This window comes from Triturus cristatus, chromosome 5_2 (genome assembly GCF_964204655.1).
Source record: "Triturus cristatus chromosome 5_2, aTriCri1.1, whole genome shotgun sequence".
Lineage (NCBI taxonomy): Eukaryota > Metazoa > Chordata > Amphibia > Caudata > Salamandridae > Triturus > Triturus cristatus.
The window spans coordinates 1,034,967,375-1,035,111,553 of record NC_140588.1 but is presented as its reverse complement, the minus strand read 5'-3'; the positions used below and the strand labels follow the sequence as shown (position 1 = coordinate 1,035,111,553).

Genomic DNA, 144,179 nt, shown 5'->3' with positions numbered 1-144,179 from the left:
GTATTAAATCAAGATTTGGCCCAGGAAAAGGAAAGGGTAATATAGAAGAGGCAAAGAAAAAGTTTCCTTGTCACAATTGCGGAAGATCAGGGCACTGGAAATCCGAGTGTAAATATCCACCAGGTACTAACAATGAAAATCCATCATTGAATCCACAGGTGCAGTGTGAGGTGAGTGGCCCACCGCCGCAACAGCAGAAGGCTGTTAATCCACAGAATCAGGTGCCAAAACCGCCATTACCGCAAAGCAGAAATACCCAGAGATATAGCAAGAAAGCGGGATTCTACAATGAAGAACAGGTAAACAAACCGCACCGCGCGAGCGCTGTATCACAATATTGGCTGCAAAATTATGAAAGTGAGCCAGAGGAGTTTTATTGACGGTGCCGAAAAGAGGAAGCAGGGTGCGTACTTGGTGCATCTCTAGAAATAGATCAGACAGGACCATTTGTGGATGGAAAAGTTAATGATGAGAACATTACTTTTCTAGTAGACACCGGAGCTACACGATCCACTGTCAGATCATCAGATGTGAAGAATCTTCCTCTTTCACATGAAACAATCCAAGTAGTTGGTGTATCAAACACCCAGATTAGAACGTACCTTACTGAACCGGTAAAGTTCAGAATAGGGAAATTTTCAGACATGCACCGATTTGTGGTGTGTGACACCAGTCCTGTGAATTTATTAGGTAGGGATTTGTTGTGCAAAATGAATTGCACCATATTCTGTACACCAGATGGTATAGCTTTTGAAACACCAGATGAAGATGTTCTGTATAAAATGACCATAGCTAACCGAGAGTGTGAGGTTGCTGGAACCTATGCAGTATTCAATCCAGATGAATTGCCCCCAGAATTGAAACAGACAGTGAAGGCAGCAGTCTGGGATTTCACTGGAGAAGATGTAGGCCTGATGAGAAATTTAGACCCAGTAAGAATAGCTGTAAAAGAAGGAGCAGTTTACCCGAATATTCCACAATACAGACTGACACCTGAAATAATAGCAGGAGTAACCCCTTTGATTGAAAAAATGATCCAGCAAGGAGTGTTAAGGGAAATAATGAGCAGTCCATGTAATTCGCCTATAATGGGACTGAAAAAGCCGAGTGGGAAATTCAGGATTGTGCAAGATTTGAGAAAGATTAACAAGATTGTTGTCTCATGTTGTCCAATTGTTCCAAATCCATCAGTGATTTTATACCAGATTCCCCATGATGCAGAATGGTACACAGTAATAGATTTGTGTCATGCTTTCTTTTCCATTCCGTTGCATCATGACAGCCAGCCACTTTTTGCATTTCGGTTTGGAAACCGTATTTTGGCATGGTGCCGAATCCCACAGGGGTACACAGAGAGCCCCTCCATTTTCAATCAATTACTAAAGAAATCTCTGGAAAGTCTTATTATGCCTGAGAGTTCAGTTTTAGTCCAGTATATTGACGACCTACTGGTGGCGTCAAAGACACGTGAGGCCTGTGAAACAGATACCATAGCTTTGTTAAATCATTTGGCAGATGGAGGACTGAAGGTATCTCCAACAAAATTGCAATACTGTAAAAAGGAAGTGACATACTTGGGTCATAATATCGAAAAAAGGCCTGAGAAAAGTAACCACAGACAGGATCAGAATCATCAGAGGAATGAGAGCTCCTATGACCCAAAGAGAGGTGAGAATGTTCCTAGGAATGGTTGGTTACTGTCGTCAGTGGATAAGCAATTTTCCCTGATTGCCAAACCATTGGTGAAATTGACAAAAAGTGAGGTAAAAGACCCCCTTGAACTGAACAAAGAAGAATTGGCAGCATTTAAACAGTTGAAGGACAGTCTTTGTGAAGCCCCTGCACTGGGTATGCCAGACTATGAAAAGGAGTTTGAGCTATACTGTAGTGAATGAAATGGATGTGCACTTTCAGTGTTAATACAGAAACATGGAAGCCAAAGGAGACCAGTGGCATATTTCTCGTCAATGTTAGATCCAGTGGCGATAGGTTTGCCAGGATGTCTGAAAGCAGTAGCGGCTACATGCCGAAGCCTAGAGCAGAGTGAGGGAATCGTGATGGGATATCCAGTAAGAGTGTTTGTACCTCACAGTGTGGCGATCCTATTAACAAGGAGTCGAACACAGTTCATGTCACATAGTCGGCTGACTAAGTATGAAAAAGTCATTCTAGGTGCAAACAATGTGAGTCTGGAAAGATGTGTGAATGTGAATCCAGCTACACTTTTGCCTGATGCAGGGAGCGTGGAAATAAGAGAAGAGGTTGATCATGATTGTCTGGATGTGCTTGACTACTGCACGAAACCTCGACCTGATATAAGAGATCTGCCACTGCCAGAAAGTGATCATGTGTTTTTTGTGGATGGATCCTGTTTAAGAACGGATGAAGGAGTGTTGAGCGCAGCCTATGCAGTGTGCACAGTTTCAGCAGTTATAGAAGCATCACCCTTGAAAGGAGTTAAATCCGCTCAAGTAGCAGAAATAGTGGCATTAACCAAGGCATGCAAAATTGGGAGAAATGCAAGAGTGACTGTGATGACTGATAGCCAGTATGGCTTCGGAGTTGTCCACGACTTCGGCCAATTATGGCTGCAAAGAGGTGTCCTGACCTCAAGTGGAACTCCCATAAGGAATGCAGAAGTAGTTGGAAAATTGCTCGAGGCAATACAAATGCCCAAAGAATTGGCTGTGGTAAAATGTGCTGCTCATGGACAGGGTAGTGATTACATCACTACCGGCAATCGCTTTGCAAATGACATGGCTCAGTATTGTGCCCGAAACAAATACTCAATTAATCGGTCAAAAGAAAAGGAAATGTCTTCTTGCTCCATAATGTTTACTAACGTTGTGGGAACATGGGATGAAGTGAGGCAGTTGCAGGATGAGGCAGTTGATGAGGAAATGAGGCAGTGGTTAAAAGCAGGTTGTGCACCCAGGGAAAAAGATCATGTGTGGGTTTATCGGGATGGAAGACCAGTAATGCCTGATAGCATGATGTCAACCATGGCACGGAAGTATCATGGCCAATGACATCTGGGAAGAGATGCCATGATAAGGGCTTTTAAGCAGACCTGTTACAACCCAAAATTTAGGTTGATCGCAGAAAGTCTCTGTCAGAGATGCCTGACATGTCAACAGTACAATCCTGGAAGGAAAACTGTGGTGAGTCTAGGCACCATAGGCCGGGAGGGAGGACCTTTCACCAGAATGCAAGTAGATTTCATTGAAATGCCCCCTTTTAACAAACTGAGGTATGTTTTGATGGTAGTTTGTCTGTTCTCTAGGTGGGTAGAAGCATATCCAACCAGAAGAAATGATGGAATCACAGTGGCTAAGCTATTGTTGAGGGAATTCATCCCAAGGTACGGGTTCCCAGTAACCATAGAATCAGACAGAGGAGGACATTTCTACAATGAGATCATGAGATTGATCTGTGAAGCATTGGGTGTACAACAAAAACTGCATTGTGCCTACCGACCAGAGGCTTCTGGTGTGGTTGAGCAAATGAATGGTACTATCAAAAACAGAATAGGAAAAATGTGTTTGGCCACAGGTATGAAATGGCCAGATGTCTTGCCTCTGGTTTTGATGACCATTAGGTCTACTCCAGACAGAACTACAGGTTTGAGTCCACACGAGATCATCATGGGACGCGCCATGAGACATGTGTTTGTACCAGTCCACAAGCTGATGACTATAACTGATGACATGATTTTGGATTACTGTAAAGGCCTGGCTGACGCAGTTCATTCTGTGTTTCACCAGGTTGAAGCGGATGCCACCACACTTGAAAAGAAACCAGCCCATGATTTAAGCCCAGGGGACTGGGTGAGGATAAAAGTCCACAGAAGAAGAAATTGCCTGGTTCCAAGGTGGGGAAGGCCAAGATAGGTCATCTTGACCGCAACAACTGCTGTGAAGTGTGCTGGACTGAAAAACTGGATACATGCAAGTCACACTTTGAGAGTTCCAAATCCAGCAGACGGCATTGGAAAAAAATACTTTGATGAATCAGAATCAAGTGATGAGTCAAGTAATGAGAATATCAATTCAAAAGAAAATCCTGAAAGGGGGGAGAATGAGCCAAGATTAGTTCAGACTCCCAGAGAACAAATTCTGAGGAAAAGATTGCAGATTTCCGATGGTTCAGATTCTGGAGATGAGCAAAACGCTAATGGTGAACACAGAAAGAAGAAAAGAAAAGAATGTCCAGTCAGAAGTAACTTTTACACCTGATGAGAGAGTAGAAGAAATCCCACCTGAGAAAATACTGGAAGAAGAAGGGACAGTCACAGAAAGAGAGGGACAGATTGCGGAAAAAGCCCGAGGAGGTGTAGGGAACTGCAACACCCAGCTAGGTGAAGGGAGAAATAGTCAGCAGGAGGATTGCGTGCCGGAGACCCGAGGAGGAACAGAAGTAGGGCCTACCCAAGAGGTGGAAAGGGAGACTTCTGAAAAGGAAAAAACAAATGAGACAGAATCTGAGGACAGTGAAACCGAAATACCAGAGGGTCGAGTTCTGAGAAAGAGAACTTGGATTGAGGAAAGAAACGGCAAACCAAGAAGAAACGCTAAAGGTGATCTTTGGCCAAACAAAATTAAGAAGCTGAGATATCGATTGATACGAGCTAAACCCTCAGAGGCTGAACAAGTCAATGAAGTAACCAGTCAGCATCCAGAGAAAGAGGGAAAAACAGAAGTATCTGAAGCAAACAAACGAACAAGAAAACCTAACCAGAAGTATAAATCACCTGAATGGACGTACGTGCACTGCCTGAACAAAGGGAAGAGGCAGATAGTCAAGGAAATCCAGAGGAGACTCTGCTGAAATTTATAAAAGAAGAAGAAACAGGGGAGATCCTGAGAGTTATCTTATCCGACATCGGAGAGGAAGCGGAAGATCAGGAAATCCTGCATGTGGATGACGAAAAAGAAGTGAAAAACGACGAAAGGCCGAGCTGAGTAAATTAAATCGATTCTTGTAGGAATACACAGGATTGAATAAGAAAATTGAAATAGTTGGATCACCTGATAAGATCTTAAATCTTGTAGGAAAGCTACAAGAGGCGGAGTAGAAGAGGCTAAGTCAAAAGACACGGTTAATTTTATCAAGATGGCTAACATAGATGATAACAAGAGTAGATGTACCTTCATGAAAAGATGGTGCAAGACATGTTGCTGTTGTACAGGACTATTAATGCTTCTTTGGAGCGTACTCGCTCTTTTGATCTCTTTCAAAGTAACTTTAGATACACTAGCAGGACATACTGAGAATATAACTAAAATAGTGAAAAACTCGCAAAAGGTAATACCGGTTAGAACAAGCACAGAGCATGTGCCTCAAGATAGGTTAATAAATGATTTTTCTAGCAATGTGTTTTCAAAATTATTGTATGAATATGTAAAAACAATGGAAGTAAGGGATTGATACGTTTGTATGCAATTACCTGCATCTGTTTCAGAAGGGGTGACTTATCATCACCTCCCAGCAACTTATGGAATAACATATAGCGTTTTAACTAGTATATTTTATCACGTAGGGAAATTAGAGTATAATTTATCTAATATAGATAATATTCTTGGACGATTACCCATGAATAAAGAATTAAATCCAGCTAAAGATGCTAATGTATTAGGAGAAATATTTATAGAAACTAAAGGACTAACACTAGAATATATTTTTAAGAACAATTTAACGTGCAGTTTGAAAACAGAAGAGAAAACATTTTTGGATATGGTTGAAGAGAGGAGATTGAAAATACACAAGAATGCAGAGGGACATAAAGAAGGGGAAAACATTTGGGAAATAGATGGGTGGAGACACCGGGTGGAGTTAAACCAACGATAGCTATAGACTCATCCCAGAAAGGCAAATTATGCATCATGAGGGAAAGATCCCAATATGATATGATTATATCTATATAGGGACAAGTGAATGTCATAATACATATTTCATTGCTTCCGGATGGGGATTTAGAGGTGGAGAAGATCCAGTCTTCCCTGGATTGTACTATATTTGTGGGAATAAGGCTTACTACAGGTTGCCCGACCATTGGTATGGCACATGTTATGTTGGCCTGGTCTTTCCAAAGATCTTTCACATGGATAGTGTGGAAAATAGTGGACCAAATAACCTACTAATGCGTAGCAGAAGAGAAACCTGGTTAGAAATTGTAGGTGATATTTTTGGAGCCTTGATACCAGCAGTGGGAATATCTTGGAATGCAAATAATATTCGGAAATTGTCAACCATAGTGGATCGCTTGTCAACAAGCACCGCTGGAGGTTTTCTTTTGGTAAACACTGAGTTGGTTGCCATGCGTGCTATGATTATGCAAAATCGACTTGCCCTTGATATTTTATTGGCAAAAGAGGGTGGAGTCTGTGGAATGCTGAAAGTTCAACATTGTTGCACTTACATTCCTGATGAAAGCAAAGATCTAAAAGTATATATTAAGAATATTACAGAATTGCATGATGAAATAAAACCACTGGAGGTTGAAAGTATCTGGACTAGAATTAGTAATAAGATGGCTGCTATTAAAGCTTTCTTAGGTAAATTAGGTAGTACTATAATTGGGAAAATATTATTTCCATTAAACTGTGTAATTTTCGTATTATTGATACTTAGATTAGGATGTATGTGTTGTAGACACAGAAGAAATAAAAAGAAGGCTAAACGAGAAATTTACAAAAAGAGAGAAAAGAAACCAGAAAAAGATCTCAATGAAATAGAAATGGAAGAATGGAAGGAGAGTATGTATGACAAAACTAAGAGAGACGATGAAAGGGAAACAGAATTTTAATTGAGCAAGAAGACATTTCAAATTTCTATAAAAGGGGAAATAAATTGATTTTTGTGGGTTTTGTTTGGTGATAGAATCACCAAAGGGGGGATTGATGGAGCGGGTAAAATGTTTTCTTTTTATATACCCAATCCATTTATATAAGTTTATATTAAAATGATTAATAATTAATTCTAATAATTAATTGATTGATGTGATGGTACTAACTAACATGATTAACAAAGTAAATACACGTGGGAATGCATTTGCATGGCTAAAATTAATAAGTGAACTAAGTTGTATGCATATTAAAACGATAAGTGTTGCTTGAGTAGTGTTAATGTGATTTGCGCTTAAATAAACATACATTAATGGCTTTAGATGTTGCATATGGCTAGATAAATGCACGCACATATGGGTATTAGCAGGGAAATAACACTGTTTCAATTATTTCCATGTATTAATTACGATTTTGTGTTTTCTTTACTTAAGTTGACTATTCTGGCCTACCAAAAGATGGCCGCCAACTGAAGCCTAACTAAAGTACATTAATTCATCATTTGAACAATGGAGGAAGGCGCCTGCACTGACTTCATTCGTGTCCTTTGTGTGACCTGATATGGCATGTCCATGAAGACTACTCTGGGCGAGATGCCAATGTCCCTGAACAAGAAACAATTGTTGCCATTTGGGAACCAAAAGCCACCTATTCACAATAGACTGATACTTTCCTGACCTGGGAACATCCTTTCCCATGCCGCTAGTTTATTCATCATCTGTATGGGAATATTGAAAAATGTTTCTTAATGTATTTGGATGTGGCTGAATTCAGCCAATCAGGGGCCTGGAAATAAAGAAAATGTTACTATCATATGTAAATTTTAGTATAAATATTAGTAGACTAGAGATGTATTAGATCCACTTCCTGAACTGATAATCTGAGGTCCCGACGCTGACAGAGAGGACGGTGACGCCATATGATTGAGCAACACTCTGACTGAATTTGCTGAGGACCGGTTCTGACTTAGAAAACGACAAATAGCCAGAATAGGTAAATATGACAAAAGATAATATGACACTGTTAGGATTTTAACCTGAAAATTTAATTAGATAAAGAAAAAACATTATTTGAAGAACTGTGTCGGGTGATTATTTCTGGTAATGTTTTATTGATTTAAATGAGAGTTAAAGTGATTTCCATCAAAACCTATCTTAACTAAATGATCTAGTCGACCTCCGGATGGAGGAACTAGTAGGGTAAATCGATAGATGTGGTTTCCTCTATCCAGAGTGTAGAATCTGTAGTTCGAGAGATTGAATATCCCCTATAGGCACGGATAGTGTGATGAGAATGAAAGTTGGTGTTATGGGCCCCACCAGCGTGTGATGTGTGTCTGTGCGTGTGACTGAGAAATCATTCCGTCCATGGAAGCAGGGAAAGATTTTATGCTCAGAACTGCACCACTAACATTCAGAATGTATGGCACATGTGTGACGTATCTTAATACCTTCTTGATGGAATCAAAGTAAAAAACTGAAAGCATTTCCTACTGAGGAGACTGCAGTAAATGAGGAAATTAGGAAACTTCACAACAAATAAATCTCCCAAGATGGCCACCAGACACAAAAGAGCCTAAATGCAGCACAAATATCACCCAGATGTAGCCCACATGTAGCCCAATGACAGAAGTGTGCAAAACACTTATTTTTTGTGTATTTGCAGTTTTATATAGTTTAGACTTGTCAGGTATTGGAATGCTTTACATGAGCATTGGTTACATCACACAAGATCAAATTCATTTTGGTTGTAGACATGGGGAGATTAAGTGATTTGACCACAACCACAGAATGTTGAGCTGAAGCAGAAACTCCAAACTGGTTCCCCAGTTGCAAAGTCTGCAGCTCTGGAAGTAACACCACATCCTCTCGCCAAGGTGCAACATTTAATCAAGTGGTCAACTGGATAAAAAAACATAAAGATTACAAATAATTTAAAAGTTCTTTGTCGCTATTTGAAAACTCAGAAAATATGTCCTCATTTTAGTTTTTTAGAGCACTATCCATAATTTTTGATGCAAATAAGACCCTCTTATATATGTAATTTCTAAAGGAAATACTCTAGGTATTACAGTTTTGATTACATCAAGATTACGTCAGGCATTCCACAGTTTTGTAATAAATATAGAATGTTAGCAATCTAGTTGTTCATTGGGATACTGTTGAGAGGTAGAGGCCAGGTGCACGGACTCTGAAAATTGAAGGCAGGTAGGAGAGTGTAGAGGCAACAATTTGACCACACTGGGCAGGCAGGAAGGGCAGTGGCAGCACAACAGACTATGGAGGGAAGTGGAAAGGGGGGCAGGGGCAACAAACCAACAATACAGGACTGGCAAGAGAGGCTGTGGCAATATAATAGACCATTGTGGGCAGAAGGAAGAGACAGTGGTAGTACAACCATACATGCCAACAGACCCGTTTCAGCCAAGAAACGTCCAATGTATTAAAGCTCAAATGGGCTTTATTTGATCTGTCTCCTGTCTACAATCTCCTCTTTTTCAATGTAACTCAAAGGTGAAAATCAATACCCCAGGTTTTTTTCAAAATCTCCCTCTTACCAAGTTCAAAATGTCCGCAAGTATGGTACATTGAATCATGGTAGGCAGGAGGAATTGGGGTAGGGACATGGACTCGGATAAGAGAGGACAGGAGGGACATGGAGAGTTGCACCAAACTGACCCTACAGGGCAGGCATCAGGGTTTGCAGCAACACAATACACCACACAGCGCATGCGGGATGGGAGTGCAGCACAACAATCCATAGAAAGCAATAGGGAGGGGACAGGACCATGCACATGGACGACAGAGAACAGATGGGAAAGAGGCAATGGTAGCTAGCTGACCATAATGGACAGACAGGAGAGAAAGCTGCAGCATAACAGACCATAAAGGGCAGGAGGGACGGATCAGGGGTATTACAATGGAACAGACAAGCCAGGAGGGAGGGAATAGGGGGTCTGCACATGGAAACAGAGGGCTGGGGGCAAGGTGGCAGGGCAGGAGCAGCAAGATGACCATGGAGGTCAGGCAGGATGGGCACTAGAAACAAGACACACCATGAAGAGAAACAATGAGACTATGGTGGCATACACACAGACCATGGAGGGAAGGTGGGAGGGGGTCAGGGGCAGCTAGCTGACCACACAGGGAAGGTGGGAGGGGCCATGGCAGCTCAGAAGACCATGCATGGCAAGCGGGAGGGTTAGTGGCAGCACAATGGCTATGATGGGCAAGAAGGAGGGTGTAGGGGCATGCACAAAGGACCATGGAGGATAGAAGGGAGGGTCAGGACCTGGGCACAGACAAGAGAGTTCAGGGGAAGGGGCCTCACAACAGACCGCGCGGGGCAGGCAGGAGGAGCAGTTGCAGCACAACAGATCAGGGAGGGCAGAAGGGTGTGGCAGTAAAATGGACCATGGAGGACAGGAGGAAGGGGATAGGGGCATAGCATGGGGACAGGCAGGGTGGAGGTGGCAGGGACAGATTACAGTCATCTGACAATGCTAGGCAGGTGGGAGGGGAGTGGCAGCTCAACAGAACACTCAGAGTAGATAGGAGTGGCAGGTCCATGGAACATAGTGGGCAAAAAGGATGGAGCAGGGGCATGCACAAAGACATCGGAGGGCAGGGGGAAGGAGAATAGGGGCAGCAAGCTAAGCACAGAGGCTAAGCAGGAGGTCAATGATGGGCCATAGAATTGGGCAATGGAGGGCAGGAGGAGTGGACTGGTACATCATGCTAAATGGAGGGCAGTGGCAGCACATCAGACCATGCATGGCAGGAGGGAGGAGGCTAGTCCATGGATTCAGACAACAGAGGATAGGGAGGAGGTGGATGGGGCAGCAAGCTAACTGTTCAAAGAAGGTCGGTATTAGGAACTTTATTGTTTTTAAAATGTGTGTCTGTGCGAACTACTTAAAATATGAACAAGTATGCAGCATAATCTCACTTTTATTCAGGAAGAAGAGGACGTTTGTGACTGTGACTCCGGGCTCACTTGGCAGAAACACCCCCTGACCCTCCACCCCCATCGCAAAATGTAATGCCCGTGAAAAGGGTAGGTGGACGCAGTGTTATATAGAACATAGTCCTGAGAGCATGATTGAAAATGAAAACTAGATGTAGTAAATGGTATAAACTATGCACCAAAAAGTGTGATATAAGATGAACCGGGGCGTGAAATATAATATGCAATACATTGTACGCAATGACAGATTCATTGGAGAGCGCGAGATAGCACAGGCACTAGCGCGTGCTATGCGATATGCGCCTTGGAGTGTAATATGCACAGGGCAGTGTTGTGTAACATAACTAGTCTCTAAAGTTGTAATATAAAATATGTGCTGGGGAGTGTAACGTTGCATATGCACTGTGACAAAGATATGGATCCCAGATTGTAATATGTATGGCATAGCGCTGTGCGTTATAACATACACATCGAGGAAGGCACGTTAGATGGGGCAATATAACGCGTGCGAAGGCAAGTGTGGCATGACATATTCACGGGGTGGCGTTACAGTGCACATGGGCTAGAGAGTGTCATAGCATACGCACTAGCTGGTGGAATACAACACAGAGGTGTGAGGCAATCGGTGGGCACTGGTGGGTGTAACACAGCATTGGGCTCAGCCAGGAGCACGCTGTGAGTCTCAAGTGAGGTTCGTCTCCTTTCCAGAGAGTAAAATAAAAAGTATTACACATCCGGCGGTGGATGTGTTTTTTATTAACCGTGAGGAGGGTTTCTTGCATAGTTTGATCGAATTTTTGTCGAATCCCCTTTGAATGGCTTGGTGTGCGTGTATATTAAATGTGCCCGTCAATAGCTACCCATGTTTGTATAAATAAACGACAAGGGTGTCTACTTGGAGAGTACCCACCGGCGGGGGTGCCGGGATTAGGCACGGTAGGGCATCAGACACGTCAGAGCTTCACTAGCGGTGTAAATACATTCCATGTGGATTCATTCTATGCATAGTCGCCTTTTAATGAATATCACGCAAATCGACATGGTGATAGGTACATACGGTTTGTCCAGCATGTCCTAGGTGTTTCTATAAATATATATATTTTTAAAATAATAAAAAACAAAGGCCGGCCCCGGGGGATGGGGTCCCCGGAGCCATAAGTGGCCTGAGGAGGGGGGCAACGCAGCCCCCTCCTAAAGAATTTAAATTAAGGCCATGACCCGCGGGGTTTAGGCCTTGGGAGGGCCAAATTTATTTTTTTCAACAAAAAAATTAGGGTGCAGGCCCTGGGGGATGGGGTCCCCAGGGCCAGTAAATTAGAAAAAGAAGGGGGGCCACACAGCCCTCCTTCTTAAAAAAATAAAATAAATAAAAGACCGGCATCGCGCTGGAGGCCATGCCCCCTCCTTGCAGCACTCTGCAAACGCGCCCCCTGGCCAGTTGTAAGTTGGGGAATTAATTCCCCTTCAATACTGAGGGTCCCTGTGGGACAACTAGCCAAACAGGTATCTCCAGTGTGCGCCAGGGAGCTGCGATGCAGACAGGTGTTCTGAGGCCACGCCCCTTTTTACACCTCTATGCAACGCAGCTCTGTGGCGCTTACTGGAGGTACCTAGTGGGCTAGTTTGACCCTAGGGACCCTTAGGATTCAAGGGGACTTAATCTCTCAACTTAGAACGGACACAGTGGTGAAGGGAGGGGACGGGCCTGAGGTGACGTGTGCAAACACGCCCTGTGGCGCGTTTTAAGTTGGGGAGATAATTCCCTTTCAATCCTGAGGGACCCTGGGGGCTAACTAGCCCACCAGGTGCTTCCAGTAAGCGCCACTGAGCTGCGTTGCAGAGAGGTGGTCCAGGCCGTGCCACTTTTTACACCTCTCTGCAATGGCGCTTACTGGACGTACCTAGTGGGCTATTTTGCCCCTAGGGATCCTCAGGATTCAAGGGGACTTAATCTCCCAACTTAAAAAACAGCCACAGGGCATGTTTACACAGTGGGGAAGGAAGGGGACGGGGCCTGAGGTGACGTGTGCAAACACGCCCTATGGCGCGTTTTAAGTTGGGGAAATAATTCCCCTTCAATCCTGAGGGCCCCTGGGGGCTAACTAGCCCACCAGGTGCTTCCAGTAAGCGCCACTGAGCTGCGTTGCAGAGAGGTGGTCCAGGCCGTGCCACTTTTTACACCTCTCTGCAACGCAGCTCTGTGGCGCATACTGGAGGTACCTAGTGGGCTAGTTGGACCCTAAGGACCCTCAGGATTCAAATTAACTTAATCTCCCAACTAAAAACGCCCACAGGGCGTGTTTACACAGTGGTGAAGGGAGGAGACGGGGCCTGAGTTAACGTGTGCAAACAAGCCCTGTGGCGCGTTTTAAGTTGGGGAAATAATTCCCCTTCAATCCTGAGGGCCCCTGGGGGCTAACTAGCCCACCAGGTGCTTCCAGTAAGCGCCACTGAGCTGCGTTGCAGAGAGGTGGTCCAGGCCGTGCCACTTTTTACACCTCTCTTCAACGCAGCTCTGTGGCGCATACTGGAGGTACCTAGTGGTCTAGTTGGACCCTAGGGACCCTCAGGATTCAAGGGGACTTAATCTCCCAACTTAAAACGGAAACAGGGAGTGTTTACACAGTGGGGAAGTGAGGGGACGGGGCCTGAGGTGACGTGTGCAAACACGCCCTGTGGCGCGTTTTAAGAGGTAGTTTTAATCCCCTGCCCTATTATATACTAGGGGCTTACAGAGGAGGTCATGCTGATCACAGGGGGACCCCAACACATAGTGTTCCCTAGTGTATGTAGGTGTTTTCACTGTATTCTGAGTGTCTTTTAACATAGCACTGGCTCTAGGACTGGTTAGTCAGACTCAGTTACCACCAGTATCCGTCTGAAAAAGTTGAGGGTACAGGATGATTTTGCAACAAGGCTTCTTTCTGCTCTTCTGTTTGTTCTTTCTGCACGTTATCCTTCTTCCTGCACTTTTCTTCGTCTTTGAGGACTTCTGTTGCTTCTTTCTGCATTTCTTTTTTTTCTTTCTGTGCGTTTTTTCTTCTTTCTTCACATGTCCTATCTCTGTAGGCATAGTTTGAAATTAGCATTTAAAAAACCTTTGAAATTCACTGACAAAACCATAGGTTTCAGGCACGTTATAGTTAGGAATTAGCATTTAAAAAACCTTAGAAATTCACTGAAAAAACCATAGGTTTCAGGGGCGTTATAGTTAGCTGAACTTTTCACTCGTACAAAACCATTGAAATTCCCCCTTTATAGTTAGTTCAGCTAACTATAACTCGCGCGCCCGCAATGCACTGCTGATGATGTCACATATTACATCACTCATGACATGGTCAGTGACATCACTCATGACATCACTTATGACATCTCAAATGACATCACTAATGACATCACTGATGACATCATCCTTGTGATAGAGTGGCAGACCTCCTCTTTCCCTAATATAACCTTTGATACACACATTCAAAAATAGAAACTACAATGTTCAAAACAATGGACATACCAATACCAGTTACAACAACCTATTCAGTAATTCTAAGATCCACATACACATCCACTCATTCACCAACAGTCCTCTACAGTCACTCATACATGTACTCACTCATCATATGTACTCACACACCTATACATCCTGTTACACAACGCCACTCATCCATAGAGTTACTCACACACATAGTCACTCATGCTAATAAAGAATCAAACATCCATTTACTTGCATATACAGTTATACACACTCCACCACACTTACTTCTACAGAAACTTACACATACTTAGTCTTTTAAACAATCACTTATAGTAACACATACTTATTCATACAGGAACTCTTTCAATCTCTCACTCTCATATATACTCACTTATATACGCCAATAGTCACATATACTAGTTTAAAACATATGTAGTTACTCATAAAGACACTATTGAGACAGTCTATCACTCACTAACACACCCATGCACACACTCATCCACCCATACAGTCTTGCACACATGCTGTCTTCAACACATACAAACAGTGAGTCACTCATTCATGCACCTATGCACTACGTAATACCCCCCACCGAACCATACAGACACTCAGACACTCATACTGATACTCAAAAAAACAACTAATAACCTATATAGACACTCATGTCGCTACTCACCAACCCATGCAGCCACTTATACACAAAGTGAGAGACTGATACAGATATTTACACATTTAAACATTACTCACTAAGCCATGTATTCACTAAGATACACTTAATCAGTCAGTTATACAATCAATTTTTCAAAAACAAATCATCCATTTAGACACTTATATACCCATTTATTCTTCCATCGACCTTGAGATATACATATATAAAACATATGTAATTTTCAGAAAAACACACATTCACTGGATGATGTCATGAGTGATGTCATTTGAGATGTCATCAGTGATGTCATGAGTGATGTCACTGACCATGTCATGAGTGATGTAATATGTGACATCATCTGCAGTGCATTGCGGGCGCGCGAGTTATAGTTAGCTGAACCAACTATCATGGGGGAATTTCAATGGTTTAGTACGAGTGAAAAGTCCAGCTAACTATAACGGCCCTGAAACCTATGTTTTTTTCAGTGAATTTCTATATATATATTTATATCTATCTATATATTCACTGAAAAAACCAAAGGTTTCAGGGGTGTTATAGTTAGGAATTGGCATAGAGACTAGAGATTGGCGGAAGGTTTCTCTAACTACCTTCACTAATAACTGGGGAATGTCTCCTTCCCATCTTACGGGAGACGTTAATCAGGATGCTCTAGCTTTTAAGATGCAAGTAATTCAAACTCTAGATAGTATTGCTCCGGGGGTGTTGAGGAATACTGTTCAAAATCGTCCTTCCGCCCCATGGTTTACGGATGATCTTAAAGCTAGAAAGAGTGCCTGTAAGAAGCTGGAAAGAGTCTGGCGACGGAACTATTCCTTGGAAGCCAAACTCATCTATAAAAACGCCCTTAGGATTTTTCATCGCATTAAGCGGTCAGCCATGAGAAACCATTTCGCTAATCAGATTCGAGCGGCTAACAATTCAAAAAAAGAAATCTTCAAGATTGTAGAAGGTTTCACTAATCCTCTGGCCTCCCTAAGTCCCATACCTGTGTCTCAAATTTTGTGTGAGAATCTGGCAACCTTTTTTTATGAGAAAATTGCAGAAATATATTCTTCGTTTCCTCCTTGCAAAGAACCAGATCCGTCCATGAGCAATGGGTATGGAAATCAGTCCTGGACTAATTTGCTGTCTTTGAATACACTCAATCCCTGGTTGACCTTGAACTTGTAAAATCGGGTTCCCCGGCAGACCCTTTGCCTGCTAGGTTCTACAAGACTCTTGCTCAGGGGCTAAATCCAGTCCTGAATATTATCTGGAACCAGTCGCTGAAAACTGGAAACTATCCAGCTGTGTGGAGGAAAGCCTTGGTTAGACCCGTCTTAAAAAAAAAAAGGAGTTGATCCCTTGGTATTAAAAAACTATCGCCCTATCTCTTTACTCTCAGCTCCAGCTAAAGTTTTGGAGAAGGAAGTTCAGAGGCAACTTTCGAGGTTCCTGGATTCCAACAACCTGTTGCATGACTCCCAGTCTGGTTTTAGAGGTACATTTAGCACTGAGACTGCGCTCCTGGAGGCTACGGAGATTCTGAGAGAAACTGTGGACAAAGGACACTGTGCAATGCTTGTGTTATTAGATCTTTCTGCGGCATTTGATACCGTGTCCCATAAAATCCTACTGCACAGATTAGAGAATGTTGGTCTATCAGGAGCAGTTTTGTCGTGGTTCCAGACTTTTTTGGAGGGACGCTCGCAACAGGTGGTGTTGGGTCCGCATTCCTCACAAATAAAATTGCTGTCATGCGGAGTTCCTCAGGGCTCTGCATTGAGCCCGACACTTTTTAATGTTTACCTGGCTCCCCTGGCCTCTATAATTGAGAAACACGGCCTACGTGTTGTCAACTATGCTGACGACACCCAGCTCCTTTTCTCGTTTGATGAAAAGGATGGAGGAAGGATGGTGAGTGTTAAGAGCTGTATGTTGGATATAGTATCTTGGATGTCGGACAACTGTCTAAAGTTGAACACAGAAAAGATGGAGGTTTTATTTTTTAATAACAAATCTCCATTGTCCTCAGAATGTTGGTGGCCTACCACCTTAAATCCTGCACCGGCTCCAGTCAGGGTGGCTCGGAACCTAGGCGTTAAGATGGATACAGAGCTTTCTGGAAAGGATCACATTGCGCAGCTCTCCGCAGTTTGTTTTTGGAAGCTTAGAATGCTGCACCGTTTTCTTCACTTCCTGCCTGTAGACTGTCGTCAAACGGTGGTGCATGCCACCATCACTTCACGCCTGGATTACGCAAACAGTCTATTCATTGGACTTCCAGACGATCTGACAGCCAGGCTTCAGCTAATCCAAAACGCAGCAGCTAGATTAATCAGAAATATCCCTGTCCGTCATAGAATCTCCCCTCATCTGGCCAGTTTACACTGGCTACCTATAAAGAAAAGAGTGCTTTTTAAGGCTATGGTACTAATCCATCGTGCCTTGCATAATATCGGCCCTCTATATCTTAGAGCTAGAATTCAAAGGTACTCGCAAAATAGACTTTTAAGATCTAATAATCTGAATCTTCTTAAGGTACCTAAATTTAGAAAGGTCAGAATGGGCGGTCGGTCATTTTCTGTCCGGGCACCCACTGTTTGGAATTCTATGCCGAAGGATCTTAGAGCGCTTGAGAAAGAAAATGTCTTCAGAAAGGCCTTGAAAACCTGGCTTTTTCTTTTGCATTGATTCATCTCCTCACTGGTCACAGCTCTTTTCCGTTCAGGTCCACATGATTAGTAACAGCACCGGGACACCTCAGTTGGAGGTAGCTGTGCGCTATATAAGCTCCCATAACATAACATAACATAACATATAGGGAAAGGCCTGTTGAAGAATGAGTGGGTATACAAGTGTGTGAATGGATGATTTTCTAGGTGCGTAACTGACTCTATAAGTGAGTCATTAAATGTATCTTACTGCAGACTAGTGACTAAACTGTGTGAATGTCTGTATGTGTCTGTGTGTTGTTGTATAAGTGGCTGCAAGGTTTTGTGAATAGCTATATGAGTGTCTATATGGGTTATTGATTGGTTGTCTGAGTATCTGTATGGGTGCCTGAGTGTTTTTGTGGGTAGGATGTGTGTGACTCTGTGCATAGATGTGTGAGTGGGTGATTCTATGGGTTCATGGTTTTTAAGAGTGCAACTGTATGGTTGGGTGAGTGTATGTATGGGTGTGTTAGTGATTGAATGTATATCTCAGTTGTACATTTATCAGTTACTACATATGTGAAACGCACTGTGTATGTGTGTAAGAGTATATAACTATCTATATGTGAGAGTGTGTGATTGCGGGAGTGGCTGTATGGATGAGTGTGTGCTTGTATTAGTAATTGTATAAGAGCGTCAGAATTTGTTAGTATTTTTATGAGTAAGTGAACTTGAGTGTGTTTAACTGTATAGGTGAGTAAATTGGACTGTGTTTAATTATTTGCACGACTGACTAGGTGTGTCGGTACCTCAATGGATGATTGGCGGTGTGTGGGTGTCTATATAGGTGTATAAATGCATATGATAGTCTTGTACGGAGTGACTGTAAGTATGAGTGACTGTACAGGTGAGTGAGTGAAGGTGTATGTAGACCTAAGAATCAATGAGTAGGTATGTAGTTATTGGTATTGGAGTATCTATGGTTTTCAAAATGGCCGTCTGAAATTTTGAGTCGGTGTATCAAAGGTTATATGAGGGTGTGAGAAGATGCACTAATTTATCACATGGATGACATCATCAGTGATGTCATCAGTGATTTCATTTGAGATGTCATCAGTGATGTCATCAGTGATGTCACTGACCATGTCATGAGTGATGTAATATGTGACGTCATCAGCAGTGCATTGCGGGGGCGCGAGTTATAGTTAGCTGAACTAACTATAACAGGGGAATTTCTAGGGTTTTGTATGAGGGAAATGTCCAGCTAACTATAACGCCCCTGAAACCTATGTTTTTTTCAGTGAATTTCTAAGGTTTTTTAAATGCCAATTCCTAACTATAACGCCCCTGAAACCTTTGTTTTTTTCAGTGAATATATATATATATATATATATATATATATATATATATATATATATATATATATATATATATATATATAATTTAAAAAATCTTAGAAATTCACTGAAAACACCACAGGTTTCGGGGACCTTATAGTTAGTTGGCCATTTCACTAGTACAAAACCAAAGAAATTCCTCCGTTATTGTTAGCTGAGCTGACTATATCTCACGCCCCCACAATACACTGCTGAAGACGTCACATATTACATCATTCATGACATGGTCAGTGACATCACTGATGACATCACTGATGACATCTCAAATGATATCACTGATGACATCACTGATGACATCATCCACATGATAATCTTATGCACCTCCTTATACCTTAATATAACCTTTGATACACCCACTCTAAAATACAGACTACCATTTTCGAAACCATAGACACACCAATACCAGTTACTACATACGCACTCACTGATTCCTAGGTCTACACACACATCCACTCATTCATCCATACTGTCACTCATACATGCAGTCACTCATCAATGTGTGACGATGGTTTCGTAAATGGTAGTCTGTATTTTACAGTGGGTGTATGAAAGGTTATATTAGGGTGTGAGGAGGTGCATCAGATTTTCATGTGGATGTTGTCATCAGTGATGTCATCAGTGATGTCACTAACCATGTCATGAATGATGTAATATGTGACGTCATCAGCAGTGGAGGCGCGAGTTATAGTTAGCTGAACTAACTATAACGATGGAATTTCTCTGGTTTTGAACGAGAGAAATGTACAACTAACAATAACGTCCCTCAAACCTATGGTTTTTTCAGTGAATTTCGAAGGTTTTTTAAATGCTAATTTCTAGCTATAACATGCCTGAAACCTATGGGTTTTTCAGTGAATTTCAATGGTTTTTTAAATGCTAATTTCTAATTATAACGTCCCTGAAACCTATGGTTTTTTCAGTGAATTTCAAAGGTTTTTTAAATGCTAATTTCTAACTATAACATAGCAGTCTCATTTTTAGAGTGGTGAAGAAAGGTGAGCGTGGCCTCCAAACACCTTTTAGCAATCCCACTGTGTGGGATTTACTGGAGGTAACAGGAGGGGTAGTTAGCCCCCAAACTCAACCTTAGGGGCCAAGTACCCCTTTTATTACCTCCAGTATGTCCCACACAGCAAAATTGCTAACTTGTTATATCAGGCCCAGCCCCCTCCCCGCACCACTGTGCAAACGCGCCCCTGGTGTGTTGTAAGTTAAGGGATTAAGTTCCCTTGAATCCTGAGAGTCCCTGGGGGCCAACTAGCCCACCAGGAACCTCCAGTAAGCGCCACAGAGCTGCATTCCAGAGAGGTGTTCTGAGGCCATGCCCCTTTTTATACCAAGCTGTAAACACAGCTTCTGCCGCACTACTGCTCAGAGGATGAAGTCCACTTGTGTCTTGAGGTCCTCAGGACACAAGAGGATGACATTGCCCCACCAGCAGTACGCCAGAAGCCGCGTTTGCAGAGTGTTGTAAAAAGGGGCGTGGCTTCGGACCACCTCTCTGCAACGCAGCTCTGTGGCACCTACTGGAGGTACCTGGTGGGCTTGTTGGCCCTCAGGAACACTAAGGATTGAAGGCGACTTGTGGGACCCCCTGAGCAGGCCTAGGAGGTCAAGGTGTTTCTACCCTGCCTCCTTTTCTTCTTTTTCAACCTCTTTTTCACTGTTTTCTTTTGACTCGGTAGAACCAAGTCACAAGATGGCTGCCAACACTTCCTGGTTTGAAGTGTTAGCAGCCAATCAGAGTGAGGCTCGTGCCCGGGAGGGTTCGCGAACCCTCCTCGGTGCTCAGATATATAAATGTTTTCTTTCTTTCATTTCACAGCAACTACTGACTGGATTTACACCATTTAACAATAAGGACTCTTTCTGAACCAAGGGCTACCTTTTTTCGAAATTTGGTGTAATTCTTCGGACTGTAGCTTTGTCTAAAGTTTCCTATGGAAATTATCATGGGGAAAACGGATTTTGGGACCCCCATTTTTTCTCGCCTCCCCGCTTGACGAATCACCCCGAAACTTTCAAGACAGGAGCTGACCGAAGCGGGCCACTAGTTTTGAAAATTTTGCGAAGATTCGTCAAACAACGCCAAAGTTATTGGGAAAACAAAAAACACTTTTTGAATAAAAGCGAGGTCATAACTATAACTACATACTGGCGACCACCAGTAGGTAATATATATATATATATATTATCATTACTGAGTTTCTTTTCATGCCCTCAGTGCTGGCCAAGTCACTGTGAAACATTACAACAGTATAACAGCTCTTCAATAAGATAACAGACTGCCTTTCAACTACAGAATGTTATAGGACAAAAGCACGCATTTCTTTTTACAGTTAACTAAACACATGTACATGTAATATACATAGGTGCTACCTATAATACTGTGATTGTGGTTTATATACTCTTACTCACGTGTTGGATGATCTGTTCCAGGTCTCCCTCCCCGCAGAACCCTCCCTAAATCCCTTCCCCTCATCTAGCCACTCTGCTCCTCTGTGTTTATAGATCAGAGTCTGCACTGCCAGAAGGTGGGCCTCTTGAGGGTACTGCTCCTGTGGAACATATCTGGTCTTGACAGTCTCAGTGAATCGAAGTCTCTTATGGCACAATTTATCTCTCTGTGGTATCCCGCCTCCGCTTTTAAAAGCAATAAAGCTGTTATACACAGATACCTGGGTGAGCGTAAGAATAGGAGACGGATCTAGACTGTCAAGGAAAATAGAGACACACCAGGGCCTAGAGCAAGGTTGTGTCCTTGCTCCGTACCTATTCAATTTATTTTTAGCAGATCTTATGCCTGTTTTGGATAAAGTAAATTCTCATCCTCCGAAACTGGGCTCTGTGCCCATATCTAATCTTCTATATGCTGATGATGCTTTCAGACACAAATAGGTCTGCAGAGACTTATAGATCATCTTTCTGTATATTCCGCAACAAAAGGGCTGACGATTAATCTAAAGGAAATTAAGAGCATGTAAGTGAGCAGAAAAATTAAAAAGAAGCACAAATTTTTTTGGGAAAAAAAACAATTGGAGCAAATAACAACCTATGGATACTTGGAAGTACTTTTTGATGATCAGGCTACTTTTAAGAAGCATAAGATGGTTTTGAAGAGGAAAGCTATTTCCCTGACACAGGTGTTCAAGATCTTATAAAGATGGTCCCAGCTATACACCACTACTGAGAGTAATTTCAGCCATCCATCACATACAGTAGTGAAGTAGTTTGTGGAAGGGACGCTGTTCTCTAAATTTGATCTCCTCCAAAGTATTTAGGTCTCTGTTCCAACTTGCCTTAAAAACATCACAAGCCCAGATAAGACTGGAGTTTGGACTTATAAATCAAATAATAGCTAGGAGGGGACGTGAAAACCTGGAACAGAATAAGAAAAGCCTCGGAAAATCTCCTTTGCCAATCTTTATGGGGTGAGATGCAAAGGAACGAAAAACTCCAGCACATATTTACTTAAATGCTGCAATAAAAGATCTGGGGATTCAATCAATGTGGGCAAATCCCCTGCCCCCAACCACTTTAAAAAAAGCTGATCAGTAAGACAGTAAAAGCAGTATTTGTTTTAAATGATAAAGAGAAATTTGCTAACAGAGCCTATGCCTGATCAGTGATCAATGAATATAAAACTCTCAAAATTCAACCATATCTAGAAACTGGTTGGTCAAGAAAATTGAAAATCGATTTTATGTACTACCGTTTTGGCAGAACCCCAGTTAAAGAAAATCAATGGAATGAAATATCTACAAAAACACTTTGTCGACTATATAATAAAGGGAAGGAGAACATTTTTTAGGTCGAGCCTATAGCGGCAGCGCGCATGCACTGCTCGCTTTGTGAGGCATGCAGTATTCAGTATGGAGTGGAAGCTTCGTGGAAGCTCAGCCCACTCTCTGCCCATCTTTTTCATTGGCTTAGTTCCTAAATGCTGCCTTCCGATTGGTTTTAGGCTTGTTAGTTCCTCCTTATGACTAGCCTGCCGTCATTTGTATCCTTCCATTGTTACTGGCCCCTTTACTTTGAGAGTTGCACATTATGTTTTATTTATACTGTGAGCACTATTTTCTTCCCAGTGCCTCCCCATCCCGCAGTCAATGCCTTCTCGCCCGCCCGTCCACACTCCCGTTTAAAATGCAATAGGTCTCACGTAAATGCGAGTCCTATTGCATTGCAAAATTGCGGCGGTTGAAGGACCAATTGGCGTTCTTTTTATTGTGCATTTATTCAGAATACAAATGTGTAGCTCAATATTCTGAGTATGTTTTTTTCACTTTTTAGGATCCACGGCACACATTTTATGTTTCGGCCCAGTGTGAAATAGAGGGAAGAAAACCCGCTGCACATTTTAACTGTAAATCGTATATGTTTGACGGGCTGATTTCACTGTGAAGTGTCATGGCTGATCTACTAGGAGCTCAACCATTGGGATATTTCGGGAGGGCTGCCATTGAGCTTGTCTATTTTGTCATGTGCACAGAATGTATGCCCCTTCCTCGTTGGCGTCGTCTCCCAGGCGCCTCCTCCCCATCTACCAGCTTGTCACCCTCCCCCACTGGTAGCATCCTTGTAGGGATCCTGGCTGTGGTTGGTGGAAGGTGGAGTAGGGTGGGCCCTGATATCACAGTACTGCTCCCGAAAGCTGATGATTTAGTGTTGAGAGCTTTTAATGATAAAGCTCTACGTACATCGCGTGCCATTGGTTCGTGGAAACGAGCACTTTAGTTTTTTTTTTCACATGGCACTGAGACCATGCGAGTTAAAATATAACTAACTACTCAGCCGAGAAACTCGTCACCTGCGCTTTATGTGAAACTAGTTTAGATCCTGCATACTACTTAATTGTAGTCCGTGGCCCATCCGATTAGTAGCTGATCGTATTTAAAAAGCACACACAAAATAAGTAATTTAGTGTTCAGTAGAAGGTGACCATGAACTCTTGACCGAATGCTTTTACTTACATTTTGAGCGTGCCACAGTGTGCATTCGGTTATTTGCCACTAAAGATTAAAACTGGCAGTGTTCGACAACCTTTTTTGAATGCTACGCCTGTCATCTATAACTGTCGAGTATAACTTTAACAATTATAATCTTGTCAGTATTATTAAAACTCAAATTATGCATTTTTGAACCATTAATATGCCTGTACTGACATGGTAGATATCTTAATAAACTGGATTAATTCTCCATCTCAGGCCTTCATGTTAATGAACTGACCCAGTAGTTCTGTGCCATAAATACTGTACCGGTAATTCTGGGTTTGTAAACTCTGGACCGTGTGAATATGCACCGGGTAAAGCTGTGGCGGCAATACATATTGACCACGCCCCCACCTCCTCCTTCACTTGATCCCTCGTCCTCCCTGCTTTGTGAATGAATTTCCCCAACATGTTAAGTGAATTCTCAAGCAAATACTGCTTGGAATGTGTTATATATTTTAAATTTTTTGCATTGGTTAACACTTTCATTTTATTTGACTTATCACTGTTTGTGAACGATGCTGTTTTCTCATCTTGCTTAATAAAGTGTGCTGAATTACCTTTTTATTTTAGTGAAATCACGCACCATAGGAGAACTCATAAAACCAACGGCTTCTTTTGAACAAAAGTATGGGTGACGTAGGGGTGTGGCTAGCCAACACCCAAGACGGCCGCAGAGGAGTGAGGCTCTGAGCCCTAAATGAATCATTTCACCCAAAATCCATTCAATCCATCCTTATTGCCCGCTGTAAGCTGCTGCCGGGGTACTCACTGTGTAGCGGAATCATCCGATCCGCCATTGACGACTTTCTGCCTGCCCTATCTGGAGAAATCCAGACCGTCATCTTGGACCGGGACCTTCCTTGCGCGACATCTGGTCCTGCTGCGGAGGCCTGCAGGCACAGGGAAGTATTACGCCATCGGCACCGCTACTTTCTTGTGCGCCGAGTCCGGCCCTTACCCCCGCAGGTGTTGCCGATCACTCGCCACTGCTTTTACAGAGGTGGGTTCCAGTGAGGGACAGAGACCGAGGCGGAGGACATTGCGGTGGCAGAAGAGGTAGATCAGCCCGGGGTCACACCCTTCTCTCGGTGCCGCTGCCGACAATCAATGGTACGTGCCTTGCTTTCTAGAGGGCCCCCTGCTGTTCAGAGCCGCGTTCAAGGAGTACCGGCGAGGCGGTGCACCGGGTGAGCTCCGGTGCACGCACCTATAACAGACAGCTTCCGTGGTCTCTGGCCTGCTTCTGGATCTGTGGAGGGAGTCGGGGGCACAGGACTGCTTCGCCCCCTCCCGCGGCTGTCACGAGGGATTTCAGCCAGCCATGGTCTCTCCACTTGGCGCCCCTCCCCCACTCTGACTGCAAAATCCCTGAATGACAAATTGGCTGGGGCACAGGCTAAGGGATAATGGAGGTCCACTTACCGCTGGGCGTTTTACTCCTGATACATTTCGGGGCTGGAAGTATATCGCGATATGACCGGATTTGGCACTACAAATACCCCAGACAAGCGGCGGGGCTGCGCCAGTGAGCTGCAACTGCGCCCCTGAGTCTATGTGACCTTAGACAAGGTGCTGCTCATCTGTAGGCATTGAAAGCTCTGCAGGCCACCGTTAGTATACGGGACTATTAGAGGCGTTTTTCCTCATCCTCCCTCCCCTTCTTTTTGCTGTTTGGATCTGTGGGGGTCCCACTTGGGAACCAACCGCCGCCATTTTCTGCTACAAGCTGTTTCCTATTGAAAGATTACTGGTGCAACTGAAGTGACCTAATTTGTCTGTGGTCCTACTTATCCAGTACTTGATGCTCCCCTGGTCCGACGGTTCCCAGCCCAGGGTGTGGAATGCGGCACAATGGTCACAGCGAGAGGCCCCAAGCCCTCTGCTATGCAAACACTGTCGAAATTTGCCCATTCCAAGCCCAAGGAGACAGAGGGGAGGCAGGATGGTGTGGAGGCAAGGCAGCAACCTGAAGACGGGGGCCCAACACTGCTAGACCTCATGGAGGCAGTCCAGGGAGTTTGTACAGCGTTGGAACTCAAGATCGACACTGTCTCTATTGATGTCAACTTTATCCGCGCTGATCTGAGGAACATGGGGGAGCGGGTCAAGGCGAATGAAGGTTCTATTGCCACACTCACGCACTCCACGACGCGGTTGAAAACGACGGTCAAGCAACTGCAGGCCCAGACGTCCAACTTCGAGGCTCGCCTGGAGGATTATGAAGGGCGCGCGAGGAGGAACAACGTGCGCATCCTGGGGGTTCCCAAGCGGGCGGAGTGGCAGGACGCTGACCTGTTCATTGAAGATGATCCAAAATCATCTACAACCCCAATCCCTCTCCAAATATTTCTCCGTCGAACACGCTCACAGGGTACTTGGGGGCCTTCCGAGGCCGGACGCTCTGCCGCGTCCCATCCTGGCAGGGATCTTCAATTTTCAGGATATAGAATTAGAGGTAGCCAATCTTGAGCGTGGACTAATTGCATCCGCCTCCCCCGACACCTCCCACAAACTTGCTGTGAAACAAAAGGAATATAGTGATATAGCCAGGGATGCGGCCCAAGTGCATTACCGAACCACTCAATATCGTGTATATGAAATTGGAGATAAGGCCAGTAAACGGTTGTCTTGGCTGGATAGGCGAGAGTTGACCAACAGATTGGTGGCTGAAATTGTGGCTCCTTATGGGGTGAGACGGAACGACCAGGATAGGATTGTCGATAGTTTTGCTAACCATTTTGAGCGACTCTTTGTCCCTACGTCCACCTCCACGCAGGAGGATGCAGCTGAACTGCTTTCCACCCTCCCCTTACCAAGGTTAGACCCCCAAGATGTCACAGACCTTGACACCGCCTTGACTCCTGAGGAGGTGTCTAACGCGATTGGTGCTTTGCAATCCGGGAAGGCCAGGGGCCCTAGTGGCCTTCCAATCGAGCTCTATAAAACAGTCTCTTTGGTGCTTGCTCCGTTTCTCATCTGGATGTACTATGAGAGTGTAGAGCATGGAATTTTACCCGAAACACAGAGATTAGCTAATATTGCGGTCATACACAAAAACGGGAAATCCCCGGACCAATGTGGTTCGTTTCGTCCGATTTCACTCCTCGATCCAGAGGTTAAAATCCTGGCCTCCGCCTTTCGCCCCATCTTCATAAATTAATACACCAGGACCAATTCAGCTTTATGCTGACTAAAAATACGGCGCTCAATCTCCGTCGCCTTTTCCGAGTGTTGGGAAGAGCCTCCACCATACAGGAAGATGCATTAATTGTGTCCTTAGACGCCAAAATGGCATTCGACATGATGGAGTGGCCTTTTCTGTTTGCTTCTATGGAACGGTACGGCTTTGGTCCACGTTTTATGTCCTGGGTGCGTCTATTATATGCTAAACCCCTGGCTCGCGTTTCGGTAAATGGTGGCAGATCGACAATTTTTTAGTTGGGGAAGGGTACGAGACAGGGCTGTCACCGTTGTTATTCGCTCTGGCCCTAGAACCATTGGCGTTGTGGATCAGAGGTGATCCCTCTATCCGTGGACTGAATTGGGCTCCGGATTGGTCAGATAGGATCTCCCTCTATGCCGATGACATTCTCTTAATTTTGGCCAAGCCTCGGTCTTCACTTCCCGAGGTGCTGCATATTCTCACTCTCTTCCGCAAATACTCGTGCTACACAATTAATTGGGACAAGTCATTGATTTATGTCCTCAGTGGGGAGCCCCCGGGCTGCAACGCTGGAATAGTCACAGACGGCTTTCGCTACTTGGGTATTTATGTCACGAGAGATGCCGATGTCTTCCACTAAAATAAACCTCCTCCCTCCCCTGCAGTGCCTCCGGGCTGACATGCAGCATTGGAAGACACAACCCTTTACTCTACTGGGTAGAGCTGCCCTTTTCAAAATGATGACACTTCCCTGTTTCCTATATGCCCTACAGAATACACCCTACACCGTCCCGCCTCAATATTTCCAAACAATTGATTCCGAAGTCCGCTCACTACTATAGAACGGTGGTACGCCCCGAATTGCCCTGACCAAACTAACATGAAGCTGGTACGATGGGGGTATTGCTCTCCCTGCAATTAAAAAATATTATTTATTGGGCCTCGCTTCAATATGGCGGCGGGCAATTATTTGCGGGTTTTATATGGGGGGCTTGGGAATCAACCCATCTTTACCCCGACCTCTACTACAGTTTCGATCTGACACATGGCAACTTCCGCACTGGGCTGGGAAGGATAAAATCACACGAGCTACTCCGCTGCTGGAATCAAGCCACTTTGGCATGCTGTTGGGTCAAACTGGATTTGACAAATGGGACCTGATTGATCTTTCTGCAGTAGGGGCCATGTGGGCGAATGGTGCTGTGGTTCCATTCCGTGAGTTGCAAGAAAAATACCAGCTGCATGAGGGGGAAACGTTCCTCTATCTTCAGGCGTGTATTGCGTTAAGTAAAGCCATTTCCAAGGGTTTCGATCTGCCCATTTAGAGGATAGGCTTCTTGACGACTACCTTTCAGACCTACCGCAAAATACTCAATAACTTATCTGAACCTCTCGAAAAACTCCGAACGAAATGGTCTGACGATGTGGGGGATTTACCTGACGAAGATTGGTGGGAGGCCCTGGCATCTCCCAGGGAGGTGGCAATCCGTTCTCTCTTTAAGCTTACACAACTTAAAATACTCCACAGAGCCTATTGCACCAGCACAGCACTTGTGAAGATGGGTCTAAAGATCTCCCCGCTCTGTCCCCAAGATTGTGGCTCCTTGGGTACCTTCTTGCACCAATGGTGGGACTGTCTAGTTCTTCAACTGTATTGGAGTGAGATTTTGTCCACTATGTCCCGAGTATGTCAGAAATCTATAGAACCCTCCCCTCGACTTTGTATTTTAAATATTTAGGATGCCACTGACCTCAATCACACTGAACAAATATGGGTTTCTTTGGGCTGTACCATAGCAAAACGCAACATAGCCAGAACGTGGAAGGGGGGAGTTGTGCTTTGACATAAGGACTGGGCGGAGGACATGGACTGGTGCATGCAGGCCGAAAGGGTGGTATACAAGAGCTGGGGATGCCCAGGCATATGGACTAAAATATGGGGCCTTTGGAGCGAAAGCAGAGTGTTTGTGTACCCCCTTTGATGATGATTCCCCATTCAATGTTGATAAAGAGACTCTTTAATGATTTAATGTCACTGTGTGCCTGTACCCTTATCTGTATTGTTTCTTTTCAGTTTATTGATCACATGTACAGTGTGTCTAGTTTATGTGATATGCTCATTTTGACAACTGTTCTTCCTTTTTGTGTTGTTGTTCTTATTGTCTTTTTGTTTATTGTTTCTTTCATAAAAAGATTAAAAAAAAAAAAAAAGTATGGCCGTGAACATTGGACCGTTGCCTTTGCTCCAGATGGATCCTATTTTGCATGGTCACAAGGACATCGCACTGTAAAATTGGTTCCCTGGTCACAGTGTATAATAACTTGTAAGATATTTTTCATTCAGACAGTAACTGTACAATTTGTTTTAATAAGTGACCTATCCCTTTTGATTATGGTTGTTAAATCTGTTAACTTATGTTATGTTATGTTAGCCGGAATTTGTAGCGCGCGCAGTCACCAAAAGGTTTCATGGCGCTAATTGTGTAAATGTTGCGACGGAATGAGCTAAGCGTAGCTTTGCGAGTACAGCCAGGTCTTGAGGGCCTTTCTGAAACCCATCAAGGTGTCCTGCATCCTGATTTTCAATGGGAAGGAGTTCCAGAGGTTAGGAGCTAGGTAGGAGAACCTGCAACCACCTTGGCGTTTAAGTTTGAAAACTGGGATGGTGAGGAGTTTAAGGTGTGCAGATCGGAGGTTGCGGCGTGGGGCATGTTTGATGATCAGATGATTAATGAATTTAGGGCTCCTGCAGTACAAGGCCTTGAAGATCAGACATCCAGTCTTGAAAGCAGCACGTTTGCCGATGGGAAGCCAGTGCAGTTTGTCTAACAGTGGACTGGCCGAAAGCCATTTGGGATGTTTGAATATCAGTCTCGCTGCCTGGTTTTGAGCTATTTGTAGTTGCTTGAGTAGATATGCCGGCAGGCCAAGGTAGATAGAGTTGGCGAAATCCAGGCGCGAGAGTACCAAGGAGATCACTACCTGAATGAGTGCCGATTGGGTCAATAAGTGGCTTATTTTCCTGATTTTTCTCAGTTGGAAGACGCAGGAAGAGACCATTGACCCCACCTGACCTCTGAGGGAGAGGTCAGAATTAAGGGTGATGCCCAGGCTTTTCACTGAGGTAGAGGGGGTGGGAGATGGTCCGAGGTCCGTAGGCCAGAAGTGGGGGCCCCAATTGACTAAGAAGAGACATTGATTGTATGATTTGATGTCTCGACTCTAATATGGAATTGCCACTTGTCTAGTTTGGCAATGGACGTTTGGACTAGTTTCAAGGAAAACTTAAACACTTTTGTTATTTGCTTGCACCCATCAAGTTTTCAGCTTGATATACATTGACTGTAACACTTTCTACATGACAACCACTGGAGAATTCTAGAACAAGTATGGGTTCTAGGTGGGTAGTCTGATTTTTTGTGCTTAGTCTGTTGGTCTGCCTTTATTTATTTATTTATTTAACTGTTTGTTCGTTTCGACGTGGCTGTTTCTCCTATTTGGTTCTACAGTAGATCTTACTCATAAATTTGAATTTGTTGAAAATATTTTTAACTATCAGTTCATGCATTTTGGGGAATGTTTACAATTATCAAACCTGTTTTGCAGTGTCATGGATGGCATCAAGAATTCTACCAGTTCTCTGAACCCCAGATTTTCAAGACAAAATAGCAATGAAGGCCAGAAGTCTCAACCATATGAACACACAAAAGACTGTGGAGACATAGTGTGGAGTCTTGCCTTTGGCTCTTCTGTGCTGAGAAAGAGAGCCGATGCGTGAACATAGAATGGCATCGATTATTTTTGGTCAGGATCAGCTTTTGCTTGCAGCTGGTTTAAACAATGGGTGCATAAAAATATGGGATGTGTACACAGGTAAGCAGAGTACTTTTATCTTTATTTTTTATGAACTTATATTCAAACTTGCTGTCTGACATTCTTTGGAGACTTTCTTTGGTGCCACGTGACTGTGACATTTAGTCTTTGTCTAATAACTGGTAGTATGTTAATCTGAAAGCTAGTTTTACGAATGCATTAGCATCAAATTTCATAGTGCTAGCAACGTAAGTTGGATGTGAATTAAATGATTGTTATAACTTCTATTGTGTTCCTTTCTTGTTTACAGAGATTCACTTTTATATTTAGCATTTTTAATACCTGTAACAGTATATTGTAGGTGTGTTTTTTTAATTTATTTTTTATATTTTGAACAGTAGTATTTTTTTTAAATCTTGTATTTTCAGTGATATGACCACAGAAGGCCCTGATTTTATATTAAAAAGAGAGCTTTGGACTATACCATTTCCCGCTGAAAGGCAATATGTCTCTCCATGTGTTCCCATACCTGGCGTGTCACGCAGTTTGGTGCTTACTTTCCCTCGATGTAAAAGAACAGTAGATGTTTCAGCACCCAGGCTAATGCGCTGCATAGCTAAATACGTTTAAGGTCCCAAAAGTGAGATTGATTGCATTGCAAATGCTTGTTTATTGAGCAGTGAATCCGCTCTTTTAGGCAGGCTGTTATTGCATGTTTAAGAGCTATAGATCCAGTGATCAATTGCCACTATACGAAATTTTATAATCAGTGCGGGAAAAAAACTATTTGATACAGCTGAGCTTTGCCCGGCACATGAGATTGTATAAAATAATCGAAGTTTATTCTGAACATGTTGTAATCTCATGTCTTTGCTGTATATAACATTGCTAATTTCATTGCACTTTTAAAACAGTACATATGCACCATAGGGATGTAAAGTACCGCCAGGGATCAGAAATAACTAGAAAGATGATCTCCTTTCTGATATGCAACGCCATTCACATTTTATGAATAGTATATCTTCTTATAAAAGTTTCCATCTTTTTATCATTTAAAAAAAAAAAATAATACTTGTCGAAATACGTTTGATGTTTAATCCTTCTTAAATTAATCATTCCTCTCATGGTGTATGCTATGATTTTAAATAACCATGCATAAATATCTTTATTTAACAATGACATGTAATTCTAAGAAAGTCTCAATATGATGAGTGATCAGTAGTACAAAAAGTGACTTTAATGATGTGATATCAATGATCCAGTGTGGCATGTTATCACGCTATCGCATAATATTTGAAGTATAATCGTTTTGATGTTCTATGAACCTTTTTTACTGGCTTTTATAATTACTCTTTAATTCTTTCTCTTATGAATAAATGTGTATACGGTTTTATCGTTTTTTCTCTGATTGTAATGATTTTTATTACTCAAACAATAAAGACTACCTACACTTTACATCACGCACACGTTATATAGAGAGAATTAATCCTACATGTGTAAATCAGTCTGTAGGAAATGTTACATAACACAGTTAGGATTACAAGATGTAGGAATCTTGTCATCAATACTAATAAGCAGTATATTTTAATATTGTTCTGGAGAAACACCACATCAGGATTTGAAAAGTAACAAAATGTTTGGGGTTAGCTTTACTAATATGAATATAATTCTACCCTAATGAACCCTTTTTAGCAACATTTGAATACAGAAAGACTGGGGAAAAAACATAATATTCTAACCTATACTGTGCAGTTTGAATGCAGCTTTCGGATGACATTTCATAGGTCACTATGCTATATTAGAATTGTAACATATGAACTGCAAGTAATAAAATATCTCTGTGACAAAAACAATAACCCACTAAGCTATCCCCATAAAATACTGTTCTGCCATCGGCAGGGTAAATACTCTTTGCAGCAGGCATATTAACCCTCTGAGCTACTTTATGATGAATCAAAAGTGCCACTAGACAATACTCCAACTTTTTTCCAGCAGGACCATTATTCACTAAAGTTATCCTGCATTTTATATTGTAGCCTGAAAAATGATAGAGACATAAGGAACTCTGCTGCAGGTGCTTTTAAACCCTTACATTGTTTAAAAAATAGAGCACACCTCGAGCTCAGCACCAGGTGTGGCTGCACCAGTCGCACTGTTCTAAAACCGGTTCTGCTGTCACTCATCACACCTCCAGAGCCTCAGTAAATAGGCCTGACTGGAGTTAATGAACTTGCTTTCCAGAGGATAATGGCTTGGTTTATGAGCCTAGGATGACAGGTGTCTTGCAACAAATGGCCACTTACGATAATTACCCATGTGGGAGGGTGGGGGCAGGAACAGTTGGCATTACAAAGGACAGACTTTGAAAATTTAGCTGTCAAGACTTGCCCCCATTCCTTCACAGTATTCTCCTAAACCTTCAGGCAATAATCCCAGCAGGATAAAGAACCAGTTTTGACCCTAACAAATAGGACGTTACCTCATCTGAGTGCATAGTCTAAGGGGGGACAGACAGCCTCCCGGTGGTAGAAGGCTTTAGCCATTATAGGTTGAGGCTTCTGGAAATTTTAGAATAAAGTGTGAAGGAAGTGCTGCAAAAGGAAGCGGGAGCTGGGCGAGAAAGAAAACAGGATTTTGGAGGGAAAATTCTCTAATCATAGTCTAAGACTCATATTTGACTATCACCTCCTAAACACATTCCTGGCCCTAATAGGACAAATGAAGAAAGAAGATACAGCAGAAGAAACAGACCTGAAGGAATTCTGGCTTCTGCTGGCACCCAAGGACTGCTTTCCTACTTGTCTTCTCTACAGACCCAAAAAACAAAAAGACTCGACGTTGAGAAAGCCTCGCTGATCATAGAGGACTGGGCCCAGCAGGAGCATTGCCTGGAGAGAGACCTAAAGCATAGAAACCTGCCCTGAGGACCTGGTGGCTGCAGGAGTCCCCAGAAGTTACTTTCTCAGCAGCTACAGAAAGTTGGGGGCTTAGTCATTTTATCCACCTGAGGAGCACTCGGAACCAGGCCCTCCCATTGGAGAGTTCATCCAGGTACGTGCCACTCAGACTTTCTCGCCGTGTTGAAAATGGGGTTAGCTGGACTGTGCAGTGAAGGTTTCTAGCCACATGTCTGCTGCAGCCTCTGGCCTTGCCCTCCTAAAACATTACTAAGTTTGGAGGTAAAACTGTGGACCGGGATGAGGCGGCAAATCTATCCCCAGAAACAAGCGTCCCTGGTGGCTATGAAATCCAGCTTTGCCCTGCTTTTAGCATTTGGCATCAAAACCAACTGCTTGGTTTGGCTGCCTGACTGCAGCTGTCAGGATATCATGTAATGCAGGAGGAAACAAAATCTGTTCCAGTGATGCAAGAGGGAAGGAGATTCCAGGAATTTACTGGGGTGACCAAAGAAAAGCTCAGAATTTTCACTCGGGCACAAGTATCATGAGTAAAAATGGGTCAATCTGAATTGCTGATGTCTGCTTTACATTAAATCTTAGTTAAGTGTATTCTTGGCATTAAATCCTCTTTTCCTTTTTCTTACTACTGTTTCTTGTTTTAGTGTACATGCTGTGCTTTGAACACTTTATGTCTAGGAAGGGAATAAAACAGTGCAACCTTGACACCTCATTTGTATGAGTGGGGGATTGTGATGCTCATGTTAGTGAGTGTTAGAAAGAGCTGAAATCTGACCTTGTGACCTACATTTATTTTCATTCCCTTCATTTATCTGTTGTTTTTATAGCACTCATTGTACCTTCTAGCTGTGTCAGGGCGCTAACGTGGCATGAATGTATGCCTCTTATAGCGTGCTTTGTCTTTGCAGCGTACGTGGCACTGTAGATTATTGCAGTTTTTGGGACATTCCAACACTGGGTCAACCTCTTACCACTGATTATACAAGGGATCTTTTCTTTATTGACTGAGAGGTATAAGGGAGTTAGCATTAGTCAAACAGTCTCCTTAACAGTGTAACTCATTTGGCTACACAGTGAGGACTAGGAATCGGGAAATAAAGTTAAGACTTTTAATTACAGTCAGGTTAATCTAAATGAATCTCAATACCATGCTTCAAAGGTACCTAATAATAACAGAATAACAGGGTGGTCAAACCTCCTAAAGAAGTGCAGGTGCATCAGCAGGAGACAAACAAGAAGTTTAGTTATAGCAATACAGAAAATCAGTAATAGACTCTAATGCTCAGAGAAGTGTCTCTAATCCTCTCTCCTAAAAATGAGTAATGTCTAAAATCATCTAATTTAGAGTCTAAACCCTCAATGGTGATTACACCTAAAATGGCCTCAAAAAGCCTGGAACAGGCCGAAAAAGTGAATTAATATGCAGAAAGGGGTCAGCATTGCAGAAGCCAAGTTAAGAGTCTTCTAGAGATAGGAAAATAAGTGTTAGCCTAAGTCACACTCAGCGAAGAGCCCAAGTGAAAAGCACAGAGGTCTTTACCTCTCAAAGTCCAAAGGAAAAGTGGCCCAATCAACCTCAACCTGTGAGAACACCAGTTAATACCACATGAATCTCCTGAGTAACACCCTTTGCTCATGCCTTCAGGGACTGCATTGTCCTTTCCATTTTCACTTGTGAGCTGCAACATTTACAAAATCACTCAGACCAGTCCTGTGAATGATATCGACCTTGGGCACCTGCAAATCCTCGATACATTACTGAATAGTGACTGTCAGTTAACGCTCTGGCTCTCCATGTTCTGGGTCAAGGTCCTCTTCTCTGGCCCTCTATCACTAGCACAGTGTTACATGTATTCTTAAACTAACATACCATATGAGCGCAACTACAATAAAAAGACATACAAGCAGAAATGGATAGGCAGTATAATATGCAGAAAAAAATACAGGCCTCTTTATGTCAAGCTTAAACGTATTATTCAATGGTGCACATTCAATATGTATCATATGTGCACATAAAACTACAAATACATGGAAATTTCAATACATAAATTTAGAATTTGATTCATGTTGCAGTTTGAGTAAAAAAATGTAACTTTTAAATATATGAGTATAAATGTAAATGCAAACTACATTCTAAAAACAAATGTGGAAACATTAGTGTACACGTTTACATAAATCGTTCTCATTTCTAAAGTAAATACATGTTATCAGTGTGAGGATGATTTTATACAATCTCTAAAGACTACATTTCATTTTAATAAGGTTAAGGCCCGCAGTGCATATGAATTTCTAGTTCTACAGTAAATGCACTTCGCACTGAGTGAATCACTTTACATTACTAATGTTAAGACACACAAAGTATGTAGTGCTAAATATTCCTGACTAGAGTTAATGACCCTGCTTTTCAGAGGATGAAGGCTTGGTTTATGAGCCTAGGAGGACAGTTGTTTTGTCAACAATTGCCACTTAGGATGATTAGCCATGTGGGAGGGTGGGGGCAGGAACTGTTGGCATAACAAAGGGCAGTTATAGCAAATGCAGCTGTCAGGACTTGCTCCCATTCATTCCCAGGATTCTCCTAAACCTTCAGGCAACAATCCCAGCAGGAGAAAGAACCAGTTTTGACCCTAACACATGGGACGTAACCTCATCTAACTAAGGGAGTATTGTAAGGATAGCCAGACACCCTCCTGATGGAAGAAGGGCTTAGTCATTTTGGGTTGAGGATTCAGGAAATTTTAGAGTAAAGTGTAAAGGAAGTGCTGCAAAAGGAAGTGGGGCTGGGTGAAAAAGTAGACATTATTGCGAAGGGAAAATTCTCTAATCACAGTAAGACTGACATTTCACTATCACCTCCTAAGAACATTCCTGGACCTAATAAGACAACCGAAGAAAGAAGACCCTGCAGACAGACCAGACCTGAATGAATTCTTTCTCCTGCTGGTAGCCAAGGACTGGAACTGCTCTCCTGTTTGTCTGCTCCACAGAACCAAAAAACTAAAAGACCAGACTTCAAGAAAACCCAGCTAATCACAGGGGACTGGGCCCAGCAGGAGCATTGCCTAGAGAGAGACCTAGAGCCTAGAAACCTGCCCTTAGGACCTGGTGGCTAGAGGAGTCACAAGAAGGTACTTTCTCAGCAGCTATAAAAATTTAGGGGCTTAGTCATTTTATCCACCTGAGGAGCACTCGGAACCAGGTCCTGCCCTTGGAGAGTTCATCCAGGTATGTCCCACTCAGACCTTTTAGCTGCGTTGAAAATTGGATCAACTGAACTTTGCAGTGAAGGTATCTAGCCACTTGGAGCTCTGTCTGCTGCAGCTTCCGGCCTTGCACTCCTGGTAGATTTCATGAACCAAAACATTACTAAGTTCGAAGTTAAAACTGTGGCCTGGGATGAGGTGGCAAATCTATCCCCACAAGCAAGAGTCCTTGGTGACTATGAAATCCAGCTTCGCCCTGCTTTGAGCATTTGGCATCAAAACCATCTTCTCTGGTTGGCTGCCAGGCTGCAGCTGTCAGGATATCATGTAATACAGAAGGAAACAAAATCTGATCCAGTGATCCAAGAGGGAGGGAGATTCCTGGGATTTGCTAGGGTGATGAAATACAAGCTCAGAATTTTCACTCGGGCACAAATATCATTAGTATAAATGGGTCAGCGTGAGTCCAGGCACAGTTGCTGATGGGAACTGTGTCTGCCCAAAGTAAATCCTCTTTTCCTTACTACTGTGTGTTTTTTTAGTGTACATACTGTGCAGTGAACACTTTATATTTAGCAGTGTGATTAAAATAGTGCCATTTTGACACCTCATATGAGTGCATGTTAGGAAGGGCTGAAATCTGACCCTGTGACCTACATGTATTTTTATTTTCTTCATTTATCTGTTGCTTTTTACAGCACTCGTACCTTTCAGCTTTTTTAGAGCGCTAACATGTGATTAATGTATGCCTCTTACAGCGTGCTTCATGTTTGCAGTTTAAGTAGAGCTGTAGGTTTTGGCAGTTTTTGTGACATGCCATGTATAGACAAGGGTTACAACAAACAAATGATGGACGGAATGCTGACAATGCAGACATTCTCCCCCAGTCAAGAGATCTGGGTTAAATCCATCGTTCTTTTGCCCACTACACCACCCCAGTTTAGACATGGCCATATGCAAATCAGTCTTGACCCTGTGCCTCATGGGAACAGTCCAGCCCGAACTGCCAAGCCATGTCTTCCCTGGACCGGAATCAAGCATCCTGGGACCGGTTACTGGCTATCAGCCATCATCAGCCAGGATAGCTTGACTCCAGTGGCGTAGTGAGCACGGGTCCCACGTCTGGGAATACCCATCCCACTTAGGGCGAAAAGCGTTACAACAAACAAATGATGGACGGAATGCTGACAATGCAGACATTCTCCCCCAGTCAAGAGATCTGGGTTAAATCCATCGTTCTTTTGCCCACTACACCACCCCAGTTTAGACATGGCCATATGCAAATCAGTCTTGACCCTGTGCCTCATGGGAACAGTCCAGCCCGAACTGCCAAGCCATTTGTCACCCCGAGTGGGAAGGGTATGCTCAGACGTGAGTCCCTTGCTCTCCATGCCACTGGAATCAAGCTATCCTGGCTGACGAGGGCTGAAAGCCCGAAACCGGTCCTAGGATGCTTGTTTCCAGTCCAGGGAGGACCTGGCTTGGCAGTTCGGGCTGGACTGTTCCCATGGGGCACAGGGTCAAGACTGATTTGCATATGGCTTGGTTCAAACTGGAATGGCATGGTGAGCAAAAAAACGATGGATTTAGGCCCAGATCTCTGTACTGGGGTGAATGTATGACATTGTTCTGCATTCTGTCCATCAATTGTTATTTTTGCATGTATAGACAAGGGGCATATTTATAAGGGCTTATCGCTACAGGAACGTCACTTTTTGTGACTTTCCTGTGGTGATAAACCCTTTGTCTTATTCACAAGGTGTCGTTAAGCCACTTACATGGCTTAACGCCACCTTGTAAATAAGGCCCCCTTTCATGCTACACTTAGCATGAAAGGGGCGGACAATGGGTGTTGCGGTGGGCGTTTTGCCGCAACACCCATTGATTTTTACACTGTGCCATATTTACAAGGGTGGCGTAAATAAGGGGCAGCGCCAAAATTAAGACCAAAAATAACATGGTCTAACATGGCAAAACAAGGGGAAATGAATAAATCACCATGAATGAGTGTACCTTCCTGAACATAAACAATCATTAAAAATTGACGATTTGCTACTTCTATGTGTGCAGCACAATGCAGCACACATAGGAGTCACAAATCGTCATTAGTGATTGCTTATGTGCAGGAAGGGACACTTTCCTGCACATAAACAATCATTCCCTCAACGCAGGCACCCTTGCACTATGGTGCAAGGGTGCCTGCGTTGGCACTAGGAAACTGAATTTAGCGCCAGCACTATGGAAAACGCAGGGGTGTGCCATGTCATTGTAAATACAGCACATCTCTGCATTTTCAGAATGGCGGAGTGCGGCATTCGAAATTTTAGCTTAATGCCACACTCTGCCATTGTTTTGTAAATATGCCCCAAGATCGTTAAGTTTAATGCTGGGTGACACACTCCTGCAAAAATACACTTACACCAGCTGACTGGGCATCAGTTGTTTTATGAAATGTTTGTATAAAAATGCATTGCTCCTGGTTAAGTTTACATCATCCTGCAAAATAAATCAGAAGTTCATAAATGCGTGCGCACAATAAATGAATAAGAAACTGCAAAAGCCATTTGCGACGTGAGACAGACCAGTGACCTTGTAAAAAACATGTCAAAAACAGCAGATAAAAGTATGTGAAAAAGAGAAAAGCTTCTTGTACCACGAACAAAGCAAATGCAAGCAAATCTAGCGCATTGTAAGTGATAAACAAGAGTTGTTTTTGCAAATTAAGTGGAAAAGAACAAAGGAACTTCGGAAAAGTAAGTGTGCTGTGATGTGTTCAAAGTGAGTGAGAAAAAGCAGAGATATTTGTACAAATATGGCATAGGAGAAATGATGCAGTGGAGGCACGTTCAGGCTCCTCACCCACGCACACAAAGCTCTCCACGACCGGGGTCCCATATACCTCAACAACCGCCTGACCTTCTACACGCCCACCCGCCAGCTACGATCAACCAGCCTCGCCCTCTCCGCCGTACCACGCATTCGCAGAGCCACCGCCGGAGGAAGATCCTTCTCCTACCTAGCAGCCAAGACGTGGAACTCCCTCCCCATACACCTTCGGCTGACCCAGGACCATCTTTCCTTCAGGAAGCAACTCAAGACCTGGCTCTTCGAGCAGTAGCAGACCCCTCCCCCCCAGCGCCCTGAGACCCTCCGGGTGAGTAGCGTGCAATACAAATGCTATGATTGATTGATTGATTGATTGATAGGGGTGTTACACAAAGTAAATAAGATAGTGTACTTTTCTGCCTGCAAAGTAGACAAGAAACACCACAGTCACAAGCACAAAAGTCGAAACTGTGTTTGTGCACTGTGGCAAAGTGAATAGCAAAGAGCAGAGTCTCTTGCACACATTATTTGGGAAGGTTCAGAAGTGGTTGAACGGAAAACATGTTAAATATCAGAGGTACTTACTACTTGTGCAAAGTGGGAGAAAAGCACAATGATTGTGTGCAGTAAACGAGAAAGCCATAGGAACGTTGTTAAAAGAAAGTAAGAGAGCGCACTTTTTCTGTCAACTAAATGGAGGTGCTTGTACACACTAAGTGAAGGATAGGGTGGGTATCAATGCGAGGTAAATATCTTATCCAGTAGTCTAAGACTACAGATTTGAGATAAGCCCCAGTTATATTAACCCTCCAACTATTTATAGGGTGTCATTGGAGGGAGGTATTATTGTTATTTGCAATCATTGGGCCTGATTCACAGAGGTAACTTGCACTTTTGAGTAAGTTAACACTTTTGAGTAAATTAACTACTTTTGGTATGTACAAATTGCATTTTTGTATTAGCCTGCACTTTTGGGGTAACTCACACTTTTGTAGGAAGTCTGGTACTACAACATCTTCCACAGAAAATAAGGAACCTTCCAAAAAAGTGTTAGTCATTACAAAAGTGCAGTTTGAGAATACCAAAAAGTAGTAATCTTACTCAAAAGTGTAAATAACTACAAAAGTGCAGTTTGAGAAAACAGAAAAGTAGTAAACTAACTCTAAAGTATGAATAACTGCAAAAGTGCAGTTTGAGAAAACGAAGAAGTAGTACACTTACTCAAAAATGTAAATAACTACAAAAGTGCAGTTTGTGAATAGCTCATTGTAATAAACTTTGCAATACTACAAAATGTAGTACAAAGTGCAGTTTGTGAATCAGGCCCTCTGGATTTATCCTGTGGCCGTTTTTTGCACATTGGAGTGTGGGCGGAGGGAGTTTTCTAAGTTATTAATCCCTCAGAATGTCGCTGGAGGCATTTATAGTCTGAAAGGCTTTTTTTATTGTAGATTTATGTTCCAAGTAAGTACTAGAAATAGGGCACTAGTTAAGTGCAAAGTGACTACCTGCCACAACTCCCAAATTCTCAGATAATTAGCTGCAAGTTGTGTTATAATATGTTAAGGGATTTTTAAAGCTTCTATTTACTCCATTCAGCATGTCTACACACTAGATTCCAACTCAATAAGTCTCACAAACCTGCCCTATACTATCTTATGACTTAAGTTTGTCTGAAAAACAGGTAATAAAAAGCAATTCTTAATGACTAAGCATAGGGGTTAGGGTTAACAGCAATATAGCTGACAACATGTGACAATAGCATGGCCCTTCCATTGGGGTGTGGAAGTGGGATCCTCGTCAGCACAGCTCTCAGTCAGGTCATTGCTGCTCCTCTCCACATCTTTGCTAGTACACAACTGCGATATGAGTTGGCCTCCTTGGCATTAATAGAACAGATTCCTACCTTCTTTTCAGTCACGTCTCATCCCACATCCATCAGTTGACACGTGAAGATGTTGCTGCTGGTGTTCTCCAGCTTGGCTCTTATGTTGGTCTTTCTTTCCTCGTTTAGTTTGTATCTGCATCTCCTCTCGAGTTGCTAGATGGTGTTTTAAGTATGTTAGAAACATTTTCTCACCTATTACTTGAGGTCTACCAACTTTTTCTTTGCAGTCTTTAATAGAGTAAATTCTGTCAAACTTTGTTGCAAATGTGTAGAACTGCAACCATGACTGGTGAGATTTGCACTGCTCTTTGGTTGACTAGATGGTGGAGCGGAGAGTGTCTCTAATGATGAGCTGTCCATTAAGTACAGACTAGTATGAAACTGAGCAGCTAAGCCACATGGATCAAGAATAGAGAATTTATAGTCGTGTGGTAGGTTCTCCTATTTTAACCTCTTCTAATCCAGGGCCTAAATATTGCTACCTTTATCGAATATATCTGTATACAGATTCTTCTTGCGAGCACTGACTTCTGAAATTATGGTCAGACCCCTGTCATAAACCTGAACATTTTTACCTATTTTGAGAATAGAGACTTTTGCTTTGTTGCTAGACCTCAGGAGTCCTCAATGCAGTTATAGACTGGTACTCACCTGAATGCATGTGGCCTCAGTTTATCAGAGGGCATGGGCACAAATATATTTGGGCTTATTTATACCTGAATGCAGGGGGAAGAATGCAGCTAAAACCGTTTGACATCTTGTTGCACCACATTGTCCTCTGTAAGTTGAGCTGTTCGTTTTAACATTAGCTATTAGATGGTGTGGTTCAACAGAGGACAAAACTGCAAAAAAACATGCACAAAAAATGGCACATGCACCACATTGTTTATTAAAAACACCGCTGCCCTGATTACAAACTGTGCAAGAGTGGAATTCCCAGGTGTAAGTGGGTTGGTAAATCACCCAGTGAAAAAATTGATGATTTGGTGCAGTCGTTGAAGCAGGATATGAATTAGTTGAGTTCCAAGCCATAGAACCAATGGCAATGATGAACGCAATGATGAACGCGGTGTTTTGTGATCACCAGCGTTCAAGATGTAATGCTGAAAGCGGTTTGCACTGGTCTATTGTGATTACTTAAATAATCAGAGGATGGATCAATAGGATTAATAAAGGAAGAGAAGTGCCCTGGCATCATGTTTATTTTCTTATTTTCTTTGTTTGATAACTCACTGAGCAAGTCACCAAAAATGTCACTATGCAGCAATGAATGACCATGGTCAGACTTATAAGCAAATTCACAGACCTGCAGATGGCATAGGAGCAGTAAGTGGGGGAAAACTGTAGGCTAAATATCAAACACAATTCTTCTGTGTCTCTGGAACGTCCTTAACCTTCTGGTGATAAAGATGTTGGGTTCACTTGTCGTGTGTAGCACTCTTTTTCTATAAGTTTTTATATTTTTATATGTGACATAGACCTTCATGCATGTTAACAAATGTTGGAAGGTGGATTATTGGTAGGGGTAGGTGTGCACCTATGTCAGGGTTGGAAAGAAAGGAGTTCACAAACTCCATTGCGCCACTGTAGTCCAGAAGAAACCAATTGATCAAAATAAATTGCGGGTAATCATTGCGCGAAACAAGGCAACCTGTCTAGTACTCCCAAAAGGGAGGAATGCTCGGACAGTTGCCGGTCTAGTTTCTCGCACCTGGGTCCAGGCAGGGTGTCTAAACCAGCTGTGAAGTGCTGCGGTTGAATTCCGAACCGCGCACTTCACCAACGCATTTCCCGAGTGAGGAGGTTTTGAAGTAGCGTTTAGTTAGTTAGAGATAAGGGTAGTTTTTCTTGCTAGGATTAAGCATAGGGTAGTGCGCTTCGTAGCGGCGGTTAGTTAGATAGGAATTAGCATTATAGTTAATAGTTTTCAGGAAAGAACAAAAGTAGGCAATTTGAAGATTTTTCACTTACCATTCATCTGCTGGTCCTAGGTCTTCTTGTGGATTGACGACGGCGAACAGCAAGTATGTCCTCCTGTGAAAGAAAATAATACGTTTGTCACTTAAGATAACAAGTAAGAGAGAGAGTGAGAGACAGTAATATTTAATTAACGTTGAGTAATTATTAAGGCCAGAATATACTAAGACTTGCATGTGGTTTAGGACACCTGATGTAAAGAACATTAAAAGAAGAAAAGAAGAGGAGCAAAAGCCTTAAACTAGTAGGGTAAGGAAGGTTAAGGAGAAAGATATCAAGGAGAGTCAGGGAGGGAATTCTTGAGGTGTAATAATTGTGTGCCTTCTGTTACAGTATCTCCACATTAAGCAAAGGTAAAAGAGAGAGAAAGCAAGAAAGAAAACGTGCATTCAGAAGAAGGAAAAGAGCGAGTGAGGAGATCTAAAGAAAGTCAAAGCAGTCTATTCTCTGTCCACTTCCCCTTTCCCCCGACAGGGTTCACATGACCGCCAGTGAATTTGGTTTTTGTGGGAAGGCCTGAGGTGGGAATTAGGAAAATCTCTACATTCTGCTCCCGGGAGTATTGGCTAACAAGTGAGTACTAAGAGTCCTTGACAACTTACCACTAGCAATAATGTCTCAATACATTAGCCTTGACTTGACCCTTGGTAGCTGGCTGCTAGTAGACAGGCTTAACTTAGGTGACAGGTGTTTGAAGCATTTAAAAACACCAATATATTAAATAAGTAAGGCACACACACAATAAAAATCCACAAATAATTTATAAAAATATGAAATATTTGTATGATTAAAATGACACTAAAATTACAAAAAATCCATTATAGGGATCTGGAAATATGAATTTTTAAAGAATAAACCCTTTCTAGTCCTTAAAAACATATAGTGTCAACTTGGAACATCTAGTTGCGCTTGACCGGGACAAGTCAAAGATAGAGGCCAACCGCGATGAAGCCCTGGTCGCATACACTAAGCAGGATTAGGACTTCGCACTTAGAACCTTTTCTGGAGGATTTTCTCTCGTCCCTGAGCGAGGCTCCTCTTCAGGCTAGGATTCGAGTTGATGATGGCGGCTTGGCTCAGCATAAGGCCTTAGTAAAATCCTGTAAGTCTTGAGCTCCAGAGCTTTCAGTGGGACGAACCTGAAATCCAGGCTGGGCCACGGTTTGACCACCAGCCGGTCTCTCGCCGACAGGTCAGTCACCTAATAGAGCTTTTTCCAAAAGTTGCTCTAAACTTCTTCCTGAAGCTCCCCTGAGGGTTCAAAGTTTGCAGAACACCTATCTCAGGTTCTAGACGTCCTGAGATGGTCCTTGGAAGGTTGGGACTACAATACTCACCATGCAGCTGGCCAAATCCTTAAAAGTCCACTGGACGCACTCCAGGCAGGGGACTTCGCCGTGGAGATGGTGCAAGTGAGCTCTGTTTCATGGAGCCCACTACTCAGTTCTTTGTGAAGCAAGGCTAAGTACTCAGGGTTGTAGTTACAAATGTGCCACAGGGTTCCAGCAGGACACCCTTCTTTTTTTTTGTAGTTTCAAGCAGCAGATTTAAGTTGCTATGCAGCTCTCACATATCTCCCAATGTTCTCGGATTCAGGCGGGGGGGCATCTCTCACTAATGGGGTACAGGGTGCCACCCAAAAGCATGACAGCTTCCTCCAAAGAGTGTCATTTTCTTTCACCACAAAGCACTGTACTTTAAAATTCAAGATGGAAAATTTCTCTCTTTCGGAGAAAGAGCTTGCTAAGCCAACCTAGATGTGTGGCTCATTTCTTTTAAGACTCTCTTTCCAGACCACCTGCAAATTCCATTTCTGGGGCTGCCATCTGGCTAGGGAAGACAAGAAGACTGGCTGGCATTCCTTACAGTCCTGCTCTCTTTGAAGCCCAGTTTGTTTACCAAGCCCCCTTCCTGGCCTGTTCTCTGCAGCTGCAGGCTACTTATCACCTCATCAAACAGCTTGGCTAAGCCTGTTAAGGGCTGGCCAGTCAGGAGAGGCAGCTAGAAGGCTGGATTTTGGCTCACAGAAAAGTAAGTTCTATGACTTCCTTTCTGTATTAGTTATGATAAATTCAACAGTGGCACGGTGTTGGATTCATCACTACCAATCTTTTAAGTCCTTGAAATATTTTTTTTAGCTCACTCCTGCCAGTAGTTACACTTTATTGCAGTATTCCCATGTTAGCCTATAGAGCTAAAATAGTACAATGGGGGAAAACAAAAGGGCTTTTTACAAGCCCCTTGCGCCACAGGTGCTTCACTTTTAATATGGAGAAAAATGACACTCTGGGGGTGCGAGGGGCTTGTAAATAAGTCCTGAAACTGTTTGCTTTTCCCCTACCAGGGTATAAAAACAACTTTCAAAATTTCCCTGCTAAAAGTAGTTTAATACTTTGGAAGCACCTTTAAATCCAAAGTCGCATTTGCATATAATTTCATTTTAAAAGCAGCTTGGAAAGCAGGCCTGACTTGTAAAATGACAGCAGGCAACACAGCAGTGCACACTTAAATGCCTCAAAGCTGCTGGGCCTCTAAACCTACATGCCCTACTGTATACTAGGGACTTACAGGTAGGTTGTTAGTGCTAATTGCAATTACACTTAATTACCATATAACTTTTTAATCAGAGCACTGACCCTGGGCCTGGTTAGCAGAGCCAAGGGCGCAGTCAGAGTCGGTTAACACCAGCATCAGTCAAAAAATGGGGGTGATCAGTGCAAAAGAGATGACTTTCTCACAGCATATTGTTTGTTTACTAGCTGGATTGGAGTGTATGACAAAAATGCTTGCAATAGTCCTAGGATTTAAGGTAGTTTCTTAGGTTCACACCTACTAAAAGACTTGCATGTACTACACTAGGCTTCAACCAGCAGCTCAGAAGCTACTGGGGGATATTATCAACGCTTCACGTTAAACATTGCAAATCACGCTTAGTGCGATTTTGAATCTCGCCGCCTATCGCTGGTTTACATCGCCGTGTTAGCGGCGTATTTACAACGTCTTTCTCACAGGCAATGTACAAAGCTGCGATAGACAGCAATATTCATCATTAGTGTGAGAAATCAAGCGATGATTTCACACGCTAATGAAAAGCTTGATAAGAGGGGAGTGTGGATGTAACCAAACAATCCACCTCCCATTCAAAACATACCTAAGTCAAGTTTTGACCAGGCGTTAAGGATTTTGTGAAAACCGCGGTTAGCGCAGCTTTCATCAGCGCTTCGTGGTTCCGGGGCCGCGCTGTAAATAACGTGATGTCCTGTTCGCGACCTTTTGTCATGGTATTAAAGGAAGGTACGTCTACTTTGCATCTCATTAGCGATGTATATCGCTAAGATGCGTGGCGTTACAAAAACGGCAGCTAATATGCGCTAATGCATGTTAGCGCCGCCTTGCTAATAGGGCGATGAAATTATCGCCGCTTCAGCGGCAAAAAGTGCCGCTAAAGTGGCGATAATGTCCTTGTAAATATGCCCTATTGTGTGCAGCCATGCCTACTAAATTGGAAGCTTTTACTTGGTTAAATAATGTATGTGTGACAAAATTGAAAACAGTGTACTTGATACAAAAATATGTGCATTTTTAGAACTCATTAGCTGATGTTTACAGAAAAATGAATGCATTTATAAAAAATAAATTTAAAGCTGATATTTCACTAATAAACATGTAGTGTTAGGAAGTTATTATTAATATTATTACCTTTGTGCCAGGGACATTGCCACTATTACTAACGTAGAGGCACTGCACATGGATTAAGCCTCTTTTACTTTGCTGCTGGCAACCGTGCCTGGTGGCTTCAGGTAATCATTGCTGGTAATCTTGCCTATGGTGGCCACTTATATCATCTAACCTGAGCTGGCCACTATCACAGCAATAATCAAATTTGTAGCTCTGGGTGAATTTCATTGAACATAAGTAGCTCTTCTTACAGAAAAGTTGAAGACCCCTGTTCCACACTCTCATATTTTCTGCTTGTCGTATTCACCAGAGAACGTATTTTCCATTCTCAGAACATTTCATGGTAGCTAGATACCTGCTTCCGGATTAACCTTTGTGCATGTTTTGTGCTGGCAGGATTAAAAGATCCAGTACAGTTGCATCTGTATGTTTCCTAAGAAACTAATGGAAGCATTGATTTCTGCCCGGCTCTGAGTGCAAGGGAGGTTGTTCTTGCTTCATAGACCTTGATGCATGAAAAAGGTCTATTTAAAACCCTAGCGATTGGGGCAGGCAAGCTTGACTTGTTGATGTGGAGCAGGGGTCTCCAAACTTTTCCCTAATAATAATCATGGAAAATCCTTCCGAGTTACTAATATTATTAGAGATGTATTTGTTATTAAATTAGACTAGATTACGTTAGTAGCCACCAGATGCAAAGATGCAGTGATCAGTTCAGTAGATCAGTCACTTGTTGCTAGTAGTAATGTAAAGATGTTTTGTCAAAGTGGAATGCCTCTACATGGGAAATACATAACAGCCTAGATGCAAGCCCTGGCGTTGTATTAATAATGTTAGTAATTAATCTCTCCAACACAGTTTGATTCTTCTCAGTCAAATATCAGCTTAGAAGATAATTTGGAAATTCAACCATTGTTCTCGAACACCAGCTTATGAGTACTGAAAATACGCAGATTTTCGTCTCAAATACATGCTTTTAAAGTTTGGTATACATATATTAATTCAGCCAAGCACAAGTTTCTAATTTAGGGGCATATTATCAAGACAGGCGATAAAATTATTGCCGCTTTAGCGGCAGAAAACTGCCGCTAAAACGGCGATAATGGGCTTGATAATATGCTCTATGGAATTCCAATTGAAGTCCATGTTAGATGTCCTTCACATCTAACCTGAGCTTCAATTGGAATTCCATAGAGCATATTATCAAGCCCATTATGGCCGTTTTAGCTGCAATTTTCTGCCGCTAAAGCGGCGATAATTTTATCGCCTGTCTTGATAATATGCCCCCAAATTCTCCTAGGCTGCACATAGGAGAGCTACTTACAGGTAGCTAGAGAGCTACTAGTAGTTCACAAGCTACTCCTTGGAGAACCTTGACGTAGAGCGATGCTGATAATTAAGGCTCCGATTTCAAACCCCCTGGCATATAGGTATCGGGGAAGCGTTTAAAAAGTCAGCAAATAATACAATGAACTTCCGAATGAGATATCAAGTGGCAAGCTAGCAAAATATAATATATGTAAAGATTTTACAAACACGGTTAAGTGTATGTGATGGACAACGTATGGGGTGTAGCTAGCTTTCATCCGTATCTCATATTTGATTGCTGAAATGCCTATTACTGTGGTGGTGACTATTAATCTTGTGCCATATATGAGTCTAACACATAGTAAAATCTAGTATGTTGTACTCACACCGGGGTTTAGCGTGGGCCTCTACAGTATCACCTGTAAATGTAAGAGATCCTCAAACAGACTGACTCCACCAAATGAGCAGCACTCATTGGGAAGAATGAGAGATACTGCCCAGTTTGCTTTTATTTAAAAAATGTCACAGGTTACAAGTTACTTTTTGGCCTTATACAATACACCCAGTGTGACCCCAAAATTACTGGCCTAACATGGCACACTCTCAGGCTCAGTCCTGCCCAGCCGGGCTGCAAATCTTAGGGGTATCGCCACCAGAACGTCACTTTTAGCAACTTTCTGCTGATGCCATGCCCTTCTCCATATTAATAAAGCGCGTGTGAAAAGGGTGTTAAATGGGTGGTGCAGCTGTGCGCTCCGACATGTCCTTGTAAATATGCCCCTTAGTTACTGGCCTTGAGTCATTCCTATTTCAGTTCTCCTGTGGCCAGTTCCTGTGTCTTTCTTGCAGGTCATTGCACATCATATCCCTTCTGAGCTGTGCAGCAGCTCGTCTTCCAGCCAGCACTTCTGAACACAGATAGGCAGCTTCCCAACCTCACAGGGAACAACACAAGCTAGCCTTAGTACTTTAGGAAAATTTAGGGGAACGAGTAGAAAACCCGTACCCATCATATTTGGACTTCCCAATCAACCATAGGAGGGAGTTTACTGGCTGAGATCGAGCTGAAGTTGCTACACCACAAATAGAGGGGGTTAATAAATGGTCAAGGGGGATGTGTTTTGCAAAGTCACAAGCCAGAAAGCAAAAGTGGCTGAATGACTGATTTAGGGGCATATCAACAACAACCGGCGATAATTATCTCTAAGCGCACTTAGCTCTAGGATAATTATCGCCGGCTAGCGTGAATTTTTATCGCTGAGATAGCGTGCTATTAGCAACGCTTATTTCAATAGCGATAAAAATCCTCACGCTAACAGGCTAACGTTAGATTATCGCTGGAAACTCAGCGATAATCTCACGTTACCTTGTTGATAGGGACAGGCATACTTAGCCATGATATCCTCCTTCCATAGGATATCATGGCTAAGTCTGAAAAATACCAGACGTAAAAAAGCAGCGTTAACCGCGGTTAGCGCTGCTTTTTTTGTCTCTAACAGGGTTAGCGATATTCTTGATAATAGGAGAAATGTCGCTTAGCGACATTTCTCCTATTATTTTACTCTGGAACGCCCCCTTTGCATCTGATTAGAGATGCAAGTGTGCGACGTGAGACAGACCAGTGACCTTGTAAAAACATGTCAAAAACAGCAGATAAAAGTATGTGAAAAAGAAAAAAGCTTCTTGTGCCACGAACAAAGCAAATGCAAGCAAATCTAGCGCATTGTAAGTGATAAACAAGAGGTTTTTTTGCAAATTAAGTGGAAAAGAACAAAGGAACTTCGGAAAAGTAAGTGTGCTGTGATGTGTTCAAAGTGAGTGAGAAAAAGCAGAGATGTTTGTACAAATATGGCATAGGAGAAATTATGCAGTGGGGGCATAGGGGTGTTACACAAAGTAAATAAGATAGTGTACTTTTCTGCCTGCAAAGTAGACAAGAAACACCACAGTCACAAGCACAAAAGTCGAAACTGTGTTTGTGCACTGTGGCAAAGTGAATAGCAAAGAGCAGAGTCTCTTGCACACATTATTTGGGCAGGTTCAGAAGTGGTTGAATGGAAAACATGTTAAATATCAGAGGTACTTACTACTTGTGCAAAGTGGGAGAAAAGCACAATGATTGTGTGCAGTAAACGAGAAAGCCATAGGAACGTTGTTAAAAGAAAGTAAGAGAACGCACTTTTTCTGACAACTAAGTGAGAAATGGAGGTGCTTGTACACATTAAGGGAAAGATAGGGTCGGTATCAATGCGAGGTAAATATCTTCTCAAGTAGTCTAAGACTACATATTTGAAATAAGCCCCAGTTATATTAACCCTCCAACTATATATAGGGTGTCATTGGAGGGAGGTATTATTGTTATTTGCAATCATTGGGCCTGATTCACAAAGGTAACTTGCACTTTTGAGTAAGTTAACACTTTTGAGTAAATTAACTACTTTTGGTATGTACACAATTGCATTTTTGTATTAGCCTGCACTTTTGGGGTAACTTGCACTTTTGTAGGAAGTCTGGTACTACAACATCTTCCACAGAAAATAAGGAACCTTCCAAAAAAGTGTTAGTCATTACAAAAGTGCAGTTTGAGAATACCAAAAAGTAGTAATCTTACTCAAAAGTGTAAATAACTACAGAAGTGCAGTTTGAGAAAACCGAAAAGTAGTAAACATACTCAAAAGTGTGAATAACTGCAAAAGTGCAGTTTGAGAAAACGAAGAAGTAGTACACTTACTCAAAAATGTAAATAACTACAAAAGTGCAGTTTGTGAATAGCTCATTGTAATAAACTTTGCAATACCAAAAAATGTAGTACAAAGTGCAGTTTGTGAATCAGGCCCTCTGGATTTATCCTGTGGCCGTTTTTTGCACATTAGAGTGTGGGCGGAGGGAGTTTTATAAGTTATTAATCCCTCAGAATGTCGCTGGAGGCATTTCTAGTCTGAAAGGCTTTTTTTCATTGTAGATTTAAGTTCCAAGTAAGTACTAGAAATAGGGCACTAGTTAAGTACTAAGTGACTAGCAGCCAAAACTCCCAAATTCTCAGATAATTAGCTGCAAGTAGTAGAAAAAGCACTATAATTGTGTGCAGTAAACGAGAAAGCTATAGGAACGTTGTTAAAAGAAAGTAAGAGAACGCACTTTTTGTGTCAAGTAAGTGAGAAATGGAGGTGCTTGTACACAATAAGGGAAGGATAGGGTGGGTATCAATGCGAGGTAAATACTTTATCCAGTAGTCTAAGACTACAGATTTGAGATAAGCCCCAGTTATATTAACCCTCCAACTATTTATAGGGTGACATTGGAGGGAGGTATTATTGTTATTTGCAATTATTGGGCCTGATTCACAAAGGTAACTTGCACTTTTGAGTAAGTTAACACTTTTGAGTAAATTAACTACTTTTGGTATGTACAAATTGCATTTTTGTATTAGCCTGCACTTTTGGGGTAACTTGCACTTTTGTAGGAAGTCTGGTACTACAACATCTTCCACAGAAAATAAGGAACCTTCCAAAAAAGTGTTAGTCATTACAAAAGTGCAGTTTGAGAATACCAAAAAGTAGTAATCTTCCTCAAAAGTGTAAATAACTACAAAAGTGCAGTTTGAGAAAACAGAAAAGTAGTAAACTAACTCTAAAGTATGAATAACTGCAAAAGTGCAGTTTGTAAAACGAAGAAGATGTACACTTACTCAAAAATGTAAATAACTTCAAAAGTGAAGTTTGTGAATAGCTCATTGTTATAAACTTTGCAATACTACAAAATGTAGTACAAAGTGTAGTTTGTGAATCAGGCCCTCTGGATTTATCCTGTGGCCGTTTTTTACACATTAGAGTGTGGGCGGAGGGAGTTTTATAAGTTATTAATCCCTCAGAATGTCGCTGGAGGCATTTATAGTCTGAAAGGCTTTTTTCATTGTAGATTTATGTTCCAAGTAAGCACTAGAAATAGGGCACTAGTTAAGTGCAAAGTGACTACCAGCCACAACTCCCAAATTCTCAGATAATTAGCTGCAAGTTGTGTTATAATATGTTAAGGGATTTTTAAAGCTTCTATTTACTCCATTCAGCATGTCTACACACTCGATTCCAACTCAAAAAGTCTCACAAACCTGGCCTATACTATCTTATGACTTAAGTTTGTCTAAAAAACAGGTAATAAAAAACAATTCTTAATGACTAAGCATAGGGGTTAGGGTTAACAGCAATATAGCTGACAACATGTGACAACAGCATGGCCCTTCCATTGGGGTGTGGAAGTGGGATCCTCGTCAGCACAGCTCTCAGTCAGGTCATTGCTGCTCCACTCCACATCTTTGCTAGTACACAACTGCGATATGAGTTGGCCTCCTTGGCATTAAAAGAACAGATTCCTACCTTCTTTTCAGTCACGTCTCATCCCACATCCATCAGTTGACACGTGAAGATGTTGCTGCTGGTGTTCTCCAGCTTGGCTCTTATGTTGGTCTTTCTTTCCTCGTTTAGTTTGTATCTGCATCTCCTCTCGAGTTGCTAGATGGTGTTTTAAGTATGTTAGAAACATTTTCTCACCTATTACTTGAGGTCTACCAACTTTTTCTTTGCAGTCTTTAATAGAGTAAATTCTGTCAAACTTTGTTGCAAATGTGTAGAACTGCAACCATGACTGGTGAGATTTGCACTGCTCTTTGGTTGACTAGATGGTGGAGCGGAGAGTGTCTCTAATGATGAGCTGTCCATTAAGTACAGACTAGTATGAAACTGAGCAGCTAAGCCACATGGATCAAGAATAGAGAATTTATAGTCGTGTGGTAGGTTCTCCTATTTTAACCTCTTCTAATCCAGGGCCTAAATATTGCTACCTTTATCGAATATATCTGTATACAGATTCTTCTTGCGAGCACTGAATTCTGAAATTATGGTCAGTTCCCTGTCATAAACCTGAACATTTTTACCTATTTTGAGAATAGAGACTTTTGCTTTGTTGCTAGACCTCAGGAGTCCTCAATGCAGTTATAGACTGGTACTCACCTGAATGCATGTGGCCTCAGTTTATCAGAGGGCATGGGCACAAATATATTTGGGCTTATTTATACCTGAATGCAGGGGGAAGAATGCATCTAAAACCGTTTGACATCTTGTTGCACCACATTGTCCTCTGTAAGTTGAGCTGTTCGTTTTAACATTAGCTATTAGATGGTGTGGTTCAACAGAGGACAAAACTGCAAAAACACATGCACAAAAAATGGCACATGCACCACATTGTTTATTAAAAACACCGCTGCCCTGATTACAAACTGTGCAAGAGTGGAATTCCCAGGTGTAAGTGGGTTGGTAAATCACCCAGTGAAAAAATTGATGATTTGGTGCAGTCGTTGAAGCAGGATATGAATTAGTTGAGTTCCAAGCCATAGAACCAATGGCAATGATGAACGCAATGATGAACGCGGTGTTTTGTGATCACCAGCGTTCAAGATGTAATGCTGAAAGCGGTTTGCACTGGTCTATTGTGATTACTTAAATAATCAGAGGATGGATCAATAGGATTAATAAAGGAAGAGAAGTGCCCTGGCATCATGTTTATTTTCTTATTTTCTTTGTTTGATAACTCACTGAGCAAGTCACCAAAAATGTCACTATGCAGCAATGAATGACCATGGTCAGACTTATAAGCAAATTCACAGACCTGCAGATGGCATAGGAGCAGTAAGTGGGGGAAAACTGTAGGCTAAATATCAAACACAATTCTTCTGTGTCTCTGGAACGTCCTTAACCTTCTGGTGATAAAGATGTTGGGTTCACTTGTCGTGTGTAGCACTCTTTTTCTATAAGTTTTTATATTTTTATATGTGACATAGACCTTCATGCATGTTAACAAATGTTGGAAGGTGGATTATTGGTAGGGGTAGGTGTGCACCTATGTCAGGGTTGGAAAGAAAGGAGTTCACAAACTCCATTGCGCCACTGTAGTCCAGAAGAAACCAATTGATCAAAATAAATTGCGGGTAATCATTGCGCGAAACAAGGCAACCTGTCTAGTACTTCCAAAAGGGAGGAATGCTCGGACAGTTGCCGGTCTAGTTTCTCGCACCTGGGTCCAGGCAGGGGGTCTAGACCAGCTGTGAAGTGCTGCGGTTGAATTCCGAACCGCGCACTTCACCAACGCATTTCCCGGGTGAGGAGGTTTTGAAGTAGCGTTTAGTTAGTTAGAGATAAGGGTAGTTTTTCTTGCTAGGATTAAGCATAGGGTAGTGTGCTTCGTAGCTGCGGTTAGTTAGATAGGAATTAGCATTATAGTTAATAGTTTTCAGGAAAGAACAAAAGTAGGCAATTTGAAGATTTTTCACTTACCATTCATCTGCTGGTCCTAGGTCTTCTTGTGGATTGACGACGGCGAACAGCAAGTATGTCCTCCTGTGAAAGAAAATAATACGTTTGTCACTTAAGATAACAAGTAAGAGAGAGAGTGAGAGACAGTAATATTTAATTAACGTTGAGTAATTATTAAGGCCAGAATATACTAAGACTTGCATGTGGTTTAGGACACCTGATGTAAATAACATTAAAAGAAGAAAAGAAGAGGAGCAAAAGCCTTAAACTAGTAGGGTAAGGAAGGTTAAGGAGAAACTTATCAAGGAGAGTCAGGGAGGGAATTCTTGAGGCGTAATAATTGTGTGCCTTCTTTTACAGTATCTCCACATTAAGCAAAGGTAAAAGAGAGAGAAAGCAAGAAAGAAAACGTGCATTCAGAAGAAGGAAAAGAGCGAGTGAGGAGATCTAAAGAAAGTCAAAGCAGTCTATTCTCTGTCCACTTCCCCTTTCCCCCGACAGGGTTCACATGACCGCCAGTGAATTTGGTTTTCGTGGGAAGGCCTGAGGTGGGAATTAGGAAAATCTCTACATTCTGCTCCCAGGAGTATTGGCTAACAAGTGAGTACTAAGAGTCCTTGACAACTTACCACTAGCAATAAGGCCACCAACGCAATATAAGCTCACGTCAATGTCTCAATACATTAGCCTTGGCTTGACCCTTGGTAGCTGGCTGCTAGTAGACAGGATTAACTTAGGTGACAGGTGTGTGAAGCATTTAAAAACACCAATATATTAAATAAGTAAGGCACACACACAATAAAAATCCACAAATAATTTATAAAAATATGAAATATTTGTATGATTAAAATGACACTAAAATTACAAAAAATCCATTATAGGGATCTGGAAATATGAATTTTTAAAGAATAAACCCTTTCTAGTCCTTAAAAACATATAGTGTCAACTTGGAACATCTAGTTGCGCTTGACCGGGACAAGTCAAAGATAGAGGCCAACCGCGATGAAGCCCTGGTCGCATACACTAAGCAGGATTAGGACTTCGCACTTAGAACCTTTTCTGGAGGATTTTCTCTCGTCCCTGAGCGAGGCTCCTCTTCAGGCTAGGATTCGAGTTGATGATGGCGGCTTGGCTCAGCATAAGGCCATAGTAAAATCCTGTAAGTCTTGAGCTCCAGAGCTTTCAGTGGGACGAACCTGAAATCCAGGCTGGGCCACGGTTTGACCACCGGCCGGTCTCTCGCCGACAGGTCAGTCACCTAATAGAGCTTTTTCCAAAAGTTGCTCTAAACTTCTTCCTGAAGCTCCCCTGAGGGTTCAAAGTTTGCAGAACACATATCCCAGGTTCTAGAAGTCCTGAGATGGTCCTTGGAAGGTTGGGACTACAATACTCACCATGCAGCTGGCCAAATCCTTAAAAGTCCACTGGACGCACTCCAGGCAGGGGACTTCGCCGTGGAGATGGTGCAAGTGAGCTCTGTTTCATGGAGTCCACTACTCAGTTCTTTGTGAAGCAAGGCTAAGTACTCAGGGTTGTAGTTACAAATGTGCCACAGGGTTCCAGCAGGACACCCTTCTTTTTTTTTGTAGTTTCAAGCAGCAGATTTAAGTTGCTATGCAGCTCTCACATATCTCCCAATGTTCTCGGATTCAGGCGGGGGGGCATCTCTCACTAATGGGGTACAGGGTGCCACCCAAAAGCATGACAGCTTCCTCCAAAGAGTGTCATTTTCTTTCACCACAAAGCACTGTACTTTAAAATTCAAGATGGAAAATTTCTCTCTTTAGGAGAAAGAGCTTGCTAAGCCAACCTAGTTGTGTGGCTCATTTCTTTTAAGACTCTCTTTCCAGACCACCTGCAAATTCCATTTCTGGGGCTGCCATCTGGCTAGGGAAGACAAGAAGACTGGCTGGCATTCCTTACAGTCCTGCTCTCTTTGAAGCCCAATTTGTTTACCAAGCCCCCTTCCTGGCCTGTTCTCTGCAGCTGCAGGCTACTTATCACCTCATCAAACAGCTTGGCTAAGCCTGTTAAGGGCTGGCCAGTCAGGAGAGGCAGCTAGAAGGCTGGATTTTGGCTCACAGAAAAGTAAGTTCTATGACTTCCTTTCTGTATTAGTTATGATAAATTCAACAGTGGCACAGTGTTGGATTCATCACTACCAATCTTTTAAGTCCTTGAAATATTTTTTTTAGCTCACTCCTGCCAGTAGTTACACTTTATTGCAGTATTCCCATGTTAGCCTATAGAGCTAAAATAGTACAATGGGGGAAAACAAAAGGGCTTTTTACAAGCCCCTTGCGCCACAGGTGCTTCACTTTTAATATGGAGAAAAATGACACTCTGGGGGTGCGAGGGGCTTGTAAATAAGTCCTGAAACTGTTTGCTTTTCCCCTACCAGGGTATAAAAACAACTTTCAAAATTTCCCTGCTAAAAGTAGTTTAATACTTTGGAAGCACCTTTAAATCCAAAGTCGCATTTGCATATAATTTCATTTTAAAAGCAGCTTGGAAAGCAGGCCTGACTTTTAAAATGACAGCAGGCAACACAGCAGTGCACACTTAAATGCCTCAAAGCTGCTGGGCCTCTAAACCTACATGCCCTACTGTATACTAGGGACTTACAGGTAGGTTGTTAGTGCTAATTGCAATTACACTTAATTACCATATAACTTTTTAATCAGAGCACTGACCCTGGGCCTGGTTAGCAGAGCCAAGGGCGCAGTCCGAGTCGGTTAACATCAGCATCAGTCAAAAAATGGGGGTGATCAGTGCAAAAGAGATGACTTTCTCACAGCATATTGTTTGTTTACTAGCTGGATTGGAGTGTATGACAAAAATGCTTGCAATAGTCCTAGGATTTAAGGTAGTTTCTTACGTTCACACCTACTAAAAGACTTGCATGTACTACACTAGGCTTCAACCAGCAGCTCAGGAGCTACTGGGGGATATTATCAACGCTTCACGTTAAACATTGCAAATCATGCTTAGTGCGATTTTGAATCTCGCCGCCTATCGCTGGTTTACATCGCCGTGTTAGCGGCGTATTTACAACGTCTTTCTCACAGGCAATGTACAAAGCTGCGATAGACAGCAATATTCATCATTAGCGTGAGAAATCAAGCGATGATTTCACACGCTAATGAAAAGCTTGATAAGAGGGGAGTGTGGACGTAACCAAACAATCCACCTCCCATTCAAAACACACCTAAGTCAAGTTTTGACCAGGCGTTAAGGATTCTGTGAAAACCGCGGTTAGCGCAGCTTTCATCAGCGCTTCGTGGTTCCGGGGCCGCGCTGTAAATAACGTGATGTCCTGTTCGCGACCTTTTGTCATGGTATTAAAGGAAGGTACGTCTACTTTGCATCTCATTAGCGATGTATATCGCTAAGATGCGTGGCGTTACAAAAACGGCAGCTAATATGCGCTAATGCATGTTAGCGCCGCCTTGTTAATAGGGCGATTAAATTATCGCCGCTTCAGCGGCAAAAAGTGCCGCTAAAGCAGCGATAATGTCCTTGTAAATATGCCCTACTGTGTGCAGCCATGCCTACTAAATTGGAAGCTTTTACTTGGTTAAATAATGTATGTGTGACAAAATTGAAAACAGTGTACTTGATACAAAAATATGTGCATTTTTAGAACTCATTAGCTGATGTTTACAGAAAAATGAATGCATTTATAAAAAATAAATTTAAAGCTGATATTTCACTAATAAACATGTAGTGTTAGGAAGTTATTATTAATATTATTACCTTTGTGCCAGGGACATTGCCACTATTACTAACGTAGAGGCACTGCACATGGATTAAGCCTCTTTTACTTTGCTGCTGGCAACCGTGCCTGGTGGCTTCAGGTAATCATTGCTGGTAATCTTGCCTATGGTGGCCACTTATATCATCTAACCTGAGCTGGCCACTATCACAGCAATAATCAAATTTGTAGCTCTGGGTGAATTTCATTGAACATAAGTAGCTCTTCTTACAGAAAAGTTGAAGACCCCTGTTCCACACTCTCATATTTTCTGCTTGTCGTATTCACCAGAGAACGTATTTTCCATTCTCAGAACATTTCATGGTAGCTAGATACCTGCTTCCGGATTAACCTTTGTGCATGTTTTGTGCTGGCAGGATTAAAAGATCCAGTACAGTTGCATCTGTATGTTTCCTAAGAAACTAATGGAAGCATTGATTTCTGCCCGGCTCTGAGTGCAAGGGAGGTTGTTCTTGCTTCATAGACCTTGATGCATGAAAAAGGTCTATTTAAAACCCTAGCGATTGGGGCAGGCAAGCTTGACTTGTTGATGTGGAGCAGGGGTCTCCAAACTTTTCCCTAATAATAATCATGGAAAATCCTTCCGAGTTACTAATATTATTAGAGATGTATTTGTTATTAAATTAGACTAGATTACGTTAGTAGCCACCAGATGCAAAGATGCAGTGATCAGTTCAGTAGATCAGTCACTTGTTGCTAGTAGTAATGTAAAGATGTTTTGTCAAAGTGGAATGCCTCTACATGGGAAATACATAACAGCCTAGATGCAAGCCCTGGCGTTGTATTAATAATGTTAGTAATTAATCTCTCCAACACAGTTTGATTCTTCTCAGTCAAATATCAGCTTAGAAGATAATGTGGAAATTCAACCATTGTTCTCGAACACCAGCTTATGAGTACTGAAAATACGCAGATTTTCGTCTCAAATACATGCTTTTAAAGTTTGGTATACATATATTAATTCAGCCAAGCACAAGTTTCTAATTTAGGGGCATATTATCAAGACAGGCGATAAAATTATTGCCGCTTTAGCGGCAGAAAACTGCCGCTAAAACGGCGATAATGGGCTTGATAATATGCTCTATGGAATTCCAATTGAAGTCCATGTTAGATGTCCTTCACATCTAACCTGAGCTTCAATTGGAATTCCATAGAGCATATTATCAAGCCCATTATGGCCGTTTTAGCTGCAATTTTCTGCCGCTAAAGCGGCGATAATTTTATCGCCTGTCTTGATAATATGCCCCCAAATTCTCCTAGGCTGCACATAGGAGAGCTACTTACAGGTAGCTAGAGAGCTACTAGTAGTTCACGAGCTACTCCTTGGAGAACCTTGACGTAGAGCGATGCTGATAATTAAGGCTCCGATTTCAAACCCCCTGGCATATAGGTATCGGGGAAGCGTTTAAAAAAGTCAGCAAATAATACAATGAACTTCCGAATGAGATATCAAGTGGCAAGCTAGCAAAATATAATATATGTAAAGATTTTACCAACACGGTTAAGCGTATGTGATGGACAACGTATGGGGTGTAGCTAGCTTTCATCCGTATCTCATATTTGATTGCTGAAATGCCTATTACTGTGGTGGTGACTATTAATCTTGTGCCATATATGAGTCTAACACATAGTAAAATCTAGTATGTTGTACTCATACCGGGGTTTAGCGTGGGCCTCTGCAGTATCACCTGTAAATGTAAGAGATCCTCAAACAGACTGACTCCACCAAATGAGCAGAACTCATTGGGAAGAATGAGAGATACTGCCCAGTTTGCTTTTATTTAAAAAATGTCACAGGTTACAAGTTACTTTTTGGCCTTATACAATACACCCAGTGTGACCCCAAAATTACTGGCCTAACATGGCACACTCTCAGGCTCAGACCTGCCCAGCCGGGCTGCAAATCTTAGGGGTATCGCCACCAGAACGTCACTTTTAGCAACTTTCTGCTGATGCCATGCCCTTCTCCATATTAATAAAGCGCGTGTGAAAAGGGTGTTAAATGGGTGGTGCAGCTGTGCGCTCCGACATGTCCTTGTAAATATGCCCCTTAGTTACTGGCCTTGAGTCATTCCTATTTCAGTTCTCCTGTGGCCAGTTCCTGTGTCTTTCTTGCTGGTCATTGCACATCATATCCCTTCTGAGCTGTGCAGCAGCTCATCTTCCAGCCAGCACTTCTGAACACTGATAGGCAGCTTCCCAACCTCACAGGGAACAACACAAGCTAGCCTTAGTACTTTAGGAAAATTTAGGAGAACGAGTAGAAAACCCGTACCCATCATATTTAAACTTCCCAATCAACCATAGGAGGGAGTTTACTGGCTGAGATCGAGCTGAAGTTGCTACACCACAAATAGAGGGGGTTAAGAAATGGTCAAGGGGGATGTGTTTTGCAAAGTCACAAGCCAGAAAGCAAAAGTGGCTGAATGACTGATTTAGGGGCATATCAACAACAACCGGCGATAATTATCTCTAAGCGCACTTAGCGCTAGGATAATTATCGCCGGCTAGCGTGAATTTTTATCGCTGAGATAGCATGCTATTAGCAACGCTTATCTCAATAGCGATAAAAATCCTCACGCTAACAGGCTAACGTTAGATTATCGCTGGAAACCCAGCGATAATCTCACGTTACCTTGTTGATAGGGACAGGCATACTTAGCCATGATATCCTCCTTCCATAGGATATCATGGCTAAGTCTGAAAAATACCAGACGTAAAAAAGCAGCGTTAACCGCGGTTAGCGCTGCTTTTTTTGTCAATAACAGGGTTAGCGATATTCTTGATAATAGGAGAAATGTCGCTTAGCGACATTTCTCCTATTATTTTACTCTGGAACGCCCCCTTTGCATCTGATTAGAGATGCAAGGGGAAGCGTAGAGTAAAAGGGTACTAACATGCAAATTTGCATGTTAGCACCCTGTTGTTGATAGGGTGCTAGTTTTATCTCTGCTTTTTTGGCTTTTAAAGCCAAAAAAGCAGAGATAAAGCCCTTGTTGATATGCCCCTTAATGGCTAAGCACACTTAGGGGCATATCAACAAGGGCTTTATCTCTGCTTTTTTGGCTTTAAAAGACAAAAAAGCAGAGATAAAACTAGCACCCTATCAACAACAGGGTGCTAACATGCAAATTGGCATGTTAGCACCCTTTTACTCTACGCTTCCCCTTGCATCTCTAATGAGATGCAAAGGAGGCGTTCCAGAGTAAAATAATAGGAGAAATGTCGCTAAGCGACATTTCTCCTATTATCAAGAATATCGCTAACCCTGTTAGAGACAAAAAAAGCAGCGCTAACCCTGGTTAACGCTGCTTTTTTACGGCTGGTATTTTTCTGACTTAGCCATGATATCCTATGGAAGGAGGATATCATGGCTAAGTTTGTCTGTCCCTATCAACAATCTAACGTGAGATTATCGCTGGGTTTCCGGCGATAATCTCACGTTAGCCACTTAGCGTGAGGATTTTTATCGCTATTGAGATAAGCGTTGCTAATAGCACGCTATCTCAGCGATAAAAATCCACGCTAGCCGGCGATAATTATCCTCACGCTAAGAGCGCTTAGCGATAATTATCGCCGGTTGTTGTTGATATGCCCCTTATATCGTGATTATATAGCGCAGTCATACCAAAGCTCTTGAGTTTTTGGGGCATCATTTTTGAGGAATTGGCATAGGGCAGCATCACAAGTTTTCTTGCAGCGCTGCCCTACACAGCTGCGGCTGCTCCATTAGGGCGGAGGAGCGCTTCACCCCCCTGCCACCACATGAAAAATACAATGGTAATAAAATGTATTTTAAACTCGTTTTTATCGTTTTATATGAATCCCGCCTCAGCTCCCTCCGCCGGTCCGACCCGTCATTTTGGCAGGGTACGGGCCACTACTGACCTTATGCCAATGTGATAAGTCAGGAATGCACTTGGGCTGCTTTGTCTTACTCTGTATCTATGAGGCCATGCAAAGCCACGCAGAGTGGTTTTGCATCACCTCACAGATATGACTGAGAGGCTTGCGCCGCCAGAATGTAAAAAAAAGTGACGTTCCGGCAGCGCACGCCTCTCATAAATATGTCCCTGGGTTTTCAGTTCATAGACCAAGGCAGCCCAAGGAGCAAATCAGTTTTGGCCAGCTCCTGGGCTGAAAATGCACAGCAGTTTAGAAATCTAGCAACTACTACACAGTCTTTGATGTGTTGATCCTAAAAGCTGTTCTTTTGAAAGGGAAAATGAAATGTCATTGTGTGGTGTATACGATGTACTCCCCATTCATACTATGTGTATGACCATCCCAAAGCACATGCACAGGGTAGTAAAGAACCCAAATTATGGGAGCAGAATGAAGTTTACAAGAGATTGACTGTAGAAGTTATCCTGGGGTAGAGTTAAAAAAGGCTATGCCCCTACATTACACATCCATTTTCACCAAACATTGGCCCTCACATGGCTTAGTAGGGTGTGCTGAACTTGAGTTGCTACATTGCTTTGTGTGAATTTTTCGTAAATCTGGGCCATAAGATCTGCCCTGTGAATAAACAGTTGTCCACCTGACTCAAGACCCTTGGCAAATAAGTTTATCAAGTGCCTGAATGAGTCAAACTCTTTTGTCTCTGAATGGAATTGGGGAGAGGACCCTTCGGTCTTGGATATGCTTTGATATACTTCAGCTAGTGTTGGACATCTACTGCGGCCAGCAGAAGATCATTTACATGGCTAGACCTACCCCAGCAAGAACTGACACACTGTCCGAAGATTTGCCTCTCAAATCTAGTACATCCAACAGAAGTAACTCCTCTGAGACCGACAATGTAGATCAGTCTATTTATGTGACTAGCTCTACCAACACGAGCTGACAGCGTCCCCATTTACCTTGACCTGTCTTGCTTGTTCTCCTCCTTCAGGAAATAACTCAAGGGTGTCGTCTCTCAGATGTTTGAGTAAAGAGTAGAAAAACACATAGACATACCACCAGTGGCAAAAATGATAAATAAATACTGACTAGGTGCCTCTTTGACCATCTGGATTTCTCAACCCTGCTTGGAAGGGTATTCTCACCAGCAAGGCTACAGAAACAATTGTTATGGCAGTCTTAGAAGATATCAAGAAGATTCATCAAGCAGGCGGCATGGTGGGACTATTGGACCTGCGCATCACACATGATAGCTGACCAAGGAAGAGATTCTGATGGTTGGTCAGGAACCACAGTGGATCAGTTTGATCTGGATTTCTGGCATTATGGGATCGCTTCTTCAATAGTTACAATTCTTGGCTTGTCTTTGACAAAGACCTCTCTCTTCTATGCCTCCTGTTAAAAATTATTCTTGCCCTGCAGGCTGAGCAGCAGTAAGGATTCTCTCTCAGTTGAGGTCAGTATTTTGGATCATAAAATAAATGTTACATTGGCATGATAATTTGCATGATGAACAAACTACAACACAGTTCAGAATTTTACTGTCCGGTTCGCTTGGGGACTGTGAAACATTCAGCTGCAGCTCCAACCCCCACCAGATTCTATTCAGGTACTATGCATTTCCCACCATTTCTTCATTCCTTCTGCTGAACTTGTCTCTGACAAGCTTCTCCATAATCATCCACTGAACTGGCTCACAACTTTTCCACCTGGTCCTATATTTCACCTAAGCTTTGGGTGATAGAAAAGCATTATCCAGACTCGTGCCACATGATTGGTATGCCATTCGCGCCCATAATTATCAAAATCAATGACATTTTCTCCAGGGCCAAAAAATCATATTTTCTGTTAACCTAGTGATCTACTCACAATCCCTCTATCTGCATGGTTCTCTATTTGTTCATAGTCAGTGTGAGAGGCTGGTCTGGTATTTGATGTCCACTAATGCAAGTGGGCACCTTGCACCAGTCCAGACAACCCTTATGGTGATTTAGGAGGTCTTAGACAACTTTAGAAAGCTCTCTAAGTGGTAGCTGCAGAGAGCAGCCTTCAGGCTTAGTCCAGAAAGAGTGTAAAGCAGCTTCTTTTATCTGAATGCAATCTTATAGTATAGATTAAGTGAAAAAGACCACACCAAGTATTTATAAAAATATACATTTATTATATAATACTCTCTAGTACGTTCCAATATCTCCTAAACAGAGATAAAAACAATGTTAAGCAAAGAAACACTGTAAATAGCACATATATACACAGTGGCCCCAGGAGGTGGATCAAACCATATACTAAGAAAGTGGTATAAGAGCCACGACACAAGTCAAGACAGTGTCAAGAGCACGTAGAATTGCTGGTGACCCATAGAACTACCCAAGGTAAATAGATAGGGACCCCACTGAGAGCTTGTGTAGTGTGGGAACACGACCAAGTGCTCCCTACAAGTCTATGTGCAAGTCACAGTTGGATTTTTAAAGATTAAGGACCCTTCCCAGAGGACCATGAAGAAACCTCGTGGAAGATGGAAGGTTGGAGAGTCACCCCACTCGTGGATACCCTAGTAGCCATGTTACCTACACCAGGGAAGCCGGATTCATAGGTGTGAAGTGGTGTCGGAAACCGCCCTTGAACCCAATGGAGGACTTCAAGAAATGGCTGTTGCTGGAGGAGGAGAAAGGGTCAGTGGGAATACAGACGTGGATTCTTTAAGGGGAGTACCTGAAAGCAGGGGGGACAGAGTCTATGTCACTCAGGAGTGACCAGGAGACTTGGAAGACGAATGCCCTCAAATGTCGGGTGCATAAGGGAGGATGACGATGACCTTGAATCTACAGCTGTGAGGACCAGGCGACACTGAGGAAGACCAGGAGTTGCGCATGAGCTGTCCCACGAAGGATGCTGAGTGCTGAGGGGTCAGTGTCCGGCGGGAGCACCAACAAACCTGAGCAAAGGCAAGCCACGCAGGAACCAAAGAAAGAGCATTGTCGGGACCAGCAAGGTCCAGGGGACTCACCAAAGGCTGGGGAGTCAGGGCAGCCCACGAGCAATCAGGGGAGCCTATAAGAAACAAGTATGACCCTCAAGTGGACCCACAGACAGCTGGCACTGGAGTCGCGAGACGACCCCAAACAGCTCACCAAAAGATGCAGGCCACGATGCACACAATGCAGGGTGGCTGAAGATTCTAGTCACAGGAGGTGCTCGAGGTTAGGGCTACTTGGAGCCCGAAGATCTTCTTGGAAAGATGCCAACAAGCCTTTGCAACTGCACGTTGGACATGGTGCACAGGGGTTTGGTTATTTCAACCCCCACGATAGATACTGGCCTCAAACTTAGTAAAAGGGTAGAGCAGGCCTCGGGAGCTGTGGAAAACCATCACCTGGAACATACCTCTTTTTCACGCATCCTTTTTCACAGCAGGGAACTACAACGCAGTAGTTACAATAACAGCGTTGTAACCACGCATACTATTACCCCACAAGTCGTAATAACGACTTGTGGAGGGGGTGTGCTGGATGTTGGAATAGTATAATTTACTATTCCAACTCCAGTCTGTGCAACAGAAGGGAAGGTGTTGGATTCCAAATCCAACACTCCTTCTGCCCCCTCCGCAAGTCTTTGTTCCGACTTGTGGAGTAATGGTATGTGAGGTTATAACGCGTTCGTTGTAACAACAGCATTGTAATTCCCAGCGGGGAAAGGTTTTCGTGGTAAACAATGTTTACCATTGCAGAGCCCACGGACTACGGAGGAGCTCAGGATCTGCAGACCGGTCGCCTTAATTGCTGTGCCTGCAAATGCAGGGGAGTGACTCCTTTACTCCAATGGAGATTACTTCAGGTGTCTTTGATGCTTCACCGGCCTTGGAAGGTTCCTTTATGATGCACAGGCATAGACAATGCAGCATACTGGAAGGGAGACAAGGTCAGACCTAAACAAAGGGCAGAGTGCCCAGATGGTAGAAGTGCAGTGGTGTCTGATCTGAATCTTATCCCACGACAAATCTAGGGACCTACTCCCAGGTAAGCCCTGAAGTACCCTAAGGAAAGGGTTGGAAAGATTCAGGGGACCCTCCCAGGGGAGGGTCTAGAAAGGGGGGAGGTTACTCCCATGTCCTTTGTCCAGTTTCGCACCAGAGTGGGAGCCAACAGCTCCCAGAACTGGTTTGAACTGGACTATGCATGGGGACACCAAGTGTGTCCCTCATACTGGCTTTCAGGTGCTGGCAAGCACACCCACATGGTCCATTTACACTAAATTCCGTCTGGGAGGTGGTCACACCTCCCTGTGACATGATGCCTATTGTTGCACTTTCCTTTGCTTGAGCGTGGCTCAGCATCAGGAGGGCAGCAATGTGTCTCAGGTCGGAAGCAACCATTTTGGGCTGTCTGGGTCTGGAAGACAGGTACTGGGAACACTGACAGCCTAACGGAGGGATCTTCCAGTGCTTGGAATCATACCCCACACCATTTATGATGTAGGGTATGATTCCAACATGTGTGATACCAAACATGATAGGATTAGTTGCAGCTGTTTTCTAGATGGTCATCGCGTAATTACCTGGTGCCCACTGACAACCCAACAAAGTGAGAGAGTTACCCTAGTAGGACCAAAAGGGACCGGGTAGTATTTTGCTGGGCAAAAAATGTAATTCGCTTCTGTGTCAAAATCCACTTCTATTTCAAATATCTCTAATAGTTTGCACTGAACCAAAAAAAAGTTTTTCTTTCTTAACACTAAGTGTCATAACACATTTTATTTTAATAAGAAAGTTTCTTCTTTATTCCACACATTACAGACCAAATGGTCAGCTTTAAGTCACAGTTAATTTAAAATACATTGTATTGAAAACCTTTTTGTTATAATCTATACACAAAGTCTGGAATCACACTTTTTCATAAGCGCTTAACAATTTTAAAATAAATATATATTTATTAAAACATTTACAAATGCAGCACGATAAGTCATTTTCATCAAATATTTTGATTTTTCCAAGCAGTGCTATAGTTCAAACAATAGTGACCATATCACTCTATTTTCGTATATATTCTTCAAATACATACCAACTTTTAAAAACAATACATTATTTATTTGTCCAGGTGTCAACGCGTTTTGGTGTATCTTAGAATTCTTAACACCTTCCTCGGGACTCAGCTAAAAAGTGACTTTATCCATGAGAACAGACCATAAGTTTAAAAATAAATATTAAATTCAATTAAATTCAATATTGACTTGTGTGGACCTAAACTAATTACTTTGGTTCAGTGCATTCTACATTCATTCACAATCCATTGAAATTGTAAGACTGCTAGCAGTTGTCAATTATGTCCTGATTTCAGGAACACATATTGTACCATAGATAATTGTTACTTTGGATCTTATTAACTTTGAAAAAGACCATTAGACAATGTAGGATCGCACCCCATAGTATCTTTGCAGGAGAATTGTAATAATATTGATGGAATCAAATCAATTAGTCCATCTCTGTGGTTCACCTCCTTTTAATGTTGTGAAGATGCCCCCCCTATGGGTAATATATATATTTTTTGGATTAACTATTTGTTTACCTATGTATAAATCGAGCAAAACTACTTCAAACCCTTTAACCATAAACTAACAGGAACCAGGGCGGAATGATTACAATCAGTCTTAATGGTTCAACTATTCTTTTTCCATGCTATGTACCTATTGACAGAAATTTACATTTGGTTACTCCGCTATCCACTTATGTATCAGCGTTTTAATCTGTGATACAAAGGAACCACTTACCATTTGCTGAGTATATTTATCGCTGATTCCTGTATAGAATTCAGGACTTTTTCCGTTAAAAGTGGTCCAATCTTTGCAAATATTCTTCTGGAGTAAATGTAACCGCCTTAATCAATTGGATCGGGTCAATATTCCTACGTTTAAAAACAAGAAAACTCTGTCATCGCCCTTCCTATTAAAATATGGTATATAAATCGAAATTCCCTTAATATTAAATGGATTTTGTTTAGTAATCTGCTTCCCTCTTCCATTTTAAAAATACTTTCCTGACTTCATGAATATATCAGGTACGCTATGACCATCGTAAATTGCAATAAAATGGCGGTTCTGTCCCAGTCTTGTTAATTTCTTGAGGCTTATTATGCCTTAATTTGTAAGTCAATTTAAGCTCACATTACTGATCTAAGTATTGGTTTTATTGTTTGTGTATATATTATAACAAAAAGGTTTTTAATAGAATGTATTTTAAATTAACTGTGACTTAAAGCTGACCATTTGGTCTGTAATGTGTGGAATAAAGAAAAACCTTTCTTATTAAAATAAAATGTGTTATGACACTTAATGTTTAGAAAGAAAACATTTTTTTGGTTCAGTGCAAACTATTAGAGATATTTGAAATAGAAATGGATTTTGACACAGAAGGGAATTTCATTTTATGCTCAGCGCTGCTTCACTGACAACCCATGGACTCCGTAGGCTGCAGGGGTCTCCTGCTAATGCAGGGGCCCCCCCTCACTTAGAACCAAGCACCCTGCCTTCAGGATTGCAAAGGCCTGCTATAGGGGTGACTTATAGGTTTTAAGTGCAGTGACCCTTCGATATAGTAAACCTATATCTTTAGTAAGTGGGGCATGCACCAACTTTCACAGGCTGCAATGTCAGGCCTGTAATTCCATTTTGCATTGTCTCCCATGGGTGGCATAATGCATGCTTCAGCCCATGGGGGACTTCTGGGGTACCTATGCCCTGGGTACCTTAGTACCATATACTACAGACTGATAAGGTTACCCCAGGATCCAATCTGGAGTGTACCTAAGTGCGCAATACAACAATTTAGGAAGAAAGCAGATAGACTGGGGTCCTGATTAGCAGCATCCCAGTCAGACTAGTCACAATACAGCTTAATACCAGGCAGAATGTGGGGGTAACCATAGAAGTAGATCCTACTTTCCTACAGTCAGGATGACCATCAGCATATCTGTGCTTGCAAATACCCTATTGCACAAGTTACTTACCTTCGATAACAATATATCTGTAAGAAACATTAGTTAGTTATTGATTCCTTACCTTAGAATTACCCCCAGGTGTCCGGCCGGAGTCGGAAAGTTTTTTCGTCAGCAGTACCTCTGAGCGTCGGAAGGTGGCGTCTGTCGTGGTCGCCGGGATGTAGTTGTGGCAGCTACTTAGTTGCCGCCCTCGCGCGCTGACGTCAGTTCTGTATACGACTTTCCTTGCCAAAAATGCGGAGCCATGCAAGACACTGAACATTGGTGCACAAAGCTAGGGCCCTGAAAGGATGTCCCTAACCCTAGAAATCAGTTCGCAGAATGGAGAGGATGGGTGGGGCGGTAAGGAATCTATAACTAACTAATGTTTCTAACATATATATAATTACCAAAGGTAAGTAACTTGTGCATCTGAAAGAAACACGTTAGTTATAGATTCCTTACCTTAGAATAGATACCCCAGCAATACCAACCCCGGTGGTGAGTCTGCGAACCAAGATCACACCAGAAAGTCCTGGAGACAAGAACGGCCAAAGAAGCCATCTCTCCAGGCTTGGCTGTCCAGACAGTCGTGTTTTGTGAACGTGTGCAGCGATGCCCACGTGGCTGCCTGATGTCATTCAGAGGCACTCCTCTTCCGAAGGCAGTAGTGGCTGCCGTCGCCCTGTTGGAGTGAGCACGTAGCCCGAATGGAGGCCCCTTTTTTGCCAAAGAATAACAAGCCTTAATACACAACACGACCCATCGAGAAATGGTGCGTTTGTGTACGGCCCGACCCTTCTTTGCACCCCTGTAGCCAACAAAAAGTTGATCATCCACCTGGAACTGTTTTGTGCGGTCCAGATAGAAGGAGAGCGCACGCTTTGGGTCCAGACGGTGGAGCCTCTCTTCTTCCTTTGAAGGATGCGGAGGCGGAATGAAGGTGGGCAAAGTAATGGTCTGCCCAATTTGGAAGGCAGTGACCACCTTAGGAAGAAAGAATGGGTGGGTCCTGAGAACCACCTTATCCGGATGAGCAGACAGGAAAGGAGGTTTTGAAGAAAGAGCCTGGAGCTCACTCACTCTTCTAGCAGAAGCGATGGCTACCAGGAAACAGTTTTAAGAGTCAGAAGACGTAAAGGACAGCTATGCAGTGGCTCAAAGGGAGCACACATGAGCTAGGTTAGCACAAGGTTCAAGTCCCACTGAGGCATAACGAAGGGGATTGGAGGAAAAAGATGCGTTAAGCCTTTGAGGAAACAGTTAACTACCGGGGACTTGAAAAGAGAAGGCTGATCTGGCAACCGAAGGAAAGCAGAGTTGGCTGAAAGATAGCTCTTGATAGTGACCAGAGCACAGCTCTGCTGGGCCAAAGAGAGAAGAAACAAGAGTACTTCAGAAAGAGGGGCAGAAAGGGGATCTGCTGTGCACTATGCCACAAATTTTTTCCACCTACAGGCATATACCGACTTAGTGGAGGGACGCCTGGCTGCCAAGATTACTTCACAATTACTTCACAGACTTTGGAAGGCAGGTCAAAAGAGGTCAACTGCCACCACTCAATCTCCACGCAAGGAGGTGGAGACTGGACAGGTTCGGTTGGAGGACCGTACCCTGCTGCTGCGACAGAAGATCCTCCCGAAGGGGCAGTCTGATTGGAGGATCGATGGCCATGTTGAGCAGCTCGGGATACCAGACTCTTCGTGCCCAATCCGGAGCCACAAGAATGACTTGGGCCCGGTCGCACCAGATCTTCTTCAGCACTCTGGGCAGAAGTGGTATAGGCAGAAAGGCGTACAACATACTGCAACTCCACTTGTGACGAAAAGCAGCTCCGAGCGAGTGCCGCCTTGGAAATTCCAACGTGCAGAATTGCTGACATTGCACGTTCTCTTTGGTGTTGAAAGAGTCCTTGCACCACCTCCGAGTGAAGACGCCATTCGCCATCATGCACCTGCGGCTGAGTTCGTCCGCCCTGGCATTCAGAGAACCGGCCAGGTGTTTAACCACCAAGGAAATGCCCTGATGTTCCAGCCATATCCAGAGGCAGAAGGCTTCCTAACATAGGGTCCACGACCCCACCCCACCCTGTTTGTTGCTATACCACATGGCGTTGGTGTTGCCCGTGAACACCTGCACTACTCTTCCCCGAACAGAGGGAAGGAAAGCCTTCAGTGCAAGACAATGCGGCCGGAGCTCCAGAAGGTTGATGTGAAGCCCGGACTCCATCAGAGAACAGAGTCCTCTGATATCCGCTTCTCCCATGTGACCACCCCATCCCAGAAGGGATGCGTCCGTCACCACAGTGTGGTCTGGTTGGGGAAGGGAGCGGGATCTGCCATTGACCCAATCCTGGCTCGTAAGCCACCACTGCAGTTCTTGAGCAGTGCCCTCCGAGATTTGGACGCAATCAGACAGATTCCCCTGGTGCTGTGCCCACTGGAACTTCAGGTCCCACTGCAGAGCCCGCATATGCCACCTGGAATAATCGACCGGCAGGATGCAGGAGGCCATGAGGCCCAGCAGCCTCAGGGTCATTCTGACCGAAACCCGGGATAGAGGCTGAAAGATCGGAATCATAGCCCGAATATCACGGACTCGCTGTTCGGGAGGATAGTCCCAAAACCGCTTGCTTCCAGAACCGCTCCGATGAAGAGGAGCTTCTGAGAGGGAATCAGGTGTGACTTTAGCACATTGATGGAGAACCCCAGCCAATGCAGGAGGTCGGCCATAGTCTGGAGGTGGGAGACGACTGCCTGGGGCAGCCCGCCTTCAACAACCAGTCGTCGAGATAGGGGAAGACTGAAACCCCTGATCTGCGCAGATGAGCTGCGACCACGCCATCACTTTAGTGAACACCCGAGGGGCGCTGGTAAGGCCAAAGGGGAGCACGGTAAACTGAAAGTGCTCATGGCCTACCGTAGGTATCGCCGGTGGGCCGGCAGGACGGGGATATGAAAATAAGCATCCTGCAAGTCCAACGCTACCATCCAGTCTTGCGGGTCGAGGGTAGACAAGACCTGAGCAAGCGTCAACATCTTGAACTTCTCCTACCGGAGGAAGAGATTGACGTCCCTGAGGTCCAAGATAGGATGCAGGCCCTTGTCCTTCTTGGGAACCAGAAAGTAGTGGGAATAACAACCATGACCTACTTCTGGGACAGTAACGCACTTGATGGTTCCCTTGGCCAAGAGAGACGCAACTTCCTGCTGGAGAACGGCCAGATGATCCTCCGACATGTGGTGGTATCGCGGTGGTATGGCCAGAGGGATAGTCTCGAAGGGGAGGGAGTAGCCCCTTCGGACTATCTGCAAAACCCAACTGTCCGAAGTGATGGTGCGCCAGTGGGGGAGGTGATGGCGAATTCTGCTACCCACTGGCGTTTGATAGGCCTAAAATGATGGACTAGGAGGGTAGCTGCTGCTGAGGGGGGTGTTGGGGAACTGGCCGCCCGCTGGCCCCCGGAACCTTGCCGGTTGTTTCCACATCCCCCGCTGTGCGTAGATTGGGTAACTTGCTGCGGCCTGTGGCCCTGGGTGTGATGTAATGGGGCATCCTTTCCGTAGCCACGAAAGGGGCGAAAAGCAGACTGCGCCTGATGGGAGGAGAAGCCCAATGACTTGGCCGTAGCCTGTGAATCCTTGAAGCAATCTAGGGCGTTGTCTGCTTTGTCCCCGAAAAGGTGACGACCATCAAAAGGTCATGTCCATCAAGGTGTTCTGGACATCCCATGAAATGCCAGTGGACCGCATCCAGGTGTAGCGCTGAAGCGCTACCGACGTTGAAATAGTCCTGCCCAGAGAGTCGGCGGTGTCCAGCCCACAACGGATTGTAAACTTAGCTGCATCCCTCCCAGCGGCAACAGCCTAGGAGAGCACTGCCCGGGCCTCCTCCGGACACTGAGGCAGCACATGCGCCACCGTATTCCACACTGAGTGTGAAAAAGACCGCAGTCCTAAGCTGGCGGAAGGGAAAATTCTCTTGCCAAGGTGGTCCAGCTTCATGGATTCCCTTTCCGGAGGAGTGGTAGGGAAGGTGCTTTTGGAGGTGGAGGCTTGGACCACCCAGCTCTCCGGGGTGGGGTGTTGGGAGAGGAAAGTGGGGTCGCCCGGAGCTAGGCGGTGGCGTCGGGCGATCATCCTGTCCACGGGAGCCCCTGTGTTGGGCCTGGACCACAGGCCCAAAAGGACGTCGGTGAGGGCCTCATTTAACAGCAACAGGGGATCCAAAGAGCTTGCTGCCGGTTGAAGCACCTCAGTAAGGAGGTTAGTCCTGACAGCCACCGTAGGAAGCTCAAGGTTGAGAGCCTCAGTCATCCTGCTCAACACCACTGCGTATGACGCTCCCTCCTCCATAGCCACGTTAGGAGGAGACAACATGCCAAGATTGGGAGAAGTGTCAAGACCGCTGGCATTCCACAGTTCCTCTCTACATTCCTGCTCAGTATCTAACTGATCAGTTAAAGGGTCACCTGACCCCTCCCAGTCCTCCTCACCCTCCTCTGGTTGCCAATCTGGCTGAAAATGGCCAGTGTGGAACACAGGGACAAAAGTACCCATCGGTGCCGGATCCGGCGTCAGCCGGCGCCAGTCCGGCTTCGTGTCCACGTCAGGATGGAGGCCGGGTCGACACTGGCCAGGGAGCTGACTGGCGCCGAATGTGGTAGTGGTGCCGTAGGAAGTGGCGCTGGTGGAGGTGTGACAAGGTCAACCGGCGCCGATCTGGATCTAGGCCTGGATCCAAGGGGGGGGGTGGCAGCAAAGACCTAGGCCCCCCAAATGAGTCCACGGGGCCCGAAGGCACACCAGCGGGGTCGGTCCGCCCAAAGATGGCATGGATTGCCTCGTAGAACATATGAAGCTGGGCGGGGCTTGCTCCGGGTCCCTGAAAAGGAGGGAAGCTCGGAGTCGACCCTTCGGGCTCCGCTCGCGGAGCTGCGGGAGTGGCACCACCCGCATGCCTCGTCCGATCGGCAGACTGACGAGGGGAAGTCGAAGAGTGACAATGCTTCTTCAACTTCTTCTTATGCTTCGACTTACCCGACCCCGAGTGCGAAGACTTTGATGATTTGGAACCGGAATGCTGGAGGCTCAGCGACCGGTCCCTCGACCTCCCTCTTGACCGGGAACTTGAATTGCACGGAGCCGACTGTCGGCGTTCAAGCAGCTTTTGGGACTGCTCCCGCAAATCCTTCGGCGCCATTGACCGACAGTCGGAGCATGACTTGGGCAAAAGAGGCTCACACGGTGCAGATCCGTCACCGTCATTAAAAAATGACTGAGGTACCACTCTTCCCGGATCTGCACTGGCTGGCGCGGAAAAGGAAATAACTGATGTCAGCGCGCGAGGGCGGTGTCTAAGTAGCTGCCTCTACGTCATCCGGACGACCACGATGCTGGCGACGGACGCGGAGTCGACCGACGCCACCTTCCGACGCGCAGAGGTACTGCTGACGAAAAAACTTTCCATATCCAGTCTGACGCCTGGGGGTAATTCTAAGGTAAAGAATCTATAACTAACGTGTTTCTATCAGATACGTCACATAACAGCTGTAATTAGCAGTGTCTGACTCATGCTTTCTGTCACAGGCTAGTTTCCAAGAAATGTGCAGTTCAAAGATAAATTTCCATGCAATTGTTTTCCAAAATGCATTGAGATTCTCACTGAATTTCATCTGTTAGTAGATCCTCAATGTGAAGCAATTTGTTTTCTCTCTGATTCGAAATTTACATACATAAGATATATTTTGCATTTTAAAGTTCCTCTTAAGATCAATTCGCATGATAGTAAGAGTGCCTTCTTGTGAGTTTTCACTGTCAGTTTTCATTTATCCTGACATGTTACTAGGGCAGTGTGTATATATGCCCGAGTAGTGTTCTGTATATCCGGTACACCAAATTTGCGAGCATTTGTCAGATAATAGAGCCTTGCCTAGTTTATCTGGTAGGCTGATGCCTTGATCTCCAAATGCCTTTACAGAACTCTCTTAGTATTGGCATAGCATCTCTGGACCTCACTTTCCATCACCATTACAGCAGCAATTAACATCTGGGGGATTTTAGAAACATTTTGGTGCCGATTCCGATCCTGTAAAATCCGTGTACAAATGGTCGTAAGGAGCGTTTTCTCCGTCCGACTCGTACCCGGGAAAAACACCTTACAAACTCGCAAGTACGATTCACACAGAAATACCATTTCCGTACGAGTTGTACAAAAGACCGACTGGCAAAAAAATACATACAAATCTGAATCTGGACAGAGCGTACGCGACGTCCAGACGGAGTCAGGCAGGGTTTTACGGACCAGCAAGTACAATCCGTGCCTACGTCACTCCGCACCGCTATTTTTTTACGGCAGCCAAAAACTCCCGGGAACTTGAGGACGACGCGAAGAAGTAGCACCGGTACGCGACGGACAGCGATGGACCCCAACCTATGCGTCATCCCGGCCCTTATAGCCTACGACCTCGTGTTCAGAAACTGACGCAGACGCCGCAGAAGGTCAAAACAACACCCAGGGGCAAAGGGGGGTGGAGGGGCTGGGGCAGGAAACATTACCCCCACCCAATTACAAATATACATATGACCTGCACAGAAATTACCTCCAGGCCCTGGTCACCGGGGGGGGGGGCGTGTCCACCAATCCCTACCTACCTCCACAACGGAAGTGAACGTCGACTTGTACCCGTCACCACTACAATGGTGGTACGGCCCGTACCCACGCCCCCCGGAGCGTGGGTACAGCCCGTACCACGCGTACCCCTACGTCACCGCCACTATGGTGGTACGGCCCCATACCCACGCCCCCAGAGCATGGGTATGGGCCGTACCACGCTTACCCCTACGTCACCGCCACAATGGTGATATGGCCCGTACCCACGCTCTGGGGGGTGTGGGTACGGGCCGTACCACGCATACCCCTACGTCACCGCCACAATGGTGGTACAGCCCATACCCACGCCCCCCAGAGTGTGGGTATGGGCCGTACCACGCGTACCCCTACGTCACCGCCACAATGGTGGTACGGCCCGTACCCACACCCCCAAAGCGTGGGTACGGGCCGTACCACGCGTACCCCTATGTCACCGCCACTATGGTGGTACGGCCCGTACCCACGCCCCCAGAGCATGGGTACGGGCTGTACCACCTGTACCCCTACAGCCCCATTACATGATGGATACAAGGTGTACACACGCCACAGATGTAGGTGTACAGCTTTGTGCAGCACATCAGCTGTAAATTGGGGGTGGTGTATGCCCAGGACAGAAGTGTACCACAGCAGGGCACAAGTGGGTGGGTGGGTGGGTGCAGAGGAATACCAGCAGTGGACAGGGACATGGGGGTGGGTGCAGAGGAATACCAGCAGTGGACACAGACATGGGGGGTGGGTGCAGAGGAATACCAGCAGTGGACAGGGACATGTGAGGGGTGGGTGCCCATCACTCCCAGCAGTGGACAGAGACATGGGGGTGGGTGCAGAGGAATACCAGCAGTGGACACAGACATGGGGGTGGGTGCAGAGGACTCCCAGAAGGGACAGAGACATGGGGGTGGGTGCAGAGGACTCCCAGCAGTGGACAGAGACATGGGGGTGCGTGCAGAGGACTCTCAGCAGTGGACAGAGACATGGGGGTGGGTGCATATCAACACCAGCAGTGGACAGAGACATGGGGGTGGGTGCAGAGGACTCCCAGCAGCGGACAGAGACATGGGGGTGGGTGCAGAGGACTCCCAGCAGTGGACAGAGACATGAGGGTGGGTGCAGAGGACTCCCAGAAGTGGACAGAGACATGGGGGTGGGTGCAGAGGACTCCCAGCAGTGGACAGAGACATGGGGGTGGGTGCATATCAACACCAGCAGTGGACAGAGACATGGGGGTGGGTGCAGAGGACTCCCAGCAGTGGACAGAGACATGGGGTGGGTGCAGAGGACTCCCAGCAGTGGACAGACATATATGAGTGGGTGCAGAGGACTCCCAGCAGTGGACAGAGACATGGGGGGGTGTACATCATTATCAGATGACCACAACTCAATGGGTGTATGTACGCATCCCTAACTTTGGACAATGATGATAGTGCCATAACAACACATCACTGACAGCAGTATCCCACTCCCAGGAGGATGGATGTCTTTCCCCCACTGCATGACACACCACATGTGGATGTGAGGACAAATAACACATGCATACCCACCCCTGGCAGATGCAGCACAATACACACACTGAGATCATGCCACAAGACTGTATAGTCATGTCACTGCCTACTAAACTAAGAGAGCCAACGAGAACACACACTGTCACGCACATCCCAGGACTGATAGGAATGTTCAGGTGCTGGGCCAGCCACCAAGATGTTGTCTGTCATGGAAGGAATAGGGTGGAGTTCCCACAGATACAATGCCCACAATTGTGAGTCAGGTGTTCAAATACCCAGCAGAACAAGTACCATATGTGTGCTAGGCTGGGATTACACACATGCATTGTGTGGAAAAGGGACAATTTCTCCATGAAGGCATGGCAAAATACTCTATACACAAGTACAGTGAGTACCAAGGATGGCACAGACGATGCAGCCAGAGACATTGCTGAGCAGGCATGGCCAGAGTTGAAGGGATCCATCACCAACAAAGGAAATGTAGACACAGGTCAACACAACAATTGTGCAACTCTCTGCAGGGAAGATGTCAGGTGCCACAGAGGAAGGAACACTCCTTGGGACAATGTCTCCAAACACAAAGAGCATACATGACAAAGAATCTTTTCAGAGACCATGTGATGGCACGCAGATACCAGGTTCCACCCCATGAGCAGCAGACTACAACATTTCCCTGAAACATAACACATGCCCACAACCCCAACTCCTGTAGCATCAGCATCAACATCAATACCTGAAATGCAAGACTTTTCTAACGAAAATAGAAAATGCTTTATTCAGCATGAAAATAATAATGTGTAAACGAGACTATTCACAAAGGCCAATGGTCAGTCCATATCATCAGTCCTTGGGGGGGGACACATGGCCATGCATCTCCCCTAGCTTGTCTGCACATCAGAAGACTCTGTGTCGTCGATTGGGGGGGGGGGCATCATGTGGGGAAGGACCAGGCACCGCAGGGACAGGAGGGGAAGAGTAGGTGTGGTGGATGCAGGGACGGACGACTCCACCACAGGGGGTGGGGCAGCGCCAAAGGGGGAGGTGAGCTCGGCGCTGCACACTTCTGCCAGTTCTTCAAGCGTCTCCCCTGCACCCGGAGAAACAACAGGCCCCAAGGAGGGGGGGGGTCGGAGGGATGGGTTGCAGCGCTACTGGGGGAGGTGGTGGACAGGCTGGGGGACTTAACTCCCCTACCCGTGGAGTGCCTTGACCGTTTCCGGCCAGGTGAACTAGTGGGGCTGAGGCCCAGCCCAGCAAAGTAGGCCTCCTTCTCCGAATCTGGGGCAGCGGAGCCAAGGGGAGTGACATCGGAGGGACTGGGGAGTGAGTCATGTGGACGAGGACTGTGGCTGCGTGCCTGCCTGTGTGCCCCAGACCCAGTGGGTGTGCCTGCTTCCCCCTGAGTGTGCGTGTGAGGAGGTGTGCACTTGCCCTTACGTGGTGGTGTGCTGCTTGTGTCTGGTGGGGTGCGTGTGTGTGGATGTCTTGGTGTGCTTGGGACAGGCATGGGTGTGGGACTTGTGGATGGGGCAGGGGTGGGGGGTGGGGACGCAGCGCTGCAGGTGACTCACTACTGCCATCAGTGACGAGTCTAGGGACCTCAGCAACATCCGTTGGTCAGACATCGCTGATGACATGTCCTCCATGTACGACACCATCCGGGTCAGCAGTCTGGTGTGGCCATGGAGGACAGTCAGGATCGATGTCTGCCCAACTTGCAACTGCCGCTGAATGTCCACAGACTCGGCAGTGAGGGCAGCAGGTGGGACAGTGGCAGGGGGTGTGGTGCCTGGCACGAAGGAGACACGGTGTGGCCTAGCACGGACAGAAGGGACCTGAGCAAGTGGGAGGGCGGTGATGGGAATGGAGGGGGCGGGTACGGATGGAGTGCTGGTGCCAGCTGTTGGAGCAGCCTCCGCCCCCTCAGGGAGTTCAGCCTCGGACCCGTCAGCCTCGTAGTCAGTGTTGGTACTGGGCAGGTCCTCCGCCTCACTCCCCTTGACCTCGGTGCCACTTGAGTCCGCCGACTCCTCAGCAGTGGTGGCACCACTGCTCGATCCCTCTTCCACGTCCGTGCCGGTGTCTCCCTCGGTGTCCTCCGATGATGCTGTGGGCAAGGTGAAGAGACACGAAAAAATCAGTCACCTGTATGCATCTGACACATGAGTCCAAACAAAATAGGCAACAGTGCATATCAGGAAAGGCATCATGAGTAACATCTAGAATACTCCCCACATATGTAAGCCCTGCACTCCCCAGTTGGTTGACCCACCATGCCACTTGGAAACAATGAAAATTAGGACACAACAGCAAATAACTTGAAATCACAAGATCATGAGAAGCTAGTGTCTGGGATCAGTTGAGCACAGCAAGACTATGAAGGCATACCACCTCTTGTTCACTGTGAACCAAACAGTATTGTCGCACCCAAGGCCAAATACCACATGCCAATGCAGAAGGTGTCCCCACACTCAGAGACCTGTGAGTACTTGTGAAACCCCAAAGAAATACATTGTGACTCCTGGAGAATCACAACCCTTTACCCATTGGACATGTCTAGAATGTGTGAATTTGGCACTCTGTGAACACAACACACATGTGTCTGTATAGCAGAAGTGGTGCACCCCAAACTACTGGCCCGATTCACAGAACAAACTTAAGACAAAATCCTAAACTTAGTACCATTTTGGTATTCACAGAATGCACTTACTACTTCTGGTATTCACAGAATGAACTTACTACTTTTGCGATTCACAGAATAAACTTACTACTTTTGCTATTCACAGAATGGATTTACGACTCCTAACTTTACGTCCGCACTCGGGCCGGAAATTCCGGGCCGGAGGCGGAGCTTCCGGGCCGGAGGCGGAGCTTCCGGGCCGGAGGCGGGGCTTCTGGGCCGGAGGCGGGGCTTCCGGGCCGGAGGCGGGGCTTCCGGACAGTGGCCAGAGTCGTAAATCCATTCTGTGAATAGCAAAAGTAGTAAGTTTATTCTGTGAATCGCAAAAGTAATAAGTTCATTCTGTGAATACCAGAAGTAGTAAGTGCATTCTGTGAATACCAAAATGGTACTAAGTTTAGGATTTTGTCTTAAGTTTGTTCTGTGAATCGGGCCCTACATGTACACAGTCATTGTCTGCGCTGCCAGACTCATTCAAATCAGCCACTGTTAGGCAGAAATGGCGTATCAGTAAGTACATATACATGGCACGAGGGTGGTCTGGATGACTTGACACTCGTAAGTTCGTATCAGCAACAACCAAGGACTAACCCAAATCCTACCACACTGTGGGAACGTGTATATGTATGAACTCCAAACAAGTTTTGTTCAAACTCTGCCTTACTTTAAAATGTGCCAGCGTGTCCCTGGAAAGTGTAAAGGTGGTGTCTTGTGCACTTCCTTGGGAGACATCTGTCATGCAGGCACATCATTGTCCTTCACAACAAAACAACAAGGTCAAGCATATGAAACATTGAGACATGTTGACAGGTGTAGTGAGTGCCAATGGACATTTTCTCTGAGTAACAACTTGAATAATGTCATTTGTCACATGGCTATCCGTCACCTGATCACACAGTTGGCTACACATATGAACTACTGACTGTCATCTGGAGTGGCACACATGTTCACACCCAGGACAATGCATAAGATAATGGGCCTGCAATTGTTTAGCAAAAAAGCCTAGCTGTACTGTGGGTTCCCCATCATGGCAAGCCAGAATGTACCCACAGATGTCAGCACACAAAGTCACAACTGTGTAGCATCTGAACCACACACAGGTGCCAAAAATGTACAAGCAGGATACATGATTGTCAAAATCTGACACAGGCTACGAAGCACGAACATTAAGCACTGGCCAACATCACGGGGGCACTGCACGATGACTTTCTATACTGCGAATCATCACACACAAGTCAGGACTGCCAATGAAACATCAGGGTTGAACATGTACGCCCCTCCCGCACACACCCACCCATACCTGAGTCAATGTGACTGATACCGATCAAGAAGTGACACCTCTTATTCAGGGTTACAATAACTGTGCTTGAAAACTAGCTTCATTAACACGACATCACCTTGTAGGGCTGCCAAAACATATTGGTCACAAACAAACATCAACAGATTGTTGTGAATAGCCACACAGGCACTGCCCAGTGTGAGTATGCACAAGCAATCTGGTGTATCCCTGTCCAGTGGACAAATGTATCACACATGTGAAAAATACTACCTAGGCCAGGGAACAATGCCACAGAGGCAGAACCATGCTGAACCCACAGTGAATGTGCACAGTGTTGGATGACACACATGAGTAGGAGGGCAGGCTGTGTCAGGGGACTGTAGTGGGCACACTGCTCCATGGTCCTGGAATGAGCTGACTGTAACAGGAGCAACCGTCCCGGCACAATGCATATATCCCACTCATGGACATCATGTCTGAGGCCACAACATTGGTAATGCATGCTGCAAGTCTGTTCATTTGAAACCTCACACTCCTATGTTGAGACTCAGCATCAGTGCCAACAATTATCCACCCCCAAATGACTGAACAGGACAGGGCACAGGCAGACCACCCCCACACATGATGCTGAAAGCAGTGTGCACCTTGATTAACTGGCAGCCTAGATGACCATGTGCAATAGTGATAACACACAGACCAGGTAACACATGTCAAGGAGGGGAAGGGAGGAAGAACAGCACAGGTTGACTTGGGGGAACAGGATATGCACTGCACATATATACCCTGGCAGTGTATCCAGGCGACTGAGCAGCTACAAAAGCTGGCGACACACAACAAACACACATGTACCTACCCCCTTCCTGCTGCTGTAACTCCTGTATCTGCCTATCCAGGTCAGGAAAGACCACCGCCAGGACACGCTTCATCTGGTGGGTCAGGCGCCGGCGCCCGCCATGCTTGCGAGGAGCCTCCTCCTTCAGCATGACCCGGGCGATCCTCCGGGTCCAGCACCGGATGTCCTGCCATCTCTTCCTCACTTGCGGCGGGCGCCGACTGCGACCTTCCACCGATTGCACGGCCTTGACGGCATCCTTCCAGATCTTCCCCTTGTGGTAGGCGGTTACCTGTGTGGATGACAAAGTGGGACAACATCACTACACCTGCACCATGTCACAGAGACACACATTTGAACATCTTTGATTTGTTGAACAGGGCATAGTATGCTGGCAAGTAATAGCACCTTAGTCATAGGGACTTTTTCCACTGTGGACGCACCAATGCACTACATGGCATAGTAAGTACACAGGTGGCATGAGGAGTGTGAAACAATCCCTGATCATGGCACACACTGTGCATCCCAAGCAACACAAGGCTGATGGACAGCACCGCAAAGGAGTCACATGCCCCAGGCCACTGACGAAACCTCAGCAGAGTACACAGACACACACAGGCACACATCAATCACCTGCCATTGGCAACAGCGGATGCAAACCTCACTCTGCACATGTGCCACTTGCCAGGGGGGGGGTCACAGGTGTGGGGCTAGCTCAGCAAGTCAGACACACAGCACGGCTTACTTCTCACATCAGCTGGATTGAGCAGTTGCCTCCTCCATGCAGCTGTGGTGCAACACTCCACATAGACACTCACCCACATGACAAGAAACATTCACACACATCAATGTCCAGGGGGCGTACACATCATTTGGACACTCTCACCACTCTCACCACAGCTCCACTCAACTTTCACACACATCTGTGGGTGCAGTCACCTGTCACACCGGGGTGACCACTGACTCACCGCACGACAATAGAACAAGAATGCCCAAGAGGATTAGGCTGGCTGAATGTGCCATGCACTATGCAGTGAATGTCACAGTAAGCACAATGCAAGTGAGGTGTGCACACATGAACTACATCAAGCCCTGCATGAGAGACATAAGCCACCCCCCCCCCCCTGACCCACTCCAACCAACATTGCATGTCTGTCACACCTGGACACAATGCCAGAAGTGACAGACACAACAAAGGTGCACAGGCAAAGGTAGTGGAGTCAGCACTCACCTGCTCCCCTGGTCGGCCATACAGCATGGGGTACCGTGGGAGGATCACATCCAGCAGGGCCTCGTTCTCCTCCTGGGTGAATGGCTGGGCCCTCTCCACAGTCCTTGACATGGTGCCAGAGGGAGACAATACAGCAGCAGTGGTATCGACTGACATGTTGTGCAGGCAAGTGCCCTCTCATGGGTTCTGCCTGCCTTATATCTGCCTTGCTGGCCTATTCCATTTACAGGAGTACAGAGTGATTGGTCAGACTCATTTGCAACCTACGTTTCCTCCAATCCTTTTAAACATACACCAGTGACAGCCTTCGCATCTTTCGAATTTGCAGCATCATGTCAAGTCAACAACCACTTTGCAACAATGTATAATGGGGCCAACTGCTTTTTCCAGACCACATGATGTTAAATTTTAAACTTGAAACTCGGTATCCATGACAACCAGCATGCATTTAGGCCCTAATACTTGTCCCTCATGTGTCCCCATTGTAATTCTTAAATCCCCACACAGGTATGGCGCGTTTCACACGTACCCCTAGGGCACCATCACTACAGTGATACGGGCCGTACTCACGCGTGTACGGGCCATACACGCGTGAGTACTGGCCGTATCACTAGGGCCTACGGTACCCCAACTATAGTGATAGGCATGCCCTCATTCCACAATTTTTAGCTGGGACAAAAAATTAATTAAGGGCATGGCGACAACATCATTCCTGTAGAGTACATGTCTGCAGATTACTAGCTCTTCGCTGACTTGTTGTGTGTCTGTCCTCCCCAGGTTCTTGCGGCTGTCGTCTGCTCATGTCATCATTGCCCTCCTGCTATTCCTCATGAGTATTGCAACGTGTGCTGGATCAGAGTTACATGCACAGACATGGTGAAAAGTCATTTTGGGTAAGGAGTGCAGCAAGGCATTTTGTGGGTGGTACGTGTTTGTGATATGTGGGGACTGCTCCTGTGCATGTTGTGTTACCATGCATACATGTCGACTCACCATGGGGCACATGACGTGTTGCATGGCTCCCATGAATTGATAGTCACCCTTCCTGACAGTCATCTGTAATGGTTTGTGGATTCTGATGAAGGCATCAATGTGTGTATAACGTCCCTCAGGAACATACGGGATGCTAATGGTGGACATAGTGTGGGACATCCCCATATGAGGCTCAATGGGGAATTGCAGACTCTCCGTGTGCAGCAAGGGGTGTTAGGCTCAACCCCTTCACTTGTGTGCCAGCTCAGTAGGATTTACTACATCTGTGTGTTGAAGGGGGTGTCCAGTGTAGATCACACATGGTCAGCCAAATGACCTGTGAGTCTGTTCCAATTGATGCATTTCCCTTAGTGTGAGGCTGAGTAATAAAGCTGTTCGTCACACTCCAAGGTGCCTCATCTCTGTCAATGCAGGTCTCTTGCCACTTTGCATGCGGCATATCTGGCATAGTTGTGGGAGATTATGCATAGGAGTCCATGTGTAGTTTAGCAACATGCATGCAGTTGCTCATGGATTAGGCTCCCTATTGGGCATGAAGTACATGGTCGTGTATGTTTTTTGGCATGTTGGTCCACACAATGGGCCATCAACACCTGCTGAGGGTGTGTCTCCTGTGCGCAGGTCGGCCTTCAGTTTCCTGATCCGGTGTCATGCTTCTTTGGTGATTGTGCATGCATTGTCTCTGGGTGTGCCATGTGACACTGGACACTCCTTACTTTACAAACGCGCCTGTTGCAGTTGTCCTTCTGACATCCTAGTCTTTGTGTGCAAATTCTGGCATTTTGCAAGGAGATGCCGCCTGCTGCTGCGGCCCCAGCAGCAAGGGCCCACAGAGTATCCAGATTTGGCAACACACACGCCTCCAAGATGCTCCTCACTTCCTCCCTCCACCCATTCATTTGGCTGTCCTCAGCTTGTCTATGCCACTGTTGCCACCACGCGGTGCCAAAGGCTGGACCATCAGCACATGCAAGGTGCACATTGCACCACCATCCTCTCCTTGCATAACCCACATCACACTACAGTCTGATGTAGCAGCCACACTCCTAGCTATGTCCATCCGCACATCTAACGCCTGCTGTCAGACATACCCTGGGCACACACACAACACCTTTGCATGCTGAGTGTGCAACTCCAACTGCCTAAACTGCGCTGCCCCACCTTCCAGGCCCTGTCACACCAACCAGGTCACGTCCCTAATACTCCCCACCGGCTCTGTACCCCAGCAAGGGCATGGGAGTGGGACTCAAGGTTTCAGCATGTAGTATGGTGTCATCATCTGGGACATGGCACAGGTATCATCTCTCAGCATGTCAATCTACAGGGTGTCCAGGACCCCCCTCTCCACCATCACATGCGTACTGCACCTCATCATCAGCTCGTATGCCATTGACAGCCAGGTGCTCCTCACCCTCAACAAAGACACAGACATTGGCAGTTCCATCATTCAAGTATGCATGAGATCCATTGATGAATGGCTGAACACGAGCCACCTGAGGCTGGACTTGTACAGGACTGAGGTGATCATCTGAGGATTGTCCCCTTCCAGCTGGGTCAAGTGCTTGTGTCCCACCCGCAAGAGCCCTGCACAAGCACCCAGTGGCCACACACACAAGATAGTGTGCATCATGTTTGGCTTGCTCACATTTGCCATGCTAGTCTACAGCATCTGTACCTCATGCTGCAACGCCCTCTGCATTATGCACATGATCCACAGATAGATCCACTCCAAGAAAAGACAGACCATCCCCCAGGTCCATGACAACATCCGTGTCAAATACTGCCCTGCCCTCTACGGAGCAAGTACATCCAAACTCCCAGGAAACTTGTCCACATCCAGGGTGCATCTGCACACCTCAGCTTCAACACCCTGCGCCCCAGCCACCTCACCGTCCACCATAGATAGCTGCAATGGATCACTGTCTGCTGCAGGATGACCTCCACACTCCCCACCCACACTCAGGAGGCAGTCCACAACCCCGACCCCAAACCAACCTTGTACGTCTGTCATCCTAGATCCCGTTGGGCCATCTCCATGCATCCAACCTTGCCCTGGCCACCGTTCTTCACATCCACCGTACTCCAGCATACAGGACATTGTTCTCCCACCTGGCCACACATACCTGGGACTCCCTCCACGGGAACCTCCACATGAGCCATGACCTCTACGCCTTGATGATAATCTCCCAAATAGGTCTGTCCGCACAGTTAAGCAAGCCCCCCCTCAGCAGCCAGAGGCCATCACAGGTGAGTGTTGTGCTCCATGCCTACATTGAATGATACCTTGTGACCCATGTGTGTCCTGTACCAGACTCTGACCCCAGGGTATGGATGGCTGGAGTTAGTTCAACACTCAGGCATAGTTTGACATTTCCACACACATATGTTGTTGAATAATGCAAAATGACAGGAACGTCTCATGACCAAAGTAATATATTTATTTGCGGTGGGGTACGTGTTTTGGTAGATGAAATTAGGTGCTCTACCGGGGGAATAGAATCCAAAGTTCACAGGGGTAGATGGTATCCTTGGCATTGGAAGTCATCAGAGTCCAGGGCACATTGTTGGTCATCATTGGTCAGACTGTGACCAGCAAGTCCATGTGGCAGAGAATGTCATTGGATGAGGTGCTGCTATTGCACCAGAGGGCCAGGTGCCAGGCCAGGTGACCTGGGAGATGTGGATGGTCCGCTGACTCTCACGGTCTTTTCCGTGGACGACCCACCTTCCTCCGGGGACCCTCAGATGCAGGCCTTGACGATGTTTGGGACGCTCCGTCAGACGAATCCTCCTCCTCCTCCTCCTCCCTCCCTGTGTCTGGTGCTGGTCTACGCCTGGTGGCACAGGGAGGGTTGCCCATGCTTTGGGCGATCTGACAGAGTGATTGGCTCATGTCCCTGTGCACCGCCAGGAGCTCAGCCAGTCTTGCCTCCATCCGTCCTTGGTGTTGTTGATGACTGGCATGATGCTCGACCTGCCGGTTCTTTATCTCATCGAGGGTCCCCTGCATCTCTGAGAGTCTCGACACGACCTGGTTGATGCCTCTGGTGTCACGCCGGTATGTGTCCAGGATGTTGCATATGTGTGACATACCGATGTCCTGAGCTGGCTGGTCAAGTTTGCGCCTTCGCCTGCCTCCACTCCCACCACCCCTGCCCACTTGAGCCTACCCTGCCCTTGTGGGCACATCGGGTCTACGGGACCCCAAAGGGATGGCATTTGCAGGGTTGCCTGCCTCCTCCTGGGTGCCCGGAGAACCTTGTCCCTCCTGGTCAGACTGGCTCTGTTGTTCAGTGCGAGCAGGGCTCCTGGGTGTGTCCTGGGATGTGGCAGGAATGGGGGGGGTGGTTGGCACAGATGTACCTGACGCAGGTGCTGCAGGGGCTTGGGCACCAGAGGGTCCAGGTTTGTCGGGGTCATCCACGGAGTGGTGAGAGTCGTCGCTGCCGGTGGGATCATCTTCATGCGGAGCCTGGGACTGTGATTCTTCCCCCCAGTGTTGGGGGAGATCGACGACGTTGCCCTGTGTGTGAGAGAGAGACAATGTTAATGGTGTTTCATGCGACATCTATGTTTCATACATATTCAAGTTGACACAGTTCCTCCAGGTAGTTGGATGTGCCTAGCATTCCTCTCAATGTCCACTTGGGGATGGGTATGTTGCGGGGGACAGATTGGGATGTTCTCCTGAGTGTTTGACCTGTAGATTGTTGGCTATGATGCTTGTTTGGCTATGGATTGGTCTTGTTGTGTCACATGTCCATTGTGGGAGTGTGTAAATCCGTTGCCTGACCCGGGGGTGTGTGCTTGTGTTAGGGGGGGGGGGGGTGTGACCAGGCCTGCTGTTGTGTGTAGTGTGAGTTGTCATCGGGTCTCCCAGGTGATGTGTCTGTCCCCTCATGGTGCATGCTGGCATGACAGTGAGTGTGAGTTCCTGTGCTAGATACCTGTGCTTGGGGAGTTGGTGTTTGAGTGTACAGTGGTCCCAGGAGGGCCTTGTGCTGCATACAGCAGGTCCAAGTGTCAGCTACCTTGTCAGTACTTTGCCATTCCCTGTGCATTGTACATGGGTATGTACCTATGCCATATGGGCTGAGGGCATTGGTGTCTGCGCCTCATTTTCACAATGTGTTGTGTGGGGCCCAGCCTCCCGGACATCCAGTCTTGTGTTTGTAGTGGTTGTAGCCTTGGACATGGCCTTGCCTTGATTTGTGAGGGGTGCATGGAGACGTTAGTGGCATGAGCGTGGTTTTTGAGTGTGGTTGTGTGCGGTGAGTGCTTGGGGGAAGTTGCGTGCATTTGGTGTATATGTGGTGTGGACCCCATTGCCCCCATGTTACGTAAGTTGTTTGTGTACTCACCAGGCTCTGCGACTCCTTCGACTCTGTGTACTCCCACCGGCGGTAGCAGGGCCATCACCTTCTCCTCCCAGGGATGGTAGTGTACGGGTCTGCGGAGCGGCCCACCTCCAGTGATGTTACTCTGGGCATATCCTTCGTTCATTTTCCTCTTGACCGCCCTGCGCAGATCGTACCACCTGGCTTGGCATTCATGCCTGGTCCTTCGGATGGGCGCAACAGCATTCACCATACCGACAATCCTCTGCCACATGGCAGATTTTTCAGCTATGCTGGTCTGTCTGACCAATGTTCCAAACAGCTGTGTCTCGACTCTGATGACTTCGTTGACAAGGAGGTCCAGCTCCGCCGTTGTGAACTTTGGATTCTTGTCTGTGGGCATGGTGTGGGTGTGGGTGTGGATGGTTGTGTGTGTGTGGGTGTGAATGTGACGGTGTGTGTGTGAATGTGAAGAGGGGGATGTTTGTGAAGGAGGTTGTGTGAAGGTGTGTGAGTGAAGGTGTAGTGAAGGTATCAGTAATGTAGATTGTGTCTCTGTGGGGTCTGGCAGCAGTGGGTCTGTTGCAAAGGCTCATGGGTTGTGTGTGTGGGCCCCTTTTATTGGTCCATTTTTGGGTGTGGCTGTGTTTGAATTTTGGTGGGTGTGTTATAAGAGGTGGTTGTGATTTAGGGCCTCTGTTTGCCTGTTTGGATGTGCCAGGTCAGTCATTGAGATGTATTTTGTCATGTAGACGTGTTTTGTGGTGTTGTGCGAGTCGAATTGACCCTCCTTGTGCTGTTTTACAGTGTCCTGGTTCTGTAAGAGTCCTTTTCGGGTAGGTACGGTCCGTACATACGCGATGCTGGGTGAGGGTGCTGGGGTACGGTGTTGGAGTGCGGCGCGTACATGCGGTGGGGGTACAATGCGTACACGTGCGGGCCTGGGGTAAGGCGCGTACATGCGGAGGTACGGCGTGTACATGCGGGGGTAAGGCACGTACATAGGGGGGTACGGCGCGTACAGGTGCGGGCCTGGGGTTCGGCGCGTACATGCGGAGGTACGGCGTGTTCATGTGGGGGTAAGGCGCGTACATGGGGGGGTACGGCGCATACAGGTGCGGGCCTGGGGTACGGCGCGTACATGCGGAGGTACGGTGCATTCATGCGGGGGTAAGGCGTGTACATGGGGGGGTACAGCGCGTGCAGGTGAGGGCCTGGAGTACGGCACGAACATGCAGAGGTACGGCGCATACATACGGGGGTACGGCGCGTACATGGCGGAAGGCGCGTACATGGGGGTATGGCACGTACAGGTGCGGGGCTGGGGTACAGTGCGGACAGGGGGGTAAGGCACGTACATGGGGGGTACGGCGCGCACATGGGGGTACGGCGCGTACAGTTGCGGGGCTGGGGAACAGTGCGGACAGGGTGGTGTACAGTGCTAACATATTGGGGGGTGGGGGGCTGTTCGGCTCGTACACGGGCATAAGTTTACCCGTGTACATGTGTGCTACTGCATTGGCTCCGTACGGGCCATTTTACGCGCAATTGTGTATTCGGACGGACGGTCGGGATCGTACTTGCGCGCTCGGACTTGTGTTTTACGATTTGCACGTAAAAATGTCCGGCTCACTCTCATACACTTTTCCCGACGATATTCGGACGTAAAAACTTTCCGACGCCCTCTCGTACACTTTTCCCGACGCTATTCGTAGTTATTTTTCACGTACGAATCGTACTTGGCCGTTTGTACGGTACTTGTACGACTCGTACGTAAAAAAATACGGATACAGGTCGTACGCAAAATATTTTTAACGGATCGGAATCGGCACCTTTGTGATTCATCAGTTTAAAAAAGCCTTCCATAGCATGAACACCTGATCAAAAGCACTACCAACCCTTCTCCTACCTCACGCTGGAAAAAAACTATTATAACAACGCTCAGATCATACCACCAGTATGCAATCTCTTAAGATACTTTCTCCTAGCTGTAAACAATAGACACCCTCAAATGTGCTCTCTGTAATCCTGAATGATAGCTTGATTCACAATGGTAAACTTTCACGTTTGCGTTTGTTTGCAATCCACAAAAGTATTTTAGTAGTATAGTTTCGGTTTCAGTTTAACTTTATTTGGTCATACGACCATTAAAGTGCACAGTAATAAATAAATTAAAACATAAAAAGATTTTTGTACTTTTTTAAAAACGCTATTGATATATACAGTAGTAAAATTAATTTATCTAGAACAGTAGTGGTATACTTATGACCGTGGAGACTCCGCACACAAAGGTTAGGACATATACAGCAGCGATCTACATCCCCAAAAATGATTAAAATTTAAAGGTAAAATCTTGATGTTTCCACATTGTATTTTTATCAGTTGGCCCTTCCTATCCTCTGCGATAGGTTTAACCACGCAAAAGAGGTGCCATTATATTAGGAGAAAAGTAGGAATGCTGGGGAGTATAAGTTTTGTCGACTCCTGCAAACTCCTTAAAATGTACCTGGATAACAAAAGGTAGTGGGATTTAAACATGCCATGCCTAGAATTCAGAAATGTCTGTGTTGGTAGATTTTCCTGGGTGTTAGCTGAACCTGGGACAAAATACTGCACCTCTTCACGTCCCTGGAATGTTTGATATTCCGAGAAAAAAGCTTGCTCTTTCCCCATTACATTTTGGTGTCTTTGCTTCTTCAAGTAATAAGTCATCTACATAAGCAGGATACCATTTTTATTGAAATGTGAGAACACTGCATGGAAGGACTTTGCTGATCCTGCATATTACAAAACGTTGTGACAGAGAAATGTGAGGACATTCATGTTTTTTTCACCAAGGTTTAATGTTTGCTGGGCATTCTGGATAAGAAACATTAGTGGGTTTCACACAAGCCATATCTCCCTAAACTTCCCCAGGTGTCTAGTTTTCAGAAATCTCTGGGGTTGGTAGATATTCTAAGTTGCCGGTCAGCCCTGGTCCCAAATACTGCTGCTACATACATCTCCAGAATGGTTGAAATTCAAAGGGAAAATCTGGAAATTTCCACAATGTTTTTTTAGGCCTTTCTCTCCCGGGCAATACACACAACCACACACGTGGGCTATCATTTTCATTGGGAAAAGTACGAGAGTAACATATAATAGATTTTATGTTGATCCTCACATATTCTGGATCTATCTCTCATAGACATTTGAGGAAATTCCATGTTTTCAGTCAATGTTTGATGTCTGTAGGGTATACTGGGTAAGAAAAAGTATTGGGATTCATGCAAACAAGACCACACCGGAGTTCCCAAAGTCAAATTTTGTGATTCTTCATAAACAAGTTAGAGAGATACTATATCAACTTTAGAAGCACTTACTCTGTACATGAAACACAGGAGACCACAAGACAGGAGAAGTGTCACAGGGAGTCAAATCACTGTACAGTGCAAAAAGGAGACATTAACAGTAAAGCTTAGGGACATATCAACAACAACGGGCGATAATTATCTCTAAGCGCACTTAGCGCTAGGATAATTATCGCCGGCTAGCGTGAATTTTTATCGCTGAGATAGCGTGCTATTAGCAACGCTTATCTCAATAGCGATAAAAATCCTCACGCTAACAGGCTAACGTGAGATTATCACTGGAAACCCAGCGATAATCTCACGTTACCTTGTTGATAGAGACAGGCAAACTTAGCCATGATATCCACCTTACATAGGATAGCATGGCTAAGTCAGAAAAATACCAGACGTAAAAAAGCAGCGTTAACCGCGGTTAGCGCTGCTTTTTTTGTCTCTAACAGGGTTAGCGACATTCTTGATAATAGGAGAAATGTCGCTTGGCGACATTTCTTCTATTATTTTACTCTGGAACGCCCCCTTTGCATCTCATTAGAGATGCAAGGGGAAGCGTAGAGTAAAAGGGTGCTAACATGCAAATTTGCGTGTTAGCACCCTGTTGTTGATAGGGCGCTAGTTTTATCTCTGCTTTTTTGGCTTTTAAAGTCAAAAAAGCAGAGATAAAGCCCTTGTTGATATGCCCCTTAGTTTGGAAATAATGAGATTAGGATACTAATTACATTTTACCAGGAGTATATCGTAAAATATGAACATGACCAAGGAAGTGGAGCAGTGCACTGAAAGTAAGTTCTAGTAAGAATTGATCATATTAACACAGGTGGTATTATGCTGCCAATAAAATTACAATAGTTACTTTTGTACAAGAGTAGTGAATTTCAGAGGACACTTATAAGCACAAAATATAAATAGGGATGCAATAAATCAACAAAGTAATACGATGAATGTCTTTTACACGCTGTCACATGACTTTGACAACTCAGCCACACTTGTTTTATGATCCTCTGCCTGTTTCCAGAACTGACTGACTGCAAACACCACTTCCTATTTGGAGGTGGCCAATAGAAAAGCCATGGGTTCCATTTTATTTTTTTATAACCATCTTTCTTATTGATTTTAAAAACAAAGTATATCACGCAGTGCATATTCTATAGCCATAAATGGGAGGACTGGCTAATCAAGATGTGCAACCTGTGATGGAAGATATAAGGTATTTGTATAATGAAATGAATGTTCCAACAAGACATATTTCTACAGGTAGCAAAGTAATAGGCCCTATTTATTTCAGTGCCCGGCAGACAATCTTTTGCTAGTTAAGTCACTTCCTCAATCTGTGAGCAGTGCTCTATACCTCTCAGCCAATCTGTGAAGGGGTGTGCCTTGTTGGATCACTATGCACGCCTTGCTACAAATCTCCCAAAACTTCATCCTGAACGGAATCCTCCTCTACCAACCACATGGACCACAAGCCATCTTTACCAACCTCACTATACCAACCGACTTCATCGCACCACTCACCAGTGACTCCAGAGCTTACTTTGTCCTTGCTGACCCTAACTTTCACCTTAAGGACCAAAACGACCCTTGAGCCATAGCACTCTTCAGAAGCAGGTGTTCCATGAATGTGATGGCGTTTTCTGCCGATGTTGTGCATTTGATAGATTCCTTGTAGATAATAGTCAGCCCTGCAGGAAGAAAGGGCACTGTAAAACAAAGTTGTGTCTGCCTTTGAGGTGTGGAAGGGGCTTAAGAAGGTAAAGTTTTTGGGATGGGGTGCTTAGAGTACCTGCAAGTATCCCCGAGCCTTCTCTGTGTAATTAACCCTAGAACGTAACTTGCAGAAGCACACACCAAGGGTCCATCACGGGTGAGCAGAGCTGCTTTTTTGCACATGCATCTCTGGTGGTGTGGTTCCAAACAGTAGGCAGGTGCTGCATTCAAACCTCGTTCAAAAGGCCCTGCTGTATTTAGCTAAATAATTAAAAGACGGAAACCTACACCGGAAAAAGAACATCACCTTAATGAAGAACTGAAATAGAAAGTATTCTCCCATTTTGTTGTCAAATGTACTGCATTAGTTGTGGTCCATTTAGGTATATTAAGTGTCACACCCATATAATCACATTGTAGTGTGTATAATTTTGCCTGCATGACAATGCTAAACCTACGTTTTCATCTAATTTAAACATAGGGATTTTCTTGGGAAAGATCTTTCACAGTGCGGGAGACATAACTGCAATTTGGAGAATTTGTACCCTATAAAGACAGGGAGATCCCAGTGTTTAGGTCTCGCCTAGGCAATGCGCATGCGCTGCTCTAGGAGATGACCTTTACAAATTGGTCAGCTCTTTTCAAGCACTCGTGCTTGTGCTGACATCTAACTTGCGGGAGCGAGCAGCGGCACACGTGCAAATTGAAAACAGATGGCCTGCGCGCCGCTGCTCGCTCTCGTGGATGCCAGCACAGGCACGAGTGCTTGACTAGGCTTGTTATTCTTCTTTCATTTTGCTGGAATCAACAACTTCCAACTTCTAGCCTCGCCCTCGTTTGAAAGCTAACAGGTTGACAAGTACAGATCTATACTGCAGGTGCATTACTTTTAAGATCAACAAAAGCCTCCATGTCACCAGGATATTTATCACCTTGTTATGCTTGGATTTTTAATTTGCATATAAGTGCATTTTTTGGAGTAGTAGCCTTGGTTAATTCTAATTGGACCAACACACCTGATAACATCTTTTTTTTTTTTTTAGTTAAATAATTTTTATTGAAGACAGAAATAACAGGATTACATAAACATAGTAAGCCAGTAGGAGCAAATAAGTTGAAAGCACGTCAGCATATATAAATGAAGACGATACAATAGGCGAATTCTACATAGAAAAGGTTATAAACAGTATAAACAGTAATCTTAAATACTGCTAAAAACAGGAAATAAAAAACAAAGCATAATATACCATAATGAAATATAAAAAACTCCTGAATAGGTAGTAGAGTGAAAATACTATTTAAAAAGAAGAGTCATTTTTTTTATTTTTTTTATCAAAAAGGATAGAGGGAAAGGAAAGAGGGAAAGGATAGGAGAAGAAAGAAAGAAAAAAGAGAGGAAAGAGAGAGGACCACCTGATAACATCTGATCACTATTTTTACCCACTAAAATATCTCAATATGCTGTCTGTTTTTTGGCCAGTTAAGTAGACCAGTTTTGCTATCACGCTTCTGCTTTATCAATCATTTCTTTAGCAAGCCGAGTCTATATTAGATAACACACAAGGAAACGCTCTGCTGCTCTCCTCACCGCGCGCCATTACTCATCCCTCAAAGAAACGACCCCGTGACAACTCGTCGCCGTACCCCAACTCCTACTCTCGACTTGTTGATTCTGCAATCATTTTTTGTCACTTAGAGCATTGGTGGCGCTTTCTTCTTTCAGTACTGGTGGCTGTTGGACTGGACCTTCTTTTATGTCTATGACTCACTCGCTCACGCTTGTCTTCCGGGCTGAGGTGTCACGTGAAGACTCAAGCTCACGGCTGCTGCATCTGTAAGCTGCGCACACAGAATTCTATGTCAGGACAGGAGGCTCTGATTATGCTTTATTAGAAATGCTCAGCAGCCAATTTGAAAACGTTAGATAAAAAAGAAACTACAGTACCCATGAACACCAGGGTAACACGTGACCAACCATAGAGACTACATCCTCTTTCTTTGCTGCTCCGCAGCCAGTTAAGTGCTTCTTTACCTTTATTTACTTGTGCTTTGACGTTTGCGCGATGCTTCTTTGTATTCCTTATGTACATGGCTAACTAGCGCTGGCACGCGTTGTAACAGTCGCGCCCCTTGCAGGTATCGGTTGCTTGTTTCTGCGAGGTTCGCCGCTTCTGTGTCGGGTGTTGAAGGGAGCGTGTGTTCACCTCCCTGTGTTCGGGCGCTTTGCGCCCGTGTCTCTCAAATATTCAGGTGGAGCGGGAGAATGAGGGCTGGAGGACTCGCGCGCTATGCTCGCGACCTCCTATTTCTTGTTTACTGAGGCGGCCGTTACCGCGCATGCGCGGTGGCCATTTTGAATTATTCTTCCGTGTTTTCTCACGGAGATTTTGATACCGAAGGTTGTTTTCCACAACGCTTGCCCACAGCCTCGTATTCTCAGCCCCAATTACACCTTTTGCTTTTTTTAAAGCATTGGGCTGTATAACAAAGCATAGGCTCTGCCTAGAGTGTGTATATTTTTACAGCAAGCCCTCCCTCCACATTTAATTATTTGCAGTGTGTGCAGGTTTTACCTGTCCTGCTGGCTTGCTGTGGGGTTATTCACTCCCCCTGCATTGTGCCTTTGGCATTCTTGAAATTGTTATCTCGTGGGCGTTACTGTCACATTATTGTGTCATTATGGATGAGTATCTTGATGAAGATGACTACTATTATGAGGATGACGACACTAGCATTGGCATTGGACCAGGGTGTGCAACACTCAGTTAATAAAGTACTTGCTTGTGCCATCAATCCCTTAAAACGTCATTTGACTCAATACGCCAAACAACAGGGCTGGTTGCCATCCTCCCGTTCGTCTTCTAAGTCACCCGTTAATCCGCATAGGTCAGATTTTAAAAATTTGGCAAAAAATCTAGCCTTGGTTAAATCTTCCTCTTTGAACTCGGTGGCCGCTTCAGCATCCTCTGGCATTTTAACGGACACTGAAGGTACTCATTCCTCAACTTCTGATCAGGATGTTCCACCGCCACGTAAAAAGTCGCGTAAGGAGCATTATGTTGATGCTCCTTCACATCCTCCAGTACTTACTTTCGAACCTTCAGACATCTATCATCCGCATACCTCTTCTTGGCTTCCTTCCCCTGCTGTGGCGGACTATGTACAGGCTCACATTCGACAACCCTTTGAGAAAGATGTCAGGGCTCGCCTTCGATCCAAATGTCCACGTCCGGATCTCGCTGACCATTTAGCGGACACTCCGGAGATTGATCCCACGATGGTCTCCTACCTCAACAAATTCGCCAAGGATCCCAAGAAGGGAATTGACAGATCCTGGCGCTCCTGTCAGGACAAACTGCTGGACTTGCTAGGTCCACTCACGAAGATTTTAGATCTTGGGTTTCTGGCCAAAGAGTTCGGCCCTTGTGGACCCTGATGAGCTTATCGAGTGGTCTCAGATGGCTATTTGCCAGTTGGGTAATGCCAACTGCGCAATTTCCAGTGAGCGTCGCCGCTCTATTCTCTTTAAATTAGATCCCAAATTGGCAGAGCTCTCCACATCCGAGTCCGGTCCTGTAGCTCAGGGTCTGTTGTTCGGCCAGCCTTTAAGGAACTTACGAAATTTGTGGCTACTTTCAGTGGCCTTGATAAAGCTCAAGCTTCGCTGCGGCGAGTGCTTCGTCCGGTTTTTGCCAGTGCCGGACGACATAGGGGACGCTTGTTCGGCCGTGGCTCTCAACAAATCTCCCAGAGGGGATTTCAGTCCCAAACGGGCGGTGGTCAAGATACAGGTGACAACTCCCGTTCCCACTTCTATCCCTCTCGCAAAGGGAGAGGACAAATTCGAAAGGGACGTTCCGGCGGAAATCAAAGTGGCTACCAGGATTCCAACACTTCAGGTGAGCTTGATTCCGGTTTCCGATGTGATTCTGGGGGACAGAATCCGATTTTTTCTCCACAATTGGCGTCTAATCTCCAAAGATGCTTGGGAACGGCAAACTGTTCAGGGTTACAAAATAGAGTTTTATCAGCCCCAACATCAAACCCACCCTCCCAGTCCTCTAATTTTCTCTCTTCAAGACCAAGAGTTAATTTCGGCAGAGATCGAGTCTCTTCTGCAAAAAGGGGCAATCATTCAAACTGTTCGCCATCCCCATGGGTTCATCAGCATGATATTTCTGGTACAGAAGAAAGGGGGAGGTTCCCGCCTGGTTCTCAATCTGAAGGACTTCAACGGAGGTGTTGTTTACAGACACTTCAAGATGGAGGGGATTCATCTATTGCGTGATCTTCGCAAGGGGTATTGGATGGTTCGCCTCGACCTCAAAGATGCATACTTGTCGATTCCCATCTTCGAGCCACATCGTCGGTTCCTGCAATTCCATTGGCAGGGGAATTGGTACGAGTACAAAGTTCTCTCGTTCGGCCTCTCGTCAGCACCTTGGTGCTTCACAAAACTTCTGAGGCCCGTCGTGGAATGATTGCGCGCTCGGGGTGTTAGTTTAATAATATACCTGGACGATATTCTAATCATGGCAGACTGTCCCCTCAAAGTCTTGACACATCTGGAGTGGTCTATCGACCTTTTACAATCTCTGGGATTTCTGGTGAATCCTCAGAAATCTGTCTTGATTCCATCACAGGTGATAGATTTTCTGGGCTTCCAGGTCAATTCTCTTTTGTGTTAACTTCTCTTACCCAATCAAAAGATTCGGTACATCAAGAGGGAATTGACTTCGGTTATTTCCAGACAGACTGTGTCGTTGCGATCGTTAGCACGAGTTGTCGGTCTGTTGGCGTCCTCCATTCAGGCGATTTTCCCGGGTCCTCTGCATTACAGGGCACTTCAACGTTTGAAGATCCGCCATCTCCAGAAAGGACTTCGCTATTCCGATCTAATTCCTCTTTCAGAGGAAGCGAGGAGGGAGATGCAATGGTGGTTAGACCACATGGATTCCTGGAATGGGCGAGCCCTGTTCGGCTCATCTCCGGATCTGGTGATAGAGTTCGATGCCAGTCTGTGGGGTTGGGGAGCCCAGTGCGGTCCCGTCTCGACCGAGGGTCGGTGGTCCTCCCAGGAGTTGTCTCTCCATATAAATTGCCTGGAACTCCTGGCGGGTTCATTTGCGATCCGGTGTTTCTCTCCTCTTCGATCCAATTGTTGCATTCTTCTCCGCATGGACAATATTTCGGCAGTCCGGTATGTCAACAAGTTAGGCGGAACGAAATCCAAGATTTTGGCGGAGATCGCCAAAGTTTTTGGGCACTTTTGTCTGCAACAGAAGATCACTGTTATTGCCAAATATCTTCCCGGTCGCCACAATCAGATTGTGGACTGGAACTCTCGCCGCCTTCGCGACTTCAGCGACTGGTGGCTCCATCCTCTCATTTTCCGTTCTCTCCTTTGGATCTGGGGTCAGTGTCACTTAGACCTGTTCGCCTCTCGCCTGAACACTTAGCTCCCTCTGTTTTTCAGCTGGAGGCCGGATCCGAAAGCCCTGGCCACGGATGCGTTTCTACAGACTTGGCCATCGGTTCTGTGCTACGCTTTTCCCCCCTTTTATGATGATTCCCAGGGTCTTGGCTTGCACAAAACGTTATCAAACAGACTTAATTCTGATTGCTCCTCTGTGGAGGGTTCAGGCGTGGTTCCCGGTTCTCCTGGAGATGTGTTGTGCAGTGCCGCTCCTTCTCCCCAGAAGTGGAATCTCTTGCTGGATCCCCTCGGTAATCCGCATCCCCTGATTCTATCAGACAATCTCCTTCTGCTAGCGTGGCAAATTTCAGGGATCGCTGGTCCCTGCCAGGCCTTTCACGTGACGCTTCCAAGGTTATCAGTGAAGCCTGGTCTCCCAATACTCATAAACGAAACAGAGGATCATGGAAACGATGGTGTGACTGGTGTGTTCAACGAGAGGTTGATCCCACTTCAGCGGATGTCTCCCTGATCTTTAATTTTCTAGCCTCTTTCGCTTCCTCCGGTTTGGCTTATCGCACTGTCAACAACTTTCGTTCTGCCATTTCAGCGGCTCATCTTCATATTGATGGTAAACCTGCGGGTGAGCATCCTTTGATTGCCGAATTGCTTAAGGGTATTCGTCTGTCGAATCCTCCATGTCCTAAGTATGTCTCTCTTTGGGATGTATCCATTGTTTTGAAGTTCCTGGAGGCCTGGCCTTCCAATTCTTTGCTTTCCCGTAAGGAACTGTCAGCCAAACTGACTATGTTGTTATGCCTTGTTTCTTACAGGCGGTTGTCTGATGTTTGGGCGTTGGACTTGGCAGGTCGCACTTTTACACCTGAGGGTGTCACATTTCTTCTTTCCAAGCACACCAAAACGAATACTACCTCGATTACCTATCCTTCCTTTCCTAATCATCCCAACCTTTGCGTTGTTCAATGTGTCAAGGATTATGAGGTATGTACTGCTCCATTACGTTCAGATATGCATGGTCAAGTATTGATTGCTTTGCAGAAGCCTTTTAGCCCTGTTACCCCAGCTACTTTGGCTCGCTGGGTTAGATGGCTCATGTCTGAAGCTGTTTCCATTTTTGGTGCTCATTCGGCACGTGGGGCTATGGCTTCTAAGGCATTCTCGATGGGTGTTATGTTATTTGACATCATGAAGGCCGAATATTGGTCTTCTGACTCAGTGTTCAAAACCTTTTCTTACAAACCAATTGATCATATTGCTTCTGTGGTGGTGGATCAGCTTTGAACAAGCATAATCGGAGCCTCCTGTCCTGTCATAGAATTCAAAATTTGCAAACATACGTGACAAGAATTTTCAATTCTATTAAGGACAAGGAGGTGAGGATTATCCCACCCGTTGTTATTGTTTGCACATGTTCTGCATTTATACTGTTATTTTGCATATGAATCATGTTTGGTGCAATTCCTTGTTTTCTCTACCCCCCCCCCTATTTTTTGACTTCATTCTATTTACTGGATGTGTATTACGGCTGTATGTCTCTTTTCAGGTTCTGACCCGAAGTAGAGGTTTTTCTGTTCCATCTGGTTTATCCTGTTTCGATGGTCTTCTGTTTCCAGTGATCTACTGATGCCGAGTCCTTGTTTTTCGAAGTGGACTATTTCTGTTGCTGATGGTCTTCCTATCCCTGACGTTCATTGTTTTAATTGGACTTCCTGTTTTAATTTGAACTGTTTCCTCACCAAAGAAAGAGGATGTAACACTATCTACACGACCTTTTATATTGTAGTCTCTATGGTTGGTCACGTGTTACCCTGGTGTTCATGGGTACTGTAGTTTCTTTTTTATCTAACGTTTTCTAATTGGCTGCTGAGCATTTCTAATAAAGCATAATCCTCGCCTCCTTCTCCTTAATAGAATTGAAAATTCTTGTCACGTATGTTTGCAAATTTTTAAGTCTCCGGGATGCTTTTGTTTCATGGTCTTGTCTGCATTTTCGTGGCAGCCTCAGCAACTTTGCCTTTGGTTAATAACACATGGGGAGCCGGAGCCTTCAGTTCAGCTATGGAGAAAGGTAACACCGGCACTCTGCTGCATTTCTAGGCGAGCGCTGCCTAACAGCGCACTCTGACTCTTTACAAGCTTTAGCTCTCACAACGTCCAACTTGCTTACACCTCCTACACATTGATCTCCTCTTACTAACTGACGCCCCACACTAGAAGGCATCCCTTCATCTGCCCGTATACTCCTTGAGATCTTCCAATTGACCTGTTCCTTGGTACCCTACTCGGTTCCACCAGACTATCTGGTGTTGGTGCTATAACCTGGAAGTCCGAGACAAGCAAAATAAACCATTGTGTGCAAATTCAGTTTTTAAAACTAATGCTGGTACAGTAAGACAACTCAAGACTCTTAATTTGCGTATTACATACGTTCATTCGTCTCGCAGGCGCTCTCTTACTACTTTGTGGCTTTTACAGGAAAATGCTCCCTGCATAAGACTGGGAGTCAGATTGACAGGCAGTGGTAAGTCTGCTTTCTATTTCATTGTGTATATATTGTGGTCTACAGGTAGATGTGTATTACTGTAAATTGCTCAACTGTTGTTCTTTCAACTAATATGGCTGTGCAGCGGAGTCTTCATTCGTTAACTAAACAAGCATTGGCCTAGCCGACAGCATGGCTAAAGAAACAAACAAAAAATGGTGCTATGATTTAGTGGCCATGTCATTGTGTAGACACAGCGTCATCGAGCTACAAGTGCCTTTTTATTCTCTATGTTTTATTGGTAAGTAATTGAAACAAGCATTGGCATAGCCAATAGGTCTCGCCTTTGGGACCTTATAGGTATTTAGTTATGCAGCACAATATCCTTGATGTAACAACATCAACTGTTGCATGGCTAAACACTTATAAGGTCCTAAAGGTGAAAACTATTGGCTATGCCAAATGCTTGTTTCAAATGAGGTGTATTAAATTGTTTTACTTCCAGCACATTGCATGCAGTATTCGTCCAACAGTAGCTGTCAACACTGCCTGCACTTTTCCACCTTTCTTATACATGTTATGTGAGAATATCACAGTGGCTGCATATTTTGTTCAGAGTAGTTTTTACATAAATCGTTCCAAGTTAAAAGCTCAATCTTATTGTTTTATCACAAAACTGCAGGAACATGGTCATGCTTAGGGGTGGGCGGAATATGCGAAATTCGCTTTCGCAAACTATCGTGAAAATGTTGAAGATCTCAGCAAGCATGCCGGAAATATCCCGAAGACGCGGAAGTTTTTTTCCCGCCTGTTCGCGGTATTTTTTGCGTGATCGCGGCTCGCCAACTTACCCATGCGGTTGCTCACGGGCGTGGCCATTTTGTTTTCACTTGTCCCGCCCGCTCGCGTTCGATATGACGTGCCCGCGTCCTCACACTCTCGCTCGCGGTGGAGAATGACGTGTTCGAGATCTCAATCTTCTCATACTCTCGCGGTGCATGATCGCGAGAAGAAAGACGTGATCGCGCGACAAATGACGTGATCGCGTGACAAATGACGTTAATGCGGGTGCGAACTGTCGCGAGACAGTGCAAATGGCTACCAACAATCCAACATCTCGTGGAGAACGCGACCGGATTTGGAAAACTTGTCGGCGAACGCGGGGATTCAGGTAAGGCAATCGCACGCACGCGAGAATGTATTTTTTTACAGCGCGAGCAAGAAAAAAATTACCGGTAAGATGCGGATTGCGGAAATTTTTACATTTTCGCGCTTTCCGCTGAACGTGAAAATGCCAAATTATTATCGCAATTTCCGCGAGCGGAACGGAATTCTGGCCCAGGCCTAGTCATGCTCTCGAGGCAGGATAAGTGAACCGTAGCCAAATAAGCCTGTCACCCAACATTACTAGCAGGCCGCGCCTTGGAAACCCATGCGTTTAAATGTGACAAATAAATAACACTGCATGTCCCGGAACTTAAAGAGATTTCACATAAAAGCTCTGGGCTTTCTGGTGTCTCAAAGGATGCGGGGGTCACATGAGAGCTTTGCTTTGATCGCATGCCTAAAAAAGTCAATTCAATTTAAACTCCATTTGGTATCGATGAAGGTTTATTGCTGATTCCACGCAGTAGCATTACATAATTTGCAGCACATGTGAATCTCTCTATGCATGCCTTCTTCCCAATGCCCTGCTCTTTACTTGAGTGAGATTGGATGTGACAGTAGTCTGCTTGAGATATAATGCCATCAAGTTCATTTATGATAAGGCAGCTCATTAGTTTAAACCCATACTTTGAAGAACCATCCCAAAGTGGAAAATTGAAGGTTCAAATCTCAGAAGGGCCTACTCTACCTCTCATTCAATTAAGCTGCAGAACGTCTTTGCTGTTAACAATGAATTCATTGACGGTGTCACAATAATATGAATAGCATGGGTTGGAGTAGTCACTTAACGACATAATGTATTCTGGGAATTGTAGTCTTTGTTGGTTCTCTTGCTTTGTTCTGATTTGACGTATAGTGTGTTGGCTGAAAATAAAATTGATATTTACAGCACTTATATTTAGCAAAAAAGCAAACGTAAATAGAACAAATTCTAATAACCGAAATTCTGTGTCGACTTGTATGTTGGTGCATGTGCGAAATTGTAGTGGGGGTGATATGGACGTGCCAAGCCCATGACATAACTGTTTCATCCTGTCTTGGGTCTACTACGGCTTTTAGATAATATTACTATACATTCAGGGCTGTTCGACGACCACGTCTGAAGCAGTATATTCTACAATGACTGATATTGACCTTATTTCATTGAAATAACTGATTTTTTTCTATTCCTTTATAAAGTGTCACTCATAGTGTTACACATAATGCATTACACTGTCACACATAAGCACACCAACATTTGGAAATGTCACACCTACTTGAACTGAAATCTTGGCGGATATGTATCATACTTAGGGGAGAGATCATGCCAGCATCTAACTTACGGAATATGCCTGCCTACTCCTGCAGGAAAACAGAAAATTCCTCATCAACAAATCAAGCATTTAGATGCCGCATCCTTAGCATGCCAACGCAAGCGCGACCAAGCGATAATTCCACTGGGGAATGGTCAGGAACATATGCCAGGGAAGAATACACATATCGACAACCAAAGCTAAACTGAGGGCCGAAATGAAGAAATAATGAAAGCCAAACAAAAAGTAAATGATCTCCTGTCAGTGAACCTGACCCACTAAATATACACATTATCCCAGAGAAGCAGAGAGAATAGATGGGAAATCAGGAACGATAAGTATCAAGGCCACCATCTGTGGTCACGTTCAATCAATCAAGTCATATTTGTAGAGTGCGGAATGTCACCCCAGGAAGTATCCAAGCGCTTTCTGCTGGTCTCATTGGAACAACCAGGTCTTGAGTCCCTTCCTGAAGGCAGTCAGCGATGGTGCAGTGCGGGGGTGGAGAGGTATGTTGTTCCAGGCATTGGAGGCGAGGTGTGAGAAGGCTCGTCCTCTGGTAAGGCTGTGTCATATGTGTGATATCTCTGCGAGGGTGAGGTGTGCAGTGCGGAGATTCCTGTTTGGTTGGTGGAAGTGCAGGCGGTGGTTCATGTAGGCGGGGTCCTTGGTTATGGAGGGCTTTGGAGGCATGGGTCAGGGTCTTGAAGCTTCCTCTCAATATGTCTAGGCCACAGAGCGACTCAGCCATTAGAGCACTCAATGTGTCTTGTGTGATGGGGAGCAAATACTCATATATGTCTACAGACAAGCTTCCAACTTACCCGTTGCTAGGATACTGCCCCACCTTATCTCTGTGAACTCGCTATACCACTAGTGGGAAGGGTCCATGCAATAGGATTAGTGCCCCTGTTGCTCCTCTAATGATCGCCATATGACACATTCTATTGTATCTATACCTCCCCAGAAACTTAAAATTGGTGCCCAAAAGTTGTGTCTTGTGCCCCAAAAGAACATCTGTGGAATGTTACTTGGTAAATTCTAGAACTATCCCCACGTGATCCTATCTTTGAGATTGTTAATATTCCAGGCTTGACATGGTGTACAGAGGTCTCAGAGTTGCACTCCTTAGCGATCTTAAAGTATAACAAAAAAAGGTGGAGGTTCCCCGGCGATACCTACTTGACAGTTAGTGGGGTTCTTCGAGTGGAAGCTGTGAACTTTGGTGGTAACAAATCGCATCGCTACTCCCACTGCAGCCTACTCTCCGCCGCATGATGGGAACACGCTGGTATCAGCAGACAGGTGGGCTAAAGGGGAATGGGAAGAGAACAACACGACAAAATTGAGAAGTTACGTTCTTGCTCATCATAGATTCTCTCTACTTCTACTTCACTCTTTCTTGAATTTTTGAGGGCTGTAATTTTAGAGCAATTAATATATCCACCAGTTAAGGGAGCACTGATAGATTTCAACAAAATACAGATGGCAATGTTTAATGTTTTGCCTACATCAGTTCTTATCACAATTTAACTACTATTGAGCAATCAGTGGATTGAGACACATTCATATAATACCTGTAGGTTTCTGTCTATTGCATATGTGGCAATAGGCGAAAGCCATAGCAGCAAAGGCAATCCAAGAAGAAACAGTTGTAGTTTTTCTGCATACATACCAACAGATGTCTATTGCACTTTAGAAGCATAAGCTGTTCTATCTCTAAAGTAAAACCTCCTCAATCATACATATTGATGCACATAATAAACAGTTATAGCAATAATAGTATGGGATTTTTTGACAGGTTTTTCTGTCCCGTCCACTTCCACTAAACTGCACAAGAAGTTGTTCTCAGGGACCACATGATCATGCACCATCCTGGTCCCAAAAGCTACGCCACATAGAGAGCTATGGGCACTGTCTTAAAGTGGTAAATACTGAGTGCTTCTTTAACAACCAATCCTAAATGTTTCCCTTTAAATTGCCTGGGCTTTCTATTGTCTCCAAAAGGTAATTCTTGTGGAGAACCTCTTCTTTTGTATTACCCACGGCCTGGAGGTTCTTTTCAAGGTGAGGTGCTTTGTTAAGTTTAAGTACTTAGACTTGGCTCTGTTGACTACTAGGATATTGGGCAAAAACCAAAGGAAATGATGGACGGAGTGTTGAACATTGCAAGCACTCACCCCCAGTCAACTGATCTGGGTTTAATCCATCACCGTTCTTTAGCCCACTCTGCCACCCCAGTTCAGACATGGCCATATGCAAATCAGTCTGACCCTGTGCCTCATGGTAACAGTCCAGCCCGAACTGCCAAGCCATGTCTTCCCTGGACCGGAAACAAGCTTCCTAGGACCGGTTTCTGGCATTTCAGCCGTCTTCAGCCAGGCTTGCTTGAATCCAGTGGCAAAGTGAGCAAGGGACTCACGTCTGAGCATACCCTGCCAACTTATGGCGAACAAAGCAAAAACCAAAGGAAATGATGGACGGAGTGTTGAACATTGCAAGCACTCACCCCCAGTCAACTGATCTGGGTTTAATCCATCACCGTTCTTTAGCCCACTCTGCCACCCCAGTTCAGACATGGCCATATGCAAATCAGTCTGACCCTGTGCCTCATGGTAACAGTCCAGCCCGAACTGCCAAGCCATGTCTTCCCTGGACCGGAAACAAGCTTCCTAGGACCGGTTTCTGGCATTTCAGCCGTCTTCAGCCAGGCTTGCTTGAATCCAGTGGCAAAGTGAGCAAGGGACTCACGTCTGAGCATACCCTGCCAACTTATGGCGAACAAAGCAAAAACCAAAGGAAATGATGGACGGAGTGTTGAACATTGCAAGCACTCACCCCCAGTCAACTGATCTGGGTTTAATCCATCACCGTTCTTTAGCCCACTCTGCCACCCCAGTTCAGACATGGCCATATGCAAATCAGTCTGACCCTGTGCCTCATGGTAACAGTCCAGCCCGAACTGCCAAGCCATGTCTTCCCTGGACCGGAAACAAGCTTCCTAGGACCGGTTTCTGGCATTTCAGCCGTCTTCAGCCAGGCTTGCTTGAATCCAGTGGCAAAGTGAGCAAGGGACTCACGTCTGAGCATACCCTGCCAACTTATGGCGAACAAAGCAAAAACCAAAGGAAATGATGGACGGAGTGTTGAACATTGCAAGCACTCACCCCCAGTCAACTGATCTGGGTTTAATCCATCACCGTTCTTTAGCCCACTCTGCCACCCCAGTTCAGACATGGCCATATGCAAATCAGTCTGACCCTGTGCCTCATGGTAACAGTCCAGCCCGAACTGCCAAGCCATGTCTTCCCTGGACCGGAAACAAGCTTCCTAGGACCGGTTTCTGGCATTTCAGCCGTCTTCAGCCAGGCTTGCTTGAATCCAGTGGCAAAGTGAGCAAGGGACTCACGTCTGAGCATACCCTGCCAACTTATGGCGAACAAAGCAAAAACCAAAGGAAATGATGGACGGAGTGTTGAACATTGCAAGCACTCACCCCCAGTCAACTGATCTGGGTTTAATCCATCACCGTTCTTTAGCCCACTCTGCCACCCCAGTTCAGACATGGCCATATGCAAATCAGTCTGACCCTGTGCCTCATGGTAACAGTCCAGCCCGAACTGCCAAGCCATGTCTTCCCTGGACCGGAAACAAGCTTCCTAGGACCGGTTTCTGGCATTTCAGCCGTCTTCAGCCAGGCTTGCTTGAATCCAGTGGCAAAGTGAGCAAGGGACTCACGTCTGAGCATACCCTGCCAACTTATGGCGAACAAAGCAAAAACCAAAGGAAATGATGGACGGAGTGTTGAACATTGCAAGCACTCACCCCCAGTCAACTGATCTGGGTTTAATCCATCACCGTTCTTTAGCCCACTCTGCCACCCCAGTTCAGACATGGCCATATGCAAATCAGTCTGACCCTGTGCCTCATGGTAACAGTCCAGCCCGAACTGCCAAGCCATGTCTTCCCTGGACCGGAAACAAGCTTCCTAGGACCGGTTTCTGGCATTTCAGCCGTCTTCAGCCAGGCTTGCTTGAATCCAGTGGCAAAGTGAGCAAGGGACTCACGTCTGAGCATACCCTGCCAACTTATGGCGAACAAAGCAAAAACCAAAGGAAATGATGGACGGAGTGTTGAACATTGCAAGCACTCACCCCCAGTCAACTGATCTGGGTTTAATCCATCACCGTTCTTTAGCCCACTCTGCCACCCCAGTTCAGACATGGCCATATGCAAATCAGTCTGACCCTGTGCCTCATGGTAACAGTCCAGCCCGAACTGCCAAGCCATGTCTTCCCTGGACCGGAAACAAGCTTCCTAGGACCGGTTTCTGGCATTTCAGCCGTCTTCAGCCAGGCTTGCTTGAATCCAGTGGCAAAGTGAGCAAGGGACTCTGCCAACTTATGGCGAACAAAGCTTTGTTCGCCATAAGTTGGCAGGGTATGCTCAGACGTGAGTCCCTTGCTCACTTTGCCACTGGATTCAAGCAAGCCTGGCTGAAGATGGCTGAAATGCCAGAAACCGGTCCTAGGAAGCTTGTTTCCGGTCCAGGGAAGACATGGCTTGGCAGTTCGGGCTGGACTGTTCCCATGAGGCACAGGGTCAGACTGATTTGCATAGGGCCATGTCTGAACTGGGGTGGCAGAGTGGGCTAAAGAACGGTGATGGATTAAACCCAGATCAGTTGACTGGGGGTGAGTGCTTGCAATGTTCAACACTCCGTCCATCATTTCCTTTGGTTTTTGCTTTGTTCGCCATAAGTTGGCAGGGTATGCTCAGACGTGAGTCCCTTGCTCACTTTGCCACTGGATTCAAGCAAGCCTGGCTGAAGATGGCTGAAATGCCAGAAACCGGTCCTAGGAAGCTTGTTTCCGGTCCAGGGAAGACATGGCTTGGCAGTTCGGGCTGGACTGTTCCCATGAGGCACAGGGTCAGACTGATTTGCATAGGGCCATGTCTGAACTGGGGTGGCAGAGTGGGCTAAAGAACGGTGATGGATTAAACCCAGATCAGTTGACTGGGGGTGAGTGCTTGCAATGTTCAACACTCCGTCCATCATTTCCTTTGGTTTTTGCTTTGTTCGCCATAAGTTGGCAGGGTATGCTCAGACGTGAGTCCCTTGCTCACTTTGCCACTGGATTCAAGCAAGCCTGGCTGAAGATGGCTGAAATGCCAGAAACCGGTCCTAGGAAGCTTGTTTCCGGTCCAGGGAAGACATGGCTTGGCAGTTCGGGCTGGACTGTTCCCATGAGGCACAGGGTCAGACTGATTTGCATAGGGCCATGTCTGAACTGGGGTGGCAGAGTGGGCTAAAGAACGGTGATGGATTAAACCCAGATCAGTTGACTGGGGGTGAGTGCTTGCAATGTTCAACACTCCGTCCATCATTTCCTTTGGTTTTTGGTTTGTTCGCCATAAGTTGGCAGGGTATGCTCAGACGTGAGTCCCTTGCTCACTTTGCCACTGGATTCAAGCAAGCCTGGCTGAAGATGGCTGAAATGCCAGAAACCGGTCCTAGGAAGCTTGTTTCCGGTCCAGGGAAGACATGGCTTGGCAGTTCGGGCTGGACTGTTCCCATGAGGCACAGGGTCAGACTGATTTGCATAGGGCCATGTCTGAACTGGGGTGGCAGAGTGGGCTAAAGAACGGTGATGGATTAAACCCAGATCAGTTGACTGGGGGTGAGTGCTTGCAATGTTCAACACTCCGTCCATCATTTCCTTTGGTTTTTGCTTTGTTCGCCATAAGTTGGCAGGGTATGCTCAGACGTGAGTCCCTTGCTCACTTTGCCACTGGATTCAAGCAAGCCTGGCTGAAGATGGCTGAAATGCCAGAAACCGGTCCTAGGAAGCTTGTTTCCGGTCCAGGGAAGACATGGCTTGGCAGTTCGGGCTGGACTGTTCCCATGAGGCACAGGGTCAGACTGATTTGCATAGGGCCATGTCTGAACTGGGGTGGCAGAGTGGGCTAAAGAACGGTGATGGATTAAACCCAGATCAGTTGACTGGGGGTGAGTGCTTGCAATGTTCAACACTCCGTCCATCATTTCCTTTGGTTTTTGCTTTGTTCGCCATAAGTTGGCAGGGTATGCTCAGACGTGAGTCCCTTGCTCACTTTGCCACTGGATTCAAGCAAGCCTGGCTGAAGATGGCTGAAATGCCAGAAACCGGTCCTAGGAAGCTTGTTTCCGGTCCAGGGAAGACATGGCTTGGCAGTTCGGGCTGGACTGTTCCCATGAGGCACAGGGTCAGACTGATTTGCATAGGGCCATGTCTGAACTGGGGTGGCAGAGTGGGCTAAAGAACGGTGATGGATTAAACCCAGATCAGTTGACTGGGGGTGAGTGCTTGCAATGTTCAACACTCCGTCCATCATTTCCTTTGGTTTTTGCTTTGTTCGCCATAAGTTGGCAGGGTATGCTCAGACGTGAGTCCCTTGCTCACTTTGCCACTGGATTCAAGCAAGCCTGGCTGAAGATGGCTGAAATGCCAGAAACCGGTCCTAGGAAGCTTGTTTCCGGTCCAGGGAAGACATGGCTTGGCAGTTCGGGCTGGACTGTTCCCATGAGGCACAGGGTCAGACTGATTTGCATAGGGCCATGTCTGAACTGGGGTGGCAGAGTGGGCTAAAGAACGGTGATGGATTAAACCCAGATCAGTTGACTGGGGGTGAGTGCTTGCAATGTTCAACACTCCGTCCATCATTTCCTTTGGTTTTTGCTTTGTTCCCCATAAGTTGGCAGGGTATGCTCAGACGTGAGTCCCTTGCTCACTTTGCCACTGGATTCAAGCAAGCCTGGCTGAAGATGGCTGAAATGCCAGAAACCGGTCCTAGGAAGCTTGTTTCCGGTCCAGGGAAGACATGGCTTGGCAGTTCGGGCTGGACTGTTCCCATGAGGCACAGGGTCAGACTGATTTGCATAGGGCCATGTCTGAACTGGGGTGGCAGAGTGGGCTAAAGAACGGTGATGGATTAAACCCAGATCAGTTGACTGGGGGTGAGTGCTTGCAATGTTCAACACTCCGTCCATCATTTCCTTTGGTTTTTGCTTTGTTCGCCATAAGTTGGCAGGGTATGCTCAGACGTGAGTCCCTTGCTCACTTTGCCACTGGATTCAAGCAAGCCTGGCTGAAGATGGCTGAAATGCCAGAAACCGGTCCTAGGAAGCTTGTTTCCGGTCCAGGGAAGACATGGCTTGGCAGTTCGGGCTGGACTGTTCCCATGAGGCACAGGGTCAGACTGATTTGCATAGGGCCATGTCTGAACTGGGGTGGCAGAGTGGGCTAAAGAACGGTGATGGATTAAACCCAGATCAGTTGACTGGGGGTGAGTGCTTGCAATGTTCAACACTCCGTCCATCATTTCCTTTGGTTTTTGCTTTGTTCGCCATAAGTTGGCAGGGTATGCTCAGACGTGAGTCCCTTGCTCACTTTGCCACTGGATTCAAGCAAGCCTGGCTGAAGATGGCTGAAATGCCAGAAACCGGTCCTAGGAAGCTTGTTTCCGGTCCAGGGAAGACATGGCTTGGCAGTTCGGGCTGGACTGTTCCCATGAGGCACAGGGTCAGACTGATTTGCATAGGGCCATGTCTGAACTGGGGTGGCAGAGTGGGCTAAAGAACGGTGATGGATTAAACCCAGATCAGTTGACTGGGGGTGAGTGCTTGCAATGTTCAACACTCCGTCCATCATTTCCTTTGGTTTTTGCTTTGTTCGCCATAAGTTGGCAGGGTATGCTCAGACGTGAGTCCCTTGCTCACTTTGCCACTGGATTCAAGCAAGCCTGGCTGAAGATGGCTGAAATGCCAGAAACCGGTCCTAGGAAGCTTGTTTCCGGTCCAGGGAAGACATGGCTTGGCAGTTCGGGCTGGACTGTTCCCATGAGGCACAGGGTCAGACTGATTTGCATAGGGCCATGTCTGAACTGGGGTGGCAGAGTGGGCTAAAGAACGGTGATGGATTAAACCCAGATCAGTTGACTGGGGGTGAGTGCTTGCAATGTTCAACACTCCGTCCATCATTTCCTTTGGTTTTTGCTTTGTTCGCCATAAGTTGGCAGGGTATGCTCAGACGTGAGTCCCTTGCTCACTTTGCCACTGGATTCAAGCAAGCCTGGCTGAAGATGGCTGAAATGCCAGAAACCGGTCCTAGGAAGCTTGTTTCCGGTCCAGGGAAGACATGGCTTGGCAGTTCGGGCTGGACTGTTCCCATGAGGCACAGGGTCAGACTGATTTGCATAGGGCCATGTCTGAACTGGGGTGGCAGAGTGGGCTAAAGAACGGTGATGGATTAAACCCAGATCAGTTGACTGGGGGTGAGTGCTTGCAATGTTCAACACTCCGTCCATCATTTCCTTTGGTTTTTGCTTTGTTCGCCATAAGTTGGCAGGGTATGCTCAGACGTGAGTCCCTTGCTCACTTTGCCACTGGATTCAAGCAAGCCTGGCTGAAGATGGCTGAAATGCCAGAAACCGGTCCTAGGAAGCTTGTTTCCGGTCCAGGGAAGACATGGCTTGGCAGTTCGGGCTGGACTGTTCCCATGAGGCACAGGGTCAGACTGATTTGCATAGGGCCATGTCTGAACTGGGGTGGCAGAGTGGGCTAAAGAACGGTGATGGATTAAACCCAGATCAGTTGACTGGGGGTGAGTGCTTGCAATGTTCAACACTCCGTCCATCATTTCCTTTGGTTTTTGCTTTGTTCGCCATAAGTTGGCAGGGTATGCTCAGACGTGAGTCCCTTGCTCACTTTGCCACTGGATTCAAGCAAGCCTGGCTGAAGATGGCTGAAATGCCAGAAACCGGTCCTAGGAAGCTTGTTTCCGGTCCAGGGAAGACATGGCTTGGCAGTTCGGGCTGGACTGTTCCCATGAGGCACAGGGTCAGACTGATTTGCATAGGGCCATGTCTGAACTGGGGTGGCAGAGTGGGCTAAAGAACGGTGATGGATTAAACCCAGATCAGTTGACTGGGGGTGAGTGCTTGCAATGTTCAACACTCCGTCCATCATTTCCTTTGGTTTTTGCTTTGTTCGCCATAAGTTGGCAGGGTATGCTCAGACGTGAGTCCCTTGCTCACTTTGCCACTGGATTCAAGCAAGCCTGGCTGAAGATGGCTGAAATGCCAGAAACCGGTCCTAGGAAGCTTGTTTCCGGTCCAGGGAAGACATGGCTTGGCAGTTCGGGCTGGACTGTTCCCATGAGGCACAGGGTCAGACTGATTTGCATAGGGCCATGTCTGAACTGGGGTGGCAGAGTGGGCTAAAGAACGGTGATGGATTAAACCCAGATCAGTTGACTGGGGGTGAGTGCTTGCAATGTTCAACACTCCGTCCATCATTTCCTTTGGTTTTTGCTTTGTTCGCCATAAGTTGGCAGGGTATGCTCAGACGTGAGTCCCTTGCTCACTTTGCCACTGGATTCAAGCAAGCCTGGCTGAAGATGGCTGAAATGCCAGAAACCGGTCCTAGGAAGCTTGTTTCCGGTCCAGGGAAGACATGGCTTGGCAGTTCGGGCTGGACTGTTCCCATGAGGCACAGGGTCAGACTGATTTGCATAGGGCCATGTCTGAACTGGGGTGGCAGAGTGGGCTAAAGAACGGTGATGGATTAAACCCAGATCAGTTGACTGGGGGTGAGTGCTTGCAATGTTCAACACTCCGTCCATCATTTCCTTTGGTTTTTGCTTTGTTCGCCATAAGTTGGCAGGGTATGCTCAGACGTGAGTCCCTTGCTCACTTTGCCACTGGATTCAAGCAAGCCTGGCTGAAGATGGCTGAAATGCCAGAAACCGGTCCTAGGAAGCTTGTTTCCGGTCCAGGGAAGACATGGCTTGGCAGTTCGGGCTGGACTGTTCCCATGAGGCACAGGGTCAGACTGATTTGCATAGGGCCATGTCTGAACTGGGGTGGCAGAGTGGGCTAAAGAACGGTGATGGATTAAACCCAGATCAGTTGACTGGGGGTGAGTGCTTGCAATGTTCAACACTCCGTCCATCATTTCCTTTGGTTTTTGCTTTGTTCGCCATAAGTTGGCAGGGTATGCTCAGACGTGAGTCCCTTGCTCACTTTGCCACTGGATTCAAGCAAGCCTGGCTGAAGATGGCTGAAATGCCAGAAACCGGTCCTAGGAAGCTTGTTTCCGGTCCAGGGAAGACATGGCTTGGCAGTTCGGGCTGGACTGTTCCCATGAGGCACAGGGTCAGACTGATTTGCATAGGGCCATGTCTGAACTGGGGTGGCAGAGTGGGCTAAAGAACGGTGATGGATTAAACCCAGATCAGTTGACTGGGGGTGAGTGCTTGCAATGTTCAACACTCCGTCCATCATTTCCTTTGGTTTTTGCTTTGTTCGCCATAAGTTGGCAGGGTATGCTCAGACGTGAGTCCCTTGCTCACTTTGCCACTGGATTCAAGCAAGCCTGGCTGAAGATGGCTGAAATGCCAGAAACCGGTCCTAGGAAGCTTGTTTCCGGTCCAGGGAAGACATGGCTTGGCAGTTCGGGCTGGACTGTTCCCATGAGGCACAGGGTCAGACTGATTTGCATAGGGCCATGTCTGAACTGGGGTGGCAGAGTGGGCTAAAGAACGGTGATGGATTAAACCCAGATCAGTTGACTGGGGGTGAGTGCTTGCAATGTTCAACACTCCGTCCATCATTTCCTTTGGTTTTTGCTTTGTTCGCCATAAGTTGGCAGGGTATGCTCAGACGTGAGTCCCTTGCTCACTTTGCCACTGGATTCAAGCAAGCCTGGCTGAAGATGGCTGAAATGCCAGAAACCGGTCCTAGGAAGCTTGTTTCCGGTCCAGGGAAGACATGGCTTGGCAGTTCGGGCTGGACTGTTCCCATGAGGCACAGGGTCAGACTGATTTGCATAGGGCCATGTCTGAACTGGGGTGGCAGAGTGGGCTAAAGAACGGTGATGGATTAAACCCAGATCAGTTGACTGGGGGTGAGTGCTTGCAATGTTCAACACTCCGTCCATCATTTCCTTTGGTTTTTACTAGGATATTGGCCCTGCGTTTGACCAAGAACCCCTCCACATGAAGAATGTATTGCCCACTTTGTCCTGCCGATGGGGATGGCATCACCACAAATCAAAGCAGAGGTTACTATGTACCCTACCTATGAGACAACTGTTGCAAGATGCGATTAAGGCATTTATGGACAGATTGAACAGTTGTGGAGAAGCAACAGGCCTCTCCATCGCCTCCTGCTTCACAGTAAACTGATGTGGAAGTTGACTGCTCTACCATTGGTACATTTGCAAAGGTGGTTGTGCAAGATGGTTGTATCACCTCTAGATGGGAGATTTCTATTCACCATGTCCAACATTTTCAACAATAGAAGATCCCTGTCAATAGATCAGTCTCGGTCATTGTTGCTCAAACCCTGACATTGTACTGCTATATGGCGTTCAACAAAGTAATACTACAAAGACATAAGTTGTCCTAACATGTACCACCTATGCTGGAAATGTCAATCCAGAAACCTGAAGCTCAAGGTACACAGCATGCAAACATGTCAAGCAGCAAGCAGCAGTAGCAGGAAACCAAAAGCATGGCAAACTCACGGACCTATGAATAGTATGATGCTGGCCAACACGTCATCTCCAACCATTACTCTTTAAATGATGCATGCAGAAATATTGCAAAGCTTGACTAATAAGTCTTCTGCTTGCAGTGCAGCTATCTCATTCTTCCAAAGGTTTCTGTGTTAAAAACTGCGGGCCCGATTCAGAAAGAGCCCCAACAGGCGTGGTAGAGTCTCTGCACGCGTGGCGGAATATCCATACTGAAGTTTCTCATTGCGGTGAGTCCGCCCTGAGTGCGGAGCTTCCGCCACGACTGTGGAGGCTTTGTGAATCGTTCCCCGGGCCCATAAGTTAGGACTGAGAGAGCAGCATACGAAAGAAGAGGCCAAAGTGATCTTATGGTGATTGTTTTTTTTTTAGCAAGTTGGCACTCCGATATCAAAACCCATCCTGCCCCTCTCTCAGCATAAGGCAAGTTACAATATCTGCTGGCACACCTATACAATAAGGTGAGCCCAGCTGTGAGCAGGACGTGAGCTGAGATGCGCTGTCATATACAAATAACCAGCATTTTCATCCCAAATTCAGGGGCGGCTCCTCCATTTGAGCAGGGGAGTGTCGCCCCATACGCCCCAGAGCTGAAAAATAAAATGGTAATAAAGTTATTTTATTTCAGTTTTATTTTTCAGCAACCCGTCCTGAACTAAGTGTCATGTCAGGGCGGGGAGGGGGGTGCTGCTGAGTGGCGGCAGCACAGAGCTATGCTCTTTAAAATGAGCATGTCTTTTGGCCGGCCATTGTGGGCGGCCAGCCAGACGTGCGTTTTAAAGTTCTCTAACCGTAGACAGCTGGGTTAGAGATACCGCAGGCCCCAGTGCTCTTAGGAGAGTCTGCTCTATCCAAACCTGGCGCTGCTTTCATGCTCGGAAAGCAGCACCAGAATTGGGTAGTATAGTTTCGGGAGCTTCCGTGAGGAGAGAAAACACCCAAGTGAGGAGGACATCGCGCTGAAATATAAGGTAAATTTATTCTAGTCATTATTTTATTTTTATGTCGCCCCACATCCCTAGGTACAAGCCAGCCACCACTGCTGAAATTATTGGCACTCTAAAGAAGCAGTAATCGGTACAGTAATAAGAAATGTCTATGCATCTGTGACACACTATGCATCTGTGCCATCTCCCTCCATTTCTCGGTCTTGCAACAGACAACTGTAGCTGTCTGTACATCATGTTATCCCAAAACACAACACCACACAACATATAACTATACATAAAGACCAGAATTGAGCTTTTGGTCTGCCCCATTCTGTCATTGGCTTGATTATGCTAGCTCTCTTCAAACATTGGCTTCCTGAGCTGTCAATAGGGTTTTGGATCAACCCATCCTCATTTCGTACATCTATACATAATTATTATTGCAGGGTAGCAAAAAGTAGTAGTTGTCCTTGGTAGCTAATGGAAGTTAGTTTCCAGTCAACAGTGTAACCCATTTGGCTACACAATAATGGACCAGGAATCAGTGAATATAGTTAAAAGGTTTATTGCAAGTTAACAGTCAGGTTAAGATAAACAAATCTGAATACCAACCTGTAAAGGTAAAGAATAACAACTGGGTAACCCAACCTCTTAATGAAGTTTAGGCATACCAGTATAAGGCAAACAAGAAGTTCACACACAACAAAACAAGAGATCAATAGCAAGATTTGATGCTCAGAGAAAAGCTTCTGGTTCTCTCTTCTTTACATGAATGAAGTATAAAATCATCTAAGCTAGAGTCCAAGCTAAGGAGGATGGTTCAATAACCTAAAAGAACCTCAAAAATTAGGAAAATGCAGAAAAATAGGGAAAATGCGGAAAAGAGCGGGGAGGTATAGGAAGGTGTCAGCATTTCATAAGCTTGATCAAGAGTCTTCTTAGGCAGGAATTTGGAGAGTTGGCCTAAGCCACACTCAACAAAGAATTAAAGGGAATAAGCATTGAGGTCCAAACCTCCCAAAGTCCAAAGGAAAGTGACATAAACTCAGACAATGTGAACACTAGTTATTTCCACTACCACTGTGGTCACATCATCAGGGGTATCATTGTCCTTTCCATTCCACATTGCAAGCTGGAACATTCGCCAAATATCCCAGGCCAAACATGGAAACAGCAGTGTTCTTTGTCACATGCAATTGTTTGCAACAGTGCTGAATGGACACTTTCCATTAACGCTCTACTTCTCCTTGTTCCTTGTCAGGGTCCTTTTCTCAGTCACTCTATCACTAGTACAGTGTAGCATCTATTCTCAACCTAACAAACCATGTGAATGTATCTGCATTGAAAATAACAAGCAAGTAGATAATGGAAAACAGCATTTTATGCAAAAAGAAATATTTCTAGTCATGACAACTTAAAGTATTAAATCAATAGTGCACATTTAATATGTGTGCGCACTTTCAAACACAAATAAATGTAAAATGTCAGTACATTAGAGTCATATCAGATGTAGCACAGTAAAATTGTGAATAAGTATTTATAAGTGTGAATAGGGACCAGATTTAAATACGAATATGAAACATTCCTGTATACCTTACCTCATGGGTACTCACAAACATTTTCCAGGGGGCCAAGAAGTTTGACCTGTTGTGAGACCGAGTGTCACACAAGGTTTTATACATTAAAATAGCAACCCAGGTGACTCAGACCTTGAACATAACAACTGACTTGCCTCTTAGTTCACTATTTGCATTGCTGCCAGGGTTGTGGGAAGCATGAATGTTACTAAATTCATGTTTGCAAACTATCACTTTAAAAAAAAGATACTTCTCAATGCACTGATATACTAAGGTGAAATGCTTCTGCATGTCAAAGAAATGCATTTTGGGGGATTTCTGGAGAAGCTTTCATATTTTCTTCATGTTTGTTTCAATGTCTTTAAAAAAAGAATGTGTTTCTAAAATTAAGTGGTGCAGGACACCTTTACTTCTTTTCTTTTACTTTAGTCAACAAGTTAGCTTAGTTGGAAATAAATGCTTGCCCCTTTAGTTAACATCTTTTGGAATATTTGTGCTCCCTCAAGTAAACGGTACAAAAGGGGGTGGTGATGGACGGAGCATCAGAACCAATCAAACACTCACACCCAGTCAACAGATCTGGGTTTGATCCATCACCGTTCTTTAGCCCACTCTGCCACCCCAGTTCAGACATGGCCATATGCAAATCAGTCTGACCCTGTGCCTCATGGGAACAGTCCAGCCCGAAATGCCAAGCCATGTCTTCCCTGGACCGGAAACAAGCTTCCTAGGACCGGTTTCTGGCATTTCAGCCGTCTTCAGCCAGGCTTGCTTGAATCCAGTGGCAAAGCGAGCAAGGGACTCACGTCTGAGCATACCCTGCCAACTTATGGCGAACAAAGCGGTACAAAAGGGGGTGGTGATGGACGGAGCATCAGAACCAATCAAACACTCACACCCAGTCAACAGATCTGGGTTTGATCCATCACCGTTCTTTAGCCCACTCTGCCACCCCAGTTCAGACATGGCCATATGCAAATCTGTCTGACCCTGTGCCTCATGGGAACAGTCCAGCCCGAACTGCCATGCCATGTCTTCCCTGGACCGGAAACATGCTTCCTAGGACCGGTTTCTGGCATTTCAGCCGTCTTCAGCCAGGCTTGCTTGAATCCAGTGGCAAAGCGAGCAAGGGACTCACGTCTGAGCATACCCTGCCAACTTATGGCGAACAAAGCGGTACAAAAGGGGGTGGTGATGGACGGAGCATCAGAACCAATCATACACTCACACCCAGTCAACAGATCTGGGTTTGATCCATCACCGTTCTTTTGCCCACTCTGCCACCCCAGTTCAGACATGGCCATATGCAAATCAGTCTGACCCTGTGCCTCATGGGAACAGTCCAGCCCGAACTGCCAAGCCATGTCTTCCCTGGACCGGAAACAAGCTTCCTAGGACTTGTTTCTGGCATTTCAGCTGTCTTCAGCCAGGCTTGCTTGAATCCAGTGGCAAAGCGAGCAAGGGACTCACGTCTGAGCATACCCTGCCAACTTATGGCGAACAAAGCAGTACAAAAGGGGGTGGTGATGGACGGAGCATCAGAACCAATCAAACACTCACACCCAGTCAACAGATCTGGGTTTGATCCTTCACCGTTCTTTAGCCCACTCTGCCACCCCAGTTCAGACATGGCCATATGCAAATCAGTCTGACCCTGTGCCTCATGGGAACAGTCCAGCCCGAACTGCCAAGCCATGTCTTCCCTGGACCGGAAACAAGCTTCCTAGGACCGGTTTCTGTCATTTCAGCCGTCTTCAGCCAGGCTTGCTTGAATCCAGTGGCAAAGCGAGCAAGGGACTCACGTCTGAGCATACCCTGCCAACTTATGGCGAACAAAGCGGTACAAAAGGGGGTGGTGATGGACGGAGCATCAGAACCAATCAAACACTCACACCCAGTCAACAGATCTGGGTTTGATCCATCACCGTTCTTTAGCCCACTCTGGTGGCAGAGTGGGCTCAAGAACGGTGATGGATTAAACCCAGATCTGTTGACTGGGTGTGAGTGTTTGATTGGTTCTGATGCTCCGTCCATCACCTCCCCCTTTTGTACTCCCTCAAGTAAACAGCAGCCCAGTGTTGCTGTTCACCCAGGGGCCGCATGCAAGGGTCAGGAGAGCCGCATGGGGCCTCCGGGCCGTACTTTGAGTATCACTGCTTTATATGCATATTTTGTTTCCAAAATGAATACATCCTAATAGTTTGAGGGTGGTTTTCCTCAAGTCTATAAAGAGTATATAATTTACTACAGTTAAGGCACAAAGTGTATCTATGAATCTCCAATCCTACAGTGAAGGCGCTTCAATAAGGATGTCAAGTGCAACATTTAGCATTAATATAGTTAGCGACACAAATAACATGTGCTAAGTGCAATATATGTTGTGTCTACGTGATGTGTAAGGTTGGGCTCAAAATTACGCTGCTCCAGTGGAAGGTGCAGAACTCCTTCAAAATGGCTGCCACATTAATTTGTTCATCATAAGGTTGAGTGGGGCCAATGATACATTTAAAAAGTGTTATCGTGCTGTCCGTCTTTTACGTCCATACAGCATCGGAACTGGAAAAAGCTTCATCCAGAGGCACACTTTATGCTGGTCCAACTGCTTGTGGTACGGCCCTGCTAGTGCAACTGACCTAGCTTTGCTCTAGGTTCTGCTTCTCTGCCTATGTCTTCAAAGACTAAGGCAGTGGAGAGAGGATGTGGCCTAACGGCTAGGGCGGTCGACCTCAAATCTGGGAAACTGTGTTCGAGTTCTGACAAGAACGGGCAACATCTTGTGATCCTGGGCAAATGATTTAATCTCCCTGTGCCTAACAAACATGAAACTGTCCTCATGTAACGCAACTGGTGCTCATGTGTAGCGCTCTGATACCCGATACTTTTGGGTCAAGTTTGCACTATATGAAACTCCGTAATAAAAGATCAACAATGGAGTGCTAAGCCCCACCTAGGGTCATAGGCCATGCGCACAGACTCAGTGCTCCAGTTCGACTGTGACCCCCCCCCCCCAACAAGGACTTCAAAGATCTTTTATTGGTTCTATGATTTCCAGCAGGATGCAACCAACTTACCACACATAATAGGAGGAAATACCCCTTCCACGATAACTTCAACTCTTCTTAGTACTGTGTGGATATAACACTGAACTCCTTCTAAAATATAAACAAAACAGTTCATCATAATACCAGCCACCGCTCATTGTTCATTGTCCAGATACCTCTGTGAAGATGTGGGATGTTCAGGCAGATGGAACAGAGGATGATTAGCTTTCAACACAATCATACATTAGCTGCTGCTACCGGGCATCAGTGGTGAGGCGGAGGTAAACAACAAGAGAGAAACTAAAAAAATAACAAGCATTTGCAATGCAATCGGTCTCGCCTTTGGGACCTTATACGTATTTATCCATGCAACATATTATACTGGGAGCTACAAAATGTATTGTTTGAGCATGGAATTCTTTACAAGTTTGGGGTTTAAATAAAGCAACACATTTAGGGGGTGAATGAAGAATGAAAAAGGTATTTTTTTTGTCATCTGTTAAAAATGTTGAGGGTCACCAGTGTTGGAATGTATCAGAAAGGGCAAGCTGCGATTGTGTGTGAGCGAGTTTGAGCAAGAGTGTGTGTTTGCAAGGGTGAAACTGTGTGTGACAGAAGGGAGAGGTGTCTGAAAGCATGTGCGAGAGAAATGTGTGTGAGAGTATAAATTAAGGGGCATATTATCAAGCACTGCGTTAAAATTATCACCGCTATAGCGGCAGAAAACTGCTGCTAAAGCGGCGATAATGGGCTTGATAATATGCCCTTGAGAAATCCCATAGAAGCCCATGTTCTGGTGTCAACATGGGCTTCTATGGGAATTCTCAAGGGCATATTATCAAGCCCATTACCGCAGCTTTAGCAGCAGTTTTCTGCCGCTAAAGCGGCGATAATTTTGACGCCGTTTCTTGATAATATGCCCCAAGTGCAGAAATGTGTGTGAGAGTATAAATTGGGTGCGTAAGTTTGAGAGAAAATGTGTGTGTGACAGACAACTTCAGAGATAGTTGATATATATGTCTCCGGGAATTAGTGTGGTGTGTGTGAGAAAGAGAGAAAGCGTATGTGCGGGAGAGGTGAAATTCATAGTAGTTCAGTGAAAAATTAGGCAAAAGGAGGCGAGAGTGATGCAGCCCCACGGGAGAGCTGGGCAATCTAAAACTTGACAGCTACGTTGGAGAGAGCACTAGATAACGCTGTGTGGTCTTCTTGGCCTTTTAGTCAATTGCACGTTTTATGTCAGGTTTTCAAGCTTTCTTTTACAATACTGAAAGAAAACCTACAAATTTCAGAATGCATCATGATGGTGGCTGAAAAGGGACTGGTGGTGTCAAACCAGATGTGGCTATCTGACAGCTACGTACGATAATCTGTAAATTCACTAGTACCATCTGCAGCACTGTTTACTAGGTGGAGACATTGAAAACAGTGATTTATAGCACTGGAAATAGAAGAATCACGCACCTTTAAAATGAAAGCTAATGGCGAGTGTCAGGAAAATCAAATATAAAGTTGAGTGTTGTAAAATTAAATTATATATGTGATTGTCATATGCCAGTCTCTCGAGGCCCTGCTATCATGCTTGCGTGGCTTCTCTGTGGGCCGCTCGGTGCAGTTCTCTTCGGTTTTGAGCTCCAACTCAAGATCCCCTTAGCGGCCACAAGTGCAAGAAATAAGATAGATCCTCATTTAAAGTGTAAAACACATCAAGGTATAAACTACGCCCCATTCCGGAATTGCCTGTTAACGGCCAATTGATCAAGACTGACCCGCCTCTTTTTTTTACATCTGACATTATAGAATCTATAGAAGGACTAGTGTGCGTGTAAATATTTTGTAGATAAACCACACGTGTGAAAGGACGAAATCCCATTAACGACCATCTTGAATAAGGTGGAATCTTGAGTTTCGGACAGAGTTTTAATGAAAAAACAAAGCAGAGGTTTTAACATTCAAATGAATGACAGATTTTAGGGTGTGGGGCAGATGTGGATCGGTAGTTCAAATAATGAAAATGTACCTCTGCAAAGCGCAGCTTATAACATGTAGGTAAGCAATCCGTATGCAGGGAGCTTAATGTCTGCTTGCAGCAATTTAGCATGATCACCTGCGTTTAGGTCATCATTGGCACTATTTCCAGTCCTGGATTTTTGTTCAATACCTTAATGCGTTCTACGTGAAGAAGCAGTGGAACAGCAATAAATAAAAACAGCAGAAAGCAATTAACAGCGAGGGTAAAATAACTAAGAAAAACAAGGGTGGGGGAACAACTACTAAACAAGTGCACAGAGCTCCGCTCCCCATCAGCGCCAGCCAGCCTCCCTCTGTAGCAGCGGCTTCAGATGCACGAGCGCGCGTTCCCACTCCACGTCGGAGCCACAGAAATAACGAGCTCCTCCTGTCCCTAAGGCAGCAGTGGCAAAACGGCGCTTTACCGACCTCCCAACTGCCGCTGCTACAGCCCTGCTGTCAGAGCGGAGGAAAGAGAGCACCGTTGAGCACCAGTCTCGTAGCGAGACGGCAGGAGACAGGCAGCTCCCTTTACCACCCAGCAGCCCATGTGCAAGAGGCTGTCAGAACAGACACGTCGACAAACACCACCTCAAAGAGCAAACGTGCTGCCGTCCCCTTCCCCACTTGGCAACTGAAAACCCAGCGGCAAGGGTCACCGGGTGAATAAAGCCTTTGGTACCCGTGTAATGTGTAACAGAAAGAGCACTGTGCCCCTCCCAAAACCAGCGACAGGGGGGTGAGGGGAAGGAGTTGCTGCCAAGTCACTGTTAGATATTCGCTCGCGGTCTCCCAAGAGCCGCTGTGTTTTTAAATGGGAGTGCCGGCGGGGGAGAAGGGGGCACAAAAGGAGTGCTCACAGGCCACATAACGGGGGCAACACTCAAAGTAAAGGGGCTAATAGCCATGGGAGGTGACAAATGATGACACAGTCGTCATGAGGAGGGACTTGTGGTAAATATTTAAATTACCTGTACTATTTTTTTATGCGGAAAAGTCTAGTAAGAATAACTCAGTCAAAATAAGAGGCAGAATCCGTGGTATTAGAGGTTCTGAAAAGGGCTTTATTCCTTGCAAAGGAATTATGGTTCGAACCAGGCAATCTTATTCCATCACCACGAAGGTTCAGGAAGGGATAGGCAATACATTATTGACAAGTAACAATATATATATGAAAAGCATTGCATTAAGACAGATGCAGGAGGCGTAACAGCTGATAATACAGATAAGAATACACATACGTAATGAAAATGGGCGTAATAACAGGCGTATACTAGAAACGTCATTTAAAATGATGTCACAGGTGGGTGGATCCATAAGAGAATCCTGCAGTGTCAGCAGAAATATTTGGCAGAGATGCGCGCGCAGCCGCATGACGTGTGATTGACGTGCAACTAAAGGGTGAAGGGGAATTGACATTTAGCTCTACATGTGGAGACAGAAGTCTGGGGTCAGGTCAACCTAATCCCAAATCGTATCTAATATCTTTGTTTAAGGAACTGTTTTATCCAAAAGGAAAGGTCTCTCGGACGGAATCTATTCTATACTGACTGTTAGTGCATGTACAAGCGTCTATGTGTCTACATGAGATACGAGGGGGCAGGAATCTTCCATGGTAACAGGGGCTATGAATTACTTGCATAAAGACAGCAAGGCCGAGCCCTTTGCTCGGTAGCTGGAAGGATGTTTACCTAAACTACTAGACAGGAATGCATTGGATGAGGAGCGGAGCAGATAACTTGAAGGCTGAATACAGTTTTTGGCAGGCAACAGGCCGCGTCAGGCACCGTTAGCCGCGCAGGGAGTAGGACAAAGTTCATGGATACGGATGCAGGTCCAGGCCGGAGCATTTCAGAGGTAGGAGCAGGAAAAAGGCTTGATGGCAGAATTCAGGGCCTACTCGCCTAAACTGTAAAACGTGAAAAGTGAACCATATAAAGTCGGTGGCCAATCATACTTAGGAATGGACTATTCGACCCATTCATGGCGGATCTGAAAGAGGGCATGTTAACGTTGGACGCACATGTATTTGCGTCTTCATAGCTGGAACTGGAGGGAACATACATGTACTTGTAGCATGTACATGGAGCCGTTGGGGTCTAAGATAGGGGACACAATTGACCATAAAAATTCATATTTCCTCATTCCCTCCTTGTCCCCTACGGACCCTTATGAAATATCCATCTTCATCAATCCATCAATCTGTTCATATAGCATCATTTGTTCTTCTTTCTTCTTCCGGGATCTTGAATAAAAATTTGAAGGCGGGATACACGATGTGGCACACAGACCACATATCGCTGGCCCACATTGTAGACACAAGCAGCAACTGAATAGTATGAGGAAACCAATACCTAGGAAGGATAGGATCCTCCATCCCCAGGCTGACAACACGCTCCAGAACCAACCGGACCAAGTCCAGGTACCTGGATTCTGGTGTATCTGGCTTACGATTTTATGAAGTCGAGTTATGGCTTTATATACTGACGGCGCGTTTTCTGGTATGAAAACACAGCAACTTGATCCGATGACCCTACAAGCTCCGCCCCTATCGGCCAGAATGACGTCAAGGACAAGACGATTTTGAAGAACAACAATCCGCATCGCAGACTGCTCCTCTGTTAAGTTGCCTAAGGCGGAAGTAGTTTCATTCACTACTGCTTCAAGGGTTCTAGTTAATCTACGTATCAACTTACTATTAGTGACTGTACCTATGTAGGGGAAGAAACCTTTATTGAAATCTGTATATTGCTCCCATGCTGTTTCAGTGTAGTCGACAATCGGGAGATCTCTCTGCTGTCTATTGTGTACTAAATGGGTATTCCTATGGTAATCAGGCGGGGCTAGGAAAACAGGTGGCAGAAGGAATGCAATGTAACAGGTACCATCCCAATCTAGGGGTAGGCGTATATATGCGGTGTGACCACAGATGAAGTAGGAGTGACGAGAAGCTCTAAATGTAGACTTGCCTTTATCACTGAATTCTATTACAGTGGTACATTTACTATGGCCCATGTGCATTGAACCATTCTTTCTTACACATAATTCGCCTCTAACTGGAAATACTGACATAGCGGGCAAGATTGGTGTAGCTTCGGATTCAACATTCAGGATCATGAGATTAAGTGTAAAGTTACCTAATCCATATACTTCATTTTCTAGATCAGTTCCTGTTCTTTTGGGAAGTCCCTCCTTGTTAGGGTAGCAGACTTTAAGTAAAACTAGGTTCAGGTCTCCCCAAACCCAGTTGTCTTGATAATCTACTGAATTTGAATCTAGGGAATTAATCAAACTAAACCATGCTCCACAGGAGCCATTGTGTGTGAATGGATATGGAAAGAGAGGCAGAACTCCCTTGTATTTCTGATAGGGAGGGAGTCGGCCACATATCCAACAATTTGTAGCATTGCTGGTCTGATGAGAATGATGTAACATACTAATGAATGTGTTGTTGCGCAGCGCAAATCTATAGGACAACTCATGCGGGGGTAATTCGCTAAAAGAATGTTCGGCAGTAGCATTGAAAGCACGCTTGGAAATAGGGTAATACATGTGTAATAATATACTGGCAATGATAATCAGAAGACTTAGAAAAAACATAATTAACAATGTCACTATGCAGTGACTACGAAGTGATTTACAGTACGCATGTTTCTTGAGCTGTTTCTGTCTATTTCTCTCTCTATTTCGGTCTAGAGGATACATGTCAGAGACAAATTCAACCGATTCACCTTGGAGAGGGCTTAAACAATCAAATTGTCTGACTTGCTAGACCTTAGTTTCAGTTTATAGTTTTCTTTTTCTGTCTTGTCAACCAGGGGAAGTTTTGAGTCAGTCTGTGAGGGAATGCAGGGCTGAAAATTCAAGTCGGATGATAGTCCATGAAATTTTTTGATATGGCTCGAGTGCAACCACCCTTTACGTCCCTCAATCTTCACGGCTGTCCTGGTGGTCAATAAGACGAGTTTAGGCGACTGCCAGCGAGGCTCCAGCGGGTTCCTTCTGTCGAAGTTCCTTATAAGTACAAGATCTCCCGGAACCACGTCATGGGGCTTCACCTCAGTGTTATCGGGAAAAGCTGCAGCTACCTGTGAACGACAAGATTGTAGTGCAGACATCAAGGAAGCCAGGTAATCTGTCAGCATATTACAATCAACATCAGTGATTTTACGAGGTATAGGCGTTCCCCACATATTTGGTGGTCTACCGAAGATCACCTCATACGGGGATAGCCCTGTTCGAGAGTGTGCTACCATTCTCATGTAAAAGAGCGCAACTGGTAAAGCTACTATCCAGTCGACACCTTTTTCTCTACATACTTTGGACAGTCTAATTTTCAAAGTTTGATTATGCCGCTCCACGAGACCTGCTGCCTCGGGATGTCGGACACAGTGGAATTTCCATTGATAGCCTAACAAAAGTGAAACATGTTTCATTAGCTCGGATGAGAATGGCTGGCCATTATCTGAGTACACAACACGGGGCAAACCATACCGTGGGAAGAATTCTCGAACTAACTGTTTGGCAGTAGTCGGGGCAGTGTAATCTGAGACGGGATACGCCTCTGTCCACCGGGAAAGAGCGCATACAACTACGAGGACATATTTGAATCCTCGACATCGTTCCATCTGGATATAATCCATCTGGAGGACTTCAAAAGGGTGATCGGGGGGTTGAAATCCACCCTGTTCTACAGGTACGCCTTTTCCTGGATTGAACTGACAACAAATCATGCAGGTACGTACTTTCTGTTTAGCTGCTGCTCGCAAGTGTTTATTGAACCAAATGTGTTGAATACTGTCTAGCATAGCTTTCTCTCCTAGGTGCGCTGGACTATGTATTGTGTTAATGATGACTTGAACCATTGAGTCGGGGAGAAACCATATAGATTTTCCCTTCGTCATCCATCCTTGATCCGTTTGGATCCCTCCTAATTCAGTCCATCTCTTTATTTCTTCTGGTGTAGCATGTGTTTGTATGTCAATTACATCAAGGGCGGGATCCTTAACTGTCATGCAGTGTGTTGATGTCGGAACTATTGTCTTTGTCGTGTCAGTTGTATGAGTCTGATTCTGAGCAGTCTGTTTAGCTGTTCTGTCAGCTAGGTCGTTACCCTGAGAAATAATATCAGTCACTTTTGTATGGGCTTTACACTTCATAATCGATATTGCAGTCGGCAGATGTATTGCATCTAACAGAGCTTGAATAAGGGGACCGTGCTGGATGTGGGCACCGTGAGAAGTTAAATAACCTCTCTCTCGCCAAAGCACGCCGAAGTCATGGACGACTCCGAATGCATAACGTGAATCTGTGTATATGTTGACTTTCTTATTTTTGGCTTGAATACAGGCTTGTGTCAGAGCGATGAGCTCTGCTGCTTGAGCTGACAAGGTATCGATACAATTTGTTTCAATAATTTCAGTGTCTGTTGTGACTGCATAAGCGGCCACTAACTCTCCTGTACTTGTTCTCATGCATGAACCATCTACATACAATGTTAGGTCTGGATCTGATAATGGAATATCTGTCAAGTCTTGTCTGGGTTTTGTCGTAATAGTAATGACTTCAATACAATCATGTGCCAATGGGTCTGTTCCACTTAATGGCAAAAGTGTGGCAGGATTTAATGTACTACAACGTCTGATTTCTATGTGTGGCTGGAACAATGTCAATTCATAACCCGTCAGTCTTGCTATAGTCAAGTGTTGTGTTTGGGTCCGGTTCAAGAGAACCTCTACTGCGTGTGGTACTTGTACTGTTAATTGATGTCCTAACACTATGGCATCGCTTTGTCTGATTGCTAAAGGTGTTGCTGCGACTGATTTCAGGCACGCAGGAAGAGCCTGAGCTACGGGATCTAATGTACTAGAAAAATAAGCACATGGCTTGTGTGATCCTGCTTGTTCCTGCGTGAGTACTGACAAAGCAGTACCTTCACGTTCTGTAACAAAAAGTGTAAAACGTTTGCTGTAACATGGTGTTGCTAAAACAGGTGCTTGGCATAAAGCTTTCTTTAAGCTTTCAAAAGCTTGTGTATGTTCCTGAGTCCAAGGGAGGACAGTCGATGTCGCTGCCTCCTGTGTTGTCAACTGAATGAGTGGTTTTGCTAGAAATGCATATTGAGGGATCCACTGCCTACAGTACGAAGTGAGGCCTATGAATGCCCGTACCTCCTTTTGTGTCTTGGGTGGCGGCATGTTAACAATTAACTGGATACGGTCGGGTGTAAGCTGTCTTCCCCCCTTGGACAGCAAGTGCCCAAGGTACACAACTTGCTGGACACAGAATTGCAGCTTTGAAGGGGACACTTTGTGCCCCTTGTCGGCTAAGAAATGTAAAACCGTCAGTGATGCTTTTTCACATTCAGGTTCGCTTCGGGCGGTGATCAGCAGATCATCAACGTATTGAAGCAAAGCAGTGTTAGCTGGCATGTGGATACTGTCAAGTTCTCTTTTCAGTGCTTGGCTATAGATGCTGGGGCTTTCTGTGAATCCTTGAGGTGCGCGTGCGAATTTAAAACTTCGTCCATTTAAACTGAATCCGAACAAATATTGGCTTTCCGGATCGATTGGGACGCTAAAGAAAGCGTTCTTGAGATCAATTACAGTAAAGAACGTTGCTTCTGAATCTATGGCTGTTAGCAATGAAGAGATATCTGGGACCACGGGGTATTGTGGTACAATGCATTTATTTAATTCTCGCAGATCAATAACTAATCGATATACTGGTGGTGCTTTTGGATCTGTTCGTTTAAGAATCGGAATTATCGGGGAATTACACACATTGGAGTCCGTTTCTACAACCACTCCTTGTGCAATGAGCTCGTCAATGATTTGCAGTAAAGCCACAACAGCATCTGGGGGTAACTTGTATTGTCGCATTCGTGGTAGTACTACTCCTGTTTTGAGTGTGACTCGATATGGTGTAATGTGCATACAACCTACATCAGTGGGGCCTTGCGCCCATAAATGTGCAGGTAGATTCTGTAACCGATGATCCATGTCTCTAGACACGTAGTGACCTTTAAAGTCACGCAAAAATAGTCGTACTCCTTCCGGAGAACAACATATTACAGCTCCTAGAGCCTTCAATGTTTTTATACCTAACAAGTTTTCTGGACATGATTTTGTAAGCAATAGATCTGTAGTCCGTGTTAATGGACCGACTGTGAATGCAAGCAGTTGTGATACTTCGTTAATAGTGGGCTTTCCTGAAAAACCAAGGGAAATATTTTGTGAGCCTGAAAGGGGTGCCCCTGGGACTTCGCTGTGACTGATAGTGGTTCTGCTTGCCCCTGTATCGAGTAGAAACTTTCTGTCTTTCCCTAATACTTGACTCTGTACGTAAGGACCTTCTTGATCTACGGGAACCTCAATAAGGGGTAGGCCAACTTCCCTCTCTAGGCTATTTCATGTGTAGCGCTGATACTCTGGATAGTCATTTTGTGCATACTGGTACATCTGTTGTGTCGTGTTTTGTGTTGCAGCAATAGGCTGTGGCTGTTGTTGCGGTTCTGGTGCGGTCTGTTGTGGAACTGGCATAGGTTGCGCATGCTGAGGTACTTGTTGTTGGATCTGATCCTGTCTAGGCGGACGTGGTCTCTCCTTCGTTATACCCGTAGAGATATTATGTTTCAGAACTGCGCAATCGTGTATATAATGACCTGGCTGTTTACAATAGTTGCTTGTCCCTCTAACAGGACCCGCTGAATCATTGGACTGCATCGTACCCTTTTTATGACCGTCAGCTGGAACTGACTGAGCAACGAGCATTTTCATTTTCGTGTCTTTCATACGCCTTTGTTCATGTTCTTGTTCTTCTCTAATTCTATTGTGATGATATTGTAACATTTGTAACATCTGTGACGGTGTGTTACCTTGCCAAGTACTCTCGAATTTCAGTACTCTACTCTTAACTTGGGGCAGGGAATTCTCAACTAATTTTGTCACAAACAGATGTGGATACGACTCACTACTTGCTTTTATGCCACTATTAATACCAAAACATTTTTCAAATCGGGAATAGAAATCACTAGTGTCTTCATCTTGTTTTTGTTTACAGGCTGAAATTGCACCCCAGTCTTCCTTTTTCGTAGTTAATAAACGTGGTAGTACCTGCACTAATAATCCTGGTAATGCTGTAGTCTTTTCCCCAAGCCCTGAACCTGCAGCTCGGGCCTTTTCTTCGTTTTCTAATGCTGTCCAATCTATCTTTTGGTCTCCCACCTCCCATTCCTTTTCTTTGAGTTTCTCGTAAATACCGGCAGGCAATAAAACTTTCAATATTTTCATAATGTCAGGATAAGTATACTCTCCCATGAGTAACATGTCTTTTATTTCACGGTGGAAACCTGCTGGATCTTTGTCATGGCTGGGTACTACTTTCTTCATTTCTAATAATTCAATTTTGGTTATGGGCGCGTACACAAACACGCGTTTAAAATTATTGTCATCACCTCTGATTGGGTGCACTTCGCGTAAGGGATTCTGTCTGTCTATGTGATACGTTTTTCTTTCCAACTTGGGGGGAACTGAAACATGTTCTGGGCATACGAAGACAATGTACTGGTGTCGATAGTCTAGGATTTCTTTAATTAAATCAGTACCTGAACCTCTCCATTTATTCGTGAGTAATTCTATCAGTATATCAGGTAGGGGACCAGGATCGGAGTGTTGGCTTCTATATAATATAAGGAGGTGTTGTATCATGTATATACCAGCTAAACGCTGTTCGTCTGGGGTAAGGTTCAAAAACGTATGTGCTAGCGCATCATCACTGTATTTTTCAGAACTGTCAGCCCATTGTACTGCTGACCTGGCTAATTCTTGTTCATCCATAGAATCGAGCATGTGATACCCCCTTCGGTCTCGGAGTAATTTATCAGCAGCCTGGAATAGGTATTCAGGGGACCTTGCATTTAACATAGGGGCTTGAAAATGTCTGTTGCATTCTGGACGTATCGGACGTATTGGATCATTAAAGTATCTGGTATTGTTACAAGGTCTTCCCCTACCTACATAAGCTATCGTTTCTAATTGTCCTGTGGGCATTTCTGATTCTTCCTCCTCCTCTCCCTCTGATTCAGTTTTGTCTGCCTCCAGTCTGGCTTTATGTATTCGTTCTACTTCTTTGCGGATCTTTCGGCACATAGCTATTATACATGTCTGTTTATCATGTTTTCCCTCTGATATATTCTGACCCCATCTGGTAAGTACTTGCATTTCATCCTGGTCTACCTCGGACCTATCTCTGCCTCTGATCAAGCAGTTTATGAAGAAGCGTAACAGTAGTCTCTGTATGTCCACTTTTTGGTATTCCATGGCTTCGTCAATACTTTCAGGGCCTTGCCCTGTTTGGACAAAGCGATATATATTGTCTAAATGTTTAATCATTCCTGGTAGTGTCGTTAAATACATTGAAGCTCGTCGTATACGTAGTGATGATAGCAGCATTCTGTCATTTTTACCGGGCACTGGATCATATCTACAATCTACAAGATGTTCTTTAAACATGTCGGACGTTGCTATTTGGGGTGTACGTTGGTTTGCTAAATCTCTAAGAGACGATTTACTTTGTAATGGTGGCGTGGCGAAAATTGCTGCCGCACCTCCTGTCGCACCTTCTGAGGTGCTAGGCATAAAAGGATTTGTGGGATGTAAGGTAGAAACTGTGGATGCAGGAAAAGTTGGATTGTGCGGAGGAGTTTGTGGTTGCGGAGTTGGGGGCGGATGATCTCGGGGTTGAGCACCATCGACAGGTGACGTGTGTGGTGGAGCATTAACATATTCGGGAGCTACATCGTCTAAATAGGAGGAAAGGAAAATATCTTTTGCGGTCTTGGGATGTGCTTTAATCGGGAGTAATGGGGGTGGCAAATCTTTCGGTATTTCCGGGATGGCCTTAGGTAAACCTTCGGCCAAAAGAGGATACATACCATTCATAAGAGTGTTTCGTTGTCTGTCTACTTGTTCTGTTTTTACTCGGATACCTTCCTTAACTAATACGTTTTCTCGGGCTTTATTTGAGTTCTCCCTACTTTTCTCTTCTTGTCTGAGCGCTTTCTCTGTGCGCCTATGCGACTCTTTACGCCATAGTTCAATGGCATCTTTCTGTGACTGTCTGGCTTTCTTTTTCCATAATTCTTCTTCTACTCTCATGATGCAATCTGCATCCCATGTCCCAGCTGCGGGCCATCTCTGACTTTCTGCTAGATCCTTGGTGTAGTCCACCCATAAGTCAAGATATAACACGGCATCTAGGCCATGTTTATGATACATAAAGTACCCTGGAGTGTCCCTAGGTGGAATGGGAACAGCTTCTTCGAGTACTCCTTTTCTAGTTTTGATCTGTCTTAATTTTGAAAAGAACGGCATCTTTAAACCTTGCTACTTGATTCTTACTTGAACTGGACTTGAACACAATTAATACAATAAACACAATAATGAACACTCATTCATACCACCATTTTTAAACACATTAAAACATTTGACATTTAACATTTAACGAACAATGATAATTAGGAGAAAACTAACTACTGACATAATACTAATACTAGATAATACTGAATTATATACATGAACATACTGGATATACTGCTAAACAGTACAGATACACTGCTAAAACAGTGCAGACCGGATCTGTGTACCCAAACCCGTCAGGACCGGCACAAACCAATGTGCACGTCTAAATGCCTCCCCAGCAACGGTACTCACCGGGTAGCACGGAACGGAAGGCCTCGGAACTGAACTGAACTGGACCGGACTGGACTCGACTCGACTCGGAAACTTCGGAACCTGGTGGGCCTCTGTATACCTCGGATCTTGCTCTCTCAGCTAGGCTCTGGTCGGGATACTTCGCACTTCTCACCGCCTCGTCTGGGTGTTGATCGCAGCCTCAGTCACCCCCGCTTGGCCGGAGGGAGATACAGGAAATCCTGCGGGTACGCGTTTTTGTCCGTTCAGCTGTGGCAGGGGACCGGGCCTGCAACGCACCTCCGGCGCGTGAGATGAGAAAGTGTCCCTGTTCGGGCGCCAATTTATGTGGTAAATATTTAAATTACCTGTACTATTTTTTTATGCGGAAAAGTCTAGTAAGAATAACTCAGTCAAAATAAGAGGCAGAATCCGTGGTATTAGAGGTTCTGAAAAGGGCTTTATTCCTTGCAAAGGAATTATGGTTCGAACCAGGCAATCTTATTCCATCACCACGAAGGTTCAGGAAGGGATAGGCAATACATTATTGACAAGTAACAATATATATATGAAAAGCATTGCATTAAGACAGATGCAGGAGGCGTAACAGCTGATAATACAGATAAGAATACACATACGTAATGAAAATGGGCGTAATAACAGGCGTATACTAGAAACGTCATTTAAAATGATGTCACAGGTGGGTGGATCCATAAGAGAATCCTGCAGTGTCAGCAGAAATATTTGGCAGAGATGCGCGCGCAGCCGCATGACGTGTGATTGACGTGCAACTAAAGGGTGAAGGGGAATTGACATTTAGCTCTACATGTGGAGACAGAAGTCTGGGGTCAGGTCAACCTAATCCCAAATCGTATCTAATATCTTTGTTTAAGGAACTGTTTTATCCAAAAGGAAAGGTCTCTCGGACGGAATCTATTCTATACTGACTGTTAGTGCATGTACAAGCGTCTATGTGTCTACATGAGATACGAGGGGGCAGGAATCTTCCATGGTAACAGGGGCTATGAATTACTTGCATAAAGACAGCGAGGCCGAGCCCTTTGCTCGGTAGCTGGAAGGATGTTTACCTAAACTACTAGACAGGAATGCATTGGATGAGGAGCGGAGCAGATAACTTGAAGGCTGAATACAGTTTTTGGCAGGCAACAGGCTGCGTCAGGCACCGTTAGCCGCGCAGGGAGTAGGACAAAGTTCATGGATACGGATGCAGGTCCAGGCCGGAGCATTTCAGAGGTAGGAGCAGGAAAAAGGCTTGATGGCAGAATTCAGGGCCTACTCGCCTAAACTGTAAAACGTGAAAAGTGAACCATATAAAGTCGGTGGCCAATCATACTTAGGAATGGACTATTCGACCCATTCATGGCGGATCTGAAAGAGGGCATGTTAACGTTGGACGCACATGTATTTGCGTCTTCATAGCTGGAACTGGAGGGAACATACATGTACTTGTAGCATGTACATGGAGCCCTTGGGGTCTAAGATAGGGGACACAATTGACCATAAAAATTCATATTTCCTCAGACTAACAAGCCTCAAAGTAAATCAGAAGACAGCATTTACTGAGGACAAACACACAAGCCAGTGGGCGGAGCTTCCATGAAGCTTCCCCGCTATCTTTTATACCGCATGCCTCGCAAAGCATATAAAAGATAGCGGGGAAGCTTCATGGAAGCTGCAACGCTAGGCGAGACCTAAAGAAGGTCAAAAGTTACAGGTTACCCAAATGTCGGCCTTCGCAGCCTAGCATTTTCATTAAGGTGATCTTTAATGTGCCATTATAGTGTTCTCGGAGGCAGTGTGTCTTCGGAGGATAGGCCAAGGTTCTCAATTGTTGGATCCTTAATTAACTACAAACGTCAACCATTAAAAAACATTAAGAAGTGTTCCTTGATCGGTTAGGATTTATTTTGGGAATCCTACATGTGAAACTATCTCCACCATGGCAAAATCTATTTCATTCATCTTCATCTCAAAGGGGTATTGCTTTCGGGTAACGTGTGGCATAGTCTACTTTAACCAGCAGGTATTTATAACGGCTACTGGAAAAGGTCCCGCTATATCCAAGCCCACCATTTGAACTGGGACCCCGAGTAAGGGAATTCTCGGTAGGAGGAACTGGAGGGAGGTTGTATGGGGTTTTAGTCTGACATTCTGGACGCTCCCATCAATCTCCCTTTATCTGGCCTTCTGACTGGAAAGCTCTGAGGTTTGTCCCCTTTGCCCTATTTCACGTTGAAGTAAAGCAGGTTTCAGGGGTATCCCTTGTTTGCTCTCTTGTCTACATTCCCCTCTTAAATCAGGAATCGTTTCCATAGAAAAGGGGGCAACAATTAGCCATCCTTCTTCCTCCTTAAGGGACTTTTCTCCGACACTCATGAAAAAACTGATCCACTATCCCTGGAAGGATTTGTGGGGCGAACAAAATTTTGATGGATAAAAGAGTGCTTACACCCCAAATCTAACAGAGCATCTATTACTTCCCTACCCCCTGTACAGGCAGTGGAAAGGGTGTCCCTGGATCTGTAGTATACATTATTGGTCTTTGAATATATCTGACCTCTCTTTTCTTCTAGCAGAATCTCGCCATGTGTACCAGCGCCCCATAATCTAAACACTGGGGGTTTTATTGCCTACATTAGGCTCGAGCATGGACGGAAACGTGAAGCATCAATGCCCGTTTCTCTATGGTATACCTTATCAAGCATAACAGGCCCATACCGGGCATCAAGGTTCATTGACGGAAGTCCAATTTAATGGTGATGGGAGAATCTATATGATTGGATATCAGCAAGACTTCAGGATGTGACATCAGGAGTTACAGCAATGCATGCACCATGTGACAGAAACATCACAGAGAATATTGCACCGGAAGCAGGAGCAGCATAAAGTGTGCAGACATAGAACTTGATGGAAGTGCTCATGTATTAACTCACTAAACCCTCTATACACAGGCACTTCTGAGGATTAAGCACCTGCTCCAGTTACCTAAATGTGTCCTACTTGTCACTCATACCTTGACTGTACATGTTCTGTGAGCGACTGAAGCTTTCACTTGCATTGCTGCAGTGTTTGATCTGTTCTGCAGGAAGAGAAGCTTCCACTACAGTCACCTTTCAGTGGGAGAGGAAAGCTCGTTTTGCTGCTGCCACCCTGTATCTATTTTATGATGGACGACCCGTTCCACTGCCGTTCCCTTCTCTGGTTAGGAGGAAGCTTGCACTGTTGCTTCCCATCCCGAACCAGAGCAGATAGAGAGGGGTATTACATTGCTGCACCTGTTATATAAAGAATTATCCTTTTTCCTGCCATCACCTTCGGTGTTGGTTATGAGCGAGAGCTGAGTGCACAGTATATGCTTCAGTTGTGCATATTCTATGAGGAAGAAGCTTGCACTGTGGCTACCTCTTTCTGGGTATGAAAACCTTGCATCGCTGCTCTTGCTGCTCACACCTATTCTTTATTTAATCTTAGTGTCCTGTGCTGTTTACTAGTGAAGATTATGGTAAAACGGTTCGCCAAAAAAAAGCCAAAATGATTGGCATTGCCAGTGCTTGTTTTAAGGCATGACATGATATGTGAGGCAAGCTTACTTCCGGTTTTGCGTGGGAAACCAGCAGAATTTTGCAACGGTCCAGAGCACCTGTAAAATGTCAAAGCATAGCTACCGAGAGTCATGAGTGACTCCTTCAGCCCATTCTAGGAAAACCTACAAGCACAAGAATGCAACTTGCCTTTGGTAAAAACCCAGGAATTGCTAATGGCCTCGGGTCACGGAGCAGCTTGACACCAATGTGAAAAGGGAAATTAAGTTTATTTGTAAATTGCGGCATTTATTTCTAGTACACAATCACGCGTTAAACTGCCCTGTACGGGAGAGGGCAGACATTGCATTTCAAATGCAGATGCAAGCGTTCACTGCTAACAGGCTGGCATTTACAGTGGTCTAGAAACAGAGGGCGTTAGATCTAAGTCTGGGCAGTGTAGTGATGTGCAAAATACGCGTAGATTCCTTTTGCGTATCTGTGGGAAACATACACAAATATAGGGTGACACTTCAATTCCCTGCTCCCATTATTTTGAATTTTCTGCATTTTATTTTTTGTTTTTAAAATTTCAATCGGCGCCACCCACAAAGAGCTTTTCTCCTCTTCGGCTCCTTTCACTTCTCCTCTTCACAACGCCAATTGGCTCCTCTTTTAAAAGAAAGACATTAATTTCATTTGCTGACGGTAGACGACCCTCCCCCTCCAAGGCTTTTCAGTCCTGTCACTGCTTCTCTGCGGTGTCCCTTGCCATTTACAGCTACGCAGATTAGACCCCCCCACCTTCCCCACGAAGCTTCCAGGAGTCATACATTACCAGCCCTTCCCACTCGCGCCTTCAAAACACAGTCTACCACGTTAATCGTGGCTTCCTGGATAAAACAAGAGGCTGTTTTATGGCCTGCCTCAGATCGCCGTATTTCACGCAGGGTTACGGAATCTCAAGCGAGAACACGATCACACAGCGAAACCAAGAATGTTTCCAAATGTTTCCCAGAAGTGAATGAACGATCCGGAAGGAAGGCGTCGAACCTTCTTTAAGGGGGCACAAAAAGGAGTGCTCACAGGCCACATAACGGGTGTAACACTCCCAGTAAAGGGGCCAATAGCTATGGGAGGTGACAAATGACGACATAGTCGTCATAAGGAGGGACTAACTAGCCTCAAAGTAAATCAGAAGACAGCATTTACAGAGGACAAACCACACAAGCCAATGGGAGGAGAGTAGGCGGAGCTTCCATGAAGCTTCCCAGCTGTACTGTATACTGCATGCCTCGCAAAGCGAGCAGCGCATGCGCTGCACGGCTAGCGAGACCTAAAAAATACAAAAACTTACCTTACCGGCGGCCGCCTCTCTCTGTCCTTGCCAACGCAGAAACAGGAAGCACCCAGGCTTCCAGACTCCTTTAGCCAATTACGACGCTGCTGGCAAAAGCGTCATGATTGGTCTGAGCGCCCTGGCTCGGCGCTCAGACAGAGAATGGGAGGCTGGGCATGCCCCTCACCAGGCTGTGTATTACAGCCTGGTGGAGAACATGCACAGTGCGCAGGATTGTTTGGCCAGCTCAAGATGGCCGGCCAAGCAGTCATGCGCACTTGGGAAGTGCCACCACTCCTCCCTCTTTAGGCAGCCCAATCCCGACCCTGGAGATCCAATAGGGAAAAATAAAATGATAATAATCTGGCGTTATTATCATTTCATTTTTCTTGTGGGACGACGCTCCTTCGCCTTAGCGGAGGAGCCGCCACTGCAATCATAGGTTGTTCTTAGTGTCCTTCCGGTTCTTATACAGCACTCCTTGGCCTGGACACCATAGATGGGATGGTTTCTGCTATTTCTTTGGGTGAATGAAGAACCCTCAGAGTTCCAACACTCCCTAAATGACTTGTTAGAAAGTACACTTAATACATTTGGAACCTCACTAGTTTCATCAGGCCCTCCAACTGCATGGCCACTAGGAGGTAGAAACACATTCTGATAATGAGCCATGGAGATGTTTCAAAAGTAAATCAGAATTGCTCCCACGGGACCACTCCATCACAAACACAACATCCACCACCTTGAGATCAGAGAAGTTTGCACACCGACAGCGGCTGGTGGCCCGACTCCTTTCACCTTGTTTTCTCAGTAAAATGATTTGCCACAAGTGACTTGCAGCTAGGATGGTGAGGAATAACATCATTCATCACCGATCCAAACATTCCTGGCTCAATATTGTCCCTGAAGGAAAGAATGGATGGGCCACACAAGATGATGTGATTGGCTTAGGTGATCAGTATGACTTTGTTCAATGTTCTCATGAACCCTTTTGCTTTCCCATTCGCCTGCAACCAGGGTAGAGTGATCTTTTGGGAGTTCATATACCACGATGCAGGGATTCAAGGAAAAACCCTGGACTGGATCACCTCCTTCCTCACCGGCAGAACCCAGAGAGTCCGCCTCCCCCGTTCCGATCCAAAGCCACCACGATCACCTGCGGCGTACCCCAAGGATCATCCCTCAGCCCGACCCTTTTCAACATCTACATGGCACCGCTTGCCAACATCGTCCGAGCACACCACCCCAACTTCGTCTCGTACGCCGACGACACCAAGCTGACCCTCTCCCTCACCAAGGACCCGGCCACCGCCAAATCCAACCTCCATGAGGGAATGAAGGCCGTCGCAGATTGGATGAAGACTAGCCAGCTGAAACTGAACTTAGACAAGACAGAGGTCCTCATCCTTGGCTCGACCCCCTCCGCCGGGGACGACTCCTGGTGGCCAGCCACGCTGGGGGCTGCCCCGACACCCACCAACCACGCACGCAACCTGGGGTTCATCCTGAACTCAACGCTCTCCATGACCCAGCAAGTCAATATTGTCTCCTCCTCCTGCTTCAACACCCTCCGCATGCTCCGCAAGATCTACAGATGGATCCCCACCAAAACCAGAAAAACGGTTACCCAAGTACTCGTCAGCAACAGGCTGGACTACGGCAACGTCCTCTATGCAGGAACCACGGGTACACTCCAAAACGCCTCCACACGCCTCATCCTCAGACTCCCGCGCCACAGCCACAACACCACCCACCTGAGAGATCTGCATTGGCTCCCGGTCAACAAGAGGATCACCTTCAAGCTCCTCACCCACGCTCACAAAGCTCTCCACAACACCGGACCATCTTACCTCAACGAACGACTGTCCTTCTACACCCCAATCGGCCAGCTTTGCTCCGCTGACCTCGCCACTGTCCCTCGCATCCGCCGTACGACCACCGGCGGCAGATCCTTCTCCCAACACGCCGCCAAAACATGGAACCTGCTGACCTTCAGAAGTCTTCTCAAGACCTGGATGTTCGAGCAGTAGCTGCCTCCCCTCTCCCCTTAGAGCCTTGAGACCCTCACGGGTGAGTAGCGTGCTCTACAAATGACTGATTGATTGATTGATTGATTGATTGATTGATTGATTGATTGATTGATTGATTGATTGATTGATGACTTGGGATATTCTGCTACTTCTTGACTCTGGAAAATGGGTCCATTTTCTGTTCTAAACTCTTTTAACAGTACACGAGTGGCAAATATCATCTCACTCTTAGGAATCAGCTCATCCGCCGAGGTATTGAACATGACTACTGGATGTTTTGAATATATTACAATGACCAACAGCATCTGATGACCGTCTGGTAGGCTCCCATTGTTTGCACTGGCATGACTTTGTTCAATGTTCTCATGAACCCTTTTGCTTTCCCATTCGCCTGCAACCAGGGTAGAGTGATCTTTTGGGAGTTCATATACCACGATGCAGGGATTCAAGGAAAAACCCTGGACTGGATCACCTCCTTCCTCACCGGCAGAACCCAGAGAGTCCGCCTCCCCCGTTCCGATCCAAAGCCACCACGATCACCTGCGGCGTACCCCAAGGATCATCCCTCAGCCCGACCCTTTTCAACATCTACATGGCACCGCTTGCCAACATCGTCCGAGCACACCACCCCAACTTCGTCTCGTACGCCGACGACACCAAGCTGACCCTCTCCCTCACCAAGGACCCGGCCACCGCCAAATCCAACCTCCATGAGGGAATGAAGGCCGTCGCAGATTGGATGAAGACTAGCCAGCTGAAACTGAACTTAGACAAGACAGAGGTCCTCATCCTTGGCTCGACCCCCTCCGCCGGGGACGACTCCTGGTGGCCAGCCACGCTGGGGGCTGCCCCGACACCCACCAACCACGCACGCAACCTGGGGTTCATCCTGAACTCAACGCTCTCCATGACCCAGCAAGTCAATATTGTCTCCTCCTCCTGCTTCAACACCCTCCGCATGCTCCGCAAGATCTACAGATGGATCCCCACCAAAACCAGAAAAACGGTTACCCAAGTACTCGTCAGCAACAGGCTGGACTACGGCAACGTCCTCTATGCAGGAACCACGGGTACACTCCAAAACGCCTCCACACGCCTCATCCTCAGACTCCCGCGCCACAGCCACAACACCACCCACCTGAGAGATCTGCATTGGCTCCCGGTCAACAAGAGGATCACCTTCAAGCTCCTCACCCACGCTCACAAAGCTCTCCACAACACCGGACCATCTTACCTCAACGAACGACTGTCCTTCTACACCCCAATCGGCCAGCTTTGCTCCGCTGACCTCGCCACTGTCCCTCGCATCCGCCGTACGACCACCGGCGGCAGATCCTTCTCCCAACACGCCGCCAAAACATGGAACCTGCTGACCTTCAGAAGTCTTCTCAAGACCTGGATGTTCGAGCAGTAGCTGCCTCCCCTCTCCCCTTAGAGCCTTGAGACCCTCACGGGTGAGTAGCGTGCTCTACAAATGACTGATTGATTGATTGATTGATTGATTGATTGATTGATTGATTGATTGATTGATTGATTGATTGATGACTTGGGATATTCTGCTACTTCTTGACTCTGGAAAATGGGTCCATTTTCTGTTCTAAACTCTTTTAACAGTACACGAGTGGCAAATATCATCTCACTCTTAGGAATCAGCTCATCCGCCGAGGTATTGAACATGACTACTGGATGTTTTGAATATATTACAATGACCAACAGCATCTGATGACCGTCTGGTAGGCTCCCATTGTTTGCACTGGCTTTTACCCTGGACTGTGGGGAGTGTCTTCCGTGAGGACTGATCTAGGGATTTCCAGACCCCTGGACGCTTGACACATGATGCATTTCTTCACAACTTCCTCCTCCATCTCCTCTAACTGGGAAATAACACTTTGCTTCTAAAGTGACTTTTCATTTTCACTATTCCTTGTTGTCCCACTTGAGCTAACCAGAGCACTTCCTTTGTAAGGCAGCAGGAAATAACCGGCTGTTAACTCCACAGAAGCCACCACTCATCAAAGGCTGCAAGATTTTGTTGTACAATGTACAGGGTGAGAACTATCTTGTGGGTATTGGGTATCCTTCTTGAAGCATGTGCATTTTAGGCAGGCCAGTCACCTGTCAGGTTGGCGTCCTGAGCGTATTGTAAGCAGTCATATATACTGGTGGCAGTCTTGATCTTCTCTAGGCAAGTGTCAGAATCTCTGCACTACCAAGCTTTGATTCGCTTCTGTATTTGAGCATTTTTTTTTCTTCCTGAGTCGCCGGCCGAGGATGTCAGGACAAGTAGTTGATGGATTATGTTTGGGTTTACATTCAATAAAGAATGAATATTCATGCAACAAATATCCACGTTACGATCTAGGGCAAAGAGTGACCCCCTGAAACAGTGGCAGTGGTTTGTGGACAGTATGGACAGCAATGGGATGGTGATGGCTTCCTTCTCGATTTGAGAACACCTCTGTTCTGTGTGGGGAGTGTTATGCTCCGCTTGCAAGCTCTGCTTGCATAGTCCACAGGATTATCCCTGGGATAATACAGCTTCTAGTCTCATGGGGCTGGCATCCACAGTAAGCTGTGACTCTTTGACTGGATAAAAGTAGCCCAGCATAATCTCTATTGGCAAAGCATCTGTCATGTTATGAATAGTGGCCTAGTGACTTTCGCCCAATTCCCAGATAGCAGACTTCATTATAAATTCTGTTTACAGGGCTGTCAGTGACATCAAGTTCTTTATAAAATGACCACAGTAGGTAACAATGCCTTAGAAACTCCTCATTTCTCTAATGGATAATGCTGGAGGAGCTGA

The 144,179-nt window shown here is 45.4% G+C and overlaps 1 long non-coding RNA gene across 1 annotated transcript; it reads left to right on the top strand.

Annotated features, from left to right (window-relative positions):
• The first annotated feature begins 24,893 nt into the window (after positions 1-24,893).
• On the top strand, positions 24,894-84,772 carry LOC146829630 (uncharacterized). The gene is made up of 3 exons (XR_014962027.1): positions 24,894-25,084; positions 30,744-31,010; positions 84,655-84,772. It is a non-coding gene; the product is annotated as an uncharacterized LOC146829630 (long non-coding RNA).
• Positions 84,773-144,179: the final 59,407 nt, after the last annotated feature.